This window comes from Pyrus communis, chromosome 5 (genome assembly GCF_963583255.1).
Source record: "Pyrus communis chromosome 5, drPyrComm1.1, whole genome shotgun sequence".
NCBI classification, from domain to species: Eukaryota; Viridiplantae; Streptophyta; class Magnoliopsida; order Rosales; family Rosaceae; genus Pyrus; species Pyrus communis.
Window position 1 is genome coordinate 26,987,129 of NC_084807.1, and position 134,485 is coordinate 27,121,613.

The 134,485-nt window shown below is 37.1% G+C and overlaps 18 protein-coding genes, 1 long non-coding RNA gene and 3 pseudogenes across 20 annotated transcripts in view; 14 read left to right on the plus strand and 8 right to left on the minus strand.

Moving 5' to 3' along the window:
• The window catches only part of LOC137735142 (transcription factor TCP19-like), a 1,800-nt gene extending 1,047 nt beyond the window's left edge, over positions 1–753 (plus strand). For both annotated transcript variants that reach the window (XM_068474530.1, XM_068474531.1), the window contains exon 2: positions 1–753. This exon is cut by the window's left edge. In XM_068474530.1, the coding sequence (XP_068330631.1) occupies positions 1–441 (441 nt within the window). In that variant the 3' untranslated portion in view covers positions 442–753.
• Positions 754–2,274: 1,521 nt separating this feature from the next.
• LOC137734519 (pentatricopeptide repeat-containing protein At4g38010-like) lies at positions 2,275–4,419 on the plus strand (annotated as a pseudogene).
• Positions 4,420–4,572: 153 nt separating this feature from the next.
• Positions 4,573–6,777, minus strand: LOC137734639 (uncharacterized). Its single transcript, XM_068473890.1, has one exon. The coding sequence runs from the start codon at positions 6,627–6,629 to the stop codon at positions 4,707–4,709; it is 1,923 nt and encodes a 640-aa protein (XP_068329991.1). The 5' UTR covers positions 6,630–6,777; the 3' UTR covers positions 4,573–4,706.
• Positions 6,778–14,440: 7,663 nt separating this feature from the next.
• On the minus strand, positions 14,441–16,893 carry LOC137733318 (protein HOTHEAD-like; annotated as a pseudogene).
• Positions 16,894–23,658: 6,765 nt separating this feature from the next.
• On the minus strand, positions 23,659–23,985 carry LOC137734520 (uncharacterized). The gene has a single exon (XM_068473767.1). It carries the CDS (start codon positions 23,983–23,985, stop codon positions 23,659–23,661), a length of 327 nt encoding a protein of 108 aa, XP_068329868.1.
• Positions 23,986–28,199: 4,214 nt separating this feature from the next.
• On the plus strand, positions 28,200–30,703 carry LOC137735702 (pentatricopeptide repeat-containing protein At2g29760, chloroplastic-like). Its single transcript, XM_068475147.1, has one exon. It carries the CDS (start codon positions 28,297–28,299, stop codon positions 30,103–30,105), a length of 1,809 nt encoding a protein of 602 aa, XP_068331248.1. The 5' UTR covers positions 28,200–28,296; the 3' UTR covers positions 30,106–30,703.
• A 3,774-nt stretch (positions 30,704–34,477) lies between these two features.
• Positions 34,478–36,436, plus strand: LOC137734790 (sorbitol dehydrogenase-like). Its single transcript, XM_068474073.1, has 5 exons — positions 34,478–34,727; positions 34,854–34,921; positions 35,129–35,365; positions 35,467–35,945; positions 36,131–36,436. The coding sequence occupies exons 1-5, from the start codon at positions 34,628–34,630 to the stop codon at positions 36,321–36,323; spliced, it is 1,077 nt and encodes a 358-aa protein (XP_068330174.1). The 5' UTR covers positions 34,478–34,627; the 3' UTR covers positions 36,324–36,436.
• A 13,407-nt stretch (positions 36,437–49,843) lies between these two features.
• LOC137733797 (sorbitol dehydrogenase-like) lies at positions 49,844–51,365 on the plus strand. Its single transcript, XM_068472985.1, has 2 exons — positions 49,844–50,096; positions 50,241–51,365. Exons 1-2 carry the CDS (start codon positions 49,967–49,969, stop codon positions 51,215–51,217), a joined length of 1,107 nt encoding a protein of 368 aa, XP_068329086.1. The 5' UTR covers positions 49,844–49,966; the 3' UTR covers positions 51,218–51,365.
• A 4,687-nt stretch (positions 51,366–56,052) lies between these two features.
• On the plus strand, positions 56,053–57,478 carry LOC137735083 (sorbitol dehydrogenase-like). The gene is made up of 2 exons (XM_068474455.1): positions 56,053–56,294; positions 56,440–57,478. Exons 1-2 carry the CDS (start codon positions 56,165–56,167, stop codon positions 57,411–57,413), a joined length of 1,104 nt encoding a protein of 367 aa, XP_068330556.1. The 5' UTR covers positions 56,053–56,164; the 3' UTR covers positions 57,414–57,478.
• A 3,685-nt stretch (positions 57,479–61,163) lies between these two features.
• Positions 61,164–62,833, plus strand: LOC137734021 (sorbitol dehydrogenase-like). The gene is made up of 2 exons (XM_068473262.1): positions 61,164–61,442; positions 61,574–62,833. The coding sequence occupies exons 1-2, from the start codon at positions 61,313–61,315 to the stop codon at positions 62,548–62,550; spliced, it is 1,107 nt and encodes a 368-aa protein (XP_068329363.1). The 5' UTR covers positions 61,164–61,312; the 3' UTR covers positions 62,551–62,833.
• A 5,807-nt stretch (positions 62,834–68,640) lies between these two features.
• LOC137735169 (sorbitol dehydrogenase-like) lies at positions 68,641–70,323 on the plus strand. The gene is made up of 4 exons (XM_068474565.1): positions 68,641–68,846; positions 68,965–69,269; positions 69,370–69,848; positions 69,966–70,323. Exons 1-4 carry the CDS (start codon positions 68,717–68,719, stop codon positions 70,156–70,158), a joined length of 1,107 nt encoding a protein of 368 aa, XP_068330666.1. The 5' UTR covers positions 68,641–68,716; the 3' UTR covers positions 70,159–70,323.
• Positions 70,324–73,288: 2,965 nt separating this feature from the next.
• On the plus strand, positions 73,289–75,500 carry LOC137735165 (sorbitol dehydrogenase-like). The gene is made up of 5 exons (XM_068474560.1): positions 73,289–73,533; positions 73,698–73,765; positions 73,859–74,095; positions 74,204–74,682; positions 74,956–75,500. The coding sequence occupies exons 1-5, from the start codon at positions 73,410–73,412 to the stop codon at positions 75,146–75,148; spliced, it is 1,101 nt and encodes a 366-aa protein (XP_068330661.1). The 5' UTR covers positions 73,289–73,409; the 3' UTR covers positions 75,149–75,500.
• A 3,840-nt stretch (positions 75,501–79,340) lies between these two features.
• Positions 79,341–83,381, minus strand: LOC137733390 (zinc finger CCCH domain-containing protein 63-like). Its single transcript, XM_068472541.1, has 9 exons — positions 82,663–83,381; positions 82,454–82,549; positions 81,616–81,705; positions 81,426–81,527; positions 81,019–81,165; positions 80,778–80,897; positions 80,609–80,668; positions 79,883–79,980; positions 79,341–79,768 (listed from the first exon to the last, which is right to left on the minus strand). The coding sequence occupies exons 1-9, from the start codon at positions 83,110–83,112 to the stop codon at positions 79,627–79,629; spliced, it is 1,305 nt and encodes a 434-aa protein (XP_068328642.1). The 5' UTR covers positions 83,113–83,381; the 3' UTR covers positions 79,341–79,626.
• Positions 83,382–88,111: 4,730 nt separating this feature from the next.
• Positions 88,112–91,672, plus strand: LOC137733391 (calcium-dependent protein kinase 17-like). Its single transcript, XM_068472544.1, has 5 exons — positions 88,112–88,282; positions 88,806–89,676; positions 89,763–90,059; positions 90,543–90,947; positions 91,041–91,672. Exons 2-5 carry the CDS (start codon positions 89,088–89,090, stop codon positions 91,259–91,261), a joined length of 1,512 nt encoding a protein of 503 aa, XP_068328645.1. The 5' UTR covers positions 88,112–88,282; positions 88,806–89,087; the 3' UTR covers positions 91,262–91,672.
• A 1,066-nt stretch (positions 91,673–92,738) lies between these two features.
• On the plus strand, positions 92,739–93,232 carry LOC137734521 (uncharacterized). The gene is made up of 2 exons (XM_068473768.1): positions 92,739–92,987; positions 93,089–93,232. Exons 1-2 carry the CDS (start codon positions 92,739–92,741, stop codon positions 93,230–93,232), a joined length of 393 nt encoding a protein of 130 aa, XP_068329869.1.
• A 138-nt stretch (positions 93,233–93,370) lies between these two features.
• LOC137733987 (ABC transporter B family member 28) lies at positions 93,371–98,264 on the minus strand. The gene is made up of 16 exons (XM_068473213.1): positions 97,797–98,264; positions 97,484–97,671; positions 97,363–97,386; positions 97,179–97,280; positions 96,819–96,909; positions 96,195–96,295; positions 95,985–96,035; positions 95,776–95,904; positions 95,478–95,540; positions 95,103–95,382; positions 94,678–94,826; positions 94,487–94,576; positions 94,219–94,353; positions 94,082–94,138; positions 93,934–93,990; positions 93,371–93,752 (listed from the first exon to the last, which is right to left on the minus strand). The coding sequence occupies exons 1-16, from the start codon at positions 98,161–98,163 to the stop codon at positions 93,516–93,518; spliced, it is 2,121 nt and encodes a 706-aa protein (XP_068329314.1). The 5' UTR covers positions 98,164–98,264; the 3' UTR covers positions 93,371–93,515.
• Positions 98,265–99,047: 783 nt separating this feature from the next.
• Positions 99,048–102,189, plus strand: LOC137733392 (uncharacterized). Its single transcript, XM_068472545.1, has 5 exons — positions 99,048–99,546; positions 100,264–100,525; positions 100,628–100,824; positions 101,238–101,425; positions 101,543–102,189. Exons 1-5 carry the CDS (start codon positions 99,452–99,454, stop codon positions 101,827–101,829), a joined length of 1,029 nt encoding a protein of 342 aa, XP_068328646.1. The 5' UTR covers positions 99,048–99,451; the 3' UTR covers positions 101,830–102,189.
• An 865-nt stretch (positions 102,190–103,054) lies between these two features.
• Positions 103,055–109,902, plus strand: LOC137735681 (valine--tRNA ligase, mitochondrial 1-like). Its single transcript, XM_068475128.1, has 21 exons — positions 103,055–103,250; positions 103,347–103,403; positions 103,518–103,574; positions 103,720–103,895; positions 103,994–104,066; positions 104,157–104,222; positions 104,314–104,397; positions 104,793–104,870; positions 104,984–105,067; positions 105,222–105,301; positions 105,549–105,606; positions 105,687–105,989; positions 106,100–106,267; positions 106,594–106,793; positions 106,993–107,392; positions 107,772–108,023; positions 108,116–108,616; positions 108,847–108,938; positions 109,019–109,118; positions 109,302–109,447; positions 109,548–109,902. The coding sequence occupies exons 1-21, from the start codon at positions 103,092–103,094 to the stop codon at positions 109,717–109,719; spliced, it is 3,306 nt and encodes a 1,101-aa protein (XP_068331229.1). The 5' UTR covers positions 103,055–103,091; the 3' UTR covers positions 109,720–109,902.
• Positions 109,903–110,050: 148 nt separating this feature from the next.
• Positions 110,051–110,928, minus strand: LOC137735682 (dehydration-responsive element-binding protein 1D-like). The gene has a single exon (XM_068475129.1). It carries the CDS (start codon positions 110,757–110,759, stop codon positions 110,094–110,096), a length of 666 nt encoding a protein of 221 aa, XP_068331230.1. The 5' UTR covers positions 110,760–110,928; the 3' UTR covers positions 110,051–110,093.
• A 2,709-nt stretch (positions 110,929–113,637) lies between these two features.
• On the plus strand, positions 113,638–114,656 carry LOC137733403 (uncharacterized). Its single transcript, XR_011068468.1, has 3 exons — positions 113,638–113,739; positions 113,895–114,022; positions 114,158–114,656. It is a non-coding gene; the product is annotated as an uncharacterized lncRNA (long non-coding RNA).
• A 257-nt stretch (positions 114,657–114,913) lies between these two features.
• Positions 114,914–116,953, minus strand: LOC137735632 (large ribosomal subunit protein uL10-like; annotated as a pseudogene).
• Positions 116,954–125,069: 8,116 nt separating this feature from the next.
• LOC137735534 (ethylene-responsive transcription factor ERF027-like) lies at positions 125,070–126,049 on the minus strand. The gene has a single exon (XM_068474961.1). The coding sequence runs from the start codon at positions 126,044–126,046 to the stop codon at positions 125,360–125,362; it is 687 nt and encodes a 228-aa protein (XP_068331062.1). The 5' UTR covers positions 126,047–126,049; the 3' UTR covers positions 125,070–125,359.
• Between the last annotated feature and the right edge of the window lie 8,436 nt (positions 126,050–134,485).

Here is a 134,485-nt window from a genome sequence, read left to right on the forward strand (position 1 = left end):
GCAACCGGCGCGGCTGGGCCTTTCTTCATGTTTCCGAACTCCGGGGCGATTCAGAACCAGCCTCAGCTCTGGGCTATTCCAACGGCGGATTCCACGACGCCGATTTTCAATTTCCAATCCAGACCCATGTCCAATTTCGTCTCTGCATTCCAACCTGGGGTTCAAGTTGGTGGTATTAGCGGCGGAGATGGGCAGTTGCAGGCTTCTTCGGGCTCGATTTCGAGCGGCACCGCCGCGGGTGGTGGTGGGAGCTGCTCTTCTAGTTTGGGACAGAGTTTGGACTCGGCCTCGGGGACCAGTGCTGCAGCCGCCGCTGCTGCTGCTCCGCCGAGCTCCGCCACTCAGATGCTGAGGGATTTTTCGTTGGAGATTTATGATAAGAAGGAGCTTCAGTTCATGGGGCAGGCTGCAAATGCACAAACGACATACTCGGAATCTTGAATCGGAGTTTTGAGTCAACTAATTTCTAGGGTTTTTAGAGGGTTTAGGCCTTTATGGTAAGATGCACAAAACTAATTCTGTTTTTGCTTCGTCTCTCTGGGTTTTACTAATCAAAAGTCCTCTTTCGGCTTTTGTCTCTACTTTGTGGCCTTAGGTTCAAAGTTTGCATTTCTTATCAAATAAATAGAGCATTCTAGTAAAACCCAGATTGATCATTCTAGTAACAATTATGATTTGCGGTTAGTACTCAATGGTTTCGAGAAGTAATTAATAAGAAATACGTGCGTTAATTGGCAAGATTAATGATATCCATATCATATTTTTGTATTACATTTTTATACTATTTTAATGACATTTGATATGGACAGCCATATCATTTGAATTAATCAAAATTTTAAATTTAGTTCATTATTTAATAAACCAATATTTTAGAAAAATTAGTTAATTAAATGATAATTATAGTATACGATGATGAGTCTTTCTTATTCTTTTTCTTAGGTTTTTTCAAAATTTTCAAATGATATGACTATTTACATCAGATGTTATCTAAGTGGTATAAATAGTAATACTCAATTAACATTTAATCATGTACAACTATATCAATTAGTTTACAAATTTTATTCAAAAAATTTAATTCCCAAGTATTACTCTTAACAAATTTAATCCTTCTAAAATTTCTCATAAATTTAATACGTATTTAATTAACGATTGAGACTATAGAAACACATATTGATTTACGATGAAGATTACAGAAGCCGCACATAAAAAGAAGAAAGTTTTAATGAAAAGTTCACTGTACTGTTTACTTTATCGAAAAATCATATTTTTATATTAAAAAATTAATCAAGTTATTATTTACTTTATCTTTTATTATATCCTTATCATTAAAACTCAAAAATTTCAAATCATTTTCGTTAGTTACCTTAAGAATCCGAAAGATTTAATCATTAGAAAGCTCAAAGTAGTCGCTTTAGATTTGAGTTGTACACGTGCAAGTTTTGTGGGGGTCAACAAAAGAAAACTGAGGTGCGCCACGAAGTGTGGTCATGCGATCGGACCACCTGTCCATAGGAATGCGGGTCCGGCTGCTTTTGTTCTTACTGCTGACCCCTCGTAGAACGTGGTGGTCCCTGCCCATCGTTTTAGCATTCCAGGCTGTCCCTCGCAACACGTGTCCTTGATTAGGTGTTCTTCTGATTGTAGTATTGTTGGCAATCCTCACCAAGACGTGGTAAACGGGCCGGGTCAGTGTACATCTAAAAGGCCTGCACTCAAAAGGCCTGGCATTGATTGGATTTTGGGGTTTTGCCTGTATTCAGAACGCTTTTATTTTTTCCCTTTAAAAAAATGATACAACAGATGGCAAATCACAATTATCTATCATTTTTGAGGGCTGAAAAAATTTACAAAGATATTTTAGCCTTCCTATCTATAAGTCTGGCTTCCATACCAGTAGCGGGTTTCGAACTCGAAATCTCTAATTTTTAATTTTAAGGAAATCTCGTAATCCATCACTTACCACTAAACCGCGCTCCTGCGAACATGAATGGCTAGTATAACCAAAGTTTGTGAGTAGGAATATCAAGACGAGTTTACTCTTTAAAAAATAATCAAGGGATTCATTTTAACAAAAGTAACATTAACAACCAGGCGGGATTTTTTTGAGTGCAATGATCATTTCTCCTTCAGAAGGAAGTTGGTGCCTGGCAAATAACTTTTGACAAAAAACTAATTTCGTTTAATTCTTCTCTATAAAATAAAAAAAGAATAATACATAACAACTTAAAAAACCAAGGGAACGGAAAAACACCAAAGTGTGGCAACGTCGTCTATATGGTTCGAGTATGTTGTCGTTCAGTAGTAGTCTGTCGCAAAGCAGGGTCGTCCGACTCCGATCACAAACTCCGACGTTTCAAACTCATTCGGAACTACAATAAAGTTGGATATTTCATAAAGTTTATGTCACTCCGCAAATGCCCAGTTCTCCTTTTTTTTTCAGTGTCGAAGTCGCTCCCTCAAGTCCCGGCTTCCCAGCCGTGAACTTGGATACCGGTTTCACTCTCAGTCACAGTCGCAGCCTCAACGTTTTATCTTTACGAGCATTTCTATGGTTAATAATGGCGATTTCTATGCTGTTTGATCACTTGGAATTTCGAGAGCTCTTTCTCAAAACGGACATTGTTTAGGTGATTGGGTTAGACTTTGAATTCTACGAAATGGGTTATCTTAGATTTGATCTATAAATGCAGTAGCTTCCCAAGTTTCAAGCAAATCCATGCACAGATTTTAGCTTCTGGGCTGGCGTCTAATGACTTGTTTGCGAGCAGCGTCGTTGTATTTCTCGGAAAATCCGTTACTTCTGTTGATTACGCTTGTGATTTTTTGAAACAAGTTGGTTGGCGCAAGAGCTCGTTTCCGTTTAATGTGTTGATCTCCGGATGTGCCAGCGGAGACGCCCGCGGGCGGCGCTTTTGGCCTATAGGAGGATCGTGAGAGATGGGTTTTCGCCGGATATATATACTGTTCCGGCGGTTGTGAAATCTTGTGTTAGGTTTTTTGGGAAGGGAGAGGGAAGGCAGGTTCATGGGGTGGTTGTGAAGATGGGCTTTCAGCGTGATGTCTATGTGCAGAACTCGCTTGTGCATTTCTACAGCGTTTGTGGTGATTGCGGTTCTGCGGTCAAGGTGTTTGATGAGATGCCTGATAGAGATGCGGTGTCTTGGACTGGCTTGTTATCCGGGCATGTGAAGTCGGGATTGTTTGATGAGGCGCTGTCTTTGTTTTCGAGGATGCATGTGAAGCCGAATGTGGCAACTTTTGTCAGTGTGCTTGTGGCTTGCAGACGAATGAGGTGTTTGAGTATGGGGAAGGGGATTCACGGATTGATCTTTAAGCGTTCATTGGGGATGGATTTGGTGGTAGGCAATGCTGTCTTGGATATGTATATAAAGTTTGAGAGTTTGAGTGATGCGAAGAATTTTTTGGCGAGCTTCCTGATAGGGATAATGTATCTTGGACTAGCATGGTAAGTGGATTGGTGCGGCGTAAACATGCAAGGGAGTCACTGGAGTTGTTCCGGGATATGCAAAGTTTAGGCGTTGAGCCTGATAAAATTATTCTTGCTAGTGTGCTTTTGGCTTGTGCCAGTCTTGGGGCTCTGGATTATGGAAGATAGGTGCATGAGTATATTGATCGTAAGGGTATCAACTATCAAATGGGATGTCCATATTGGAACCTCTCTAATTGACAGTATGTGAAGCATGGCCGTACACCTATGGCATTGCAGACTTTTGGATTGCATTGTGGGAATGTCTCTACATGGAACGGATTGTTAGGTGGTTTAGCAATGCACGGACACGGGCATGAGGCGCTCAAAATTTTTGAAGAAATGACTCAGTCTGGAACTAGACCGAATGCAGTGACATTTCTAGCCATTTTGACTGCCTGCTGCCATTCGGGTTTGGTTGATGAAGGCTGTCAGTACTTTTATCAAATGATAAGCCAACCTTACAATCTTTCCCCAGGGTTAGAACACTATGGTATGGATGCATGGTTGATCTGCTCTGTAGGGCTGGACTTCTGGGTGAAGCTAGGGAGTTGATAAACACTATGCCCATGGAACCTGATGTGCTGATATGGGGAGCTCTCCTAATTGCAAGGCCAAAGGTGAAATTGAGCTCTCTCAAGGAATATTAGACCATCTCCTGAAACTTAAGTCGCAATAGCGGGGCTTATGTGCTCCTCTCAGACATATGTGCCATAAATAGAAGATGGGTGGATGTAACAAGGGTAAGGAAGTTGATGAAGAAGAAAGGAATAGAGAAGTCCCCTGGGACGAGTGTTATAGAGGTCGATGGTATGGCTCATGAATTTGTAGTTGGAGATACCAGCCACCCTCAAAAGGACGATATCCATATGTTTTTGAACATCCTTGCTAAACAAGTCTACCTTGAGGGGATTTTCCCCATCCATTTCTGATAAGATAGGTATATACTCTCATTTGTCTCTATTTTTATGTTATAAATTCTGATACTTTAGGAAATGGCCCAGAGCGGGTATTCGATGATTTGAGCATAGAGTATTCTGTAATAAACTTGAATTTTTGCAAGGATAAATTTAGGTAACAAAATATGAGATCATGTAACAAGCCAACGAATTATTTGGAAGGTTCTGAAACTCTTTCTGTGAAAGAAGGAATACATCTGTTTTTCTGCAAATGTCTACACTTGCAGACCAATTAGATAAGCAAAATGTGTAGATATTACTTACACTTCAACTGTTTTCTGATTAAGAGCTGTATATCTCCATCTCTCCTTCTCCACAAAGTCTGCATCCAGGAACTGTGCAACAAAGGCCCAAAGCCTGTATACGTCTTCAAAGTTGGTCAAGAATCCGAGTGCAGCTGTAACCACGGTAATTCCAAGATCAGATTTCGCCTTGAACTTGTTAGCACCCGTTCCCTTCACTCCGCCTTCTCTTTTCTCTAGGATTCTCCGTTTCTCGTCAGTGTACTTATCCGAGAACCAGATGTGGTGTAAGAATCCATAGCTAAGAGAAATATTGTTTCTGTCAGCTAGTTTCTGTATGAGAATAGGCTCAACCTTCTCTCCTTTCCAATCATATACATTGAATGCCAGAGCTGGTCCCCTGTCGAATTTGATCTTTGGCCCATAGATTTTAACCAGAGGAATTCCCTCGCTGTTAGGATGCTTAAGCTTTCTCAATGAGCTCACCAGCCAATTGATCAGGTACCTTGCCCTGTTAGTAATCATCATTAGCCCCAGTGAATCCACCAGATCCAGCCCCCTGCATACAACCTCTAGGTCCCCATTACCGCTGCTTCTGGAATTCTCATCCTTCATTAAATTGGCATGTTTTTCTGAACTCCAAATCTCTGACGACGTTTCGATTTCTTCCCAGTTTGCAGCTTCTTCAGCTCTCTCAGAGCGTTCTTGTTTCAACCTTGTTGCCTGTGTTGTGTGATTGGATATCAGACCGGAGAAAGAACTTGCCGTGCCTAATGCATCTAGCTGCATGCCAAGTCTACATATCTGCTCCAGCTCTGTGTCGGTACCAGAAGAATCCCCTGCTATTTGAAGCAATTGCTTTGCCGGAACAAGATTTACAATTCCTGTACTTGTGGAAATTTCTAGGACTGAAACAACAGATTTCTTGACAAAGAGGCATGCAAAGCCAGAAGGGTTTTCCCCACAAATCTTGTAGAAAGAAGAAATGAGGAAATCGGGTTGAAAGAGTGAGAGGCCGAAGCTGTCCATATCTTTTGGCCCTAATGCACAAGCATCAACCAAGACATGCCACCCGTTCTCCTGCGCCATGGTCATCCATACATAAGGATATCTGGAGCCTGTTATCCTAGAATGTACAGGGAACACAAAAAGCCCCCTTTTCTTTTTCTTCTTCCTCTTGCTAACAACCATCTTCCTCAGCTTTGCCGATTGAATCCTCAGCCTGGGCCACGAAAACTCCGCCGCCATGACTTTGGCTCCTCTCTTTTCTGAGCTGTTAATCATCCCTTCCACTGCCTCACTCTCATAATCATACACCGTCAGCAGCTTCCTACTAGTCTTGAACGGGTAAGATTCCGCGACAAGTTTAAAAGCCGATGTTCTGTTGGCGGTGAAAACCATGCTGTAATCATTTGCTGATATATTCAGAAACTCCATAATCCTGTTACTCATTGCAGATTCAAGCTCTGATTCTTGGCCGCCGTGAAGCAGCTGCGTCTTCAGACTCCCTGTCTTGTACGATACACTAAAGAAGGGGAAATCGGAGCTTACTTGCGGAGAGGATTCGTGCTTGTGCAGCTGGGAAGATGAGAAGAGGCCGATGCCAATATAATCAAGGCAGGTGTGGTTTGACTGTGAGAGATGGGAGTACTCTTTGGCTCTTATTTGATCAACTTGTTCAGTTTCATGGTATTTGGAATAAACTTTTGTGAAGTCAGTGAAGGACTCCTGCAGTGACGGGAGAGACTCGTGGTTGGTGAACTCGGTGTTTGGGAAGATGGATGATGAAGTCGTGGCCGCAAAGTCACGGCGGCAAGCGGCAGAAGTGCTTCCGGAGTCGGATATGGTGCGGTGGTGCTCCTCTGACTGCTTGTGTAAGGGGTCGGGCCAGCAGGCGCTGAGGCATAATTCCGTGACCTTCTTCAAACAAGGTGACTGCATCTCTCTCTCTCTCTCTCTCTCGCTCAACAATTATGATGAAGTGCGTTTTGTTTCTGTGGTTTTTGTTCGTTGTTTTGAATAAGTCATCTGCCAATGGTTTGTATTTGTAAGAAGTGTTTTTTGGTTAGAAAAAAGTGCAGAAGTCTACTTTGTCTTACATGTAGTTTTGGTTTGAACAGGTCATTACACTTAAAAAAATCTGCTTAACCAGGTGACTTAGTTGACATTTTCTATAGTTAATTTCATGATTAACCAATTAAACCTTCTTATTAGTTTCACCACTCTCGCTCGTCACGAAGGTCAATTGATTTAGACAATTCATTTTCTTTTTGTTACATTGGACCGGTACTCAACTTTTGGTCACCACTTAAACTAACCTTCAGGGACTGAATCTCAACCAATCATTTTTTTTGTTTCATTGAACTCAATCGAACCCTGAACCTATCTTAATTCTATTATGTTACCCAACTTTCACTCACCACTTGGACTAAGCCTAACGACTATATCCGAACCGGTCATTTAGTCAATGAGGCGTGCGTCGGTAAGACCATGATGAACAGTGGTAATCATGTATTAGTGCATTACAAAGAGCTCTCTAAACGCGGTTAACTTTAATCTCATAATTGCTAAGCACCAGCAGAGTGATGTATGTCTTTTTGTGGAAGGTGGACGCGGCAAGAGAAAGCACGAGGCAAAGGTGGACGACAAAAGGGGCTTTTTTTCCTTTGTGGCCCGCATCATCGGTGCTGGCCAACATTGCTTCTGTAGTCTCTATGAATGCTTCCAACTTACTTAAAGCTGAGGGTTGAATAGTTCTTTTAATTTCCCTAAAAACCAATTAATTTATTATTTATTAAAGGTTCCAACTGTCTTAATTTGCTTTGTTTCTGTAATTGTGGCCAGAAATACATTCGTTGTGTTAATTTTTGGAATAATTAGGCTAAATTTTACATAGAAAAACTCTCTCTCTTCTTATCAATTATGTGTATCAAATGTCTGAATTATTGTAATCTAAGAAATGGGGATTGAAATTCAGATGCAACTAAGCGAGCACATTATTGATGCCAACTTACATGAAATACGTGTGAAACTAATAAATAATTTGATATATGTGAAGGACATGATGTGGATGTGGATGTGGATGGAAATGAGGAAGAAAAATTTGTTTTTATAGGGAGGGGTATAATATTGATGTCAGCAATCAGCATCATTGTTTCGTCTTTCAAGCAAATAATGGCTTACAAAAGTTGCCCACTCTATATCTCTATCTAATATCAGTGGTCCAATATTGAATGGGTACAATATTAATAATTTTAAAAACATCATTTTCGAGCCAAAAATGATTAGAAAAATATAAAAAAACTGACATATATTTTTGCCTCCTTAGCCTAAATAGTCACTAAATTGATATAACTTCTGATCATTAACATTGAAAATCGATAGAAGTTATTACTGCGTTTGTCTATCATAAAACATTTTGGTAATTTCGTGAAAAATATGTCAATATCTTCGTTAAGTGGAGGGATTGGTTTGACAAAAATACCCTGAAAAAGGTTGTCATGTGATCGTTTACGTGACAATATAATGAGGAGATTGATAAATTATTCACAGAGTGACTAAAATGATTTACAATGAACAAACTTAGAGTTCAGTTCTATATATTTTTATTGTTAGAGACCAAAATGAAAAATTATACCACCATTTTAGCTAAAAAATCTATAATTTTAGGTTTAATTATTTGGGGAAAATAACGTCGAGCGCATGTATTATACCAAGTGAAGAGAAAAAAAAAACCCTAAATCAGAAAAGAGCACGTGAACAAAGAGAAAGTCAGTAGGTACTACTAGCTAGGAATGTCCTTGATGTTTCGGAAAGATGAAAAAAGCAAAAGAGAAAAAGATAAAGTGAAAGATAAAGAAACAACAACCATTTGATTGATCAAATCACACGGTTCAGACCCTGTGTTTGTGTCTGTATTTGTGTGTGTATCTAGTTTGATTTTTTTATTTTGGAAAGATATTTAGTTCAAGTTAATCATGCAAAATCCATCCTATTCTCTTTGGTTTGATTTCTGCAAATAGTCTTTTATCACAGTAATGAAAAAGTGTTGGCCCTTGTATGACGACGTGAGTTCGAATTCAATCGGTAGCTAATCTGACGTCTAATTTAAAAAAATTTATCATTTGAAAATTTTTTGGTTTGATTTCCATATCCACCTTTGAATATACGTTTAGGGTTTTAGAATTCCAAGTTCCAAATGTGTAAGCAGGAAAAATCATGTGCGCTTTGAGTAGTCATATGTCTTAAAATAAACAATATTCACACTCTTTTGACTATAGACTATAGTTAGTTATTATTTTATAAGAAAAAAAATTTGAATGTTGTTTGTTTCCGGTTTCAAGTTTAGGTAGTTTATTTTAAGAACATTTAGTATTCATTATTGTATCTGAGATTCTCACCTCTTTCACAATGTCGCTTGTGTATATAAAAAAATAAACAAAGTTTTCTTAGTTAGCCAATGCTTACCATTGGGCCACAAGGTATATAAGTATCACTCTAATATTCATTGCTTCTATACGTATATAAACATAAGGGCTAACTACATTTTGCACCTTTTAGGTTTGAGGCGATTTTTGAATTAGAGCACGAAGTTTTAACATTTTCACATTATATTTTTAAGTTTTAAAATTGTATTAGTTTATGCCTTTTGTCAAATAAATTATTTGAATCTTCATTAAATGTACGATATGGTGAGCGTGTAACCCATAATTGGGTTGACATGAATGCCATATTTGTACCGAATTAACTCAAAAACTCATAAGTTCAATGGAGAATTAGGCGTTCAATAGACAAAAAGTATATATTAATACAATTACAAAACCTTACGGTGCAATGTGAGAAGATTGAAACCTTATGGCCCATTTTAAATATCACTTCAAATTGTAAGAGTGTCAAATGTAGTTACCCTAAAAATTAAAGTAAGACATGAATATTTTTAGTCAGAAAGCTTTATTCAATTTGTATATGAAATGTTATAAGGATTGTTGGGCTTCCCAACATTCTGAAAAAGAAAATCTTAAATTCAAAGTTTCAAAGTGATCAAGAATATAACCTTAATTTATTAAGATGTTTCCAGTCAAATTTTCACACTTTCTTAATTTTTATTAAAAGTGAATTATTACATTTGAAATTATATTAGCCTATATTATCACCCTGAAGTAGGGCAAACGTTTAAGATCATGTGGTTTTCTTGACTAGACCTATAACATGAGCTTTTACTCTTGATAGCTATACGCCTTGATATTCATTCAAAGAAGCTATTGCTTACAATTAACCAATAAGATTTTCCACTAATCAAACCGAAGCTCGAAAAGAAAAAGTTTTTAGTTCAAGTGGCAGCATTTACTCGTCATCTGCATTGCTTGTATCAACAAATTAAAAAATTAAGCTCAAACCAATCCAAGCCCATTTGCGCGCGATTGTTTGGATTGGAACCCACGATTTCTGGACTTAATTCGAATTTTTGAACGTCAATCTTCTCTCTCTTTTTTTCCCTTGGTCTTTTGAGGGCCTGGTTCTTACAAGACAGCCCCATAGGCCGAATATGACCAGTCGGCCTAATCATAAGTTTGAGCTAAAGGGTCTTAAGACTCTTAGCCTCTCTTTGCCCTGTGATATCTCTCGTACAGGAAAAGCGCCAGCATTCTCATGCAGTTGTAAGGGAAGCTCGCAGAAAAGCTTTATTTTTTTTCTTTTGAGGTGAGAAGTGGAAGAAAGCAGCTGCAGAAACGTCTGTCATGTAACATTTCTTCTACCAGTTCTTAATTATATGAGGTGAATATTTATGTATCAAGATTAATACATCTACTGCATGATCATTACAGAGAACTAGGGTTTTGAAAAGATTACTGGCCATTAAAAATCTCAGTACGTATATGGAGGATTGTCAAATGAACGACTGCAAAGTCTTCGAGAACGACATTCTGAGAAAGATGGAATGAAGTGGAACATAAAATCACAGCCTCATTCAACACATCCAGGAGTGGGGGGATCTGGCTATTACCAAATATTACCCCAAACTATTAATTAATTTGCTTTCTTTCCTTAAACAACCTTTACCAAAAAGAAACAAACATCTTTCACTTTGAAAAAGTGGCTTCATTTGTCTAGTAGTCCACTTACCTTGGTGTCAAAGTAGCTGTAGAAATCTTTCTACAAAATCGTTTCGCTTGGGGAAATTGGTAACTGCTTGTTTATATGGTTTCCACCCACAACAATCACACTATTTCCCTACACGTGTGCTCTTACGTTGTGCAAACCCCACATGGTAAAAGCAACTTTGCGTGCTTAGTTAAAAAACAACCCACAAGGAAGAAACCGTACAAAAGAGGATAGGGTCAAGTTGTGCCTTGATAAAAATCTTGTCAAGAATTTCAATCAAGATGAAAGAAAAAATAGTATTCCATACCATAATTTTATATTATAGCTGTCCTCTAGAACGAGATCAACAATTAAATTAGGATGCTCATCAAACCAAATCATCTCATGCCCCACCAACAACACAAAGTGAGCAAGATGGATGATGCACGACTCTGCTATCTTCTCGTTGCACTTGTTGGTATTTTGGATTGGGAATAGCATCCATAAATGCTTTTGCGTCCTACGTTTGGAACTAATAGACCAACTAAATTACATTCTTCAAATTTGAGGTGATTTTCGAAATAAACCGTGAGGTTTCAAATTTCTCGCATTGCACCTTGAAATATTGAGTTTGCATCAATTCACATCTTTCATATGTTGGGACGTCCAAAATTTCATTAAGCTAATATCATGTCATATGGGAAAAGGATCCTCGCCGGATCTTTTTCCTAGAGATCCTGCAATCGTGTTCGTTTACCGTATATCATACGTAGGACCTATTTCTGAGCTGGGTGTACAGGCCACACCGCACCATTTGGACAAGTCGTTCTGGGACAACGCACTGACTTAAGCCGAAGATGTACGGTGGGCTTGTTTGTTCATGAGCCTATAAATAGTTCCTTGCCTTATCAGAATACCAATTTAATATGAAATCTTTTGATATCAGTTTTGAATTTTTTTAAATTAAACATTCAAACCTTTTAGTGATTTGATTAAATTTTTTTTATCATAGTTTTGGTGCTATATGCATATTATATTGTAACAAATTTCCTATAATCTAGCCTTTTAATTACATTATTTTCCGTTAGAGATAATTGTAAAAAAAAAATAAAAAAAATAAAAAAAATGTTGGTTAGGTTCAAATTATTTTCACAATAATGTTACAATTTAACAATAATTATCTACGATTTAAGATATTTTCTTTCCAAAATAGTTTAAAATATTTTTAAATCCCACAAAATCAAACGTACCGAAATAAGTTTTTCTTTTAGTATGTTAAGAGAAAATAGGATTGAGAATAATATAAACGTACCAATACACAATGTGTACAAAATAAAACGTACCAAAATAAAAATAATGTACCAATATTAACAATACGTATCAAATCAAACGTACCAAAATTGCAAATAAACGTACCAATTAATGATTTTTGTAAATTCAAACGTATATGTACATAATGTATTGCACCTAATAATAATTTGTCGACAACTATACTTAAAAAAAACAGCAAAAAAAATATAATTTCACAAAAAAATTGAAAAAATTACATGGAGCTTTTATGTTGATCACCAACTATTTGAAAAAAAAAAAAAAAAAAAAAAAAAAAAAAAAAAAACCCATTTGGAAAAAGAAATAACATTAAATGTTTGCATAACAAAAAAACAAAAACAAAAAAAAACTGTGATCCAAAAGCCATATGAGGAAGAATAAGAGAAAATATAGTTTAATTACTAATATCTCCACTAAATAAGGAAAAGTGCATTAAATTCAAAAATTATTTTAATTTTAAAAATATAATAATGACATGTAATTTAGTTTGAGGTGGTTATTGGTCAAAGCACTTTAATCAAATTTTTAAAAAGCACAGATGTTTAATCTAAATGATATAAAAAAAATTGTAAAGGATTCTAATTTTCCCATTTAATATTGAAGGACCAGACAATCAAGCAACTCAAAGACATAATTCATCCGATTTCAAACTCTATTAGGCAACATGAAAAAATTGAAACTATATAAACAACCCAAAATAAATTCACTAAAGCCGTACCAGGTATGTACAAAACACTTACGTATATCGGATTGTCAACCTTGGCTATTATACCTTGTAGTATTCGTATGCACTGCATCTCTACCACATGATCAGAGTGCACAGTTCATTAAGCTAAAGCAATCGCAGGGCAACTCTCCTTTGGCAGGTCAATGAAAGTGATTGTAGTTGCACCATACACCAGTGCCTGCCAAGGGGGAGGAGCCCTATGACTGATTTGCTTATTGGACAAGAACTTCTAGCATAGCTGCTTCTGCTTTCTGCTTATGAGTTTTCAACAATGACCCTGCCGGCACGTGATATAAGTTGTTTGATTTGGGATCAAATACTCTGAGTCTAAGAAACGGAATAATAGTGAGCAGAAACAGCATATCCAAAGGATTATGCTTTGGGGACATCCATCAAGGGCTGCTTTTGCAGAGGCTTTATTTGGTTGGAGTTCATTCCCTGCTGCTAGATTTTCTCATCCTCATGTGAGATTCTTCCACTCTCTGAGTCCATGCAATGAAGTTGAAGGCAGGATAAAGTAGATGAAAGGAGATGCCTCCACCCTCCCATATTCTTATATATATATATATATATATATATATATATATATATAGCATATACTCATCTTATCCCTCTACTCTCTTTTTCCTATCAAATGTTGGTGGTGTTATGTTTTTTTTTTGTGTAATTGTATTAGAAGGTTTCGAGGTTTGGACCTAACCAACATTTTTCATGTGTGTATGATTTGCATTTTGTGTCTTGGGTACAAAATTTCCTCACTTTTATAATGAAATTAGCCATCATTATTGAATCTCCAAATTTAATTAACTTTAGTAGTTTGCTAGTTAGACATGTGTTCATTTCAGTCTTTCCTCGTGTGTCTGTATATTACTCTTTCTAACCAAACCATGATTAAGAGCAATGCATTTGTTTATTTGACAGAATTTTTCAAATCTTCCTTTTACAAGTCAGTTCTCAAAATGATCACAACTAGAAACAAGCCTAGCTAGCACTCGAAAAAACAACTTGCAACGGGGTCTATATTTATGGTCATGTACTACTCATATGAATTATGATGTCACAAATGTGAGACACTAGTTTCATGCAATGGATAAATGGTGACTCCAAGTCAACAAAGCTCTTTGTTTTGTGAGGATTGGAAAAGGGGAAACGTTTGTTGTATTTGTGTATTTGTACGCAACTTTACTCTTGCATTGCAAAAATGTTGTTTCCATAACTCGAGCCCGTGACCTATTGGTCACAAAGGAACAACGGATGAAGGACAAATTTTCTCGTAGATGACACACAACATGAAGCATGAGCAGCCTTTAGATCATCAAGTTCTATCTACAATTTCTAGCATCCGCACCTAATTGTTTCCTTCCTATATATTCTCTTAAAACAGAAACGGAAATGCTTACCTTTTGGTCTTAGTGAACTGAATAATCACAAGGGGGCTAGCTAATTGGAAATTATATATTTTGATAGGAAAATAAAATATGAGAACAAAAATATAGATTATTAACTCCTAAGGTTCCAATCTATGTTCTATACAATGTTTTAATCAAATATCTGAGTGACTTGTATTCCAACAATCATTAATCGACTCTCTCTTTGGGAAACAAAGGTGATCAGATTAGTTTTTCTTCTTCGATCCACGGAGTAATCCATCATGCAGAATCCTTTGTCCCATGTGTCTGCACCACATACCAAAAAAAAAAAAAAAAAAAAAAAAAACATAACAAAAATGCAAGTTTTATTATTTTTCTTGAATAACATGACTATTCCACATGTATATATACACACACACACACACACTTACCTTCCGAGCATCATAACAGTAGCTTGAGGGTTAGTACCCGGTTTGCGATAAAACGTCGATCCATCAACCACCCTAAGAGAATCAATGCCAGGAACCCTATATCCTTTATCAACAACCCTCCCAACTCGACAACCTCCATGATAGTGACATATGGTCATCACAGTGTCTATGCAGAATTGTTCCAAGGAGAATGTAACGTTGGCATGTTTTCGCCTTCTGTTGCACGGTAAGGCCAACATCAGGTCAATGAGAGCTTCGACCGGCATGTATTTGTAACGGAACTTTGAGTAGGCTTCAGAGTTCACAACATCGATAATGGTCTTCATGCCCTCAATGCACTTCCTTAAATCCTCTGGAGAGTGGACCCATGATTTTTTCAAGTATGACTCCGGCTGAGAGTTTTATTGACAATTTCGTTTACACTATCACCTGCCGAAGCCATGATTTTTGGTGAAGCTCTAAAAGGATGGTGCTCAGGCTGCAAATGCGAAACCAAATTGAAATGGCGAATTGTTTCATTTTGTTATATCTGAAACTATATAGAATCATTTGAAAACATTTCTTAGAAAATAAAGCTAGAGTATAATAAATACATATCAAGTTGTACAAACTATGGCTTGAAGCCTATTGATCATTTGTTTGTAACCCTACCTATGATAATTGGGCCTGATGAAATTACCCAAAAATGTAATATCTTAGCCCAAAATGCATAGGCTGGCAAGACGAGACATGGAAACCTGACTCAAAAAGTGCTTAAAGTGGCCCATGAGCCGAAGGAATGGAAAGGGTCAATCCGCTAGCTTCTTCAATGTAGCTTCCAAACTGTTTGATGCCCCCACTTGAATGAGGGAGACCTCAACTGGTTGAGGTGAAGGAATGAGCAGAATATTCATTGGATTATCCGCCATCCCCTGGCCGACCGTGGGGCAGTCCGCTACCACCTTGATGCTGTGGGCTCGGAGATGGAAGGCAGACCCCATGCCGCTGAGCATCAACAGCTAAGTACTAGTTTAGTACTAAGATGATTTACAAAAAGTGAGTATAAAAAAAAAAGTTGATCTAAAAAAAGAGTTTGGTAAACATTTAAAAAAAACTTATTTTCACAGTTTTAGATGAAAAAAAGCTGAAAACATGAAACAGCAAAAATGAGTTTATTCTCACAGCACAACAGAAACAATTTTTTTTTTCAAAGCATAGCAATACCAAACCATCCCTAAGTGCTTCTAATCACACTGACTGATAAGACGATTCTATTCTTCTTCGAGTTCCTCTTTAGGTATGCACGGTGCCTAATAATACCATATGCATCTTTATAAATCGCACCATAAGCTTGTGGTCTTAGTCATCCTGCACAAAAAGTAGCACCATAAGCTAACTGCTAAACAATAAAACTATATTCTACAATTTTTATATAAAAATATGATTTTTCCAACATTATTGGTTAATAAACGCTTACCAGGAATGTGTCTAAACAACATTTTTTGTACAGTTGCATGCAAATAAACAGTGATCTTTCTAGGTCTGCATACTGAAGCAAATCTGGAGCTGTGTGTCTATAGCCATCTACATAAAAAATAGTCCCACCAACTTTAGTCCCACACAAATTCTCTTAGGTAAACCCGAGGCAAGACTCCCACTTCAAGCAAACCATCTCTGAAAGCACTCTCCCACTGCAAAATCTCCGGTTCAAAAGCCACCACTTTCTCAACCCATTCATACGACTGATCGACCATTCTCTGGTTCCAACCTACTTCCTTGATGTAATGTGTGCTGGCACGCGTGTAGAACCTGGCGTTCAATGCTGAGCCGCCACCCAGCACGCGTGTGCGGATGTTAAAGACGCCATCCTCGGAGGTGAACTGCTGGGCTGGGGATGTGGGAGAGGTGTCCAAAAGAGTGGGGGCAAAATTTTCAGTGTTGATTATGTTCGGATTGCCGTAAGGCGAGCCGCCTCTTTCCAGGACTAAAACACTGGCACCGTGAGAGAGAGTGGCGGCTAATGGACATCCCGCGGTGCCTCCGCCGATGCCTATGTAGTCAAAGTGAACCACTGCTGGGGTTGATTTTGCTTCTCTAACAAATGTGTAGTCCGAAGCTGCACACAGATTTATAATAGAAAATAACGATTAATCGAACTGGTGATGCATTTATTTAATTTTGTAACAATTTATGTGTACAATATTCATACCTTTATCAGAATAACAAATAATGGGAAGCAACAAGAGAATTCCAGCAAGAAGATAAGCTCCAAACAATCTAATACACATTGTGATCTCTAACATACCCAGAGATTATACTATTAATTTTGCAATATATCTATGACGATCTGGGGGTGTTCTTGAAACTAATTACCAAAACCACACTAGCTAATCACCTTTGAATAAGCCTAAACACTAAGGCCTAGTGGCCTAGCTAACGTTTTTTGTGCACAAAAACAGACCTATAGATGTAGATACATTTTTAATTGAACAACATAAATTTTCACCACCTCCTGTAAGATTTAAAGCTCTTCACAAACAATTCCCATTTTTTGATCAGTGGTTAAAACCCTAATTAGTCACTTGTACACGCAGCACAGTCGAAGTTACAAATATCAAGGTCATGGCCCCATGCATGCAGAACAATAACTATTATTGAAATTTGAGGAATATATAAAGACATCACATATAGTTGAAATGTTTATTAATGGTATGAATTTTGGATCTTATATATATTGTCCTATCTATTCAACTGCGTGCACCGACCCAGTACTTGTTTTTTGCATGCCTTGATCGAAAGTTTATAGTAGCTAGGTCTAATTAAGTGGAATTAACTTTTTTGAAGTAACTCAACTGCCCGGAGAGGTATTGGTTGAATCCAATTAATTCAAAGATATCAATGGTGGTCTTTTAGCGTAGTCAGTTACCTGCGAACCTGACTCGGTTTGCTTCCAGATGGAAGTTCTACTTTCTGGGGAAAAAGTGACCAAAGAACTGGAGAAGCAATTCTTTTTCCTTTCTCTGGGTGGAAATTTTATTGGATAGTTCCTTGAGTTATAAATCTGATTAATTGTAATGTGGGAGAATTAATCAATATTATCCCACTCAATAGTATAAAATAACATAGGCGGGTTTATTATATGACTTTAGGACGATGCACATCGAGATTATACAAAAAGGTTTATTTTATTTTATAATTTATTCTGAAATAGGCATGAGCATTGGGTGAAAAGAACTACACATGAGGGCCAACTCATCGAACTGCTACATCCTACCCTCCCCCCTGTACAAACGATTAGAGGGAATCTAGCCCCCGATTATCCTATATGGTCTTGTATTTGGAGTACATACAGCTAAAGGGTATGAACATAACTTAAAAAGGATTTGCATGTAATTAATCGTGACAAATGTTCATTGATTTAGAGCTTGTTTGAATAAGATTAAAGGCATGCAACTTCTACCGTGTTGAAAGAAAAAATCACTTACGAAGAAGCTCATGGAAGTCGTTCTCCTTGGAATGAATTATAAGATAATAAAATCATTAATGACTAAAAAACCGTTTACACAAAAACATTTCAAAATGAGCACTTAAGCCAAAGGTTTTAAGGAGAAAACAAAACTGAAAAGTCTATCATTCATGAAAAGTTAAGAACGTCCATCAAACCAACTTCCGATTATTTTCAAAAAATGTAAAAGATAAGTTAATTTTTGAACATGATAACATGTCGTTTTATTGTAAACGACCAAAAAATTTCAATTAAAGTGGAACTCATTTGTTGGTTTCAAACCTAGTCCCTGACCTTTATTATTAGCCCAACCCCGGCCCATTGTTGTTTAGAAATGATTACTAATGTGTTCTGTTGTTGGGGCCACATATTTGTTTCCCTAGAACACGGAGAAAGAAGAGAAGTGAGATGTGTAGCCTTTCGCGTTGGTGTTCTATATACAGAGAGTGAGAAATGCAAAGAGACATGAACTCATAACAAACTTGTCTACGTACGTAAGTAACGTGTATACAATAACAGAGAAAATGGAGAGCGTAATAGTCAATGGACTTCCATTTCATATTATTCTAATTAGGTTGATTGGTGAGTATAACTGTACAACATATAAAATTGATCTAAATCTTCAAATGCAGAGGATTCACGCAACAAAATTTGCCTACTCAAACGGAAGCCTAAGCACTTTGTGAGGCCAAACTTGCTCCAGTTCAAGTTTTGGACAGATTTTGGGACCATTGTGTCTTATACACCAAGTGCAACAATACAATTGGTTGGAATTTTTTTTTTAACTTCCAACCAATTGTAATATTATACTTGGTATATCAGCTCATGTTCCTGATACACTAAAAATTTTCTCCAAACCTTGGACAACGTGGACCCACTTAGTATTTAGAATCCAAACCTCTAGCCCTCCCCTACTAGAACAAAAAATATAGGGAAAATTTGAAATAGGTCTAATTTTATAAACTACCTTTTGAAATAAGTCCAATTTTTAGTGACTTTGACTTTTGAAATAGGTTCAATTTTTAGTTACTTTGGACCCATTTCAAAAAACCCCAAAAATATATAGTACTATCATTGTTTTGAGGGGCTAGATTTTGCCTCTAGCCTCTAGCCCTTTCCCAACATATTATGGGCAAGCTGGGGTTACTGTGTTTTTTTTTTTTTTTAATTGATTATGTTGTGTTGTGAGAATACACAGGTGTGAAAAAAACATATAAGTGTTTCGTAAACTGTAGTGCTAAAAGTGTTTTTAGTAAGAAAAAGATGGGGGGTAGAGATTGTCAATATGGAAGTTTCATTAATTGGTATGGTACCCAAAAATACCACCTTTTTGGAGTAAGGATAATATACGCACACTCCCTGGGGCAAGACCCGGAGTGAATAGAAGGCCAAGCCTACCCCCTAAGGGGCATTGATCTAACCAGGTGGTTCCCAATATGATCGAATCTAACCGACGTAACCGCCAAAGTGAGTCGATCCACTCCAGAGTACGAACTCGGCCAGCTATCTCCATCCAGGTACTAGATTGCACAAACTAAACTGCATAGTACCTTCTAGCCACGTGAAGTGTTAAGCTATGGAGTCTGGCGTAGCCGCTCCTTCCACTCACGATGGAGAAGAGACAAACAGTCCTTCTTTGACGTGGCGCGGCCTCCTTTATTCTCGGCCACTGAGAGGAATGTCGGGTGATATGGACCGACTCTGCAAGGCCTATAGATACACCTTGTGACTCCTAAGCAGAGGTAAGACACTCATAACCCATAAATACATTTCACCCTTCTTTCTACCAGTGCTAACTTAAGCATCTGAGCCTCTACGCCAAAAACCACCCTTCCCGGCGCTTGGACTCACGGTGTTTGCATGTTTTTGCCTCGCGCAGGTTTCATTCCTTGATGGTTGTATATCAGCTCCAACACATACAGTTCACCTGACTCCAATGAAAAAAAAACGTTTTTTGAGAAGCATATGTAGAGTTGCTTCTACTTTATGCTGTTTTGGATCCATAATTTTGAAAAGAAAAAAAACTCATTTACCAACACAATTAAGGCCCCAACTTTTCTAAAAAGCTACTTTAAAAAAAAAGAATTGTTATTGGCGCTCCAAAAAGCTCATTTTGCACTACAACCTTTCTATAATTAGAAATAAAAAAACACTTGTGAGGAGTGTAGAATGAGATTTGTGAAGTGCTAATAATAGTTCCCTAAAAAAAAAAAAAAAATTAGAAAACCCAACCCAGCTCTATATCTACTCTAAGAATTCAGATGCATTTTAAGAAACTATTTATGAGTTACTTCACTAACAAGAAGCACTTTTAACTTTTCTTACTAAGGAGGGCGTATTCAATTGAGAATTTGAGAGACTTTAATGGATTTATAAATCCATGGATTTTTATGGAGTTTAATTGAATTGTAGAGATTCTATATAAAATTTTATTCAATTCCCTCGAAATCTCATGGGGAGAGGTGAAATTTGTGGATACTTAAAATACACTACGAAATCTCCCCAATTCCTTCTAATTCCTCAATTTTCTCAAATTCTTTAAAATCAATTTCTATTTGAATACATCTGGAATGTTATAAACTTCTTTAAAATCCTAATTGAATACACCTGGATTTCTAAGGATTTTAATAAACTATCTTAAAATTCTAATTGAATACACCTTGAATTTCAAAGAATCATTTAAAATCTTGATTGAATACCTAAATTCATTAAAAGAATTAAAATATCTCAAAATCCCAATTGAATACACCCTCCCTAAATAATGCTAGAAATAAGCGCCAGGGTATTTTAGGTTGAGATCATACCAAATTTATTTTCTCTTTATTTTTTTATTTGATTTGCTTGTTTATTAGTGTATATATTTGGTTATGGTATTTTGTTTTTTTGGCTTAAGCCAAGTCAACTTTATCCATAGTGTACGTGGATGTTTCAAGTACATAGCACGTCGCTGGTTTTGTTGGGAGGGATTAGGTCATCAAACATGTAACATGAACACCTACCAAAACTAGACAAGAGGATTACTTCAAAATCACATTCCACAACCCCCATCACCAAATAAAACGAATTATAGCGTATGCAATATACCCACGAAACAATCCACGTTTAACACGTACATACGATAACGTATGCTCAATTGCAGAGAAGGAAGCAATTAGCAAGCAACCAAAGGATAGGTTTTTTTTTTTTTTTTTTTTTTTTCTTTTTTTCAAGAAACGATACTTATAACGTTGAGAAAGCATACAATCTTGAAGGAGGACAATTTGGAGTAACTTCAGGGCTTCATTGAACCAATAATTAGTAAAGTTGAAAGTTGAGGTCAACTTGACCATTCTATGCGCTGCTATATTAGCAGATCTACAAAACATGAGAAACTTTTGAAGCATCAAAACCCCCTAGGCTAGTTTTAATGTCTTTCAATCAGCAAATCGAAAGCGAAGAGCCACCATGCCAACTTCCAAGAGCTTGGACCACCCGCAGAGCAACCAAAGAATATATTTTGCATTATGCATGTAAATGTTATTTCTTTGATGTTATTTTTTATTATTCGCAGTTGCCTCTTTTGAATAAATATTTGTGCTTGAAAGTCTCTTATATTTTCTGTGGATATAGTTGGTAGTTTGCAAAGGTATAACTGCTTTGTAGTAAAGGCCGTCAACTTTATAAATGTCGAGGTTTCCATTCATATATGACACAATTAACTTAACGCGTTCATGAATAGTATCCGTCGTTTTAATCTCATAATTACATAATTAAAAGAATTTTTTTTTAGAAAGATAATGAGAGAAACATTTTTCCAATGTGAAATAATCCTGTCAATCTGGTCGGCGGCGGACATGTCAATTCACAGTTAAGGTCGATTGGCTTCTTATTTGAGTCTGTGACATGCATGTTGAAGCATCTCTCACAATTTACACCTAATGAAGTTAAATTGTTTTATATTGAATTGTACCAAATATGTAAAACCCAAAATCAAAAAATTGGTAAACCGTGTTGAAACCTTATGAAGTAAGTAACATTTATATTAGAGTAAATTGTAGTTATGATCTCTTAACTTTAACTCAATTGGAGCAATGTTCCTTCAACTAAAAATTCATTACCATTGATCCCTCAACTCATCAAAACGTGCAACTGTGGTCCCTCAACTAAAAATACATTATCATTGGTCTCTCAACTTTAATTCAACTAGAGAAATGGTTCATTAACTTTAACCCAATTGTAGCAATAGTTCTTCCAACATAACTCGTTTTGACAAAAAAATTGACATAGTTGACGAAAATGACCATAATTTCACACTTTGATGAGTTGAGGGACCCTTATTATATAAATGGTTATTCCAACATAACTTATTTTGACAAAATTTTGACGAAATTGATGAAAAGGACTATAGCTACACATTTTGATAAGTTTAGGGACCAATGGTAATGGATTTTTAGTTGAGAGACCATTACTCTAATTTGATTAAAGTTGATGGACAATTGTTACAATTTACTCTTTATATTAAATGGGTTTATTACTAATTGTATGGAGACCTTCTATAAGGCTTTACTCTTAATGAATTTTGCAAATGCTTAAGATAGAAACATTATTGATTTGGATTAGTGAAGGTGTGTCTTAAACTTTGTCAATCCATACCAAAATGAGAAATGTTAAGGGGACTACCTCAAAAGTGGGAACCTCTACCATATCACAGTTTAACATCAATTCACGTGCCAATATATACAAATGGTAAAGAGTGAAGAATCTTACTTTTAAGAGACCCCTTTGCAGTTCTCTACCAAAATATAGTTATGGCTCTACGTCTAAATCCAAAAACATACTTCAAATATGTAATTACAAACACGTAAAAATGCTAAATTGCACATATTAATATTTCTTATTTTTAAAATGTGCGTTAAAACGGTTGAATTCTTTCTCGATTGAGCAAAAGAGCTGATGGCGGCTAAAGCCTTTGCTCTCGTCTTTCTCACCTGCACGTCATATCCTTTTCGGCGTTACCTTACTCACCTAACAATTAATTTTTTCAATTGTTTAAATTAATTTTCTGTTATTCATAAGATTTGTTCTTCTTCCTTCACCGAATGATTACTCAAGGACCTGTCGTCCCAGGCAGAAATAGCCAAAGACAGGAAATAACAGGAAGAAAACAAAAGATCGTCAATTAATGCATATTATTAATCAAAATTAATCCAATTTAAGAATTCAATTTATGACATGAGATTTCCTTATTAATGCAAAGAACAAAAGAACTAAATGTAAACAGTTTCAATTTCCTTGACATTTTTCTTGTTCATGATACATAATATACAGGCTAGCTGGGCTCGTAGGAAATCTGTGAGAGTAAAAATCTCAGAGCCTCTAACGTACTTAGCCGCAAAAGAAACACAAGAGTATTGGGTGTTTTGCTTATTTGAAATTTAAGAAGAAAACATAAAATTTAAACTTCCCTAGGAATGAAATTTATGATTCTCTATATATGTTACAACTTACAAGCTGCTACCATGCTACCTGATGATCAAATTGAAAGCTTCAATTTAAATTGATGATATATCTACACCGCTGATGATCGTTCAGTAGGAGTGATCTTGATGACTAGTCCAGGGAAAACATCGTCCGGATCATGGATATGAGGGTTGCGCTCCACGATGTATGGGTCGCCGCACTTGTCACTGATGGTATGGAGTGTCTCACCTTCTCCGACGACATATATTTCATCACACGGCCGGTTGGTCATGAAGTCATTGAAGTGTTTCCCTCGAACCAAGTCGTTGTTGTCTGGCGTAGAGCTGTTCTCTCTGATGGAAGCAAACAAGATCAAGGCTAGTAGGGCAGTGGCGCAGTACCATGAGGCTGCATCTGCCAATTTTCTTGATGCCATATAAATTTTGGGGCTTAGAGAGAGAGAAAAAAGATGAGATATGAGAGGTGGTGTGTTTTCGATGAAACAGAAAGAGGTCTGAGTTTTTGTATTTATAGGTATATGAGAAAGAAAGAAAGGTTTTTGGTTGTTTGCGTTGGGAAGAAGTTGGGTTCAACGTGGACCTGGATATCTTTTTATATATATTAAAAAAAAATGAATCATTCATCACCTTCCTTGGCCACTATTGATTGAATTACTGAAAAGGACATGATTGGTTTCTGAGGTTTTATATACATGGATTCTAATTTTTTTTTTTTTTTTTCAAATTTTCAATTTGAGTAAGAACCTTCATTTGGTTAGGACAATTAGAAACGATTTCTACTATTTTGGCATGTGGGATTTGGCTATTTGTCAGAGGGGCTGCAACGTAGGGGTCGGACAAGAAATATATATTAGATATGGGATGAGTCATGAGTATGAATGTTAGATAACTATACGATGTTGTTAGTAGAAGTCGTTAAAAATTTAGATATAGATGGATTAACAGTCCACAATTAAACATACTGACATTCTCTCTTAACTTGTATCTTATTCTATTATCAATTTTCTAATTAGAATCTTATGAAGGCTGGATAATTAAACAATTGATTTATGAGGAGTTTTTGTAACTGAAAAATTAAATTTAATAATTAAGAGAATTATAGAATGGTAGTGGCGGAAAATGTGGGGCGGCAAATAGTGTGGGAAGAAAGTGGCAAATAGCGTGAGGAAATGGAGGCCTTCCCCACTCACCACCTAGAAAAAAACCTGTAACCATCATGTCATGGTCAAGCAACTAATATGACTGACCCAAAAGAAAGCTTCAAACTTGTGCTTTGCCATGGCTAGGTAGACTTTTGACATTCTTGCACCAAATGGTTCTTTGAGACCTTTTGGACTTTGCCTCCTTGCGTGTTCCAAATCCTTGGTGTATTGGACCAGCTGACCAAGTCACCCCTTTCCTCAAAGAAAAGGCTTGTGGAATGGTGTCTCGACTATGTCACTAATAAGACATTTTTCATAAAAACATAAGTTCTGTATATTTTGGTTTCATTCAAGATTCAACTATGCAAACGGATCCCCCACTTGATATTAGAGTTGTACTATTCAAGCAGCACTATCCAATATATTCTCCTATCCTCCATATACAATTATCATACATTAGCAATACAAAGGACCAAACTATAGCATCTTTCTTTTTCTTTCGTTTTATTAGGGCGTGGACCGGTGAACCAAATAAAAACCATCATTCCCCATTTCCCAAACCCCCAACTAAAGAAAGGTTTGACATTTTGAAGGGTTAGGGTTCTAGGGTGGATCATCAATCAATGCGAGGAGTATGCTCGCATGCATGCATTTAATCAGTCGGTAGAGAGTTGATCTGTGCCCGATGCAAGTGTGCTGGTAATGTAAATATGCAGCCACGAAATTTATGAATGGTTTAATTTGTTTGGTAAAATGGTGATCCCCATTCTATTTGAATTTGGTCAAATTGGGTTGCAAATTTTCAATAGTTGGGAAATTATTAATTTGATTTTCAAGTTTTTCCTCTTGTCCCAGTTCAATAGGCAACCCCTTTATAAAGCAATTTATTTTGGATAGTGCTATTCATACACTCATTTTTACTTCTTACCCACTCCTCTCAATTTTTTATTGCCGAATCGAATAAATGGAAGAAGATTAATGTCAAAAAATTACTAAGGTTATGTTGGGAGTAAAAATAAAGAGGTATTCATCAATTTCCCCCCTGAACTTGTGACCATTGGCCAATTTTCCCCCTCAACTTTAATTTTGACCAATTTTCCCCCTCAACTCTCATAATTAGTCAATTTCCCCCCTCAACTTTAATTTGGCCAATTTCCCTCCTCAACTCTCAAAATTAGTCAATTTGCACCCTACTATTAACTTTTTTTTATTTTTAATTTTCCATCTATTCTTTTCTTAATTTTCAATCTTTCTAATAACTTCCAACAAAGTACTAAAATTAACATAAACTCACCTGCATAATATAGGGTAAAATGTACAAAAACATAATACAATTAGTATGTGATATGGGTTCATTATAAGAAAAAGTTATGAATCGGGTTTAAAGCATGTAGAAGAAGAAATAATAACAAAAAGAAATAACAATCCTAAACTCATGGATCATACCTATTTCAATAAAATGGGTTATTCTTAATAAGGAGTCGAAAATTATGAATAGACCAGCCATTTTTTCACTAAAGCTCGATTCTCCGCAATTTACTTGAACTTAGCTTTCACTTTTATAAAGAAAATTGTACATACAAAAATTTACACATCAATCATTTTCGTTATCAATTTTGTATAGTCAAAAATCAAATAAAATTACTCCATACTGATTTATCATGACTAATAATACTATCTATGATAAATTGTAAAATTCTAAATTTTAATCTATTTGTAATAGGATAAAGATATAGGAACATGATTAACATACATCTTATTTAGTTTCTTACACACACTTGTTTAATTATGATCAAATTAAAAAATTAACAGTCGGGTGCAAATTGATTAATTATAAGAGATGAGGGGGGAAATTGGCTAAATTAAAGTTGAGGAGGGAAATTGATGAATACCTCAAAAATAAATGTGAGTAGCACTACCTTATAATTTTTTGTTCAAAGCAAATTCATTATAAATAAAGGAAAACTAATGAAAAGGGCTTGAAAACTTTGAGTTTTAATGATAATGACAAAATAAATGGTAAAATGAATAGTACCAAGATTGACTTTTTAGTGTAAAAATGTGGTTTTCGTTAAAGTGAACAGTATCGTAGGCTTTTCGTTAAAACTCCCTATAAATAATGAAGGATCAAGATCAATAGTGAAGGAAGCTAGTGAGCTATTGGGGTCCTTCTTCCTACCAAACTTCAGCAACATAGCCGTTCAATACAAAGCAGCTAAACGATGACAGAAACATTTCTTAAGAAAAGGGAAAGTGATTTCCACACGATCATTTTCTTGTTAAGCCTTTTGTGTGCAGAAGTAAAAGAAGAGTGAGAAAATCATTTCATATTTTTATTAAATCAATAAGCAATTACATCAACTATAAATCCTCAATTTTAAGTACGAAAATCCAAACAACGAAAAGGAAAACGAGCTAAAAAATGGGCAGTGTATATCCAGGACCATTCCAAGCAGATATTTGATACACATAATTAATTCATAGAGAATTGGTAAACTATTTGCAGTTTGCCATTTAGAAGTGAGTTCAAGTGAGACTTCTTTATAAAAATTACAGGTATCAAGAAGTTGCATTTGGATATATAACTTTGTGTGTTGATGGTGGCCATCCAACACTCCAACTTGGTCAAACTAGTAATCACTGTACTGGTGAATACGAGGACGAAACACTCCTCAATAAGCAGAAGAACAAATCAAGGTCTTGAAATTAAAGTTTTGATATAGATTTGGTGCCATTCCCTAAAATTGGTGTCAGCATCCACAGTTATTCAGTAATAATGTCTTAAACATGGCATAGATATCCAATTGCAATGAATTAAAGTGATGGCAAGCAATATAAACATATTTAAGAGTCACTGATCTCAACTGATGGCCATAGTCCTACTGTCAATTATCCTCCAAACCTATTTCAACCACATTTGAGCACTAAAACAATATTGTGAAGTGACATCTTGAGACTAGTCATATCCATTTTCCACGACAGTATGACACAACTTTCCAATTAGTGTCTAATTTCCATCGTTGTGGCCACCTAAATTTCGTGTTTATAATTTTGAGGAGATTATAATGCATTAATTTCTTTAAGGAATAATTTATTTTCTACAGTTAAGTTTGACATAATTCTTTTATTTCTTCCTTCACCATAAGGGCACCACCATCACACTCCTATCAATAGACATGTATTATGATACTTTTGGTTACGCGTTTTTTATTAAAATAATAAACATCGTTGAGATTATATTGATAACATGTACGTACAATTTTTAGATTACAATGGTATAAAAAAAACATATTGACTTGATGGCAGAAGAGACGTCCATGGACACCATGGAATGTAAACAAGCAAGTCTAGCCCATGATTTATATTAGGGGATCTTGATGGGCCAAGTTTGGACCCCAACAAGGGCTTATGCCGTGAGTCAGGCAATGGGTTAAATGTTTTAATTAATGGTTAACCATTCAATATATTAAGCCCAAGTTTAAACAAGATGGAAACACTACTGGCGGTGGCGGCAAAGTCGATGAACAACTTCGACTTTCTGCCTCAAATCCGATTCAAATTTAACCAAAACCAACGCCGTCCCTCATGAAACTCGCGAGACCCATTACGCGCCACTTCACCACCTCCACGGTGGTTCAAAAATCAGAGCGAGTGGCTGCCGGACCAATCACCTTGAGTTCAATCAAAGAGCTTCACGCACACCTTATCAGAACCCACCTCCAAAAAGACCCATCATCTTCCATCGCCGAGGTTACCAGAGTTTACGCGCTATCTCCGCCGTATTTAAACAAAGCCCATTTAGTCTTCGATCAAATAGAGCGACCCACATTTTTGGTTTGGAATCATATGATCCGTGGATTGTCACAGAGTGAGAAACCAGGTGAAGCAATTCACATGTATAATCGTATGTACCTTCAAGGATTGGCCGGGAATCATGTGACTTTTATATTCGTTTTCAAGGCTTGTGGTCGAGCTTCTGATATTGGAAATGGGAAAAGGGTCCATGGACATGCGGTCAAACTTGGGTTCGAGTCGTATCTTTTTGTATCCAATGCATTAATTTTAATGTATGCGTCTTGTGGTGGTCTGGGCTTTGCGCATAAACTGTTTGACGGAATGTGTCAGAGAGATTTGGTCTCTTGGAATTCTTTGATATGTGGATATAGTCTGTGCAATAGGTTTAAGGAGGTTTTGGGTCTGTTTAAGGCAATGAGGGCAGGGAATGTGACGGCTGATGCGGTGACGATGGTGAAAGTTATTTTGGCGTGTAATTACTTGGGTGAATGGGAGTTTGCTGATTCTGTGGTTCAGTATATTGAAGAAAATCATGTTAGGATTGATGTTTACTTGGGGAACACTATGATAGATATGTATGGACGGCGTGGTTTGGCGAATTTGGCTTGGGAAGTATTTGATCGGATGCGTGAAAGAAATATAGTTTCGTGGAATGCCATGATCACGGGATATGCAAAAGTGGGAAACTTGGTTAATGCAAGAAAGCTTTTCAATGAGATGCCGAAGAGAAATGTGGTGTCTTGGACTTCCATGATCACTTGTTACTCTCAAGCTAATCAACATACTGAGGCAGTGAGTCTTTTTCAAGAAATGATGGCAGCTGATGTGAGACCGGATGAAATAACCATTGCTAGTGTGCTTTCTGCTTGTGCCCGTGTGGGTTCACTTGATGTGGGAGAGGCTGTCCACGACTACATAAAGAAGCATGGAGTGAAAACAGATAGTTATGTAGGAAATACTTTGATAGATATGTATTGCAAATGTGGGATGGTTGAGAAGGCAATGGAGGTGTTCCAATGGATGGAAAAGAAAGACGCTGTGTCATGGACTTCCGTAATTTCAGGCCTTGCTGTGAACGGTTTTGCAGATTCTGCACTCGAATTCTTCTCGCGGATGCTGAGAGAAGGTGTTCGACCAACTCATGGAACATTTGTTGGGATTTTGTTAGCTTGTGCTCATGCGGGTTTGGTAGAGAAAGGATTGGAATATTTTGAAAGCATGGAAAAGATTCATGGACTGATGCCAGAAATGAAACACTACGGATGTGTTGTGGATCTTTTGAGCCGGTCTGGAAAACTAGAGAAGGCTTATGAGTTCATACAAAATATGCCCGTTGTTCCAAATGTCGTAGTATGGAGGATATTGCTGAGTGCTTGCAAGGTTCATGGAAATGTGGCCCTAGCTGAGAGTGTCACAGCCAAGCTTGTTGAACTGGATCCTTCTAACAGTGGGAATTACATTCTCTCATCGAGTACTTACGCAGGTTCGGATAGATGGGATGATGCTCTGAGAATGAGAGAATTGATGGGTCAGAGCAAAGTGCAAAAGCCATTTGGTCGTAGTGCCATCGAAATAGACGGCATATTTTCGAACTCTTAGAATTTGGGACTCACTTGATTGCATATGAGCATTAGCAATCGCTTATCTGCTCAACATCGCATTGACACAGCTACTCTCGGAAGAGATATATTGCAATTGAGGTTTATCTCTAAAAAGTTGCAGTGTTTTCGAATTTCGGTCTGATTCCTGAGAGGACAAAGTAGTGAGGGTTTGGAAAGTTGGAAGTTTGATTTCAAGTGAAAAATGTGGCTTTACGATGGAGAGGCACGACGTGCAGAGAAACCATTGTGTTCTAGTTATACCTTCATAAGATCTCGGCTACAGAACAGTAGCAGTTATGCAGAACGACAAGATTGACTGACAGCATACGACGTGTGAAGGACCCTTCACATGTGATATTCATTAGTGCGTGTTTGCTTATGTCTATACGTTTATATTATAATATGTAAATTGATAACATGGTAATAGAAGAAAAATTGATAAATAAGTTAGCCTTACTGACAACCAATATATAGTATGTACACAAAAAAATTTCAACGCATACGGCTTGTCGTATACACTCATCTTTCTTCAACCTTATGCCTTGTATTCTTTTCATTTTTTACAAGTCAATGTCCATTTCATATCACAAAACTACGATGACCATGATTTATTAATTATAATTCAGAAATCTAACGTACTTCTTATCGTATTAAGAAATTAGAAATTCGGACAAACCATATATATCATGGTGACGTCTTCCTGCATGTGCACAAGTCAGACAAACACAACGCAGCACAACACAAGGAGCGCCCGACTCTTGTGCCCGTGGAAACTAAATACCAAGTTGTTTTTTAAAATTAAAAAAAAAAAAAGAAAAAAAAAAGAAGAAGAAGTAAATACCAAGTTAAACAACCAATAGACCTTGAATAAATCGTTAAAAAATAATCCAACTATATATGTCACACCGACGCACCACCAACTATTTATTATACCATATAGTAGGAGTAGCATATTCCACGCATATGGTTCAGAGGCCATTCAACCCACTACAGACCTCTGTGTCCGAGGTATGTAGATCAAAAAATTTGGAGCACTCAATTTCAATCTTATGTCTTATATTAGTTCACCTTATTAACTCACTTAACAAAAATTTAAATTTGAACAATTTAAATTTTACTGTTAAATTTCCTTTTCTCTCTTGAACGATTTGAATTTTTCGATCCTAAGTGCTGGACATAGAGATCGGAGTGGATTCAAATCCCTAGGTTGTAGACTCAATTTTTATCATTAAACATATTTGACTAATGAAGCTGACATCATTAAGAAAAGGCAATAAAACGAGCATTATCTCATAAGCATGCATCCTTTGGTTCCACGCACAATAGGGCATCTCCCTTGAAATATTATTATTTAGGGTTTGGCATCACGAGAGACAGTTGGCGCTGACTCGTATCTGACTAGACACTTGCGTGTCATACATTTTCCCTTATTGTTATGGAAGAAAGAGAAATGCTAAAAATATATTTTTAAAAATAAATTTTTTATGAATTTTTTGTCAATTCATATTTTTGGTATAATATTTTATAATATTAACATAAAAATTAACGTGAAATTGTAAAATGAGAGAGAATACATGAAGAGAAAGAGCATTCTTAGCATTTCTCTTTTTGGAATCCAAATATTGACCTTTCTGCAGATAGTTGCACATTTTAAATCTGCAAATGGTTCGTGGACCATCGTGTGGGTAGGTTTGTGTGATTCAATGGTCGCAAAATATCATCCCATATATTATTCACGTGGAAGTTAGTCAGCGCGAGGCGTGCCACAAAACCTAGCCCGACAACAGAGAGCTCGTGTGGTCCTCAATAACTTGTACGAAAACGGAAACACGTGACTTTTCGGAGAGAAGATTTATAACAAAGAACGTGATTGTATTTCAATTTAATCAAGCATTCCCATGTTAAGTTTGTCTGTTTGTAACGCTACTAAATCGGTCTCATTTCAGCTAGTGTAGGTAAGTTTTTAACAGTAGCTAGGGAACTCCTCCTATAAGCCTGGTAAGCCCATCTATTTTTTTGAGAAAATGTACGATATTTATTGAATAAGAAACAACGTACAATCTACGAGGATATGGACCCATAATAGGTCTCGATAAAAACTTTAATAGAAATTTCAACCCGGACGAAGGGAAAAAAAAATGTCCCACAAAAAAAATAAAGAAACGAACTATCCTCCAAAAATACAATCAAGTAAGAACTACATATTGCATCCAAGATTAAGTCCAATGCACCAAGTATTCTCCATGGCACACCCTAATCCCGCAGAAGCAAGGCGATGGGCGACGTGATTAGCTTAGCGACGGACTGGACATAATTTGGACTTGGATCTTAATGAAAAGAAGAAAAACAAATTTCTTGCTTGTAATTAAAGAGTTGATATTGGATAATTTGGTGAAACTTGCACTAGTTAAAGAAAAATCAGGATTATAGGATAATTACGTCAAATTAGGTGAAATATTCAAATGTGGGGTTAAAGAAAAATCATGTATTTGATTTCCTACAATTATCTTTTGATTGATTGGTGAATCAGCATGTTTATCTCATGGCTAAATTGTGGATAACGAAGTTATTTAATCCATAAAACTATCCTTCTTTGGTAGCAAAATTAATAAGATGATTATATCCTGATTGAATGATCTCATATCTATTCACAAAGAAAATGATCCACATGTATTAAACAACTGATCTCATATTTGAGGTAATTACTTTAAAGGCATACTTGTTGATTTACTCCCTGATTTTGTATGGAGCTGCTAATTTTTTCTTTAAATTTAATTTTAGCTGATTATCTCCATAATTAGCTCATTTTTCCTTGAACATTAATTTTATCCGATTACCCACCTGAACTTTTATATATAGCCAATTTCCCCTGACAATTAGATTTTAAAAAATTTCATCTATCTTGATCACGCAGATAATCGGCTAAAATTAAAATTCAAAATAAAATTAATAGTTTTATACAAGTTCGAGAGGTAAATCAACAATACCTCTTCAAATGTTTCTCGTTTTGGTTACATCATCTAAATCATCTTTCAAAGATATTACTAACCAAAATTAAATCCATTACTAATCAAAATTAAGTTCTCTGTGGGGACAACATGCAGGATAATACGGAAGTCTGCTTACGTGAATCTGACTGTGCATTTCGTGGAATACACTCACCAGTCATTAATATCCGTTGAGGAAAATCATGCATCCTTACGGTACTTGCTAATTCAGTTACTTCCAATCAGGAATAATTTTATACTCATATTTATGTACCGTTGAAAAATTAATTACTACTTAATGGTATTTATGAGAAATTTTTCTGTATAACTGTAACATCGTGTAGTAATTGTTCCATTCGTATCGTCATGTTATAACATGTTTATTAGGGTTTAGAATAGTGTTATTCACACTTTTTTACCTCCTATACATCCTTATTAATTTTTAATCATTGATCTTCTTTAATTTATTCGATCCGACAATACAAAGTTATGCTGGGTCTGTGAGAGTTAAAATGTGTGTGTGTGGATAACACTACCTTATAAATAATATCATGACCGTAATACTCAAATTTTCTTTGATTTGAGGTGTAGTTTACCTCCTATACACCCTTATTAATTTTTAGTTATTGATATTTTTCAATTCATTCGATCCGACAGTACAAAGTTAAGCCAGATATGTGTCTAGATAGCACTTCGTTATAAATAACATCGTGACTGTAATACTCAAAATTTCTTGTATTTGAGGTGTAGGAAACTAGGCTTCCAAAATTCCATTGCCCATAAATGAGGGAAATATGCAAAGGTGTGATGTAACAGTCTAACACATGGCGGTATTAAATTTGGGAAAACCATAATATCTATAAATTGTTATCTGTACTCTAAAATTTATTAACGCTTCAAAATTTTTATTTTGCACTTTAATTTTTTTATATTAAAAAATATACTCGTGAGAAATATGAGATTTTTTTAGTACAATAACAGTTTCGTATCTGTGAGGGATCTAATTTTTAATATATAACTAATTTTCAGAAACTTTCAAAGTCACAAATGTAGTGTTATATCAAGTTTATATCCTGCTATCATGTAATTTTTGACATCTCAATTACAAGTAAGTTATTTTCACATCAAAGGCGGGAGAAATTAGGCTTCAAGATCCCAATCACCATGAAAATTCCAACCCCTAGAAAAGGATGGAAAAAAGTGTGATGGTAACGGACCATAATACAGTTAATACTTTGGTTTTGGATTATTCTCGATAGTGGATATAAATATATAAATATATGCATATTAGATTTCACCGTAAATGATTTTATAATCTATATATTGCAACTTGGACCAAATCTTAATTTTATAATTCCATATGCCCACTGGCTTTCAACCCTAAGTATAAATATTACACCAAGAACCGCTCTGTTCCCATCAGAAAAGAAACCGACTCCGCGTCTGGCTTCTTTTATTTTGGGTGCAAACCTACTCTCTGTATTTCAAACACACGGAAAAAAAAAAAAGAAAAAAAAAAAAGCAAGCAAAAAAATGGGTAAGGGAGGCAAAGCTGCTGAGCCAGAAAACATGGGTGCTTGGCTTCTTGGTGTTAACAACATCAAGATCCAACCTTTCAAGCTTCCCAGTGTGGGTATGCACCAACCCTAAATCTTTTTATTTCGTTGCAGTTTCCTTTCGGTTTTTAGTTTTCAGACGAGATATTTATGATCATATTGGGTTACATCTTGCTCCATTTTCTTGTATTTCTTAACTTTAGGGCCGAATGATGTTCGCGTTCGGGTCAAGGCTGTCGGCATTTGTGGAAGTGATGTTCACTACTTCAAGGTTCATCTCCCTTCAATGCCCTTTCCCCTGTTTTTAATATTTTTTTTTTTTTAATTTTGAATTTTTGATGATTTTAGATGACATTGTTCATTCCTGAAATAAGAATGAAATCAAAGCAGAAACATTGATAATTTTCTCTGTTATATCCGACAGCTCCGTACTAACCACTTAGGTTTTCTCTTTTTTTTGTTTGGGTTCATTTTTCAGACAATGAAATGTGCAGATTTTGAAGTTAAAGAGCCAATGGTAATTGGCCATGAGTGTGCTGGGATCGTTGAGGAAATCGGGGGCGATGTGAAGCATCTTGCTCTCGGAGATCGTGTGGCGGTAGAGCCCGGGATCAGCTGCGCACGGTGCCAGCAGTGCAAAGGTGGAAGGTACAATCTCTGCCCGGACATGAAGTTTTTTGCCACCCCACCGGTTCATGGTTCCTTGGCAAATCAGGTAAAAATATTCACAATCATAGAATTTGGTAGGCTTTGCGCCAGATGGATATTGCAGCATCGCAGACCTTAGGCTTGTCTGATAACCATTTCGTTTAACAGATTGTACATCCTGCGGATCTGTGCTTTAAACTCCCGGAGAATGTGAGTTTGGAGGAAGGGGCAATGTGTGAGCCCTTGAGTGTAGGGGTTCATGCTTGCCGGAGAGCCAATGTCGGTCCGGAATCAACTGTTCTGATCATCGGAGCCGGCCCCATTGGTCTCGTTTCTGTTCTGGCTGCCCGTGCTTTCGGGTCACCAAGAATTGTCATTGTGGATATGGATGACCAGCGTCTAGCGATGGCGAAGTCTCTTGGTGCTAATGACACCGTCAAAGTTTCGACAAAAATGGAAGATTTGGATGATGAAATTGGCCAGATTAAGATAGCCATGAAGTCCGACGTGGATGTGACCTTCGATTGCGTCGGTTTTAACAAAACCATGTCAACCGCTCTTGGTGCCACCCGTCCCGGCGGCAAAGTTTGCCTTGTCGGAATGGGACACGGCACGATGACAGTCCCACTTACTCCAGCTGCTGCCAGGTATAAAGCGACTCCATTTCGTGTCCTTTTTCCAGCTTTTCTCGATAAGAATCGAATCGACCCCTCTCTTGTCCTACATCAATTATTTTTTTTAGGCATTGTGGATCAATAGTGTAATTGCAAATAACTTTTGTTTGAGTTTTTTTGCTTTTTCTGATAATTAGGGTTTTGTCTTTTGAACACAGGGAGGTTGATGTTGTAGGAATTTTCCGGTATAAGAACACATGGCCTCTTTGCCTCGAGTTTTTGAGAAGTGGGAGGATCGACGTGAAGCCGCTCATCACGCACCGGTTCGGGTTTAACCAAAAGGAGGTGGAAGAAGCATTTGAAACCAGTGCCCGTGGGGGAAATGCCATTAAGGTCATGTTTATTTTGTGAAAGATGAGTTACAAGTTTGTGAATTTCGGATCCCTTGAGAGGACAGTTGTGATGGCTTGGAAAATTGGAAGTTCATCAATTTATGATGAAAAATGGAGATCAAAACTTGTTGATGTACAGAGACCATATACCTTCATTAAACCTTGGTTCCGACAGTAGTTTTTTTATTAATTTTTTTTCTCGTTTTTACTTTTTAAAAGAGACCCTCAATATCTATGAACTATATATGTAAGAAGATGCCTAAAGGTTCTTGAATACGAGGCATTTTTTTTACAAGTGGTTTTTATTTAACACAGGGCTCACGGTTGTGGGTTTTTTCCCATTTGTTTGGAACCATAGATGTACCACAAACACAGTCACATACACTTGGCCATATTGTTGTTAACATATAAAGATAAATTAATGAGAAAATAGAGGAATTCAAAACAAAATATTTGGTAGAAAAGTACCATCAAGCTCAGTGACACACCTTGACCAAAATCAAGGCATGCTGGCCGTCACATGAAGGTGATGTAACCAAAAGTGCAAGTGATGTAAGAAAATTGTGAATAAATTAAAACCGAAATTAGAACGTAATTAAACTAATAAAGTGAGTGCGCAATAGTGGGTAGAACCCATAAATTACAATGTCCAGAGCATAGATAAAAAGTAATGCAGTCAAACTAAAGAAGTACTTATTACACAACTAGAGATAAGTTCCTACGTTAAAAATGGAGATATGTCAAAATCGCCAGGTAATCAGCTATCTAGGAACTAGAGGGGTGAAAAACAGAAGGGTGAGTGGACACAAAAAAAAAAGAATTTAATAAAACCGTTTGTTTTATGAACATACTAACCCCTCGTTGTAAAACAAGTATAGTTCCCCAAAAATCATACTATGTATAAGTATGAAACCAAATGCATGCCAACAATAAATTCAGAAATATGCCACAGCAGAATATCTCCACGGCAATATGAATATAATCATGTGCTCAACAAACTATACTAGCACAAAAGTCAGAGTCACCTAATATGACTTGTACGATTGCATCTATTACTCATCAATCTATGCTAACACACGAGTCAGAGTCACCTAATGTGACCTGTACAACAGGGCTAGGTGTAATAATATACGCTCTAGTGCTACGATCACGTGAAGGTTAGCGCTATGCGCGTCACCTACAAGTCAAAGTCGCCTAATGCAACTTGTACGATAGGGCTAGCACCTACTTGGATCCAAGGTGAGCGTGTGGTGTGAGGTGAACATCACGTGAAGGACTGGCCTTGGCCCGGGGCAGGAGCACTAACATGGGGTGTAGCAATGATGAGCCATTATATGAAAATGAGCATGCCATAACTCAAACATTCCAAACAACACAATAAACTCACCTGAACTTACATGCGCGTCCTGTAGAATTACTTAGCATTTCATAATAACATAGTATTTATGAGCAGGTAAAATGCATATGAATATGCCATGATCAAATATAAATCTCAACCACCACGACATTACTATAAAAGTAAATAAAACGTGGCATAACATGCATAAATCAACTTAAAAGCATTTGTATACAATATATATATATATATATATATATATATATATATATATATATATGAAAACGAAATGCCCACTCACTGGTATGTCGTAGGATCGTAGCCCCCTAACCTCGCTTGTCCTTGTATGTCCTGTATGCGAAACAACTAATACAAATTACTTAACTAACACATATATGAAAAACTAGGAAAAACTCCCCATAGTTTGCTCAAACGAAAATGTACGAAAATGTTCTACTCAAAGTCACGGACCTGCACGTAAAAACCACTCACCGGCCGGAGGCTAGACGCGCCCTCACGTGTCGCCCAACCCACGACCATGCGCGGGGCCATGTGCAGGCACGTGCACAACAGAACCCTAACGGAATCTAGGAATATTCTATCAGACTTAACGCAATATTCTGTTAAACAGTTAACGGTGTTACCTGACGTCGTTAGAATATTCCGTCAACTCTGATAGAATATTCCTTGTCTTCTCCGTTCGTCGCCACAGGCTGGTTTCACTGGAAATTGGAAAAACTCGCCGGTTTTTTGGAAAATTTTCCAAACCTTCATAACTTCTTCATTTCTCAACCATTTTCCATGAAATTTATATGGATTTGAAGCTTATGAAGAGTAGAACAAAGTTATACTTTCCAAAAGTCCAAAATGGATGGGAAATGGCTCGAAAATCTCAGTCAAAAGCTCAACTCCTTGAACATGCTTGTTTCGACGTTGTTTCCACTTCCAAACTAGACTAGGGACTTTAGGGAGTTGAGTAGAAGCTTCCTCACGCTAAAACTGTGTAACTCAACTGGGATCACGACGATACCAACTCAATTAAGTCGAAGCTTCCGCGTTGACTACTCAAAACTCAACCATTCGAGAATCAGTTGGTATGGTTGTGTTCGTGAGTTCGAGAGGAACACGATGGTACTAATTGGAGGTTCGATCTATGAGTTTTGATAAATGTTCTTGGTGATCACAAAGAAGAGAGTGTTACGATGAGGGAGAGAGAAGGAGATGAGAGAGAGAAAGTGATTGACAGCTTCTGATTGGGGGAGACGTGTGAAAAGAAGTTCTGATTGGGTAAAGGATTGGTTGTGAGTGAAATGGGGAGACACAAGTACAATTTTAAAGAAGGAAAAGGATAGGATTTGTACAAACATAATCAAATGAAATCTATCCACAACAGTGTTTCCAACACTGTAAAATTAATACACCCATGAATAAAACTACCCGTTTTTAACACACTTTAATGTAATGTAACTTTTGTTACAACTCCGATTCAAGCCTAACTCGCGCTCACGCGTTCATAACAACGAGCACTATTTAATTACAAAAGCGAGAAAAATAATTTAAAGTTGCACAATCATGTCCACATCACTTTGCCAACTAGGGCATAAACATCAATTTACACAATCGGGGAAAAATCACATAGAAAATTAGGGACGGGTCGTCACACTAAGAGTTTGTTGATGCCTCACATTTTAGTTGGTGATTAACCTCACTCATGAGGGAAGGATTATGAGAGGAGCCAAGGTGACTAATGCACGTGTTAGGTCAACTTAAATGCAATTTAGATTAACAATCAAATACACTCGGCTATATTGATTTTAATTAATAACGATAAATAAACTTGTCCATTTAAAATTGTAGTCTTTTATCAACAAAAATCTGAGATTCAAGATTTGTACCTCATCTAATATTGCGAGCAATAGTACCATTAGACTAGGAGTTAGGTCATCTTCAACCGAAGGCTGGCTAGAGAACTCGTTTTAGCCATCTGGCCCTCCAAGATATTAATATTTTAATGAACAGTACATGACCATATTCGGCTCCATCTCCAACCAAGGGCCATAGGGCTCGTCTTAGCACTGTCACAAAAAATCATCTCCAACTAAGATTATGAGATGCACCAATAAGGTGACCTATGCATAAGTTAGGTTAAGAAAAATGCAATCTATAATGCAAAAGAAAAAAAAGAAATTTGAAAGCAACCCGTAAATAATATCTCCCAACTATCTAGGATGTGTTGCACACATGTTCCAAACTTCCAACTTTTAACTTCCAAGCAAGGAAACTAACAAACTGTAAATATATTATAATGCGGGTCTTACCTCAATTGTAGTAGATCATAAAAAATGACTCACCAACCTCCATCTTCCAAAACATGGTGTGGACATGACATCAACAATTTTGTAAGTCTTTCCCAACCTTTAGGAATGGATCCAATTTTTTTAGCAAATGTGGTCACATGTCTTTTCAAGAATTTGCAAATGCTTCCATTTATTATCTTTCGGTTGGTAAAAATACTTTAGTCTCTTCTCTTGGTAGAGCAACGCAACACAACTTTGGGAAAATTGAAGCAATTCATCATCACAGGTCAGTTTCTTAATTCAAAAACACCCATTCTCTTGTAATTGTGTTTGAGAAGGTCACTGAAAGAGACTCCAAGCATTTATCAGTCATCCCAACTATCCCAATTATTAAGATGAGAATTGAAGAGATGTCTAGTGCAACCCCTCAACCCTTAACAATGGCTACTACGCAACACGATTGACACACACACACCATGTCAAAGTGAAAACAACATGGTACGTAGTCACTAACATCATTGACACAAGATGTGGTGGATAAAACATTTAGCCACTGTCTCCTAATCAGATATAGAAAAGGCCTTCACAATGGGACAAGCTTCAAAATCTTCGGGTGTTGAAGAGAACACTAGCTCTCATGAGTTCATGATGCTTCTCTTCAATATTGTGTAAACTCAAGATTTATTTATACTACACATGCCGGTGCATTGAAAGAGCAACTAGCCTTATAAATGTTGGATTTTTAGATCGGCGGGCTCGTGGAGTTCTACTCTAACAACACCGATACTATCCTCAACTTTACCATATGCCCAATCCATTAGGTGTGGGGTTTTATCACAAAAAAGCCTCGATATTAGTTAAGAGTCCAGACTTGTTTTCAATAGAACTTAGAGATCGGCTCTATGTTAAGAGTCTTAGATTGCTTCCTTCATGGTGACAAGTTCATTGGCTTGCACGGGCATGAACCTTAGCTCAGATACCATGTTGGATTTTTGGATCACCGTGGAGCCCCATATCGGTGGGTGCAAAAGAAAATAATGGGTTTAAATATGATTGCCCCACCCTAACTAATAGCGAGACATTTTGTGATAAAACTCCACACCTGACGGATTGGGCATGTGGTAAAGTTGGAGACAGTATCGATGTTGTTAGAGTGAGGCCCTACGGGCCCGCCGATCCAAAAAGCCAAGGTTCGAGTCCGTGCAAGTCAATGAGCTTGTCATTGAGAAGGAAACAAGCCAGAACTCTTAACATAGAGCCGGTCTCTGAGTTCTATTGAAAACAAGTCTGGAATCTTAACATAAAGCCGACATTTGAGCTTCAATTGTCGATGTGTGGATCTTCACGTATGAACCACTAATGACACGTTTACATAAGGGTAATCGGAATAAAAAAGGGAATTAAATTCTGATTATGGAGTAGTCCGGTGTTTACTAAATATTAGGAAATCAAAAAAGTGGTGGAGCCCACACGAAACAAGGAATCCAACACTCATACCTCCCGAGTTTGAAACTTTCTCCTCTTTTAAATTATTGTAATAATTTCATATCATCTCCCTTCCGTAAATAATAATAAATTAAAAACTAAATGGTGCAATTTTGGGTTTCCACCCTTACCTTTTCTTAAAGGGGTGTGATATCCACACATCATTTTTTACTTTTTCCACACCTTTTTTGTTTTCGGCCGTTAGATCGAATGAATTAAAGAAGATCAACGGACAGAAATTAACAGGGTGTGTGAGAAGTAAAAAGGGGTGTGTGGATAGCACACCCCATCTTAAACTATCATTATGTTTTTCACAATACCAAACGTCAATGAAAGAGCCATTTTAATCATCGATAAAAGTTCTTCGAAAAGAAAAGGCTAAGGCCATCTCCAACCAAAAGCTAGCCAGAGGGCTCGTTTTAGCCCTCTGGCCCTCCAAGATATTAATATTTTAATGAATAGTATAGGGCCATATTTACCTCCATCTCCAACCGAGGGCTAAATGACACACCCTGATCGAAATCAGGGCATGCTGGCCGTCACGTGAGAGTGATGTAACCATGTGCACAGTGCGGAAGCTAAGAATAATAATAAAGTACGAATAAATAAAAACTAAGCTATACACAGAGTAGTTAACATACATGTGCAAGCGTAAGTGTGAAAAACAATATTCAGAGCACAGAAGACCTAGTGCAGTCCAGAGGAACAAAAACTAACAAAACACACCCTGAGGTGGTCCTACACTAGTGATAATCTGTCAGATATGTCGAGAATTCCTCGTGAGCCACCAAAAAAGCAATCCAAACTAGAACCTGGAGGGGCGCAAAACAGAAAGTGTGAGTGGGCAAAAACAAATCTTTTCCAAAAAAATCATTTCATTATTGAAGTTCTAACCCTTCGACGTAAAACCTGTATAATTTCCCAGAAAATAGAATATACACACATATAGAAACATGCTCAGAAAATATGCCATGTCAAATGGCTCCACATAAAAGGTAAGTAACTCAAGTAATGCCAATCAATGCAATGCAATCTGTCAGCCGAAGTCATCTAACGTGACCTGTACGGCTGAATCTAGAGCTCAAATCTTTATCCTATTAGCTATACCTGCATACGAGTCGAACCACCTAAAGTGGTCTGTACGACAAGACTGGGTGTAAATAAATACGCTCAAGTGCTACGATCACGTGAAGACTGGGCGAATAATCGCAGGTCACCTACGAGTCAGAACCACCTATAGTGGTCTGTACAACAGGATTGTACAACTAACTTGGATCCAAGATGAGGGTGTGGTGTGGGAGGTGAACATTACGTGAAAGATTGTGCCCTACTCTGGGCGAGAGCACTAACACCGGGGGTGCAGGTTATGAGCTCTCTATGCATCTCACATCACTACTAATTACAACCATAAACCATAACTTACATGGCACTTACATGTGCGTCCGTAGCACCAAACATACATATATGCAACTACTAATGCATAATTAAATAGGCAATCGCGATGCATGGCATTTAAAACATATAAACGTTTCAATTCATTTTCTGGGAAAATCACAAGTATATAGGTATATACGGAAAACCAAAAGCCCATTCACTGGTATGTAGAAGGGTCGTAACCCCCTTGCCTCGAGTGACTGCGCTCGTCCTCGGGATAGGTCTCACCTATATGCGAAACAACTATAAAAACGTTAATTTAAAGCACATAACCAAAACTAGGTAATAACTTCTCATACAATGCTCAAATGGGGTGTATGAATACACCAACGTGATCTACTCAACCTCACGAACAACCCCATATTTTTAAAATAATTTTTCGACATCTCACGCCCCCCCACGCCCGGCCAAGGCATGGTCACACGCGCAGGCACGTGCCTGGCACGCTAATGGCGTCATTTAACGCCGTCAGGAATATTCCGTTAAAACTAACAGATTCCGTTAAAGTTAACCTAACGTCGTTAGGAATATTCCGTCCAAGCTGACGGAATATTCCGTCGACTTCTCCGGCCAACCTCTGGCGACAGCGATGGTGCCGGAAAACTAGAAAATTTTCTAATCTTTGTTTCTTACTCATTTTTCAACCAAATTTCATGAAATTGATACCAAAATGAAGCTAACAACAATTAGAACAAAACCTTACCACTTTCAAGCCCTGAAACTAACGGAATCTTACCGGAGAAACCTCACAAAATCTGGCCAAACCTGCAACTCACGATCCCGACGTCCAAAACCTTCAAACGAACCACCCCGAGCTTCCTAAGGACCTCACCAAACTTCCTATAAACCTGAAATTCCCAAAAACACACGATTTTACGTGTGCATGAACAATGACCAATTTGGGGATCTCGAGTTCGACATGAAAACAAAGGTTTCCTTACCTGAAATGGGCATGGTTGAACTCATATGAACCTCACGAACACAAGGGTATAATTTTCTTCCTCAATCCGTAACGTGTTCGAGTGATTTGGTTCTTGTCCGTACGTAAGAAGAATAAGGGAAAAAGAGAGAGACTCGGGACAGGAAGAAGATGAGGATGAAAGTGTGTGGTCCAAATGCAGCCAACCAAAACCCCAAAAACAACCACACAATGAAACAAAATCACTAAGGGCAAAACCATCATTTTACCCCTACGGTACGAAAAATCCGGGACAGCCCCCAAAGGGCTCGTTTTAGCCCTGCCACAAAAAACTGTCTCCAACCGAGGGCCATATGGCCAAACATAATTTATTATTTAAAAACTACAACTTAAATTCAAATCCAACGGCTAAGTGACGTCAACATGACGTCATCTAGTCGTTGGTAGCTGACATCAACTAGCCGTTGGATTTGAATTTTTTATGTTGTATAACTTTTATGTTGGTTGATGTTATTTAATGTTGTTTCATGTTACTTAATTCAATTTAATGTTGTATAATGGCTTAGGAAGTTATAGGAAAAAAAATATGAAACAAATTTTGTAAAATAGAAGTTATAGGAAAAAATGGAAGTTAAAAAAAATATGAAACAAATTTTGTAAAATAAAAGTTATAGGAAAAAAAATAGAATTTAAAAAAAATATGAAACAAATTTTGTAAAATAGAAGTTATAGGAAAAATTGGAATTTAAAAAAATTATGAAACAAATTTTGTAAAATAAAAGTTATAGGAAAAAATAGAATTTAAAAAAAAATATGAAACAAATTTTGTAAAATAGAAGTTATAGAAAAAAATAGAATTTAAAAATAGAAGTTATAGGAAAAATTTTGTAAATAAAAAAAATAAAACTATAAAAAAATTAAAAAATAACAGCTAGCCGTTGTATTCAAATTTTTCCCAACTATTCGTGTCGGTTATAACCGACACTATTGCTCTTATTCCTGTTGGTTATATCCAACAATTTTAAGCAAAAATTATGGCCAACCCGGGGCTTGTTGGCTGGAAAGGGTCAACCCTTTGGTCCTTTCAGATTCCGTGAGGCCCATGAGCCCTCTAGCCTATCCTTTCTTTAGAGACGATTTTCAGGTTATTTTCAGCCCTCTGGACCATTCAGTTGGATATGGCTTAACAAGAGTAGCATATTCCACTTTACAGCTCTCCAGCTGTTTTGTTAAACTGGCTAGCTAGCGAAAAGTTAAAATAGCTAACCAATTTAATTTATCATCTCCAACAGCAGTATCTATTTTGAAAAACACTATAACATTTTATATTTAGTATTCAACTTTTTAATATTTTGTTATTAATCATTTGACCAAAAAAAAAAAGAAAAATTAATGAAAAATACTTGAAAACTTTGAGTTTTAACGATAAGAAAAAAATAAAATGTAAAGTAAATAGTACCAAGATTGATTTTTTAATGTGAAAATGTGGTTTTTCGTTAAAGTGAACAGTACCGGGAGCTTTTCGTTAAAGTTCCAAAAAAAAAAAAAAAAAAAAAAATTCACCATATCTACAGTTTTCTACAACCACTTTGTTTTTTCCTTCAAGTTCTCTCTCCCCACTTCTATTCCTTCTCTCTTTGTGTTTTTTTTTTTTTTTTTTTTTTTTTTTTTTTTTTGTTTCTGTTTCTGTCAGACTCTCCCCTCCACCGTTTGTTACTTCACCAATTTAGATATTACCGGCCACATGGGGCTCCATTGTCCCAAATCTCATCGCGTCCATCGTTGTCGATGCAACTAACAATAGCAAATCCATCCTCCCAGATCTATTGTGCTTTGTAGTCGTCCTCGAATCGACTAGTCGAAACTCATTCAAATCCACAAAATTCATTGATTCGTCGTTGTCGGTGCAACTAACAATAGCAAACCATCGTCCCAGATCTAACGGACTTTGTTGCCGTCCCCAAATTTACTAGTTGCCGTATCCCCAGTCTACGACCCAGACAACGTGTGGAGCAAAAACATTGCATGGTGTGGAGGAAAAACAATGAAATAAGAATTGTTTATGTAATGCCAACCTACGAATTTCTCTCTCCTCTTCATTAAATCTGGCGAGGGACTATTCACAACGTCACAATAGCGAGCCATATAACAAGCCTTTTGAAGCTGAAGCTTTGTGATTTCTCTGTTAAGATGGTCAAACAGCCTTGTAAACGAGGCTGCTAGAGATCGATGCTCTTATACATTGCATCATTCTAGGTTATTGCTTAGACTTTTGACTTAACTCATAAGCACTTATGTCTAGACATATCACTTTGGCTACATCATTTAGAAACTTTGTCTCATACTATTTAAATATAAGGGAAAATAGGATAGGAGGCCAACGGAAAATGGTGAGCACAGGCCTTCGGCAAACCTAACCCACATAAAATATGTCATTAAGTGATAAGACGGCCGAATCATGTTCACTAATGGAAGATGGGGAGGTCATTTCATTAGTTCTCAACGAATTAAATTGTTCTATGATTGGTTACTCTTAGGTGTATTTTACAGTTTGGCATTCAAACGGTCGAACCACGTTTACCATAAAAACACTCATCTTCTTCGAGTACTTGTGTCCCTACAGCTTGATACCCATTTGGCACACCTATATTCTCACAAATATAGTTGAGGTGACCGAATCTAGTGCAAGAGATCCTAAACGTTGCGGTGAACTATGCAACCTTGTCTTCAAGTTCTATAACTCTTGGCCGAAAGGTGTTACTTCCTTGGCCATAGTTGCTCAAGTGATGAAGTCAGCACCACATTCGACATCACCATCACATCTTTTCTACTTTCCTGATAGAGTTCGATTACAAGTCATGCGCGCCATGTAGGCAATGTAATTTTCAAAGTCAACAAAAGGTTAACACATATAATTAAATTCATTGGCACATATGACATAGTCTTATTGGGTGATGGGTTTCACATACGTTTTGGAGGCAACTTTTGAATTTCAGAGAGAAGAGAGAATCTACAAGTCAAACTGAAATTGATTTTGAGTTTCAGAAAATAAAACTGTGACTTTTGAGTCATAGGAGATAAAATAGAATTAAAATCAAGTTCCCTAAGGCGTAGCTAAAAATAAACCTGATAACAACTAAATAAGAGTTATTCCAAAAGGAAAAAGTGAACTAAAATTAGAGGATCTAAGCATATTCCACTTTAATTATAAAATAGCACTTGGACGGATTAAATTCTCTCACAAACACTTTCGACTAGACAAAATGATTACTTTGGCTACATCATTGGAAAATTCATCCAAAACTAGTTTAATTAATTAATATATTTCAACCCGTACGAAAGGGGAAAATTTTTATTGTGATTGAAACATGAGTATTACATTAAGTGTTTTTTATATAAATGGGGAGTAATTTTATTTTTTAAGTTATTAACTTTTTAACACACATATTTCATTATTTGTATAATAACACGTGATGTATCACTTCGTGTACCGATCACATTGAAAAATCTCTTTAATAGAAGATGGTGAGCACACTCCTAGGGCAAACCTAACCACATATGCCATATGCCATCGAATCATATGGAAATAAAAAACATGCATAAACGTGGATCGTTCGTTTCAAGCATACGGTCCAGTTAACGGAGACGTTATCATGTTGGATACATGCATGATTAGAAACAATTGTTTCCTACGCGTAGCTGACTGTATATCGGCGTGGAGTCATCATCCCTGTCCTGTTAGGCTATTACTGTTACTGTTAGCTGGGAGGGGAAAAGGATTCGGCGAGGATCATTTTTCTGGAGATTCGGAGTATTCCGTGATTATGTCCGTTCATCATATATCATGCGATTAATTTTTATTAAGTACTATTTATATTTAATTTTAAATTTTAAATTTAAAATAATTTCTAATTGTATGATGTATAATAAACAGACACGATCACAAAATTTCCTGAATCTTCAGAAAAAAAGATTCGACCAAAATTCTTTTCCGATGGGAGTTATCGGGAGGTATCCAATTATTGACCAGACTACTACTACTTGGCGCTTTTTTGACTTTCCACTGCTGCTGCATATGTTAAACAACAAGAGGGACCATTTGCAAATTCGACGGCTCCAAAAATATATCACACATATTTTTGACGTGGAAACTAGTCACTTGATGTATGATGCTCGCCAGAAAAATATAGGCTGGCAACCACATAGAGAAAGAGACAGCCCAGCTAATTATAATAAACCTAGCAAACACCGAGTGTCCACTTAGTTTTTTTAATTAAATAATTTTTTGTCTGTAATTCATGTAATATAGTTAACATTAGATATTTAGGATGTAACCTTTTTGTCCTTAATCAGACATTTAAAAACATAAGTAAAAACAAAAAAGATAAATCAAGGCACAGTTGGTTTACTTGCAGTGCACCCATTTTCTAATATCAACCAATACAACTCATGTATTTGAATTTTTAGTTGTTGAATCATTAGCGATTAGATTCTTGATTGCATATTTAGTCGTTCATTTTTAGCCCATAATATGAGTTGCTTGATCCAAGAACTTACACACCTTACTAATCTTCATTAGTGATCAACATCATATCCATTTAGGACAATATTTACATACACCTATTTACAAAGTTACGGATAGTAATCGTACAAATACCATAATAAAAAACGCTTGTTTTTGGTTAATTATCATATAAAGATACATGTATCCATGCACCTAGATGCAATTAGCATATGTTCACAGTAAAAATATCGTCTATTAATTATCATCTAAATGTCATTTCTAAAAAACATTAATCAAGTTGAAGATTATCGAGATAACTATTTGATAATCAACTATTCAGTGAATAAGGATTTGCTTTGTTTGGGGTAAAAAGGTGATTTGAGATTTTATCCGGTGGGATCCCATGCATCACGGCAGGTAATTACTTCAAATATGTTTCTTTTTTAGTTGCAATACCCTAATCTTAGTTTTAACCTTCAAACCCACTCGATTACTACTGAAAATTAAATAATTAAGATGCGGGACCACAACGGACGGTTGCTACGTGAATCTGACTCTGCATGTCGTGGAATCGATTCAGCAAATGCATAATGTCCGCTCATTCAACTTCAGGCCTTCACCTACTCATTTTTGCATCTTGTGATTTAGATTCGGCTGCTTCCGAGTTAGGCTTGAGAGATTTTTCAGCGTGTTTGGAATACGAGTTGATACGTCATATGTATTAAATAAGTGGCAAAATGTTTTTTTTTTCAAGTATCTCTCAACTTGTATAAAAACATATGATTTATATACCAGTACTCTAAACACACTAAAAATCTCTAATTACACTCCCAAAATCGAACTTTTTAAATATATAAATGTGCATACAACGATATTTAGTATTACTGCGTGATATTTACAATTGCACAAACAAGTTTCTCCAAAAAGGAGATATCAATTCCAATTCCAATTCCAAAGTGGAATATACCGAAAAGTGTGATTGTAGCGGACGAATAATATATTTGGCAAAATTGTGCAAGAGATAATAACATATCACCCACGGAATATCAAAATTAGATAAGAAAATGTTATTAGCATTCTAAATAAAAGTTAGTTTATTGATAAACAAGTAATTTATGGAATTACGTGACACTTCCAAATGCAATTTATCTTTCGAATTTTTTGCAAAAGAGAGGTTTAGTATGACACTGTTGCATTGTCAATAGAACATTTTGTTATGTAAATTGCTTGACTCTTCTCTTTAAATAAAACATTTTATATTTATACAAATTACAGTTAAATATATGTACATAAATTTTTTTATATATAGTTTTGATGACTTATTTCTTACGTGTCAAAAAATAATTAAAAAAGAATTAACGGCCCTCTCGAAAGGAGCTAAACAGTATCCTCTCGTTAATTGGTAACGGATTCTTCTCCTTTTCGGTAAAGAAATTGGATAATATTTGGGTTTTGGATTATCCTAATTTTACATAGCTGTACAAGTGCAACTTGACCAAATCACACTCCTCGAAACTCATATAAATACCACCCCGCATCCACTCTATTTCCATCAACAAATCAAACAAGTCCGTGTATTCTGTGTCTTCTGTGTCATCTGTGTTCATTTTATTTGGAGGAGAAGAAGTTTGTGTCTTTCAAACACAAACAAAAACTCCAGATAAAAAAACCAGAGAATAGTAAAAAAATGGGCAAGGGAGGCCAATCCTGCAATGGCATGGTTAGACAAGCCAAACCTGTTGAGCAGGAAAACATGGCTGCTTGGCTCGTTGATGTCAACACCATCAAGATCCTACCTTTCAAGCTCCCCAGTATCGGTATGTATTTCTCTCCTTGTTCTTAATTCCGTCCTTCTTCCCTTCGGTTTTCAATTTTTTATTTTTTTTTCAATTCTCGGTTTTCTTAGTTGTATATCTGCTAACGTATTGCTCCCCTGTTTTGTTGGGATTTCTTAATTTTAGGACCCAATGATGTTCGAATTCGGATCAAGGCTGTCGGCATTTGTGGAAGTGATGTTCACTACCTCAAGACCATGAAATGCGCGGATTTTGAGGTTAAAGAGCCAATGGTAATCGGACATGAGTGTGCCGGGGTCGTAGACAAAGTTGGGAGCGACGTGAAGCATTTGGTGCCTGGTGACCGCGTGGCGGTAGAGCCTGGCATCAGCTGCGCACGGTGCCAGCAGTGCAAAGGAGGCCGCTATAATCTTTGCCCTGATATGAAGTTTTTCGCCACCCCACCGGTTCATGGTTCCTTGGCTAATCAGATTGTGCACCCTGCGGATCTGTGCTTTAAATTGCCGGAAAACGTGAGTTTGGAGGAAGGGGCAATGTGTGAGCCTTTGAGTGTTGGGGTTCACGCTTGTCGGCGAGCCAATGTTGGTCCCGAGACAACTGTGCTGATCATCGGAGCAGGGCCTATTGGTCTCGTTTCAGTTTTAGCCGCTCGTGCTTTCGGGGCACCAAGAATTGTGATTGTGGATATGGATGACAAGCGTCTAGCAATGGCGAAGTCTCTCGGTGCTGATGAAGCCGTGAAAGTTTCCACAAAAATGGAGGATTTAGATGATGAAGTTGCCGAAATTAAAAAAGCCATGATCTCCGAAGTGGATGTGACCTTCGATTGTGTGGGTTTCAACAAAACCATGTCGACCGGCCTCAATGCCACTCGTCCCGGCGGAAAAGTCTGCCTTGTAGGAATGGGACACGGTGTGATGACTGTGCCTCTGACTCCCGCTGCTGCTAGGGAGGTTGACGTTGTTGGAGTTTTCCGATACCAGAACACATGGCCACTTTGCCTCGAGTTTTTGAGAAGTGGGAAGATTGACGTGAAGCCGCTTATCACGCACCGTTTTGGATTTACTGAGAAGGAGGTGGAAGAAGCGTTTGCAACAAGTGCTCGTGGGGGTAATGCCATCAAAGTGATGTTCAAATTGTAAAGACGAAGACAGGTTTTGGTGACCAAATTGTTAGTAGAATGTAGGGGTGGGGTGTTGGGGAGGATTATTTACATGTCATAACTCAATAAGCAAGTCCGTTCCACTGTATGGTTTTTTAAGTAATAATAGTATTACTTTTGGTGGGCTTCTCATCCTGTTTGTTTTGTCACCGCGGAGCTTAACAAAAAAGACTCCTCCACTCCTTTGCTACCTCAATGGTGGCGAACCGCCGCCTCAAATTCCCCAAGTGTGGCTATCGAACGAAAATGCAATCAAATTCCCAAGCGAGAAAAGCCACGGTTATTCCCCATGTGTGGCTATTGAAGAAAATGTCACGGTGGCAGGCCGCCTCCTCAAAATTCGTGGCTATAGCCCAAATTTTAATAGCATTTTAGAACAGTAAGAAAATAAAAAATTCCCCATTCTTAAAGCATTCTTACCTAGTCCTTTTGCTCCACCTAAATCTCTTTAGAGCAAACTACTGTGGATTGAATTGTGCATCAAAATTCGTGGCTATAGCCCAAATTTTAATAGCATTTTAGAACAGTAAGAAAATAAAAAATTCCCCATTCTTAAAGCATTCTTACCTACTCCTTTTGCTCCACCTAAATCTCTTTAGAGCAAACTACTGTGGATTGAATTGTGCAACAATAAGCAGAGGAGGCGGATTCTCTTCTCTACTAATTTTTCTCTCATTCCCTCCCTTCCTATTTGAATGGTCATAGTTAAGCCACGTCAACATCTTATGTTGATTTTTTTTATAGAGATAATAAGACAAAAACAATGTATGAGAGAAGGGGAGGGAAGGGAATGGAAATAGGAGGGAATAGAATCCTACTCCATAAGCAGAAAGGCTTGCATTCATACTAAATCAAACTAAATCTTAAAGGAGGAGGATTCTATACCCTCCTATTCTCATCCCCTTCCATCCTCTCCTCTCTCACATTATTTTTTGTCTTATTATCTCTATAAAAAAAATCAATATAAGATGTTGACATGGTTTAACCGTAACCGTTAGGAGGGCATGGAAGGGTAGAGAATCTACCTCCAATCTTAAAACCTTGTGACCAAAGCCTAACTTTGGCGTGAAAGTGACGCAATTCTTCATGTGGAGACCATATTCTTATTCTGCCCAGAATGCTAGTTCACCTCATAAACAATTGCAAGGGAATCGAACTCAAGTGCAACAAAACCGAAATCATTGCATTCCAAGGCTAACACTTCAAATCCACATACTCAAATATTTAATCCAAATTTAGTCTCAAAGATTGGGATATGTGCTTTACGTTTAGACACAAATATAAAAATAAAAATATAGGTATACGAATAAAAGCTCTACATTACATAAATATAAAAATATAGGTATAAGAATAAAAATAATTGCTCTCCTATGCACTACAAAGTGAAGACTTATATATAACTTTTGAGTTCAAATGAAACTTTATGAGTTTCAATATAAGATTTAAGTCTAAGATAAAGGTCACGCTAATAAGGTCTTCCAACAAGAAAAATGACATTAAGTTCTAACTTCAACCACTTCCAATGCACACTCCAAATTTATTAAAACTTAAGATAATGTTTTACCTTCCAATGTACATACTCAAACGTTGAAAATTTATTGGCTTGTTCAAGTGACTTAGCTCACATCAATTATAAACCCGTCAATTATTGCCAAGGTGTGTTTGAGTGTGTTTTTGTGGCATTCATTATCCAATTGTTATTATAACTGCAAAATGTTATTCTTATCATATTTTTTATACCATAAAAAAATGTTATTCTTTAATAGAAATAGAAGTCACATGTGTTAGTGATTCTATTTCTATTATAATACAAATGTAGTATGAAAAAATATAATAAATCTAGCATTAGTATTGTAACCAGCGTTCCAATTGTTGTCCGTACAACGGCTGTTTGACTTTCGTACTCCAGACTTCGTCACTGACATTTGATGGCCAGAAAATCCCAACTGACGGTTATTAGTTAAAGAGTTTTCCTTGGTCCTTAGGAGACATTTCAACATTATTTGATATTAGGCTAAGTGGTTTGCCTTGACAATATTGGTTTTTTATTTTTTTTTTAGCAATCGATATTTCTACATTAAGAGGAGTATGATGGGTTTAGCCTCATTATGGACTAGCAATAATATGGTTCAAATTCGTCTTTAGTAAGAATCGAATCTAAGACCTTTCTCTTACAAATGAAGATGAATACATTTTAATAATAAGATATTTACCGGCCTTAGCATACATTTTTATTTGATTAGCTTCACATTTATATCATTGGCTAAAATAATAAGACATTTATTTTTTGAAGTGGTAGATTATTGAATTTTAACCCACTACATTCTGAATTCAAATCTTATCATCTTCTTATTGTCTAAATTAATTTAGTGGCTAAAATAAATAAATAATTTATCTGATATCCGATATGATCCCGTATCAAATGAGGTAACTACTCCACATATTGTTCCTTCTGGGGTTGCATCCCTAATCTTGGTTTAAATTAAAAATTGCTCAACTATCACTTCCAAAAATTGAAGTGACCAAAAAATTTACCAAAAATTGAATCGACGTGGGACCTACGTCATGGAGAGAGAGAGGAGGGATGCTACATCAATCTGACTCTGCATGCCGTGGAATCCATTCAACAGTCCCTAATACCCGTTGATTCCGTGGCACCCTGGAGTGTGGATGGGATTATGCAACGATAAAATAGTGTATTAATCTGCACCAAGACAACAGGAAATACCATAAGCAAAAAAGCTTCGGTTTATTTTTTGTTGTGACCCATTATGATAATAAGAATAAGAAGGAAATTAAATTATAATTTAAAATATTAGAAATATGAAATCTACCAAAAAATGTGAGAAAAACCTCAAAGTTTGGATTGAATAATATGAAAGATAACACTCTATCACCACGGAAAAATAGTTTTATAGTTTTCCACAAATCTATGTTTGCGAGAAATCCTAAGTGAAAGCAAAATACCTTTGATGGGAAAACCATATCATAGGTTCAAATCGGAGTTGATAGCCTAAGTCTATGTTGCGTGGATCATGATATGTGATTTAATCTAATAAATTTATCATTTGACAAAAATAAAATAAAATCCTTAACCATTAGATTCTTAGTTGTATATTCAACCGTTCATTCATTTAATTAGTTAATTAAGAATATGAGATGGTCCATTCTAGAATACTCACACCCAATTAATCTTGATTGGTGATCACCATCATATTCATTAAGGACAACATTTGCATACATCCATCTACACATTTGTGGATACTAACTGTACAAATATCATAATAAAAAACACTCATTTGATTATGAAATTTGTACAGTTAGTATCCACAAATGTATCAACCTCATGCCCAAAAGAAAAATAAAGCCCGAAATTATTTTAATTAAAATCATATCCAATAAACCTAAATAACTAATGCAATATAATTAGCAATTAATTATATCTTATCATCATTCATGGAACGTTATTAGAACTTACCATGCGTGTGACCTCTTAGGTTCTAACTAAAAGTTCATATATTTGTCCACCAAAACGTGATTAGTGTATATTTACAGTAAAAAGATCGTTTAGAAATTAAACCTTCGTAGTGAAGATTGTTAGGAATTGAGCACCAAATTAACTACTGCTGAAAACTAAATAATTAAGATGCTGGACCACAACGGACGGTTTGCTACGTGAATCTGACTGTGCATGTCGTGGAATGGATTCAGCAAATGCATAACATCCGTTCATTATTGAAGTTTAACTTTAGGCCTACACCTACTCTTTCCGCATCTTGTGACTTAATTAGATTCGGCTACTTCCAAGAAACTCGCAAGAATCAATCCCCATATATTTATGTTGCTTAGAAAAATTAGTTTACCTGTTTTATTTATTTATTTATTACCAAGGAATTAGATTATCTGTTAGGCTCCTAAAATCGAGAACTTTATATTATATAAATGTCACTGTTATAATAATTTAAATCAGTTATATAGTATTAACTACTATTATGGGGTGAAATTTGCAATTGCACATAGAGGTTTTTCTCTCGAGATGTGCTAAGGAGACTCTCTCTCAAAATTATGAACTCTCCGTCATCTCATGTTTTTAGTACAATATTTTTAATGTTAACACGATAATTGTGCCAAAAACCTGATGTGGTGGAGAGTCCATCAAGAGTCTTCTTAGCATTTCTCTTCCTCATAATGAGATACCAATTCCCATTCCAAGGGAAGTGTGATATACCCAAAAGTGTGATTGCAACGGAGAATAATATATTTGACTAAAATCGTGCATGTGAGATGATAGAATATCAACCACGGAAGGACCAAATAAGATAAGAAAATGTTACTAACATTCCAAAGAAAAGTACGTATTTTGTTTTACACGTGTAATTGATGGAATTGTGGGACACTTCCAAGTGCAATTCATCTTCTGCTTGACACTGTTGCATTGTCTAGCACATTTTGTTCTGTAAAATACTTGGCTCATTTCCTTATAAATAAATCTTTTTATATACATACCAATCACATTGAACATGTGTACATAATTTTTTTCTATTTATATTTTCAGTGACTTATTTCTTACATGTCAAAAATTAATTTACAAAAGTAAATTAACCGCCCCACCTCGGAAAGGAGCCAAGAATATCCTCCCATTAATTGGTAACGAATACTTCTCCTTTTCCTAAGAGAAAATGGATAATAATTTGGTTTTGGATTATCCTAATTTTACATAGCTGTACAAGCGCAACTTGACCAAATCACACTCCTCCAAACTCATATAAATACCATCCCCGCATCCACTCTATTTCCATCAACAAATCAAGCAAGTCTGTGTATTCCAATTTCCGTGTATTCTCAGTCCATTTTACTTGAAGAAGACGAAGTTTGTGTCTTTCAAAAACAAGTAAACACTTACGAAAAATACAAAGAAGAGTAAAGAATGGGTAAGGGAGGCCAATCCTGCAATGGCGTGGTAAGAGAAGCCAAACCTGTTGAGCAGCAAAACATGGCTGCTTGGCTCGTTGATGTTAACACCATCAAGATCCTACCTTTCAAGCTCCCCAGTATCGGTATGTATCTCTCTCCTTCTTCTTAATTCCCTCCTAGCTTGTTTCGTTGGGTTCTCAGTTTATAGTTCTTGGTTATTTGTTTTCTTAGTTGTATTGGTGCTAACATCTTGCTCCCTTGTTTTGTTGGGATATTTCTTAATTTTAGGACCCCATGATGTTCGAATTCGGATCAAGGCTGTCGGCATTTGTGGAAGCGATGTCCACTACCTCAAGACCATGAAATGTGCGGATTTTGAGGTGAAAGAGCCAATGGTAATGGGACATGAGTGTGCCGGGATAGTAGACAAAGTTGGGAGCGAGGTGAAGCATTTGGTGCCTGGGGACCGTGTGGCGGTAGAGCCCGGCATCAGCTGCGCACGGTGCCGGCAGTGTAAAGGAGGCCGCTATAATCTTTGCCCTGATATGAAGTTTTTCGCCACGCCACCGGTTCATGGTTCCTTGGCTAATCAGATTGTGCACCCTGCGGATCTGTGCTTTAAATTGCCGGAAAACGTGAGCTTGGAGGAAGGGGCAATATGTGAGCCGTTGAGTGTTGGGGTTCACGCTTGTCGGCGAGCCAATGTTGGTCCCGAAACAACTGTTCTGATCATCGGAGCAGGGCCTATTGGTCTCGTTTCAGTTTTGGCCGCTCGTGCTTTTGGGGCTCCAAGAATTGTGATTGTGGATATGGATGACAAGCGTCTAGCAATGGCAAAGTCTCTCGGTGCTGATGAAACCGTGAAAGTTTCGACAAAAATGGAGGATTTAGATGATGAAGTTGCCGAAATTAAAAAAGCCATGATCTCCGAAGTAGATGTGACCTTCGATTGTGTGGGTTTCAACAAAACCATGTCGACCGGCCTCAATGCTACTCGTCCGGGTGGAAAAGTCTGCCTGGTAGGAATGGGACATGGTGTGATGACGGTGCCTCTTACTCCCGCTGCTGCTAGGGAGGTTGACGTTGTTGGAGTTTTCCGATACCAGAACACATGGCCGCTTTGCCTCGAGTTTTTGAGAAGTGGGAAGATCGATGTGAAGCCTCTTATCACGCACCGTTTTGGATTTACTGAGGAGGTGGAAGAAGCGTTTGCGACAAGTGCTCGTGGAGGTAACGCCATCAAAGTGATGTTCAAATTGTAAAGACAAAGACAGGTTTTGATGATCAAATTCTTAGCAGAATGTAGAGTTTTTTTTTTCTTTTTTTTTTTTTTTTTTTTTTTTTGTGGGTGGAGAGGGGGGAGGGGGAGGATTATTAACATGTCATAACCCAATTAGCGAGTTCCATTCCTTTGTATGGTTTTTCAAGTAATAATAGTACTGCTCTTCGTGGGCTTCTCATTATGTTTGCTTTGTATTAGTCCTGCACCGCGAAGCTTAACAAAACGATCTCCTTGACTCGTTGGCTAACTCAATATTTTGACACTTTTACGAAGAGCGAGAAAATTAAGCGGCGGTTACTCCCCGAGTGTGGCTATTAGGTTATTCCCTAAGTGTGGCTAATGCCACAATGGCGAGATGCCGCCTGGAATTCGTGGCTATAGCTCAACTTTTTAATAGGATTTTAGAACAGTAAGAAAAGAAAAATGCCCCGCATTCTTGGAGCATTCTTATTTCTTACCTAGTCCTTTGCTATACCTACTACTCTTGATTGACCATAAAAAAAAAAAAACCTAATACTCTTTGATGCAAAATTTTGTTAAGGTTTTTTGGGATGGCAAGGGGAAGAAAAGGTCTAAGTTACTGCGCATGTTCGACAAAGAAAAGGTACTGTGGATGGAATTATGAAACAATAAGCATATGTGGGGACAAAACTTAAGTGCAAATGAGCTATTTTATCTGTGGAGGACATTATTTAATATGTGACATGGCACAACCATTGCTCGTGTTGCCATCGAACAACATTGAAGCAACTAAAACCCTCAATTAGAGACTACAAAATACATAACAAACTCAAACTTAATTTTTAGTATCGAGATTTTTTGGTTTGGTAATTCATAGTAACTTAGATTTTTCATTATATCTCGATAATTAAATTCGATTTTCAACATTTTCGGGTTTATTTTTTTGTCTGGACACATTATGACAATAAGAATAGGAAGGAAGTTAAACTATAATTTTAAATATTAGAAAAATGAAACCAGAAAATGTGAGAAAAGTCTCAAAGTTTTGGTAGAATAATATGAAAGAGAAACCCTATCACCACAGAAAAATGGTTTATAGTTTATCTCAAACGTGGCTTGCAAGGAATCCTAAGTGAAAGCACAAAAGGAAGAAAATAACAAAATCACGAAAGATATTCTCAAAACTTAAATTTCAAACTTAACATAGCAAACAAATGAATTTGATCCATAAACCTATAGATCACAACTTTTCAATGAGTTTGACTTGAAACATTGTCTTTGAAGAGATAAGTCTATTACAAGCCCAAATCGGAGCTAATTAAGAGCCCAAGCCTACGTTGCATAGACCTTATTATCCGATTTAGGCTTGTCAAGTTGATCATTGAGTTATTCAGCCATCCATCCATCCTATCGTTTTATTTATTTATTTATTTATTTTTAATCCAAGCCATCTATCCTATCTAATATCATGTCTTTATTTAGTTAATCTCAATTTTCGTCTAGGCACCTTTTGTTCGCGTTCTCTTTTAGTTGTTTCAAATTTCTTGAAACTTAAAAATCATCACCAAACTACTTTTATTGAAAATTAAAAATTATTTATCTTGAAATCTTAAAAATCATCACCGAACTACTTTTATTGAAAATTAAAAATTATTTATCTTGTGTTTATAAATTTAACTTTGAGTTTTTAGTTTTTTTTTTTTTTTTTTTTTTTTTTAAAACTAAAAATAGCTACCAAACCAAATAACCCTTTAATAATACCAAAAATGCTGATTGGTAATTCTTCAATTCGTTTTTTACGGTAAGTTTATTGAATCGGGGGGATCGGGGTTGCTGTGAAAGTCGAGAGAGAAGTGGTGCTTGGCGTGGCGGCTTGGGTGCCGTTGGCTTGGGTACTGTTGGGTGGGTGGCGGTGCCGTGGCATTCATCCTTGCATCTGGGTTACCATTGTTGACCACTCCTTCACTTCATGCTGGACTTCAATTGATAAACTTCACATGCTGATGCTCTGCTTCGAAGAAACTTCGTCATCATTCATGCGCCAGAACATTGGGGCTGGAAACAAAAGAGCCCAACTGTCAACTGACACTTTTTTGTTTTCATTAACCGACGGTTATTAATCAAACAGTTTTCTTTGGTTGGTAGGATGTTGACATCGCAAATTTTGGAGAAATATTTTAGTAATTTGACTATATAGATTTTTTCACTAGTCATTTGCCGACCAAAGAATAGATAAATGGATCATACATTTTATTTGATAAACTTCACATTCATGTCATTGGCTAAAATAATATTTTTTAATATGTTTGATATTATTTAGAGGGTTCAAATTTGTTTTTTACGAGAATCGAAGTTAAGATTTCTAACTTACAAGTGAAGAGAAAATTTACTAAACGGTAGTGCTAATTAGCGGCTAAGGCTCATCTGGAAGTGTTTTTAAACTAATTGAAAGCAATTTTGTTAAAATGTTTTTTGAAATGCAAGTGAATCTTAGAAAACACTTGAAGTACTTCCCGCAAGAAGTATTTCAAGTGTTTTTAGAATTCAAAAATATTTTTTTTAAAAACAATTTTAGTTATTTTAAAAGTACTTCCAAACGAGTTATAAAACAAATATTTTTGATAACCTAGAATAAATAAAGATTTATCCGATATGATCCGATCAATCATCTATCCAAGGTTCATATGGGGTAATTACGTTAAATATGTTTCCTTCATGGGGTTCCAAGGCTTATCTTAATTAAGTTCAAATTACTCAACTGCCTACACAAATTGAATCGACATGGGACCCAACTGATGGATAACGAGGACAGATGCTACATCAATCTGACTCTGCATGCCGTGGAATCGATTCAGCAGTTCCCTAAAACATCCGTTGAATCAACATTTAGGTGGTCCCTACGCCCACACTTTCACGCATCTTGCACTCCAACTTTTCGGCTGATTTAGTAGCTGAACTATATTTTAATTGTATTTCTCTTCATTCGAGATAGTCGTATATGAGAAATTGTCAATTGAATTTGCGTAGTAGATGATAGGGCGAATTTCATACCAAATTGTAGTTATCTTGTTGTACGGCTCAATGCATATTTTCATCATCTTTTACTATTGTTTAAATAGATAAAATTGGTAACTGGTTAAGATCCCAAAATCAAGAAGAAAACATCTACGTGACATGGTAACGACACGTCAAGCTAATTCATGAATGATATTCGAGATTCACAAAGAAGTTTATCACAAGAGGAGATACCAATCCCAATTTTAATAAGAGACGCATATATCCAAAAGTGTGAGTGTAACTAAGGGAATATACTTGAGAACAAACCATTCCGCCCAAATCCAAACTTTTTTGGTGTGACATCCGTACTGTCATTCTGTATAATTAATTCATGCGTTATAATATAAGTGGATATTAATTTTTGCGATTTCATATACTTATGATAAAAGGTTAACAAACATATACACGTTTTATGATATCAATGAATTAAATTATCCACGTAATAGTGTGTCAATCACACGTGTTATGATAAAAATGAATTAATTTCTCTATGTAACAGTGATAATCACACGTATTATGATAAGAACGAATTAATTTCTCCATGTAAACATTTGACAACTCAACGAAAATTTTCTAGAATAATTCAAGACACACGTTAAAAAAGGTTCCCTAAGATACAACTATGACAGCCACCATTTGGCCATATAAGATTCTATAAACTTACAGCGGGTGATCTTGCACCTTCACAGGCAACCTAGACCAATATAAATACCACCCGTAGCCACTCTATTTTCATCAAGAAATCAAACAAGTCCGTGCATTCTGTGTATTCCGTGTATTCTGTATCTTCTGTGTCTATTTTATTTGAAGAATAAGTAGTTTGTGTCTTCCAAACACATAAAAAAAAGAGAAAGGTGAAAAATGGGTAAGGGAGGTCAATCCTGCAATGGCGTGGTTAGAGATGCCAAACCTGTTGAGCAGGAAAACATGGCTGCCTGGCTCGTTGATGTTAACACCATCAGGATCCTACCTTTCAAGCTCCCCGATATTGGTATTTACTTATCTCCCTACTTTTTAATTTCATCGCTAGTTTTTTTTTCCTTTTTATATTTTTATTTTCAGTTTTCATGGATGTATTGACTAACATGTTGCTCCCTGTTTTGTGTGGATTTCTTAATTTAGGACCCAATGATGTTCAAATTCGGATTAAGGCTGTCGGCATTTGTGGAAGCGATGTTCACTACCTCAAGAACATGAAACTGGCGGATTTTGAGGTGAAAGAACCAATGGTGATCGGACATGAGTGTGCTGGGATCGTAGAAAAAGTTGGGAGCGACGTGAAGCATCTGGTTTCTGGTGACCGCGTGGCGGTAGAGCCCGGCATCAGCTGCTCACGTTGCCAGCAGTGCAAAGGAGGCCGCTACAATCTCTGCCCCGACATGAAGTTTTTCGCCACCCCACCGGTTCATGGTTCCTTGGCTAACCAGATTGTGCACCCTGCAGATCTATGCTTTAAACTGCCGGAAAACGTGAGCTTGGAGGAAGGAGCAATGTGTGAGCCCTTGAGTGTTGGGGTTCACGCTTGTCGGCGAGCCAATGTTGGTCCCGAAACAACTGTTCTGATAGTCGGAGCAGGGCCGATTGGGCTGGTTTCCGTGCTCGCTGCTCGTGCCTTCGGAGCACCAAGAATCGTCATCGTAGATATGGATGATAAGCGTTTAGCCATGGCAAAGTCTCTGGGAGCTGATGGAACCGTCAAAGTTTCGGCAAAAATGGAGGATTTGGATGACGAAGTTGCCAAGATTAAAGAAACCATGGGAGCCGAAGTTGATGTGACCTTCGACTGTGTGGGTTTCAACAAAACCATGTCTACGGGCCTCAATGCTACTCGTCCCGGCGGCAAAGTTTGCCTTGTAGGAATGGGGCACAGCATGATGACAGTCCCTCTGACTCCGGCTGCCGCCAGGGAGGTTGACGTGGTTGGAGTTTTCCGGTATAAGAACACATGGCCTCTTTGCCTTGAGTTTTTGAGAAGCGGGAAGATCGACGTGAAGCCGCTTATTACCCACCGGTTTGGATTTACCGAGAAGGAGGTGGAGGAAGCATTTGCAACCAGTGCTCGTGGGGGTGACGCCATTAAAGTCATGTTTAATCTATAGTAAATAAACCATTAAGTTTATGAATTTCGGATTCATCGAGAGGACAAGTTTTTGTGATGGTTTGGAAAATTGGAAGTCATCGTCTCGGATGAAGAATGGTCTTGTTCTTAAGTTCCGGGAAACTTGTTGATGTACAGAGACCATTGTATAGCTGTATTAGATCTCGGCATGCACCACACTAGTAAATTCATTATTTAACATGAGTCCTTCAATACATAATAATTGTGTGCGTACGTATGCATGTAACTAAATTGTCTTCAATATAAATCATTTTTCCGCCAAAGTTGTTTTTATTTGCTTGCATTTTCTTTGGACTATCGATGAGTGTTACAGACACACCGTCATGTACGTACAATCGGCCTATAATCAAAGATAAACTAACTTGTCTATTCAAATCTTGCAACACAAGATGAAAATACTTCATTGCTTGAATTGCAAATTACCCTTTTCATTTCTCTTTTATCACCCTAAGGCATAGAGGTGGTTTGGGACGGGATTCCGAACCTAAACTCATAACCCAAATCTCGAACCAATTTATTTCGGTATGAGATTCCAAAAACTGAAACCGAACCGAAAGTTTAGGATTTCCAAAAAATTTTTTGGATTTCAGTACGGTTTGGGATTGGCCATTTTCCGTGCAAAGATTTCCCACGGCGCCGACAGAGGTGGAGAATAAGGACGGATGAGAGATTGAGAGACAAAGAAACAACAAGCGAGTCGTGGTGGCTGTGCAACATCGTGGTTGTGCGACGTGGTGGGGGACATGTGGTGGTTGCACCACGAAGTCATTTGGTGGTTTGCGTGGTGGCTGCGTTGGCTGGGCGACGGAGAAAACAGAGAGAACTCATATGAGAGAGAGAGAGAGAGAGAGAGAGAGAGAGAGAGAGAATATCAAGGTTATGTATGAAAGCCACGTTGGTTTTGCATTGTGAAGGCGAAGTTGTCTTAGCTTTATGTTTGAAAGTCAATATGCCTAGAGTCTAGGTGCTAGCAAAGAGGTGGAAGTATTATCGCCTCAGACATAATGATGACAGCTAAGGTGTAGGAAGCTTTATGGAAGTGAGATGATAGACGGGAGAGTTTGAAGTCTCTTGAGGAAGTGAGGTGATGGATAGTAACGAACGGTTGAGATTGAACCTCAACTAAATCCAATGGTCATTATTAATTCAAATATGTACAAAATTATATTAAAATATTGATCGGTTCTGTTCGGGAATACCTAACGAGGCCATATCAGGTCCCAATCCCGTACCAAACTTTTATGGATCGGTTCGGGATCGGATATCAAGTGGTTCGGAATTTTCAGTTTGGGATTTTTTCAATTCAGTTTCAAGATTATTTCTGTACAATTTGGGATTTTCGGGATTTTTTTTCCAGCCCTACTAAAGCATTTCCTTTTACTTTTTCTTATCACCCTAAAGTTGTAAACCCTAATGATGGTTGTCCAAATATTATTTTTGGTTGTTAATAGAATCCATTTCTCTTTTATAAAACGAAAACCAGTCAAAAAGAGCAAAGCCTTTATAATCAGTTGGTGTCTTGAGTGAGCCAAAACATTTGCAACAAAGTTCACCTCACGCCAAATATAAATGGGCTCAAAGTCTTTCGGCTTGCAGGATATATGTCGTAAGTGTTGAGGTTCATTAATTAGGACAGAAGCAGGCCAAGTGATTTTCAATTGGTTTTTATAAAAAATTTAAATTTTAAACTCGTTAATACTTATGCCACTTACTTGATTTACATGTTAGCGAAAACTAGCTCACATATGTGCCATGCTATACAAGTTAGTAGAGTATTTGGTGAAAAAAGTTAACGGAACAAGATAAAGTGTGACACAAAAATTGAATTCATCGACTTAATAGCACGAAACAAGTTTCTAACGGCAGAATAAGATTCAACTTGTAGTTAAGAAGATATCAAATTAAGCCGTCAATACTTTCATCTTATTAAATTACAAGAACCCTAAGTCTAACCATCTAGAAATTAAACATGACCGTTTCATTTTTTCGGTTTGGACTGAATTAGTTGCCAAGTGACAGGGATATAGCTCAAACCCCTGATCTCTAGAAATTTTTGAAGTGAGGTTTGGAGTTAATTTTCCGATATGGAACTTGAACTTCAGATCCACCACGCATGATCTCTAGAGATATTTTAGGGAACTTGTAAAAAATCACCAAATATGTATATGTCATATACCCAATATATCAACAATATTTATACATTGACAATATCGACAAAGAACGTCTAGGAACCTTGGGAGAGACGGTCAATTAACTTGTTTTTTTTGTCAATTTGCTCTATGCATTGGTATTCCTTGTTGATATTATTAACAATATGTTAATAGTCCGCATTTACGTTGTTGATAATTTCCTAATATTGGATTTAAGAGGTTCCTCTTCAGCCCTCAGTCTTTCAAACCCTATCATCATGATATAAATTGGAGTAAAATATTACGTAAATTAAAATAAAATATTAATTATATGAGAATACACATTTAAAAGAGCCCAACGGAGAGGAATATTTTGCAGGAGGGATTGAAATTTACTCCGAATCTTTGTATCTAAAGCATGCGGACCAAAAAATCTAAACCATTCAATTTCAGTTCTACAATCACCAGTAGCTTACTCTATTGGCTCACTTCAAAACAAATTCGACAACCCATATTGTTTTCTTTCTTTCTTGAACCGTCCGGTCCACTCAGTCCCTAAGATCCAGACACAAAGATTTGAAGTTGATCTTTCATTCCTTGCAAGAGGGCCACTATAACAATTTTCCTGATATTTTATATTGCATACGCGTGTCCGACTGGACACCTTGTCGTGGCACTTCATTATCCATTATTAACGTACCACGGCTCCTTTGACTTTATTCACAGCACTTTAGAAAAGGAGCTTCAGCATCGATCGTTGCAACTCATGCCAACGGTCGCAAGATTCAATCCCACGTATACCTGACGTGGAAATTAGTCAGACGTCGCCTACCTTGGACGCGTGCCAGAAACCCTAAGGTTTGCTGGCAACACAGAGAGCACATCTCATGCATAAGCCTGGCTGCAGAGCGACCATCCAACTGTTGCTAAATAATTAATCTTTTATTTTTTTTGGTCGGTTTCTGTTAGTTGATATATGGATAACAAGATTAATTACTTCACTGATTGGCTAATAGATTTATTAACCGACCGAAAATATAAATAATCCAGGGAGTTAAAGAAGTCCCATGAAAAAGAACAAAAAGAAAACTTGTAAAACAAGATGATTATTCGTGTCCCCCTACCTACTCCTCTCAAACTTCTTGGCAACAACTCTTACCCACTCGATCCATAAAGGGCAAAAGCATTCTTACCTGCTTGTTAGCTCCACCTACTCGATCGTTCGAGCAGGTTGTAGTAGGTTCTTTTGGGGGGGATGCCTAGGCTAGGGTTTACTCGGATGCTAAGGGTAAATGAAAATATATATGCAGCAACAATTAAAATTGTGTTAGGAATGTGCAATAGGGCAACACGACGTTAACTTATCATGCATCATCATGTGTTTTTTTATGTTATTATCATCTTGTCCTCTCATCATGTGTTTTAATTTTTCCATACAAATTTACTTGCGTCAACAATATTGGTTAGTTCAATGTTATGACAAACAACGAAGTAAAGGGAAGCAACCTCTTGATATAATCTCCAAAATTGTTTGAATCTCATGAAGAAGTTGAGGTTTCCTCATAAAATTAATTGACAATATGGTGAGTAATCTATTGACTACTTATAAGCACATGCAAAGCTTCTCATTTCCCTGATGTGGGATTAACTCTCAACAATTTGATGTAAAGCCAAGTTATTTAGAATAAAATGAATAGGGTGGTGCTATTCACGCATCTATTTTTACATTCATACACTTCTTGTTTAATTTTGTCCGTTGATCATCTTTAATTTATTCAATCCAATAGTAAAAAATTTAAAAAAAAGTGTAAAGTAAAAAAAAAAAAAAATGTAAAAAGCACCACCGAACTGAATATTCCAGATTCCACTTTGAGTAACCCTAAACCTAACATGGGCACCACCCGACTTATATTCCAGATTCCACTTTGAGTAAACCTAAACCTAACATAACAATATGGCCCTAACATGGGCAAGACTAACAGCAACCTGTATTCATACTCAAACCTAGCTATTTCGTCAAACTGACACATTCAAACTTATTAATTGTTACAACGGTCTTCATTTGGAAAACGTTTTATAGTTTCACTTTCAGCCTCCAAATATTTGGATAATCCAATTGGAAAATTCCTGCTATCAGCTTGGGAAAACCGATGCACCGTCCAAGACGGCATGTGGTAGAACCTTCTCTCCGCCAAGTGTGGAATGGACCAAGTAAATTGTGGATAACGCTAGAACTCAGGCGAAATTCAGTGTCAAACATGTGGGTGGGGGGTTTCTTCTTTGATCTAAACCTAGTCATAGAAAAAGGTGTAATGACAATATATATATATAATTTTTTTTCGACAAACGATATTATTTACAGATGGAGGTGGGCTTAGCCTCACAATGAGCTAACAATAATATGGTTTAAATTCGTCTTTGGCGAGAAACGAACCAAAGACCTCTCACTTACAAGTTAGAGGAACACTACTAGACTGTAGTACTAATTGACTTATTTTTTAGTTTATACAAGATCTTTAGAGAAGGGGAATTGAAAACACAAAAGTTCAATACGAATAGATGTTTTAATCACTCGAGTTACAAGACATCGATTATACTTTAAGCCGATTTTGGCTAGATCTGATGCTGATTTTCAGCACCTCTTTCGCTCCAAGACGGCATGTGGTAGAAGCTTCTCTCCGCCAAGTGTGGAATGGACTAAGTAAATTGTGGATAACGCTAGGACTCAGGCGAAAGAGGTATAACGACAATATTATTTTTTAGTTTTTTTTTTTGTTTTGACAAACGATATTATTTACAGATGGGGATGGGTTTAGCCTCACAATGAGCTAGCAATAATGTGGTTCAAATTCGCCCTTAATAAGAAACGAACCAAAGACCTCTTACTTACAAGTGAGATAAACATTACTCGATCGTTGTACTAAGTAGCTTATTTTGTTAGTTTATACAAGATCTTTAGAGAAGGGGGATTGAAAACATATGAGTTCAATTACGAATAGGTGTTTTAATCACTCGAGTTACAAGACATCGATTATACATGTTTTAATCACTCGAGTTACAAGACATCGATTATACTTTGAGCCGATTTTGGCTTAGATATGATGCTGATTTTCAACAACTCTTTAGTGAATTTTTTAAGATGAATTTTTCAGTTTCAGGAACACGGCTCGGTACACCAAGTGTACTAATAATAGAATTGGTTGGAAACTTGAAAAAAAAAAATCAAGCAATTGTACCATTACTTAATGCACTGAACCGTGTTCTCTACATATTGAAAAATCTCTTTTTTTAGCCCACACTCTGGTAGCCTTGCTAATTTAAGCTTTTCGGTGGATCCGGTTTGTACGTTTCAACCCCCAACCCAATATATCCTTGGTAGTCTTTCTTGTGACATTAAAGGGCTGTCTTGGCCTAGAACAATGACCAATTTTTTGTTAGACTTCTTTCGGATATGTGTGGAAAACAGTTGTGCTCAGAAACCCTTATCAAATAATTTTAAAAAGAGTAATGATAAGGAGACTAAATTTAGAAAGTAAATTTTGGAAACTATGTAAGTTGATAATTGATTTATTACTTAAACGTGCTCATTTTTATTGGTGACATATCGTTTAGTTTATAAATTTAATCTTTCTAACATGTTTTTTTTTTTTTACACGTAACAAAATTAAAGCGCTTTGAGAAAAAGAAAAAGAAAATCTTGAAGAAACATATGGTATGTTCTTTTTACAGAAAAGCACTGGGAATGACTCCTCAGGAAACATCCAAGCAATGTCCGCTTTAAACAATAATTTATTATTTTCTGTAAGGAATTAGATGGTGTTTCAGGTTTGGCTTATCCAAATTTTATATAGGTGTACAAACCAACTTGACCAAATCTGACTGTCAAGACTTCTATAAATACCACACCCTAGCCAAGCTTGCTCCAGCACAAAACACAAGTACTCTCTGTCTTTGAAACACAAAACACAGAGAAAGCAAGACACTTCAGAAAAAAACAGACCCAGTATCAAAAACCTAATGGGTAAGGGAGGGCAATTGAGTAACGAAGTGGCTAAGCAAGCCAAACCTATTAAGCAAGAAAACATGGCTGCTTGGCTTGTTGATGTCAACACCATCAGGATCCTACCTTTCAAGCTCCCCAGTATTGGTATTTACCTCTCTCCCTTCTTTTAATTCCATGGTTATTTCTTTCAGTTTTTAGTTTTCATCGTTTATATCGTTGCTCACGTATAGCTCCCTGTTTTCTTGGGATTTTGTAATTTTAGGACCCAATGATGTTCGGATTCGGATTAAGGCTGTCGGCATTTGTGGAAGCGATGTTCACTACCTCAAGACGATGAAATGTGCGGATTTTGAGGTTAAGGAGCCAATGGTGATCGGACATGAGTGTGCTGGGATCGTAGAAAAAGTTGGCAGCGAGGTGAAGCATCTGGTGCCCGGTGACCGCGTCGCGGTAGAACCTGGTATCAGCTGCTCACGGTGCCAGCAGTGCAGAGGAGGCCGCTACAATCTGTGCCCGGACATGAAGTTTTTCGCCACCCCACCGGTTCATGGTTCCTTGGCTAATCAGGTATTAATAGATGCAATTAAAAAATTTCGACTTTCTTAAGCTTAGTGCCAAATGAATTCTGTAGGATTGGGGCCATCTAATAACCATTTCGTTTTAACAGATTGTGCATCCTGCGGATCTATGTTTTAAGCTGCCGGAGAACGTGAGCTTGGAGGAAGGGGCAATGTGCGAGCCCTTAAGTGTTGGGGTTCACGCTTGTCGTCGAGCCAATGTTGGTCCCGAAACAACTGTTCTGGTCATCGGAGCAGGGCCCATTGGTCTGGTTTCTGTTTTGGCCGCTCGTGCTTTTGGGGCACCAAGAATTGTCATTGTGGATATGGATGACCAGCGTCTAGCTATGGCAAAGTCTCTCGGCGCTGATGAAACCGTGAAAGTTTCGACAAAAATGGAGGACTTAGATGATGAAGTTGCCAAGATTAAAAAGGCCATGAATTCCGAAGTGGATGTGACCTTCGATTGTGTTGGTTTCAATAAAACCATGTCGACGGGTCTCAACGCCACTCGCCCCGGCGGTAAAGTCTGCCTTGTCGGAATGGGACATGGCATGATGACTGTCCCTCTAACTCCAGCTGCTGCTAGGTATAAATTGTTTTCATTTCGTATAATTTTTCTCTTATAAGAATCGACCTAGCTTATCGTACATTAACAAATTATGTGATCTTATTTGATTAATTATTTTGTTGTGTTTGAACACAGGGAAGTTGATGTGGTTGGAGTTTTCCGGTACAAGAACACATGGCCACTTTGCCTCGATTTCTTGAGAACTGGGCAGATCGACGTGAAGCCGCTTATTACTCACCGGTTTGGATTCACCGAAAAGGAGGTGGAAGAAGCCTTTGCGACCAGTGCTCGTGGGAGTAACGCCATCAAAGTCATGTTTAATCTATAGAAATTAGCTATAAGTTGCTAAATTTCTGATTCTTTGAGAGGACAAGTTGTGATGGTTCGCAATGTTGGATGTACAGAGTTGAAATATTTTTTATTTGCCATTATTTCCTTCAAGAAATATGAACTATGTAATGTTACATTATGCCGAAACGTGCTTCAATCATTATAAGACATTTTTTTTATCTCCAAAAGTTGTGGTTATTTAACATGAGGCTTAATAGTTCAAATCATGTCATTTAAGACAGAAGCCCTGAGGCTCGTTTGGAAGTGTTTTTAAAATAACTGAAAACATTTTTAGTGAAATTGATTTTGGATTCCAAAAGTACTTAAAATATTTTTTGAAAGAAGCATCAAATATGTACTTCTTGCAGGAAGCACTTTAAGTGCTTTTTCGGGATCCACTTAGAGCTCATTTAGATATGTTTTTAAAATGACTGAAATTGCTTTTGGTGAAAATATTTTTGGAAACAATCCTTAGTAAAAATGTTCATAAATTTTGGAAAAACACTTAAATTGCTTCCTGCAAGAAGCATATAACTAGTATTTCTCGTAGAAAGCACTTAAAGTGCTTTTGGAAGCCAAAAACATTTTCTCTAAAAGTACTTTCAGTCATTTTAAAAGCACATCCAAGCGAGCTCTTGTATTTTTATTAAGGTTTGATTTCAAAAACATTTTCATTAAAAAAGCTTTCACTCATTTTAAAAACACTTTCAATTGAGCTTTTCATTGCTTCAGTCACAAGTAACTATTTTTCTTTCTCTTTTTCAATTGAGCTTTTCATTTTAAAAACACTAAAGGAGTGGGGGAGTGGGTTAAGCCTCACAATGGGCTTGCAATAATGTGGTTCAAATTTGTCTTTTGCGAGAATCAAACTTAAAACCTTTCACTTACAAGTGAAGAGGATTACCACTAGACCGTAACACTAAGTGGCTACAACACATTTAAATATATATACACATGCAAAAATGGAAATCGAGGCCCTTCCGATTTGGGGGCCCTGTGCAGTGACACAACTTGCAATCCCTCAGGGCCGATTTTGCAACACACTACCAAGTTAAACGTTTAAAATTACCCAAAAAGTTTACGGCAGTAATAATATGTGGGATAAGACGAAGAAAACATTATATATATAAAAAAAAACATTTGTGAATATCAATCGCCCTTGCGCTTGCACTTGCCCTTTCTCCTTCCAAACTATTGGACGTGCACAAAGACAATTACTGTTTAGAGTGAAAAGTAAATACAATTTTATTACCCTTATTCTTCAATTGCCATTACACTTCCCCAATTGATAGAGATGCTATGAGAGAATCGTGCTTTAATAAAATCTTTATGATATAAATATCGTTATAGCTCACTTTTACTTTTTGATTTTCGAAAATTATATTAGTTGATCCTATATGTTCTCCTTTATCCAATAACAATTATTTCCAAACATGTTAGTTTTTGGGCACAACACTTAATCTTAAATTATCTTAATTTATCTTAAATTGGGTTTAATAATTACTGCTCATCTACCCACTAAACCACAAGCCAGTGACCCAATAGTAAAGAGCGGATTACGAAACTTCCTTAAAACTAAAAACTGAAGGTCTCGGATTCGAAACCCACTACTGGTGTGGAAACCAGACCCGTGGCCAGTGGGAGGCTGAAATGCCTCTGTGAGTCTTCCTGGCCCCCGGAAGAGGTGAATAACCATAACTTGCTACCAGTTGTCCCATTTTTTAAGAGCAAGTCCACCCCTCCTTTGGAGACTGGCCCAAAGCCTAAAAAAATAGGCTGGCACCTAAAAAAATCCACTCCACCCCACAAAGTAGGCTGGCTCAAAATGGAGGCTGGACTGAGCAAGGAACTGGCCATGTAAATTTCTTGTTTTGCTATTGGCATTTGAGATACACGTGCTCGTGGGCTCGCATTCCAGCATTAAAAAAAAAAGGAAAATGTCAGAATCTTACAATGGGCCACATGTCCACTTTTGGGCTATTGGATTTCAACCTTTTTGAAATATAACAGTCCAAATTAATTAATTTAATAAAAAAATTATAAAAATTGTTTAAAAATACAGAAAAATTAAACAAATTTTTTTTAATATAAATATATAACCATCTTCCACAAAAAATGTACTTTCGGATAATGACACGTGGCATGACAAAATTGGTTAAAAATCATATCCAAAATTAAAAATAATTTTTTTATTATTTTATTAAAAAAAGTATTTTGATACCAATTAACTAGACTCTTGCCTAGCTCATTTTTTAGAGGTGGAGATGTACTTGGCCAATTACTGTTCATTGCAGTAAATTACTATTCATTTGAGTAAATTAAATGAACTTTGAACCAACTCATTTTTTAAGGGTGGAAGTGGTCTAAAGAAAAAAAAAATCTACACACTCACAAGGGATAAGGATCCTCACCAGATCATTTTTCTAGGGATCTTACGGATTTCATGATCGTGACAATTTATCGCACATTGTACGGTCAGTTTTCGTTAGGCACTATTTACATTTAATTTTAAATTTTAAATTTTAAAATAATTTCTGATTACACGATGTACAATGAATGATCACAATCACGGAATTCTTAGGATTTCCAATCTAATTAGAGGGCGGTGTCCACAATAAACGAATAGTATGGACGGTTGCTCCGCTGATATCACTCTGCATTACGTCACATCCACTCACCGGTTCCCTAAAAACTCCGCCAACTTAAACTCCGGCAATTCCAACTTGCTAAATCCAAATATTTTGAACAGTTTAAAAATTAGATACTCCGTGAGAAAGTTAAGACAAAATATAAAATTTGATAATACATTATTAAATTAGAATACCTCAACATGCGGAAATCTTAAATGAATAAGGAGCTTCTCTACCATAAAGAAAGTTAAGACTACTGCAATTTTAGATAATATGATTAGTTTGAAATACTTCCACATACGTAAACCTAGATGAATAAGGAGTTTCCACTGAGATAATAATTCCCAAATCTTAATGAAATATGGATAGTGTAACAGAAAGAAGACTATCCAAAAATAGTTAGGATGATTACGGACACACATAAAATAATGACCCTAAAAACACTATATATAGCAGGGGCAAACCAAAGACCAAATCATGGTATAGATTTACAAATTGCAAGAGCAGCAATCTTATTTCCTCATTGGCTTGATATAATACTATAGCTAGGGCACGCTTTGTTCCATCAGAAAAGTATCCTTTTCTTATCAAACACACAAAAAGAGGAAGCACAAATAATATGGGGAAGGGAGGTCAGTCGGCTGACGGGGAGGCCAGAGAAGGGGGGGAACAAGAAAACAAGGCTGCATGGCTTATTGGTGTTAACAACCTCAAGATCCAGACTTTCAATCTCCCGAGACTTGGTATACATCTATCTCACTCACTACCATAGATTTTTTAATTCGCAATTGTTTTTTCTCATTTTTTTGGTTTTTGGTTTTTAGTTTTTAGTTTTCATGTCAAATTATGTATCGTCGTTTTGACTAACTTCTTGCTCCCTTGTTTTCTTGGGATCTCTTAATTTTAGGACCCAATGATGTTCAAATTAAGATCAAGGCCGTAGGCATTTGTGGAAGCGACGTTCATTACCTCAAGGTTCTCATCCCTTCCATGTATTTTTCCCACTTTTGATGTTTATTGATTGTAAACTTCCCTGTTCTAAAGTTTTTATTTTTGGAATTTTTTCAGACCATGAAGTGTGGGGATTATGAAGTTAAGGAGCCAATGGTGATTGGCCATGAGTGTGCTGGGATCGTAGATGTAGTCGGAAGCGAGGTGAAGCATCTGGTTTCTGGCGATCACGTGGCTTTAGAGCCTGGCATCAGCTGCGCGAAGTGTCATCAGTGCAAAGGAGGCCGCTACAATCTTTGCCCTGACATGAAGTTTTTCGCCACCCCGCCAGTTCATGGTTCCTTGGCGAACCAGGTAATATATTCGCACAACTACGAAATTTCAACTTCTATTATAAGCTTTGAACATAATGTTATGGTGTTTTATACTATGAACCCGTTTGATACTCATGTCGTTTTACAGATTGTGCATCCTGCGGACTTGTGCTTTAAGCTTCCCGAGAATGTGAGCTTGGAGGAAGGGGCAATGTGTGAGCCCTTGAGTGTTGGGGTTCATGCTTGTCGAAGAGCCAATGTCACTTCGGAAACAACTGTTCTGATCATCGGAGCAGGGCCGATTGGGCTTGTTTCCATGCTATCTGCTCGTGCTTTCGGGGCGCCAAGAATTGTCATTGTGGATATGGATGACCAGCGTCTAGCCATGGCAAAGTCTCTTGGTGCCGATGAAACCGTCAAAGTTTCAACAAAAGCTGAGGATTTGGATGACGAAGTTGCCAAGATTAAAAAAGCCATGAAGTCCGTAGTGGATGTGACCTTTGACTGTGTAGGTTTCAGCAAAACCATGTCAACAGCTCTCGCCGCCACTGGTCCCGGCGGCAAGGTCTGCCTGGTCGGAATGGGACACAGCATGATGACTGTCCCTCTCACTCCCGCTGCTGCCAGGTATAATTTTTTTCCACTAGGTATATTTCGATAAGGATTGACCGTCTTCTTGTTATACGTCAACAAAATTATTAGGGATCAATTAATTGTAGCTAGGTCATGGAGTGCGTTTGCAAATTTGGTCTTTTTTTTTTTTTTTTTTCTTTTCTCTATAAGGATTGACCCCTTTCTTGTCCTACGTCAATAAATTTATTAGGGCATTATAAACCATAGTGCGAGTTTACAAATTTGGTTGTGTCTAACATTTCCTCTTTTTGGTGTGTTTGAACACAGGGAGGTGGATGTGGTTGGAATTTTCCGATACAGGAATACGTGGCCGCTTTGCATCGAGTTTCTGAGAAGTGGGAAGATCGACGTGAAGCCTCTTATTACGCACCGTTTCGGATTTTCCCAGAAGGAAGTGGAAGATGCCTTTGAGACCAGTGCTCGTGGAGGCAATGCTATTAAAGTCATGTTTAATTTGTAGGGACACTGCAAGCTTGTTACCTGATCACTTATCACTCAATAAGCAAGTTTATTGACCTAAAAGCTCATCAAACAAGTTCAATCGTATGGTTTTATCCATACTGTTTATGGTGTTACTTGCACGGACTTCCATTTTGTTTGTATTTTGGATTGTGGTTTGTTTTTTTGGGTTGTTTTGTATTGTTTATAGAATATAACTAATTTATAAATCTGTTGGTGCGGGATGCTCTTTATTTCTTTAACCGGATTGAAATTTCCAACAAAGTTTTTATCGAGGCTCATGTAATTACACCCTATCCTTCATGTTTGTACATATTCCAAACTTTCTGAATATCATATTTGATCTATAAAAAAATAAAATAAAAATAAAAAAAATAAAACCACTTGCAAGTTTACCGTGTCTTTGGAATTATTATAAAGAATGACAAAAATAAAAAGAAATCCAATGAAAGGGGGCATTCTCTCCCTTCCATTTTTCTCTTCCCTCCTCTCTCAGTTTCCTCTTCTTCTTTCTCACTCTACGGAGTAAATAAAACAAGATGATGACGTAACTTAATCATAAACCTTCAAATAAGAGAGAAGGGGAGGGAGGGAAGGGAGGGGAGAGAATTCAGATCCCACTTGTACGGATCAGGATCCTCTCCTGATCTAAGGATGAGGATCCTCCTGATCAAGGAATATGGGCCGTTGGATGAAAATCCAACGGTTATAATTATTATAACTTTAAAGGGACCTCCTGTTTGTAGCCGTTGGATTTTCATCCAACGGCCTACACTTCTTGGTCAGGAGGATCCTCATCCGTAGATCAGGAGAGGATCATGTCCCACTTATACATACCCACACCAAATGTGACGTCACCGCTGCTTTCTAGCAGGAAACAAGAAAAGACTACGAACAAGAGAACTTGTAAAACAAGATGGTTCGTGACCCCCACAAAAGAAAACAGCTTGAAAAAAAAAAATCAAAAAGAAAAAACCAATTTTTACCTACTTGTTAGCTTTACCTACTACTCGTTAGAGCAGATTTCTGTTTGGTTTTGGGGGATGCCAATTGCCAAGGCTAGAATTTAAGTCGCTTTGCTAAGACATTGTGGCCATACACTAAACAAATCCTGCCTGATTATATGGATGCTTGTTAGGTTTTTTTGGATGTCAAGGCTAGAGGTTGACTTAGATACTATAAAAATGAGAAAGACCTTAAGATTGAGGAGGAGTTCTTCGAAATTCACTTAGTTTTTAATTCACAGAACTTCGTGTTTATGGTCCGAACCATAAAAAGAAAGAATTAAAACTAAGATTGTTTGGTCAATCAATTGCAGCAAATAGATAGGCAATTTGTAATTTTCTCTCGAATACGTCCATCTGTTTTTAACTTTTTACACAATTTGATGAGTAATAATCTCATATTTAATTGATGTACAAATGATCTTTACAAAGTAATTTACATAAAATATGAACAATTCGGATCATAGACATAAAATTCTTTAAACTAGTCACGCACTGAGTTGAGGAGGAACTCTAGCTAATTTATTGAAGAGCCAAGTTAATTCCCTAAAAATTTGTGGTGGTATACTGATTAGATGACATTACACGTTCACATTATGCTTTTTTTTTTATTTCTAATTCATCGATATTGAGAGATGAAAATTCGTACCCAAGACCTAACAACCATAAATAAACATTCATAACCACTTGAATTATAAAATTTCTTACCCCATCACCATGCATTTACTTTTCTGTGTGTTGGCGAGAAGAAACACGAAATAAAAAAATGTATATAGTTCGTTTTTCATGGGAGAATATATTGTTTAGTTCAAAGCTAATTAGAAGCCACACTTAGTCAAGGGAAAGGAAGATGTTGGCCAAATCTCCAAAATTGTATAAACCTCGATGTATTTTGCAAGGGTAGTTTCTGCAAGGTCAATAATTAATATTCAACTTTGAGTAAACCTGCCGGCCAACATTCTAGAGCAAACCAATTTGGATAATGTTTTATATATTCACTTTCAGCCTCTAGTTGGATAATTTTATCGGAAAATTCATGCAAGCAGGTTAGAAAATTGGAGGCACCGTCCAATACTAATCGAGAAGGGCATGCATGCGGGTGAAGCTTTCGACTTGCTTCGGAGTCAAACCAAGTTAAATGTGGATAAGATTAGACGGATGTGGGGTCTCGTCTGTGATCGAACTGTTAATTAATGGATTGGTGAACGCTCTTAATCACCTAATTACGAAATTTCAACAATCTTCGAGTTTTTTATGTTTAGCAATAGTGCTTCTCAGGGATCTAAAATCATAGAAGAGACTTGCCTTGCCTACACACTGTGTGAGGCTATCACGACATCCCAAACTAATAATTCGATGTCATGTAAAAAGTTGAAACGCATGTTATTACGATACTGAAATTAAATGTTACAATGACATATCAAAAAGTGGAGAAATTATTCATGATGCCCCTAACGTGGATGGTACATTACATATTATTTATAATTGGTTGAAAAATCTTATCTTTAAAGAGCGCCTATGTTAATTTTTTTTTGTCAAATTTTTAATTGAAGCATGCTGTTAAATTTTTTTATATTTCAACTGGTATGTTACTTAATATTTTTTTTATCATATAGGATCCACTTTAAAATAAAATAAAAAGTAAAATCATTTTTTTTAGCAAAAAGAAAAATCATTTTAAACCTTTATATTCTAGTGGATTAGAGGACCTACCAATTAAAAAATAAATATATTGCAAACGTAGGCAGCGTCGAAATTGACGCTGGAAGCCATCCTGCCATTCATCTGCATTGTAATGCCACTCATTAAAAGAATGATTTTTGGATTCTTTTTGTGAGAATTTTAGAGATCTTCAAATCGTGGTCATTTATCGTACATTATCAGGCCAATTTTTATCAGGTATTATTCATATTTAATTTTAAATAAAACTATTTAAAATAATTTCTGACCGCACAATGAATAAATACGATTTGAGGATCCCTAGGATCCTCACAAAGAGGATTCTCATTCCAGTTAAAAGACTATATATTTAATGTCAAAAGTGATTAGTTGGCATTTTACCTAAGATTTGGCATCTATTTTGGAGATTGTCCAAGTTGTTAACTTTTTAACATAAATATCTCATAATTTGTATAGTAGCACGTAATGTATCACTCTGTATTTTGAGCATACTGAAAATCTCTCCAAAGAGTGTTGGTAAGTCCTTCCCTTTTATAGAAGTTCGAGAATTGCCAAATTATGGGCTTGAACTCTTTGTGATAGCCCTTTGGGCTTATTTGTTTGGTTTAATCTGGTTTGGTAACCCAGTCACACCTTGCTTCCATTGATTTGATAATCACCAAGGGGTTTATGTGGACTTTCAAGCCCGTTTGAAGTTTTGTTAGATTTTTTTTTTGAAGTTTTAACGAAAAGTCTACGGTACTGTTCACTTTAACGAAAAACTATATTTTTACATAAAAAAGTCAAACCTGGTACTATTCAGTTTATCCTTTATTTTGTCATTATCGTTAAAACTCAAAGTTTTCAAGCCTTTTTCATTAGTTTTTCTTTTTTTTTTCTTGAAAATGTCGAAATTTTTTATTGAAGACTTGTCGTTCTTATTGAAAAGCATCCGGATACAATTTTCTTTGCCAAAAGCGTTTTTAATAATTAGAAAATATATTTCCAAATTTGCTCACAGAAAGTCCTAGCATTAGTGTGGTTTCATGCTCGTTTCAACCAAAATTTTTTTTTCAATCAAATCAAAATAGAATTAACATGTGCTGACTTTTATTTATTTTTCAAAAGAATTTGTATCAAGATTGGTGTCTGAAATTGGACCTTCCAATCAAAGTGGTCCCCTAAAATAGAAAATTAATCAATTTTAATACTTCCATCTGCTGGTACGGCACAAGCACACTAACAAACTATGAAACTAGGGCTGGTTTGGTATTACTGTGCTTTGAAAAAAAAAACTGCTTCTGCTGTACTGTGAGAATAAGCTCATTTTTGTTGCTTCACGTTTTCTACTTTTTTCACCCAAAATTGTGAAAATTTACCAAACATTTTTTTAGCTTAATTTTTTTTTATACCTACTTTTTATAAAAACACCTCAGTACCAAACCAATACTAAGCACACTGAGTGCGAGATCTGCTCGTGTGCGGCATAAGAACACTAACAAAGGATTTGACAAAAAGCTTTCGAAGGGACCAAATTGATTGATTTTTTATTTTTGAGACCATTTTGACTGGAAGGTCCAATTTCAACAACCAACCCTATAAAAACCCTTATTCAAAATTGAGACGAGAAAGATTACAATCCGAAGTCCATAGCAACTTGGAATGAGCCAAGAAGCTTCTTCACGTCCATGGCACCCAAAAGAGGGGACTGCGGATGGCGGACGGCGGACGGCGGATGGTGCTCAAGCTACTAATTCCTGGCTCTATAAATCCTCCAAAACAAGAAAAATCGCAATGCATTCCCATCCCCTTCTCCTCAGGCAGTGACCGCAGCTGGTTCAGTCCATTTCCATACTTTCACTTGACCGGTTCCATCACCCGTGAAAAACAAGCCACCAGGGCCTACCTGAATCGATCTTATCTCCTGTTTTGAAAATATTTTACCCCTCTCCGAAAACCTAGACCATACAATAGAAGCAAAGATGACAATTGCAGCAACGTCAGATGCTTGAAATATAAGTTTTCTAAAAATAAGAGAGGACTACAACAGATAGATTGTGCTGAAAGCTCACGATGGTAAATCATATATGCGGACAGTGTTGTCGTTGCAAGCGCACAGTAAGACTGGCTTGGCTTCTGAATCATGCATCCCACAGAGTGTTATCAAACCCTGCAGCAAGGTCGTAAGCATTATTAAACTGGACCTTTCTTGACACCTTGAAAATCATAAAAAACCTCTAATGATGACAAGTTCAGGAAACTGAACGTTAAACCCATCGCTAGGTGAAACACCAAGCAAAGTTATTCATTTACTGTGGGGAATACAATGATGATTACGATACCAAAACACAAAATACAAGTGTAGCACGCATCAGAGATTCCAACTTTCCAAGTGTACGGACACGGAGTATCAGCCTTGAATGTTCTTTGGATGAGGAACTTTGAGTTTCCATGGAACCTAGGCTAATTTGTTAGGAATGTACTACAAACTTAGATGGATGGACTTGATGCAATACAATTGAGAAGACTTTCAAATGACACCTGTCATGGTGTCATTCTGAAAGTCCTTTGTTAAGTGTATTTGTAGCGTTTTAGTAAGACCTTTGTACTGCTTTAGTTCATTGGTAGTGCCCTTGGAGTGCATTTTAACAGTTGAGTCTAGAGTTCCTGGGTACTTTAAAGTCCCTCATCCAAACATAGGGCTGTGGAAATCTTAAAACATACCCAGCTTGTTCTTTGTCAACGCAGGAATAGGGATTAACTGAAGAGGGAAGACATATATTGAAACATAAACATACATGTTCTTCTGTGTGAGTATATGTTGCTTCCAAGTTTCCACTTTGAGTAGCAACCCAGACCTGCACAAGCAAATGAATTGGAACAACTAAATAATTTTACAGTTCTGCAACACTCTGTTACATATACATGCCCACAAAAAGAGTTACAAAACATAGAAGTAAAACACACCTTTAATTGTCGATCCAAGGAACATGATAAAAGAAACTGATCCCAGCAAAGAACAGACATGACAACTTCAGTATGCTCTGTTAGCGTTTGTATACACTGCAAAGTTTCCAGGCTCCAGACCTAAAAAGAATTCCAATGAAATAACTGTTATACTGGTATGGAGCAATTAAGGGCCTCGAGCGTTCCACCAGCAAGAATTTATGCTTATTAAAGAATACATGTGATACTGAACCCAACTTACCCTTATAGAAGGATCCATTGAACCAGAGTAGAGCCTATTTGCTCCAACTACTAATGAAACAACTGCAAGAGTGTGACCTATTAGTGATGCAGCTGGTTCGAAGCAATTAGTAACAGCATTAAACTTCCATGCCAATATAGAACCATCCTGCATTGAAGGACAATTTTGCTAAATATTAGGAAATATGTTGATCCCACACATGAATATGCACAAAGGAAAATGGAGAGGAAGCGATGGAGGAAGTAATGCATGGGCACGCAACATACATAAACAAATTTCAAATGAAAAATAAAAAAACAAAGTTTTCTCCCTCAATAATACAGTTCACATAATGTAGCTGATAGCCCTAACAAGAAAGATATGAGGACCAAACCTTAATTGAGGTATAATGGTAGTAAAAAAATTACCTGTGTACCAGCAAAGAGCAAATCATTTCCCACAACCATGGCATAAACTTGCCCGACAGGCCCACTAAGACTCAGTTCAGAGTTAGTCTGGGTGTTCCATGCCTACAAAACCATATCCATATATGAATGAGCCACATCCTTATATTCTGATGCTACAAGCTTACATTACACGAGATTCCTCCTGCCCTACCTTTACAGCTTCTGGTATGCCAACAAAAATCCAAGGACCTTCACTGATCATACACCCTACTTCACCGCCAAGATTAATAACTCCCAGGCACTGCAACATAAACAAATAGAAGCACACGGATTATTTTCCTAGCCCTTGGGAATGGCAATGAGACACGTCGAAAATAGTATCCAACTATCTAGACTAAGCCCAATGGCAATGAGCATGTGACTTAGGAAAACAAAAGGACAATATAGGAGACATGGGTGCAAATCTCTAGAGCAGCCTCCAGTCCACTGTGTCAAAAGCTCTCTTCTATGCATCCTAGAACACAAGCTATCTTACCCTTCTACATTTTTCGTCAGTCTCGCATACTCTGCTTGCTAATGTGATCTCCATTCAATTTGACTATACTTTGAGAGACAGCTGCATTCAGTGATGTTAATAGAAACTACTTTCCACATACAACTTGCACTCATTGTTTACAGCTTTTACTAATTGTGATCAATAAAGAAAGAGATTTCTTTACAGAGTCATTAGCTGGCATACAATTTTAACATTCCTAATCCAAATTGAATTAACTAATTGCGATCACTCAAGTTAGCTATTACGCAAAGACTTTCAGTTGATAAGAAACTCTCAAGTCGCCCAGATTGATTACACTAAGCCCTAATCCAAACATGAGAAATGGGATCAACTACGGGAGTCCTCTACCCATTTAATCAAACATTAAACTTTCACCCATCACAAAAAAGGGAAAGAACTATTGAAACATATCCATTTAACTACAAGTCCTCAGGAACATACATATAATATAGTTAAATAATTGAAAATTGGAGTCCCAAAAATGAATAACTACCTGACCAGACGCGCAATCCCAAACCCTCACAGTTTGATCCTTACTCCCAGTATAAAGTTTATCAGACCCAGAAGGCAGTGCAATCCCACTAACAACCTGTTCACAAAACGTCATCAATTCCAAAAACATAAATACCAAGAAGGACCCAAAAGCACATAAGTAATTCAATAGAAACAATGAGAACCCAACATATATAATCTAAAAATCACCTTCTCATGCCCCTCAAGCTGCGTCAACAAGCTGAAGCTATCCCCCATACTCCAAGAATGCAAGAACTTACACTTATCCCCATAGCTGCAATTCCCCTGAACCCAAAAATTACAGACTTTCTCCATCTTCCTAACAAACACCCTATTTGCTCCTCCTGTACGACCCCACGTCGAAGAAGTCCCGCCATTGAAGTTATTGGGACCCCGATTCCGTGACGATGGACCGTCGGTGTCAGCGGCGAAGGCGTGATGGCGCTTAGTCGAGGCCATCCCGTTGAGACCTTGCTGCGACGGCGGCGCCGGTAGCTCTCTGTGGAGGAAAGGGCAAGGGTGGCGATTGCACTTGCCCGCTCTCCAATGGTAGCATACCTTCTGGTTCTTTGATGGGTCGGATTGTGGCCCACCCAGTCTGTAAAAGACCCGTTTGCTTCCCCCTCCGTCTACATCCATTGGCCACGGATTGGAATCTCTCTGTAGCTATAGACTTTGAACTGAAACTCAAAAGCTTCGATTTTCCCCCTTTTTTGTTTATGGGGTTTTTCAATTTCGATTGGATGAATTGGTTGATTGGAATTCGATCATGGAGTTGGAGAGAATCGGAAAGTCGAAATTTTCTTGCTCTCTCTCTCTGGATGGTGAGGGATTGGGGGGATTTGAATTTCGGAAACCCTAATTTAATTTCAGGAGCAGAGTTTGATTTGTATCAGTCTGTTCACCCATCTGTCTCTCTGTCGCTCTCGCGGTAAAGGGAGGGAGGCTATGTACAAAACTGGAATTGCGTCGCGTCTACGAGGAAGTTGAATTACCGAAATGCCCTGGTTTTGATGGGAAGATACGCTCCCTGTAAAAGGGCTCGGTTTCGTGTCCCTCAATACTACGATCTGGTAGTATTCATTCTCATTTAGAAGTGAGATGTCTTAGTTTGAATATCGTGGATGGAGAATTCGATACTAAATTAGGCTGCCCATTATATGGTTTCGTCGAACTCCCCTTTCCTTAGTGTAAAAATATCAATGTACTATAAACAAAAAAAAAAAAAAAAAAAAAGCCTCGTTTGGTAGTATATTTAAAATGACTGAAAAAATTTTAGCAAAAATGTCTTAGGTTCTAAAAGTATGTGCCTTCTACAAGAAATACATAACTTTTATTTTTATTTTTTATGAATCATTTAAAGTATTCTTTATAATTCACTTTCATTTTTACTAAGGATTGGTTTCAAAAATATTTTCACCAGAAGCGTTTTTGCTCATTTTAAAATCACTTCTAAATAATCACTAAGTTTTCGTGGAGGGTTTTCCTTGTCTTTTTACTTTTCCCAAAGCAATTTTTATGCAGGAGAATTAATTATTGAGGGTTCTAGCGTGATTACAAATTTGGCCTAAACTACACAATAAAGCAATTACAATTAGATATTAAACTCATTTTTAATAAGAGTTGAATTTGAGACTACTCACTCATAAATGAACATAAGTATCAGATGTAATTGTGTTGGTTGCAATATATTTTGTATTGCAAAAACTAGTCGGGTTGTCATTGTTTTGAAGAGTCCAAATCGTCACACATTTTCGCACATTCTCCATATGGCCCTCTTATCTCTTCCTTCTTTGAGCTTGGGTTATGGATGAAAGAGAAGGAATCGAGAATAAAGTATCAGCAACAACCGGTTTTATTGCGGAACAACTCATGATGTTCATATCAATCTATTATGTACCTCTGCATCTAGCACATTTGAAAATGTGTTTACTCGATACTCTGCTACTTATGTGACATTGGAGTGACTTCATAAACAAGTTTTAGAAGTTTGAAAACAAATTCAAACGAATAGACATGGTTTATATAAAGTGATACCTCAAATTGATGGGTTGTAGTCCAAATGTTATTTGGATTTTAATGTCTTTCAAACCATTTAAAAAAGAAAGCTCCAAACAAACACATGGTGGTGTGACCGCTAGAGTCGGAGCTGTATGAACATTCTGAGAGGCTCACTACAAATCGCATGAAGAAAAAGTGACTGCAAATCCGAAATGAAGTGGGATCGAGGAAGGCCGGCGCCAGGTGGGGAGGACAAAATTTGGAATGAAGAGAAACATGGAGGTGGACGGAAAACAGAGATTGGAGGAAAAGGGGAAATCAAAATCGGGGCAAAGGATGGGTAGGTCAAGACGAATAGCAAGGGCAAAAATGCAGGGGAAATTAACTAGTAAACAGAAAAGAAAAGAAGAAAAAGAGAAGCGGGGGACTGACCACCGACCCTGGCCTCAGTTAGGTCCAGCGGTGAAAAAAATAAAGAATTTAACAGTAACATCACATCAAATGAGAAGAACTCTCACGAAGAGAAACGAGAGAAGAACTATCACAAATAAAAGATCATTTATGTAGTTTATGAACACTTAACTTATATTAAGGTTTGCGGTGATCAACGCAAAAGCATTCTATATCTTTCCACCATTTTTGTTAAAAACCGAGGCTCAACACTTGATCTTTTAGGTAAGACTTTATTGTATTTATATGGCTAATTCACGACTTAATAAGTCAAAATAACGAGTAATCAACTCGTCTTGAAATAATGTTTCATACAAAATTTTCACGTAATTATAACCCACTGACCCTATATATCCAACATGTAATTTAAGAAGTTAACAACACTTATCCTAACACTCGAACTCTTGTGTTTAAGCCATCATCGCTCCCAAAAGGTGTATATGTGATGCATGTCATAACTTGATGTATATATTTCCTTTTTCGTCATATACCTGGAGTTGCTTGTACTTTATTTTCATTGGCTGATATCTTAGATCATGAACATTTAATTGACTGCAAGTCTCATTTAGGAAAACGCAAGTTTAGAGCCTGTTTGGTATTCTACTTGAATCCAATTTTTTAAACTCAAAAATAATATTTAAGTTTTAGGCTTTAAAAACTTGTTTAGTATGACTATTTTTAAAAACTAAACTCAAAACTAACTCAAAAATATATTATATTCTCTAAAAACACAAAAAATGAGTTTTTAGAGTTTTTAAATTTAAACTCACTCATTTTTTTTCTCTCCCTCCTCCTCTCTCACTCCAAAGCTATCTCTCTCTTTTCTTCTTTCTCTTTACTCTTTTCCCTTTTTTTTTACCTTTTTCGTCACTCCTCCAATCCGCTTTCATTATTTTCTCGGTTTTTTTTCTATCACTCCTCTTCCTCTTCCTCTCTATCTCCTCCGATCCTCTCACTTCTTTCTCTTTTCTCCAATCATCTTTTACTTTCTTTCCTCCTCTCTCCTCTTTCTCTCTCAACCCTCTTTTTTTAGATCTCTTTGTCCAGTTTAAGTTGTAAAATTTAAAATTTTTAAATTGCATACTAAACAAGTTTTTGAGTTTTAAAGAAAATTATTTTCAAGAAAAATTATTAAGAAATTTTTGAGAAATTATAAAAAATTTCAAATAAGATACCAAACAAGCCCTTAGGTTTTTGTTGTCGTTTGAGGTTTTTCAAAATTAAGGAAAAATACCGAAAAACCTTCTTCTGCATGCGCAGCAGGCCGGGAGCTGAGAGGATATGGAAACTACGTACATCGTCGATCATCTGTCAATTCTATAAACCCTAACAAGTAGTCGTTTTTTCAGCTCCTACAAGATAACTGATAATGTGTGTGTGTGTGTGTGTGTGTATCTTACGCAGCATCTGTGCGTTCTCTACCAACTTTTTTTAGTTTACTCTCGTCGATTATAACAGAAATCTCTCAGATTCTAAGAAGAACAAGAAAGGAAGAAGAAGAAAGTGTCATAGTTGATGACGTCCATAAAAAGAATATCAGCATATTTAAGCAGGCATTGCATGAAAGTCCAAACTTGCATTCACGTTGTAGCTCTCTTGTTTCTAGTTCTAAGAAAATCTCTATGGGTGTACAACTGTTTAAATCTCCTTCACCTTTAATCTAGGACGAAGCTAGATATTTGTATGAATGAGAGCATTCTCAAACAATAAAGTCATACTTAAAATGTTCAAGAATTTAATAAACAAAATACTTATATATTAATCTAGAAAGTTTTTCACACAACATTCCCTTACAATATCCCTCGAGCGTTTTCATGTTCTGAAAGCGTTGCATGACAACATCATTACCAATATCATCAAATATCTCTCTATAAAAATAACCATGTTATCATTCATCCATTGATCTCCCATCCGATTTCTCAATCGATTTTTCAGAAATTTTATGGCCAAAAATGTTCTTTCAACGGTTGCAGTAGCAACTGGAAGAGTTAGTGCTAATGTCACAAGCAAGTAAACCAGCGAATATCCCTTGTGTTTTTTGCATTGAGCCTTTTTTTTTTGCAAGATCTCCAATCCCTTTTAAACCTAAAAACTCAATGCTAGACCGCATATCCGCAATGTAAATCTCAAGTTGAATCTTTTAATTTAAAGTGAACGGTGAATCATTGGGATGCAAAAGGTGAAAGTCATTAGGGATTCAAAAGACAATTTTTTAATTGTTATTTAATTAGTGTTACTTATAAGGAATTAGAATGCATACAAATTTTTTAATTCGTCCCCCCTAAGCCTATTGTAGCTCCGTCCTTGCCTTTAATTAACAATGTAGTAATGTTATGAAATGACATCGATAACCTTTGAATCTATGCTAACGAGAATACTATGGAATGAGATCGATAACAACATTGTTAGATTGTTGATCAAAATGTTGTGTAAGAATATGTCCGAGAGAAAAAGAGAATGTTGAAATTCCTGAGACGATTTTTTTAATTAGAGTTTAGTCATATAAAGACTCATCATAATCGAACTCTTAAACTTAGGGATGGAGTTGACTTACTTCCAAGGCTGGCTAACATAAAACGAGTTCAAATGTTTTGCACTTATTTTGTGTGTGATCTTTCTGTAGCTTCTATCATTGATTAGCACATGTTAAGAAATTTAACATTCCTTAACTTTGTTATCATAAATTTAACACGTGTCGATCAATAATAGAAGTCATACACCAAATAAGTGTAGAAGCTTTAATCTCGGATAACAGGCGAGTACGCGGTACCACAACCAACCCAGCGAGTAGAGAAAGAAAGATCCGTACTTAAAAAATATTAATTAAATAAAATAAAAAGAAAAAAGATTATTTCTCCATCGAGAGAGACAGAGAAAGTGTTGAAGTAAATAAACAGAGAGGAGCCAAAACAAGGGCAAACAAGAAGAGTTTAAAGCAGCCTCGGACGAAGCCAAAGCCAAAATCCAATGATAGGCTCCAGGTAATTCAGAAGAATACAGTTTGATAAATTAAATGTCATAATATACGTCGTTGAAAATTTGAAAAAAAAAAAAAATTAATCGCTTATATTATAAATTTAATATACCGAATCACGGTTCAGTGCACTAAAAAATCTTTTTGTGGTAATTGACAACTCTAATGCTAAGTCAGCTCACAAATATTCAGATACAAATTTTTTTAAAAAAAAAAGTGAATTACAATATTGACCAGTGGGCTAAATAGCCAAGTGCGCAACATCCAAAGGAGAGAGAAAGAGGAGAGAGAAGCCACAGGACAGAAGAGCTCTGTCTTGCGGAGCTCCACCACTGTTCCAACGGCCTCCTTTCCTTTCTTTGTGCTTTATCTCTCTTCAAGCAGGTAACTTTCCCTTTCTCTCTCTCTGTGAATGTATATGTTTGAGTGCGTGTGGATTTGGGGTTCTGGGTTTCGTTTATAAGTGCTTTTTTTGTAAGCACTTGGAAAATTTGGATCTGGGTTGCTTTAGTTTCAACTGGACTTTTGATGGGTTGTGTTTGAATTCTGTTTTTTTTTTTTTTTTTTTTTTTTAAGTAAAGTTAGGAACTTTTTAGGTTGATGGATTTTGGGTTTTTTTTTGGCTTTTGTTTTCAGATGATTAGAGCTTGTTATTGGATCGATTCATAGAAATGCTCAAACTTTTGATTTTCCATTGTTTCTATTTTTGGGCGGTTTTTGAAAAGCGGGAGATTTGTGTCTGAATTGAACTGAAGTTCTGTTTTCTGAAGTGTCGAAAAGTCCGAAAAGAAGCAACCTGTTGATAGAAAGCAAGGTTTTTTTTGCTGTAAATAGAATTGCTCCAATGGATATCGTTTGTAATTGCTTTTTGGTTTTGGATTTAATGCTTGAGACTGAATTTGTACAGGTTGATTTCCCCCTGGACTGGATCCACGTGATCCGGTCACGTCGAAAAGGAATTCCCTGCTGAAATAGAAGCCTCATTGGGAACTTTAATTACTATCCCGGGAAGCTTCTCTTCTGATTTGACAGAGTATGCTTTTGTGAATCAAGATATTGACTTCAAACTTCAGGTTTCTCATCTGTTGGAAAAGGGTTTTGAAACAATGTGCTCGAAGGCCGGAAAGTTGAAATTTGTGAGCTGAAATTGTTATTATTGTTCGGGGTGGTTGAGGAGCGGGATATTGGTATGGCTGTTGCCAGGAGCAACAGCAGCAGTGCAGCATCAACGTGGCCGTGCAATTGTTACAAAGTTGCAAGCTTGACTTCCTCCATTTTAGATGCAAACGAGACTTCAAATCTAAAAGATCGGTACATGCTAGGAGAGCAATTAGGTTGGGGGCAGTTTGGTGTTATTAGGGTGTGCACCGATAAGTTGACCGGAGAGGTCTTGGCATGTAAATCAATTGCTAAAGATCGGTTAGTGACCTCAGACGATGTGCGAGGCATTAAACTTGAGATTGAAATTATGACCAGGTTATCTGGGCACCCAAATGTTGTCGATCTCAAGGCGGTGTATGAAGAGGAAGAGTATGTCCATTTGGTGATGGAGCTTTGCGCAGGAGGGGAGCTTTTCCACCAGTTAGAGAAGCACGGACGATTCTCTGAGTCTGATGCCAGGGTTCTCTTTAGGCATCTGATTCAGGTAGTTCTATATTGTCACGAAAATGGGGTTGTTCACAGAGATTTGAAACCAGAGAACATCTTATTGGCCACAAAAGCCTCCTCGTCTCCAATCAAGTTGGCAGATTTTGGTCTTGCAACCTACATCAAGCCTGGTAATTCCATATTTCCTTTATATTGGTTAACTTTATCCGCTAAAACTTTGAGTTCAGATTTTTGACAATATTTTTGGTTGAAGCAGGGCAGAGTTTGCATGGGTTAGTTGGTAGTCCGTTTTATATAGCTCCTGAGGTACTTGCAGGTAGCTATAACCAGGCTGCAGATGTATGGAGTGCGGGCGTTATTCTCTATATTCTTCTTAGTGGAATGCCGCCATTTTGGGGGAAGACAAAATCACGGATATTTGATGCTGTTAGGACAGCTGACCTGAAATTCCCATCTGATCCCTGGGATCGCATTACTGGATCAGCTAAGGATTTGATTAGAGCAATGCTCTATAAAGATCCTTCACAAAGGCTCACTGCTCAGCAGGTTTTAGGTAGGTCAAATGCACGTGCAAATACACACCACACACACAGAGTTTATTATAATGCTTTAACAGTCCGGACATCCCATTTTGGCATCTTTGGACTGTGGAAGGTGGTAATTGAAATTTAGTTAAGTTCTAGAAGATGACTGTATTAGAAGAATCAAAAGCAAATTTCATTTATATGACCGTATCTTTAAGTTACATGATTGGTAGGTCGTTCAAGAAACTGGAGAAAGGCTCTCCTTTGGTTAGCGCATATATAGATATAAGTCATATATCTGTCCGAATTCTTCAAAACATGAAAAATTATAACTTTTTCAGTCAAATAGGCCATTGCTCCTTGCTATTTATCTATACGCTGTAATTCTTCCAAGAAATCAAAATATTTGCATCAATGACTCCTGTAATCTGCACTCTCTGTGTTACTGGCAAATCAACGGAGTTTATAAGTTGGATTGACTTATCTGTGTTCTTTGGGAATTTCCTTTGTAGATCATCCTTGGATGAGGGTTAATGAACCATATCCTAAACAACCGAGTCAATGTGAAAATGGAGGCCGTGGAGAATGTGATGTAGCCGGCAGCTCATTCTGTACTATGTCCAGGAGTCAAGACATCAGCTTTGGCAATGCATCACATAATGCATGTGATGCCCAATCACCTACATTTACTTGTAGGTCATCTTTTTCTGCTCTCATGGTGGAACCATTTGCTCCCCACTTAGCATCAGGCGGGTTTTCATTCTGCAGCGATGGTGATTCTAATAGTTTGGAATTCTCCTCCCCCATTCCCTCAATGCCAAGCTTTGCATTTTTCAGCCCTGGTTCCTTGGTTGAGGAAGGTAGTTGTGCGATAGAGTTTTCAGCCAGCATATCCAGAGTAGACGCAATTCATGGAGGTATTTTGAGTTCCTTTTTGCTGTTCCCTGCACCAGTATCATAGAATTATCGTTGTCTCAATCGTTTTAATGGGAAGCTGCTCTTGTTGCCAGGTTCCCTTTCGTTCAGACTTGAAACGAGACAAATGGTTAACAAACCAGCCGAAGCTAAAAGGACAGGTGGAACAAGGACGTCAGCCATTCACAACAAGAGAAACCGTACGATTGGACTTGGTGAGCACGAGCAACTAGATTTCATGGTGACCGAGTCAATCATTCGTTGGTCATCATGCACAAATCTTCCTACATCTCTGAGATCTTCTCTTGTCTGTTAACCGTGTGGACCTGAAGCAGTAAAAGATAAGGCAGATGGCCCTGATGCCCATGTGAAGTCCAAAGTCTTTCACTCATGCATAGTATCAAGCACATATGTTACCGTTTGACTGATTCCTACTGCTTAGTGCCACTTTTCTCTGTAGTTTCGACTCCAAGTAGCTGGTGGTATGATGAGAGATATATAGGAAGAGCGACAGATGGAGGTGGAGGGTTCCGATGAAGTTTTATTACGATACCCAGAAAATGACAGGCTTCTGTAAGCTAGTGTAATGTATCGTTCGTGTCTCTGTTTCCGTTCGTCTGATTTGTGATGTTTAGTACCATTTTTCATGTTGGTAGCCAGAAAGAGTGCTAAATGATGTATGCCTAATGAGCTTCTGCCCTTTTGTATAAAGTAATTGTTCACAGCATTGCTTTCCAAGTCTTGTGATATGTCTTTCTGGCCTTTTTTAGTTATCCACACTATCAGTTTCATCAGCGATACAAGCGGTATCAGGAGGGCCGAACACGAGATCTCTGGTGCATGAGTAAATAATAAATACTTTCCCGTATGAGCCACAAGGCTGCCGTAGGTAGATTCTTGTTTACTGATACAATCGAAAGAACGAAAAACTACATATACATTCCAATCATATGACAAGAGAGATAGAAAGACAGATCACCTAACGAGAAAGAGAAACATTTGCTAAGAGTGGAAAACTGAGTCACTAAGCATGTAGGTAAACGAAGCACCATCTCATTTTTTTAATGTTCTGCCAAGTGCCAGCCCTACTTTAGGAGACAGCTTTCCGTTATCCATTGGCTTGCCCTAAAGAAAAGATAATTAATATTATCACCACAAACTATTAAAATAAGTACCAAACAGTCTTGCTTTTGACCTCTCATACAAACAAAAACGAATCAGCCATGACCTCACTTGTTCCCAATTTTTTAATTTTTTACGGGAGGGGGTTTGGACTCTAATTCGAGAGAAGAAAGTTTTGTATCTGATAGTCGGATCAGGTGGGCTGTCCATCTTAATCATAAAGATGGGTCCCTTTCTGTTAGGGTGCCATTTTTCCTTGTATGCTTGTGCTACATAAGTTACTCTCAACGCGTAGGTACAAACTACAAACCTCAATGCAAAGAGTTCCATGCCTATGCAATTTGGTCGAACAGTTCACCTAATCTGACTATCGAGCGCACAAAAAAAAAAAAAAAAAAAAATTTGTATTATGGTACCGATTGACCTAACTCATATATGTAGTTCACCTAATCTTCACAAATCACAAAAAGAAAAGTGCCCGCCAAAAATGGGGTGCTGCAGGATAAACCCCTCCAACCCTCCAACTCTCTGGAAATTCCCAACTCAAAACCAGAATCCCAGAACAAAAACCATCATCTCCTTCTCTTCCCCTTCCTACACTCAAACCGAAGATTCGAAAATCAAAGCTTTTTGCTGTAAACTTCAAGACTTTGAGTGCCTGCAAGCTTGGCATGGCCAGATATCCGGACCTAGAATACAATGCTGAAGGTGGTGCAGGAACTGAGTCTGCTGCAGAGATGACGGAAAGCGACTCGTTAGGAGATGTCTCGGTGTTGTTTGACATCGGAAGGCTTACATTGCGGTTCCCACCATTAGCGAGCGCAACAACAAAGTCCTTGCGGTTCCCATTGCCGCCGTTTCTGAAGATTTACATTGCCCCGGAGCTCTTCAGTGGGAGCCTCAATCCGGAATCCGGGCAGGTAAAATATGCTTTGATAAAAACCAATTTCCGCGCCACGTTAACTTACTAACTGGTTAGTATACATTTCATAACCACTCTGGTTGGTACTTTTTTATGCAGGTTGATCTTGAATTCAAGGCGGAGTTTTCGTTTTCGGTTGGGAGCATCTACAAGGCTCCTCCGCTGCTGGGGAAGACGGTATTGACATCCGAGGAATCGAAAGGAACAACGAGAAGCGGAAGAGGGGAGAGGTTGGACAAATAAGGAAATGCAGACTGGTTGGTGTGGCAACCGTTGATCCTATTGATGACTTTCTGATCAATCCTTCCTTAGCCTTCCCACGGAAGGCCTCGCCGACCTGAATGCTATAATTTCATTCTCTCAGAAATTATAGGTATCATCTACCATAAAAGTTACGAATTTTTTTCTGTGCTATCGTTCTCGTTCTGTAACTACAGCCATCACTTTATATGCTATATGGTTATACAACTCACTTGTGTGCTCCGTTGTCGTTTACTTGTTTTCAACAATCGGAGATGTTTCAAAATCATTCAAATGCCAGCCTCTGAGTGCCAACCAGTGAAGCGTATTGACCTTTCTTGGCCAATAATTCAGAGTGGGTTCCTAGTTCAGCTATCCTCCCATCAGAACACAATGCAATTTGATGCGCATTCTGAACTGTGCTTAATCGGTGAGCAATCACCAACGTTGTCCTCCGCTTCATCAGATGGTCCAGTGCATCCTGGACTAGGCGCTCACTCGCTGCATCCAACGCACTGGTGGCCTGCAGCAAAGAACAATACATGAAAACCTAACCTGGGATGGGGCTTGGAAAATGGTAATGGGGAATGAAAGTCATGAAACTGATATTTCCAGATTCATTTGTAATGACGATCAGGACTGGAACTAAATTTGTTCACCGGAACTAGAGTATAGACGTGATTAAAGCAAACTGGCAGTTTTACCTCGTCAAGTATTAGGATTGGGGCGTTCTTAAGCAGAGCTCTCGCAATAGCGACTCTCTGCAGGTGAAAAGAAAAATGGAAAAAGCATAAGTACCACTGCCTCTCTCCAATTTCCTCCCTCCCTCTCTCTCTCAACTGATTTTCATACCTGTCTCTGGCCACCACTAAGTAGACCTCCACGTTCACCAACCAGTGTATCGTAACCCTTTCAAAATCAAAATAAGCATTCAGTAAAGAACACACGAAATCACAGAGTAAACACAACATATTTCAAGGACTACCAACCTGTGGAAGTGAAATTATGAACTCGTGAGCATTTGCAGCTTTTGCGGCTTTTATCACGTCATCCTTTGACACGTGATCATCCGGAAGCCCATATGCAATATTTTCTCCAACAGATACCGAAAAGAGTACAGGTTCCTGTATCATTTTAAAATGGAGAAATGTAAAAAAAAAATGTTGAAAGTATATGAGCAAAACCAAGGTTAATATTATGTGAAAATTAGGAAGTGTGTAAAATTGTTATGTCAGATGTGGGGATTAGGTACGTTACCTGACTGACTATAGAAACAATCCGTGCCCATTCACTCTTGTCAAATGTTCGAACATCCTCTCCTGCAACCGTTATACGGCCTCTATTTGGCTGCAGAAATCAGACATTGAACTTATTCATAGTTTTCACCAACTGAAGACTAGTAAAATGAAATTGATGCCTCAAACATATAAAGAGAAGAAAAATAAGACCTCATAGAAACGTGCCAGTAGCTGTACAATAGTACTTTTTCCTGCACCACTTGAGCCAACTAGAGCAGTTACGGTTCCACACTTTAGCGTTAGATTTAGACCATTTAGAATTTCTACATCAGGTCTCAAAGGATAAGAGAAATGCACATCTGCATAACAAAATCAGGTTACTCATAGGCACATTGGAACATGGTATATGTGCATTCACTGTAGAACTTCAGCAGTAGAAATTCAACAGTAAACACTATATTCCACAATATGTAAATTATACCCAGATAATGCGCGTTACGGGAAACTTTGTATCATCTTAACAACTAGACATTGGCCTATTATATGTAATGTAATATTAACTAAAACCACAATGGGGGCAAACAGAAAGCAAATGTGCTAATCACTGCACTTCAATGAAAATGTATCCTAGATACCTTCAAGACAAACATTGCCAGACCAAGCTAAGCGACTAATGTTACTACCCGATTTCAGAGCTGACATGTAATGTGTATTTACTGACTGATTTGTCTCGCTGAGACCATCTATGAGGAACAATCTGTAATTTTCATCAAGTAATTTCTTTTGTTGCATTTCCCTTTCTAAACCATAAGCGAGGGCCTCATCAATTTCTACCCCAGATAAAACAGAGTTAATCCTCTCCACAGCAGCAAAAGTTCCACGAAGGTCTCCAAAGGTGTTAACCAGACCTTGAACCTGAAAGGTAGGTTACATCAGACACTTACCAATAGCATAGAGATGGAAATAGCAAACAGGTATAAAAAGTTTAAAACAATAGAAACTGAACTCACAGCAAATGTTAATGTGAAAGTATAACCAATGAAAGAAGCCACAGTTCCAACAGCGAGTTCACCCTGCAAACGGGAAAAGTTTAGAAAAACATATGATGAATTTCTATAATACAATTTCTGGTCAAGTTTTCTTCGGGGCGGGTGAGGGAGAGAGAGAGTGATTGACAATCATGAAGGCCTGAATTATTCTGCACAATTTGGTTAGCTGACAAGACGAGCTAGACTGAACACATGAATGGATGGTGGGAGATGAGGGACTGAATCTGAAGTAAACATTACAATGGTCACAAGAGTTTACCGCCTTCACTTTGCTTCCTCCAAGACAATATAAGGCCATTAGAGATATGTAAACAACAACTCGAGTCAAAGATTCATTAACAGATTTAAAAGTCCCAAGCTTTATCCCACTGCTCTGGTAAGCTAGCACCTGCCAAACTCATGAGAAATTTGTTTAGTGAAAGGGAAGGAATTTCCTGTTTTTGTATTTACTAGATTGCATTAGCTTACCTGTCTACCAAATGTTATCATTTGGCGCTTTTCCCCACCAAAGGATCTTACCTGCAATAGCAAGTGGTTACCATATCGATGATAAAGTGCACAAACAATCTTAACTCTCACTCAATTCTGATTTCTGAATGACAAAAGGTTGATAGGGATTATGATTCTAAAATCCTAATGGCGTGCAAATAATATAGCAAAGGACTTCAGAAAACTTACAGTGCGTATGGCAGAAAATGTTTCTGACACACAATCAGATATAGATGCTTGCGCCAATCCATGAGCCACGAAAACGGGCACAGTTGATCTCTTGTATACAGCTTTGAAAAGATTGATAAGAGTCAAATCAGAGAAAATAATATGTTTCAAGCAACAAAATACCAAAATTTCCAACCTAAAGGCTACTGTTAAACATTAGACAATAGACAACCATTAAAAGGATAATTAGGATGTGAAGAACCTAATATGATGCAATCGGCAATTCAGATACTAACATACACAAATATTATTGGTGAAACATCACCAATTAAGAGTTGATATGATGTATAAAATATTCCTAATCCATTACAATATAAAATAATGCTAGTTCTATTCTCGTACCATCTGCACCCCACATTCAAACTAATTTAAAAAATGACAAAAAAATACGAACTTTCACTGAGGTGCTTGTCACTTCTAATCTGTGAACATTTCAGCATACTAACAGATTAATAAATATAAGCATGCAAATCAATATTAAGCTCTGAGGATTTCTATAATTAAATCACATAAAGAAAACCGCAGTTTTATGTGACAAAACCATGCAATATCAATTTAAAAGAGTCTTGAAGATAAGATAAATACCAACTAAAATAGACACAGTGAGCATCAGCACCGCCAAGATTGGGGCAAGTTGGGGAGCCAAAGTAAACAGTATGCATACTGTCCCGATAACCTATAAAAACAAAGAAAACAAAACATATATTAGACCCACATGAACATGAGTCGAAAATTAACCCAGATTTCTCCTGCAACAATTTGATTCATACAATTATAATAACCACATTCGCAAAAAATAACTTAATGTCAGTATAAGTACATCCAAAAATCGGGATACCATTTGGTGCTCTAGTGGTGAAACTGAGTGAATTTCAAAACCAGGTATTACATGCTTAAATGGAGGCAACATAAAGCTCACTTGTACTTGGTGGTAGAGTTGCTTGCCTCAGTAAGTGCCCTGAATCCTCGGTCCCTCGATATGTTGTCGCTCACAACACTTTTAACAGAACCCAAATCAGATGTCAACAATCCCGTCAGTTCACCAACCTATACGGAGCAAATCCAACTCAATCAGAATGCACAAAAAAAAATCAAAAACTCCTCATTAAAAAAACTATCACAATCATACCTTGTAACGGTCAAAAAATTCGACCTGCAACAATGAACAAAAGAAAAGCAGGATCACAAATTAAGAGAATTCAGGTTTGTATTAATCGATACGATCGAAAATGAAATGACTGGAGTTTTACCTTCTGAATCAAAACCCTTCCAAAAATCTGGGCTCTGAGCGTGGACATAACTTTTTCCCAAATAGTATTCAAATTAATAACAAAGATGACCGTTAAAATTGGCTCCAATGCATACAAGACACCGACTTTACTCAGCAGCTTCCACAAAGGCTCCGGCCTCTTCCCAATCAGCACTTCAAAAAACCGCCCTAAAAAAACAGCAAGTCAGCTACATTGGTTTTAGGGATTTTATTTTCCTTTCTGTCCATTCAATTTTCTCGGCAACCAAACAGGCAAAAAATGGAAACTTTGAAGCGAAACAAAAAATTGGTACCCGAAAATATGGGCATTGAGAGAGTGCAGGCACTGCAGCCGATGAGGGCGAAGGCGGAGACGGCGAGCCGCAGCTTGTGCTTGAGCAGGAGGCTCCATAAGAGGCCCCAGCCAATCACGCTCGGGGGCTGGACATTGGCGTCGGACTCGTCAAGTTTCGGGTCGGGCTCGCTGACAATTGCGTCGGAGGCGGGTCCGGACACGTAGGCGAATGAGGCGGCGGTGGTCTTTATGGGTTTTCGGAGGCGGAGTGGAAACCGCGGGAAGGGATGTGATTGACGGAGAGAGGAGAGGGCGAGTTTGGAGGCGACTGTGCGAGCGCGCGTCGGGGTGGGAGTGAGAGGGAGAGAGAGTACGAGAGAGGTCATGGCGGTTGCTCTGTTGCCGCTCTCGAGAGTGGATTGCTTGGCAGTGGAAATAGGGATTAGAACACGATATATTCGCCACCACGCGCCAAACTCCGAAAGTATATCTCTCTCTCTCTCCGTAACCATTTCCGTAACCATTTCTTATTTCTCCAAAAATGATTTTTCATTTTTTTTAATATTTGAGGGTAAAGCATTTATCTTTACAGCCAAGGTCGGAAGCTCGATTTGCTCAACATTGATATTATTTCTACAAGAGTAAAATTGTCCAACAAAATAAGAAATTACCAATTTAATCATATTCGAACTTGATATTTATCTCTACAATCGAGGTTTGAATTTGTTTTCCTTACATTGATATTGTTTTTACAAAAATAAAATAGTCCATCAAAATAACATCAATTACCAATTTAATCATATTTGAACTTGATATTAAGGTTGAGGCAAATTTCATATATGCCAAACAAAATGAAACCAAACTAACTACGCTTTGGTAACGTTCGAATCAATTTTACACTTTTTTTGTTTTGCAGTAAAACCAAACCACTCAAATTAGTCTAATTTAAAATATTTAGATCGTTCAGTTTGTTTGATTTAGCCTATTTTCAATTTATCAATCACAAAAATAGAACAAATTCATGTTAGAAATCATTTTAACAAAAAAACTCCATCAAAATTATACACACAATATAAATTGATTAATTTTACGACGAAGAAATTATATTAACAATATAAATTGATTTATTCTACCTCTTGAGTTGACCGAACTTTAATTTTTTTACCATTAATGTCCTCAATGTTTCACTGCGTCACGGGCAAAACAGGGACTAGAAAAAGGAAATAAAATAAATTGAGAGGGAGGAGGGGGGGGGGGGGGGGGTCGGGGGCAGAGAGGAGAGAGAGAGAGAGCGAGTACAGCTTCAGCACTTCCAGTACCCGGCCACGTGTCTCATCGAGAATCATCTAGAGTTGAGACCCTCACGAGATTCTGGTCTCCGCCCCATCGCCTCGATTCACCACCCAACTCACGCAATCCCAACCAAATCACCTCAACTCGTCCCTTCTCGCTCCTGCACTCAGCTCCTCCTCCTCCCCCTCTCTCTCTCTCTCACATCAACTCGTCCCTTCTCGCTCCTTCACTCAGCTCCTCCTCCGCCCTCTCTCTCCTCTTTCTCTAACCGCGCGGTTCCATGCGACGCAACTAGTCGCATCTCCGCACGAACATTCCTCGCCAGCTCTAGAAACCTCCAGAAGATTCTTACGCTTTTGACTTTCTGCTTCCGAGAATCCGATGGCGCAGCTTCGTTGCATTCTCCTCCTCGTTTTGCTCTCCTCTCTGCTTCCGGCTCTTCGTGCCAGTGATGGCGATGCTGATCCGATTTACAAGTATGCCCTTCCTTTCTGTAATCTTTCGTTTAATTTTTGGAAATACTTGGATTTTCGCTTTCATTTTGTTTCAGTTTTTCTGTGTTCGTATCAGTATCAGTATTTGATTTGATTTATTTATATTAGTCGAGCTCATAGAGTTGTTTATTTGGAGTATTTTAATTCAATTGAATGCTCTAACTGTATGATTGATGAGCTAGGTTTAGTTGTTTGGGTAACCAAATTACAGAGAAATTTGATCAAGTTTTCGTGTTTCCGGGGTCGAAAACTCGGAAATGGAATTGGCACACCGAATCAACGATTAGTGTGATGCTTTTGTTAACTGATGGCACTGTTGTTAAAATCTCTGCTACGTATAGGCGCTAGGCCCCTCTCCGCGTCTCACTAGCGCCTAGCGTCTTTTAGAACATGAAGGATTTATATTATTAAACTTAAGAAAATTCTACAATCATTTAATGCTAGGAAAAAATAAAATAAAAATATTTTATACATAACTTGCATTTAATTGCTATAACAATGGTTATGCTGTGTCATAATTCATAAATTAGATTCAGGAGCTTTACCCGAATGAGTATATTATTTGATGTGATTTCATTTCACAAGTGCAAAATTTACATTCACGGAATTTCATTTCGTCATGTTTCGTGTATTTATCTGTTTTGGGTTCGCTCTGACGGTTATGGAATGATAATCATTACGGTTTTATGGGTTTTCCAGGTCTTGTGTGGCGGAGTGCGAAAAATCTGGGTGTGTAGGGGACACATGCTTTCAACACTGTAAATTTTCTTCAGATGGGAAACCTATTGATGGTCCGTGGTACATGCAAGAGCCCCTCTATTTGCGCTGGAAGCAATGGGACTGTCGCAGTGACTGCAGGTACCACTGCATGCTTGCTAGGGAGGAAGAGAGAGAGAAACTCGGCGATAAGGCTGTCAAATACCATGGGAAATGGCCATTGCGACGTGTTTATGGCATCCAGGTCTTTCACTGATATTTTGTAGAGAGCGTCGGTTGATTATTAATCTGATTAAGCTAATTTTACTTGCTGATATGGCCTAACCATTTTAATGAACTTGTTTAGGAACCCGTTGCTGTTGCTCTCTGTGCTATCAATCTTGCCATTCAATTTCATGGTTGGATATCATTTTTCATCCTTGTATACTACAAGTTGCCTTTGAATCCAAATAAGAAGACGTACTACGAGTATACTGGTATGTGGCACATCTATGGGATCTTATCAATGAATGCCTGGTTTTGGAGTGGGGTATTTCACAGCCGGTAAGTGGTTTTGAATTCCTCGACACCATAAGTGATTTATATATACAACAGTTATCTGCTCCAAAATGTCAACTTTAGGTGAAAGATAATATTTTAGTACTTTGCACTCCTTAGACCTCGCAACCTATGGATTTATACAAATTAATTGTCGCAGTTTATAACAGCAGGACAAGAATTTGTGTAGTGTTGTGCAAATGGAATTAGGGTATTCCATCGTCTAGAATTCTCTGCCAATTTTTCAACAGTAAGATTATGCTATAGCTTGTGGTTCTGACCTTGTAACGAATACAAAACTTTTGTGCGTTGGTTGTGCCTCGTGTGAAGGAAGAACACAATTTTGATATGTTCATCTAAAATCTTATGTTAATTGTTTTCAGACAGTTGTTAACTGCTTCTTTCCTTATCCAATGTAGAGACGTAGAGTTGACAGAGAAGCTGGATTATTCTTCTTCTGTAGCACTCCTTGGATTTTCACTCATTCTGACCCTATTTCGAGCTTTTGATGTGAGAGATGAGGCTGCAAGGGTCATGGTTTCTGCTCCGCTGATTGCTTTCGTGACCACACACATACTGTACCTGAACTTCTATAAACTTGATTACGGTAAGACATTTTCCAAAATGCCCCGGATATCATTGAATGATAAACCATATCTTTCTGTTGCAAATTCGAGCCAAACCTTTTGTTTGCCGTGTCAATGAGCTTATACAAGTTTTGCAGGTTTGAATGTGAAGGTGTGCATGGCCATGGGTATTGTTCAGCTTCTTACATGGGCAGTTTGGGCTGGTATTAGTCACCATCCATCGCGAGTGCAGTTGTGGGTGGTAGTGGCAGGAGGAGCCCTTGCCCTGTTCTTCGAGATATACGACTTCCCACCTTACCGAGGCTTTATAGACGCGCACGCACTCTGGAACGCAATCAACATACCTGTTACATACCTCTGGTGGAGTTTTGTGAGGGATGATGCCGAGTTTGTTACATCAGCTCACCTTAAGAAAGCAAAATAGTAGATCTGAATCGAAAAGCATATGAAGTGATTAAATGGTGGGTTGGATCAAAGACTCAAAGTACATGACATGCTCAGCCCTGTTAATCATATAATGTTTTCTTTTTTTTCTCATGTGTATGCGTTCCTCCGAAATGCATACCGTGATGTGGTTCCCTTTGTTTTTGCATTTCCCATTGGTATCGGCCCAATTGTTTCCGCCGTGTACGGTGGGCTACTTCTTCCGATGGATCCGGATTTTCAGGTCATTGTGTTGGTGTTTTTTTCCTGGGAAATCTCAGTTTCTAGATGTAAGAATTGAATTCTCAAGCTACTTTATTGTGCTGTAAATCTTTGTGGAATGCCATTTTAGCATGTTGTATGGTGATGTTTAATTAGGGCTAGCAGAGTTTATGGAGAAAGGTCAAGGTATAGGAGTGTTTTTATTATTAACATGTCAATTTTGTTTTTTTTTTTTTTTTGATAGACGTCAAAATTTTCTGCCAACCGTGTCAACAACGCATTTGGTTTGGGTGATTTTAGCATATATTTAATATTAAAAAGTTAAAAAAAGTTAAAAAACAAAATATTTCTCCCGACTTTCACTCATACGTTCTCTCTTTTTCTTTCTCATTGTTTTAAAAACAAAAATAAAAATATTTACGCACACAAAGTGCGTAGGCATACGCTAGTATATAAAAAGAGAAGACAAAAATAATAAAGTTGTAATTTTATTGGATTAGGAACGTGATTGTGTAAATCTTAGTATATTTAGGAGTATCTTATATATTCCCTCGAGTAGTTAATATCTTGTTGGAGTTGTAATTCTATTAGGTAAGGATTTAACTTTCTCTACTGCCATAAATAAAACATAATGTTGTGATACAACACACATCTCATAATTACATCTCTCTCCTCTCTTTGTTGCCCCAGGCCTTTCTCCCTCTCTGTCCTAAATACAGTTCAGTAGAATAGGCTTACAACAAAAGCTTTTATAATTTTAAAATTGCATTTTTTTCATCTCATTTATAAATGAAGAGAAATACTACTAAACGTAGTACTAAGTGACAAACATATGTTAATAAATAAATAAATAAAATTAACGCGTGTGACAAAAGTTTAATTATCTTTAACTGCAGTCCCCAAAAATAAAATTTTATTAACGTAAAAAAAAAAAAAAAAAAAAAAAAAAAAAAGGGTGATGCATTGCATTTTTGATATGCGGTGCTTGGGCTGCAAGTGTTTGACAGATAATTTTTGGCATCAAAGACCAACAATACGCATATGATTCGGGCCCACCTTAGGGTTTTTGGAACGCAACCCCACATATTCTACCACTTCATCAGCAACCAGATCAAATTTGCAGCAGCGGCGCCGTCTCTTCTCCGCCGCTTCCACGTTCAGACGCCTCTTCAGTCTTCTCCCCCAGCCGGTAGCGCGCCGGTATGTGAGCTCATCCACCTAACCAAAGATTTGATCTTTGTAATTTCATCCGTTTTTAGCTTTTGGGATTGGTTTAACTGTGTCGTTTCGATGCAGATGGATAACGGAAAAGGGATTGAAGACCCGGAGAAGAAGAAGAAGAAGGAAGAAAAGGTAATTTTATGGAATATTGCTTCTTTTGATGTTGTAATTGCAGGCCCAGATGGATACTTTGTGAATTACTGGATTTTCGAAAGAGAGTAATTTGGGTTTTTGATATTTGGTCAGGCAAGAGAGAAGGAATTGAAAAAGCAGAAAGCTTTAGAGAAAGCTGCTAAGCTTCAGGTAATGATGGTGAATTGCATTTTGGTGTTAAGTTTTGGATTCAATTTTCGGTTTCGTCCACACATTGTGTTGTGCTGTGTGTTGAATCATCCTATGATAATGTTAATGTCTGAGATGACTGGTAAAAGAATCAATTTGGTTTTAGGCGCAACAAGCGTCGAGTTCTTCTTCGAAAAAGAGTGAAAAGAAGCATGTAAAGCGTTCCAACCAGGAGGAGGAGAATGAAGAGGACTTTATTGATCCAGAGACTCCATTTGGCCAGAAGAAACGGATGTCGAATCTAATGGCGAAAGAGTATAGTCCAAGTGTTGTAGAGAAATCGTGAGTGTCATGATTGCTTTTTTTTTTTTTTTTTTTGACCACTTATTCCAACAATTTTACTTCTTAGTTATTTATATTATCTATGCTTGACGATTTAGGTGGTATGAATGGTGGGAGAAGACAGGGTTCTTTGTGGCAGATGCCAAGAGCTCCAAACCTCCTTTCGTCATTGTGAGTGTCATATGCATCAAACTTTTTCTTGGGTGTGCATTGATTTGGGTACCAATAAACAAAACAAAATTAATTTGTAATGTATTATAGGTTTTGCCACCTCCCAATGTGACTGGTGCCCTTCATATTGGCCATGCTCTTACTGCTGCTGTTGAGGTGATTCCTGTGTTTGTGCTGTTCTTTGGTGATTTGCTAAGTGTGTTTTCTAAAATAAAAAACTAATTTGATGTAATTTTGTTATATGCAGGACACTATAATTCGTTGGCGGAGAATGTCTGGTTACAATACCTTGTGGGTGCCTGGAATGGACCATGCTGGCATAGCAACACAGGTTGTGTTTCTTTTAACAAGTACTGAATATTTACTTTAGTTTAGTTTTTGTGTATTACGATTACCAATATGAGCAAAAGTCGTTGGTGGAGATCAATCTGCTGTGTACCTTTTATTTGGCCTTCTTTTGGGTGTGGAAGAAGGACCAGTTAGTGCTCAGGTTCGTATGCATTGTCTTGAATTTAGGCGCGTTTTGAAATGCCTTTCAAAACACTGGACTTGAGTCAACAACACATGATATGTCCTTTTCAATGGGTGCATTGCTAATAGCTCATGTTCCATGAATTTATTAACCTTATCATCTTGACCATATGCATGTATATGAATTTGAACCTGGATTCTGTATATGTCATATGTTATTTGCTTGCTGGCTATAACATCATGTGTCGTTTATAGGTGGTTGTAGAAAAGAAGCTAATGCGTGAAAGCCAATTAACCAGGCATGATATTGGTCGCGAGAAATTTGTGGCTGAAGTGAGTTTGAACTATTACTAGTTTGTATTTGATCCATACATATGATGTTTTAAAGTCAATTGATCTATCCATACTTTTTAATAATGTTGGTTGGTTATCTTTGATTGTGAAAGGTTTGGAATTGGAAAAATAAGTATGGGGGCACCATTTTACAGCAGCTACGTCGTTTGGGTGCTTCTTTGGACTGGTCCCGTGAGGTAATCAGTTGAGTCCTGGAGTTCTTTTGGAGCAATGTATTAGTTGTCTTGTTAAACTGCTTGTTCTCTCTCTCTCTCTCTCTCTCACATACACACACATGTATATATGTTACTTATTTCGTTGATTTTTCCTTTGTTTTCTTCTTAATTGTAGTGCTTTACAATGGATGAGAAAAGATCAAGGGCTGTGACAGAGGCTTTTGTAAGGCTTCATAAGCAAGGGCTTATCTACAGGTATGCTCGGCATAGGAGCTGTGTTGTTCTTGGTTTAACATGATGTTTTGGTGGATGCTTGCTATGGTTTTTGTTTGATATTATATGTATTTATATTTTTTAATTGAGTTAATCAGTTGGGATAAGGATTGGGTGATAGTACTAACAACCAAAGGACTTCTCCAATCAACCACATTTATAATCATCCTCTTGTTAATGTCCTTTTATTCATTTTGGTTAGGACACATTTTTGGCTTTTGTTTTGCAGGGATAATCGCCTAGTTAATTGGGATTGTGTCTTGCGGACAGCAATATCTGAAATTGAGGTCAGCCTTCTCCTTTTAGTGGCATACTTTATCAAATATTTTCAGTATTTAATTATTTATGAAATTTTTGGTCTATGTAGGTGGACTATATTGATGTAAAAGAAAGGACGCTACTAAAGGTTCCTGGGTATGAGAACCCTGTAGAATTTGGAGTTTTGACTTCATTTGCTTACCCTTTGGAAGAAGGTTTAGGTGAGATTGTTGTGGCCACTACTAGAGTGGAAACAATGCTTGGTGATACTGCTATTGCTGTACATCCTAATGATGAAAGGTATCAGCATCTTCATGGGAAGCATGCCGTTCATCCTTTTAATGGAAGAAGGATTTGTATAATATGTGATGCAATTCTCGTTGATCCAGAATTTGGGACTGGTGCTGTGAAGGTAAACCGTAAATCTAACATATAAGTTGTGAAATATTACGTTGAATTTCTTTTCTGGTTTATGTTTCAGGTTATAAAGATTTGTTGATCTTTCTCTTTTGCCTCCTGCAGATTACACCGGCCCATGATCCTAATGACTTTGATGTTGGAAGGCGTCATAATCTTGAATTTATCAACATCTTTACTGATGATGGAAAAATAAACCAGGATGGTGGAGAATTTGCAGGGATGCCACGTTTCAAAGCCCGAGAGGCAGTGACTGAAGCACTAAAGAAGAAGGTATCTGTTTACACTTTACAGGACTATAAGTGTAGCATATGCATAGATGTTGATTAAAAAAATTCACTCCGATTATCAACGTAGTTTGTCTTATTTCTATCGATTATTAAATGCTTACCCAATAGATCAACATATTGCATTCTCATAATTCCAGACACTTCACGCAATTTAATATACCCTACTTGTAATATCATCACTTGTCAGCATCACCAGTTTTGTATTGCATGTGCATCAACCTTCCTAGTTGTTGGAGGGGACTGTCTGTTTGAATCCATCTGTTCACAATTTTATGGGTATTTCAGTGACCTTATTCTCCTTGCATTTAGGGCCTCTTTAAAGATGCCAAGGCCAATGAGATGCGCCTTGGAATTTGCTCTAGAAGTCAAGATGTTGTGGAGCCCATGATAAAGCCCCAGTGGTATGTTAAATGCAGCGGTATGGGAAAAGAAGCCCTTCATGCTGCCATAGATGATGAGAATAGGAAGCTTGAGATCATCCCGAAACAGTATACTGCTGATTGGAAAAGGTGGTTTTTTTCTTTCTTTACCTTTTTGGAATTTCTTGTGTATGCATTGTAAGGATAATAAGATCATACTTCCAGAAAGTTTTGAACAAGTCAGTGGATGAAATCTAGTTGTTAGCCTTGGGTCTCGACAATTTATATAAAGAAACCTCCAAACAAAAAGGTTAAACGTTGTACTTACTTCTGGTCTCAATTGTTACAGATGGCTTGAGAGCATTCGTGATTGGTGCATTTCAAGGCAACTCTGGTGGGGTCACCGTGTTCCTGCATGGTATGTTGTTTATGAGGGTGATAGTCCAGACAATTTTGGAGCGTCAGATGAGCGATGGGTGGTTGCGAGAAACGAAGAAGAGGCCAAAGCACAGGCTAGTCTAACATTTGAGGGGAAATTTCAGTTAATGCAGGATCCTGATGTGCTTGACACGTGGTTTTCTTCTGGTCTTTTCCCATTGTCTGTGTTGGGCTGGCCGGATGATACAGAAGATCTGAAGGCATTTTATCCTACTTCAGTTCTTGAAACCGGGCATGACATTCTCTTTTTCTGGGTTGCTCGTATGGTAATGCTTGGAATTACTTTGGGTGGCAACGTACCTTTTACAAAGGTGGGGAACTTTTTTAACATTTTGCATGTATAACTTTATCTGTGTGTTGCATATTGCCTAAATTATAATTTTCCAGTTGCCTTATTATGAAATTCAATAGCATGCTGTACTTAAGGGCACAGGGTGTTTTCTACTTGGTAAAAGCTTGAAGGAAAATAATTTCTGTGAAATTATACTACATTGTTAATTCGAGTTCCATTTTACGTGTTTATATGTATACTAGCTCGATTGGATGCCTAGTGGGTTTTTGTCAGAGACACATGCCTTTGCTCACCATCTTTAATTTTTGCCAAAGTGGTCCTGAGCATGCAAAGATGGTGTTGATTTTAGATTATAGTTTGGTTACTGAAGTGACAGGTGGAATCTGGTTGCTTTGCAGGTATATTTGCACCCTATGATTCGTGATGCACATGGGCGTAAAATGTCCAAGTCCTTGGGGAATGTCATTGATCCTCTTGAGGTAATAAATGGTATTACCCTTGAAGGTCTCCATCAGAGGCTTTTAGAGGGAAATTTGGATCCCAAGGAATTGACTGTAGCCAAAGAAGGGCAAGTAAAGGACTTTCCTAAGGGTATTGAGGAATGCGGTGCAGATGCTCTCCGTTTTGCCCTTGTCTCTTACACTGCTCAGGTTTAAGATTCGTTCTTTATATTTTTGGTTGAAAACTGTTTTTCTTCCATGGATATAGTGACATATCTGATTGTCCTTCCTTGTCTTTTCAGTCTGATAAGATAAATCTGGACATCCAAAGGGTTGTGGGTTATCGTCAATGGTGTAATAAACTGTGGAATGCAGTACGATTTGCTATGAGCAGGCTTGGGGATGATTATGTTCCCACCTCAGATGTAAATCCAGACGCGCTTCCATTTAGTTGCCAGTGGATACTTTCAGTACTAAACAAAGTCATCTCCAAAGCTGTTTTGTCACTGGAAGTGTATGACTTCTCGTATGCAGCCACTGCAGTGTATGCCTGGTGGCAGTACCAATTGTGCGATGTCTTTATTGAAGCTATCAAGCCTTACTTTTCGGGCAACAATCCAAAGTTTGAGTCTGAAAGGGGTTTTGCACAAGCCACACTATGGTTATGTCTTGACAATGGTCTGCGGTTGCTTCATCCATTTATGCCATTCGTCACAGAAGAACTGTGGCAGCGCCTTCCATCACCAAAGGATCACAAGAGGCCAGCCTCAATTATGATATGCGAATATCCTTCCACTGTAGAGGTTGGTTGGTTATTTTTTTCTTTTCAAACATAAATTGGATGATCCTGTCCAGCCTAAAGCTAGAGGCAAATGATCATGCAAAAAAGTACACTTGCATCATTGTTCTTCATAGGCCGTAAAGGATTACTCATGGGAATGGTGGTTTTCATTATGACCCTTACGACCCTGTACTTTTCTGATGTTGTGGAGACAGTATGTATAGTAACTTCCTATCTTTGTCATTTTTACAGTGCTGGACAAATGAAAGGGCGGAGTCCGAGATGAATCTTATAGATTCTGTTGTGAAATCTCTTCGTTCACTTGCAAAAGAAAGTCGTGAAAGGTATATCTTGTTAGAGTGAGTCTGACCAATTTTGATTTGCCATGTTGTGAATATCTCTAATTAGGGTTTATTTCTTTCAGGCGGCCAGCTTCTGTGCTTTGTCGAACACCATTAGATAGGGAAATAATATGCAGCCGTCAAGTGGAGATTGAAACGCTGGCCAATTTGTCATCTTTGACAGTAAGTCAAGTGATGTATTCCAAAAATCTGCTCTAGCAATTTTCTATCGAGTTTTACTCTTTTCCTCAACAGAAGCAACAAAATTATAGAAGGAACTTCGTTTTGACTGACCATTACACTGTTTAGTTTCAGTTTTGTTTTACGCAAATTCAGTTAATATATGAAAATTTCTTATCCTTGCAGGTAATCAACGAGAACGATGCTGCTCCAACTGGGTGTGTGGTGGGTGTTGTAAATGAAAACCTTTCTGTTTATCTTAAGCTTCAAGGAAGTCGTTCATTAGAAGCCGACCTTGAAAAGATCCGGAAGAAGATGGAAGACATTAAATTGTAAGCTTGTGATTGAAATTACTTGGTGACAGAAAGCTCAGATTAAATTTTAAAACCCCTACACGTTTCGAGTGGTGACAACTGTTTTATTAACTAACAGGCAACAGGAGAAGCTATCCAGGGCGATGAATGTAGCCGGTTACAAAGAAAAGGTCCCGGAGAAGATTCAGAAGGCTAACGCGGACAAGCTCGAATCACTCGTGAAGGAAAAATTGTCTCTTGAAGAAGCAAGCCAGCATATGGAAGCACAGATATCGAGCAACGAGCAGTAACGACTTGCAATTTTTGTTCAATGACCTCGTAGCAACATGCAGTTAGACACCTTTCATCGCTGAGGGATGAAAATTGGCTTCTCGTATGTTGTCCAATTTGAAAGTTGATCAAGAACTATTTGTTCGTATTATATTACTCGCAAATTTGCTTTGTTATTGATAATTTAATGAGATTTTCCTACATTTTTGAGTAATTATTTTTTTGTACATTATATCTTACATAAGTGCTTCCGTACAAGACAAAATTTTGTGCGGAGCAAAAGCACTTTTGCAAGGCAAATATCACTGCAAAAACGAAATCAAAATTTGACGCTTCTCACGGAAGCTACTTTTTTACATTGTATAGACTAAGATGTTATAGACTAAGACTAAAATTAATCGGAAAAACTCCATAAGGCAACGTCAGCACAAATATCCACGTCATCATCCTCACTGTAATGGGGTGGAGGCAATAGCATTCCTTCCGCCATGTCTGCCAGCAGTCCCGGCATCCCGAAAACCGCCTCCTCGTCCATATAGAACACTTGTTGCTGCTCCGATGCGGACGTGGACTCCGTTGGAGCCGCCACAGAAGCTCCACAAACCTCATCCGACTCCTGAGTCGGCCGAAACGCCTCTGCCGCTTCTGTGGCAGCCGTCTGAATGTCCTTGGCGTTGGAAGAAGCCGGGACAGGCAGCCTCCTCGCGGAGTCAGCAAAATTAAGGCAGGCGGACCTGCCCCTCAGTGCAATGGCCGCCACGTCGTGCGCGCGGGCGGCCATTTCTGCTGTGGGAAAAGTGCCCAGCCAAATCCTTGTCTTTTTGTTGGGCTCGCGCACCTCGCACACCCACTTGCCGGAGTTCCTCCTCCTTACACCCCGAAACACCGGGTGCCGTGTCTCTCTAAACTTCTTCCGTCCAGCCCGCTTCTTCGGGCAAGTAGACGCCAGCAGTACCTCCTCGTCCGACAAGGTCATGAACATTGGGCGAGCACTGCTGGTCTCCGAAGCCGACGATGATTCCCCCGGTGGGTCCACGTAGTAATTAGAGCACCCATTCATTTCTGGGTACGAGAGTACTGAAGTTTGCTTTTTACGCTCTTAACTGACTGAACTACAAGCGAATCGAGCTGTATAAGCAGATATGGAAACTGGGAAGTGTGGATAATCTGGTACTTTGCAGTTTTGGAGTTGGAAAGTGGATAGTGATTAAAAAGGACTGAGATATTGATTGTGATGATTCTGTACCCTTCGTGGGGATGATTTGGTGTATATATGTGACCAGAAAAAGGTGACCTGGCAAACATAAAACGCGCACACGGATACAGGCTGGGTCTATCCTGGGTTGGGCGGCGCGGGCCAGGCAGACAGTCAGGGACTGTTAGTGCGACAGCTGTCGTACTAATGTATGCCTCCCTTCCTTTTTCGGAAGTTGCGGGTTTGGCTTGTGGTATTGTTTGAGTGTGCCAAGTGTGTGGATTCTGAGTTTTGACTGGATGACTCACACAAACCTCGTTTAATAATATATTTGTTTAATGTGAATGCTGTCAGGGTCAAAGGTCGGTCACGGTCCCTCATGGCTCAATCTGTAGTTTGTTTGCAAGCCAATTGTGCTTTCACACCAGCTGCACTCTGGGGAGACATAGTCCTCGCCGATTTGTTACTCACTTGCGGGTTGATTTTATTTTTGGAAAACTAACGAAAAATGTTTGAAAACTTTGAGTTCTAATAATAAAGATAAAATAAAAGATAAAGTGAATAGTACCAGGATTGATCTTTTAGTGTAAAAATTTGATTTTTCGTTAAAGTGAACAGTACCAAGAACTTTTCGTTAAAATTCTTTATTATTTTCTTCAAGGCGTTTTTTTAATGTAATTTAAACGCACGTATTGTTTTGGCTAATTGGTTTGATTCATTCCACAATGGTACTGTGTCCACTAGTTAAAGGATTCTTCGAGTTCAAATTACACTTTGATATGAGATGACATTGTGGACTCGTTTGGAATTGCTTTAAAATGATTTAAAGCAGTTTTTGCTAAAATGATTTTGGAACCACTCTTTAGTAAAAAATACATGTGAATTTTAGAAAAGCACTTGAAGTGTTTCTTCCTACAAAAAGCACATAACTAGTGCTTCTCGCATGAAGCAAATTATGTGCATGTATAACCTAACAACATTTTCTCTAAAAACATATTCAGTTATTTTAGAAACATTTCTAAATAAACCTTATAATTGTAATACTAAATTGCTACTCATTGTTACTGGTCGATAAATTACTAATCTTATTAACAGTAGCAATGTAAAATATGTATGACAGTATGTGAAAAAATAATTAATATTAGTATTGCCTTTTTAATTTCACTAAGTAATAATAAATAAAAAAATTATCTTTTTGGCGAAAAGCTAACAAGTCTTCCTGTTTTGCGAGAGTCGGAAAATAACGTTTATCGCACGCAATTTTACTCTTATTTTGCAAATAAACTGTTTTCACAACTCGAGTTCTAACTCTTTCAATCATAAAGTAGCAATATTCCCACCGCACTAAGGATCACCCTTAAATTTTATCTTTTTAGGGTCCAAGAATATTTTGATGGAAAAAAACAGACCAACAAATAACAAGAATCTATCAAAACATCGGCGAGTATGACTGAGCATGGAAAAAGAGAAGCTAACAGGAAGCTACCACAGAAAGCAGGAGACAAGAGGCGGTGATGACGTGGCGGAAAGTACAAGCAAAATCCTTTTGAAATGACGTCACACTTTCCAAAACACGGTTGACAGTTAATAACTTAACCAACTGAAAATGCTTTTAGGATTAGTTAAAGGTTTAATTAGTTGCTAAGATTACAGAGCAAATCCAGTGGATTTTCCCGCGTTAACACGTCAACCACGTGGCTCATTAATCTGTCTCCCCCAAAGACAATAACATCTGGTCTCGGTCGCACCGAAAGACTTTGATAAACTTCGTCTTATCCTCCAAAAATATCACGGGACCTACTTTTATTCTTCTGATCAGCTCAGTTGGAAGTAGGAGAGGAAAGTGAGGATGTCAATTTCTTGGAGACTTTCTTCCTTATAGTCATAGTTTTAGTTTTAGTTTTAGTTTCTTCTCCTCATGTGGTGTTATCTTTGAAAAATTCTATTATACTCTTTCGTATGACATGCACGAATAATAAATATTTCGATGTGGCAATCGAGAATTTAACGGCTAATAGTATAGCAGTCAAAGATTCTTTATGTACCAAGATAGGTCCAGTCTTCTTAATTAATCTCTTTTTCAAACCTTTTTTTAGCTAATTAGTCAGCTTCTAGATATTATATATCAATGCATATTAAAAATTAACCGTCTAGGTTATGTGCAATTGAAGATAGCCAAAAGAAGAGTTATGCTACTCTTACCGTATTTTTCATATCCTATTTATAGAACTTTTCTAATAGAGCTATAACCTACATGTGTTAAATGAGCTCTACCTCTATTAGAATAACGAAACATTTGTTATAGAAGAATCGAACACTTAATAGTCAAAGATCCTTTGTGTACCAAGACAAGTCCAACCTACCTAATCAATCTCTTTTCATACTCTTTTTGAGCTAATCAGTCAGTTTCTAGTCATTATATATAGTGCATACTAAAAATGAACTGCCTAGGTTGTGTGCAACTAGGAATAGCCAAGTATCCAATGGCTAATAGTATAACATTTGTGCGTGCTTCCTAATCAATTTCTTTTTTGTCATTTTATCAAGTTAACCATTAGTTTTTAAGAAAAACTAATAATAAGGGCTTCAAAACTTTGCATTTTAACCGAAAACCACGAATTTCCGAGTAAGATTGGCCCAAGCAACGAATTTCCGATTTTACCTTGACGGCAAACATTGCGCCGTTTGTTTTGCCCGTTTCATTCTAGATGAAGAGAGAGTAATTTTTGTACAACTTCTACAAGATTCTACGGATCTGAGACTCATTTTCTCTCTGCTAGTTTCTCATCTCTGTTAATCAAGGAGATTTCGTATGTCTTGATTCTGTGATTCTCCGATTCATCAGGTAATTTTCTTTTCAAACTAAATCAAAATCCACCTCTTCCTTCGTCATGGGACGCAAAGCCCAAGCTTCGACCTCCTCCAATGGAAATCTGCGCGTATGCGCAGCATAGTACGCATTTATGGTTGGGCTAAATCTTGGCTCTTTTATCTTTTAAGGTGGGGAATTGTTGCAGATATGTACGTTGGTGAGAATTCTGATGGTGAATTAGGAAGCACAGATATGTTCCAAGGACTACAGCTCCGTTCAGAAATTCACCGTCTCCCCCTACAGCGATGTCGTCGTGGTATGCTTTCAAAGCTCTTATTTAATTAATATGTGTGTAGCTAATTGAGGAATCAAGAAATATAGTTTCGGATCGTGAATTAGAGGTTCGGATCGATGTTGAGAAAAACAGCTTTGCTTAATTGTTTGTTTTCAGATCATGCTTTCTATGATATTGGGGATGTCTCAGCACCAGAAAGGCAGTGTACGGACAATTTATCTCAGATGTTACCGGACCTTGAAAATGCTCTCGTGGAGAAGAAGATGCCCAAAGAGAATTGGCTCTAATTTAATAGATTATACAAGGTTGGTATCGGTTTAGATTGATATAATTTGTCATTGGGGTATCAAATCCCAGATGATTTGATATGAATGTTGATTACAATAGTCTGAATGTTTCTATAACTACCACATAACTGCTATGTGCAATGGTGCTAAGCTTGTTATCTAGTTTGAGAATCGAGATTAGTGAAGGCATATTCTAATGGTATTTGAAAGGTAAGGCCTCCAAATACATGCATTTACCTTTGCTATAAGTGCAATCTACTATCCCTTCCATGGAAAAATGCTTAAGTATTTGATATTAGAGATTCCATGTATATCATCGGCAAACTTTGTGAAAGGAGAAAGGCAAAGTTCTAATAAGCATGAGTTGCTTACTAGCGAAGGGCATGGGAAATGAAGATAGATTTAAAATTATTAAAAAAAAACGTGATGTGTGGGATTTGTGCGTCCATAGTGTACAGTAATTAGTACAGTTTTATAAATAATGTCTAATTCTTGGGACAGTTTCATAAATAGCTATTCCAGCAATCATCACGGCAGAATAATGTCATGATGGGTAGTCTAGTTGAACTTGCAAGATTGCATTTGGTATTTGGGATTTGCATTTGGAAGTGATTAATGAAACTACAACAAAATTACACACTATTTATGAAACTACAGCAAAATTACTCACACTATTTATGAAACTACAGCAAAAATTACCACACTATTTATGAAATTATAGCAAAATTGCTCACACTATTTCTGAAATTTTACCCACACTATTTCTGAGACTACAACAAAATTACCACACTATTTATGAAACTACAATAAAATTACCACACTATTTATGAAACTACATCAAAATTACCACACCATTTATGAAACCACAGCAAAATTACTCACATTAATTATGAAACTACAGCAAATTATCACATTATTTATGAAACTACATCAAAATTACTCACATTATTTCTAAAACTATGGCAAAATTACCTTCTGTAACAACCCGTCCCTCAATATCTATAGCAAAAGAAAGAAAAAAGATATGGGGATACGGTGAAAGTTATAATTCATACATGATTGTGTATACTATTTGCTATAATTATACAAGAGGTTTATGTCTTTGTGGATGGATATCTCATGGTAGCTTACTGCCATTGTAAAAATATCGAAACAACCATTTCTAATCGATGGCAATAGAAACTGCCAACACGTTCTTGTAGGCATTGAGAAACATGTGTGGTGCAGCTGCCAGGGTAGGGTATGAGATGGCCAACGCCAATGAAGTGACCATCGAGACACCAGAAGCAAACTTCTCCATGAGATCCTCAGTCAGATCAAGCACCTATGGGCTGAAGATGGAACCATTGTCATACACCACCTGGACAACAAGACCATATGAGAATAGCCTGATTCCAAGCTAGGCAAGGAGGGCAACCTCAGAAGAGCCAACCTTATCTTCCTTCTTGATAAGTTCAACAAGGGTAATGATTTCAACATTACCTTGTTAATCTTGGTGGGGATGTTGAGCACCTGAAATGTGAAACATACCAAGTCAGAACTACTAAACCCACAAAAAAGCAACACCATTTACTGTGAACGATTATTACACACCTGGAAGAAAGAGGTCTGAGATGGGTCAAGACCAGTGTTACCAGGAGGAACCACCACATCAACTGGAGCAACCAAACCAACACGAGCGGGGGCTCCAGCCTATTCAATTCAAAATAAAATACACCTAGGAATTAGATAGATATAGTGAAACACATAAACAAAATGGGACAGATTGGAAAACTAACAAAAATTATCATGAGGCAAACTAAACCCATATAAAATATGAAAACTCGATAAATAATCATCCAAGTCGAAAAAAGATTCCTCCTGCTAAGGTATACTAGAGAAGTAGCAACTCTAGAACAATTTTTTGAAAAGTTGTTTTCTTTTTTTTTTCTCTTCTTCCTGCTAAGGTATACTAGAGAAGCAGTAACTCTAGATTACTCACATTAAAAAACAGCAGAACCTCCTTTATTTTACTCTTATGGATAATTCAACAAATTGAGTTTCGCATTGATCATAAATACACTAAATTTCATACCAATTTGAAATCTACACAACAAACAATTACAGATTATAGTTTCCTATACCACAATAAGCATCTTATATCACTACAACAACTAAAACGCATTAAAATTGATAATATTATGAATTCGAACAACGAAAATGGAAATCGAATTCGGTTACCTTGTACTTGCCAACCTCTTCGCTGACTTCCTTCAAATCACCTTTTGTGAAAATCAAATCGATGTTGCCCTAAATCCCAAAAAACAACAACAAATCAGAAAACCAACGAATACAAACAAATCAGCAACCACAAATGAAGCCAAAGAACGTACCACATAGGGGGACAAGTTGAGGTAGGCACTGTTGCCCGTCTTCTCCGCATGGATCTTGACAGACCTTTTCATCATCGTGTTCTTCCCCTTCAAAATGACGGAGTCTCCGCGCAGCCCCTTGAGAATGTTCTGGAGCTGCTTGGAGCCGACGTTGTCGGCGGCGACAATGAGGACCTGGCCATACTCGTCGAGGAGGGAGCAGAGCTTGGAATCGTACATATGTGATCTTCTTGTCGGCCTTGGAGAGTTTTCTTATGTTAGGGGTACTTTTGGAAACTTAATTTTGTCTTTGTTGAGCCTGTAATCCAACCCATGTAGAATTTGAAGGCTCTGTCCCTTATGGTTAATTTTAAGGTGCTTTGGTTAAAGAAAACTATAGGATGGTCTTTGGTTAAAATATTCTGGATTCAAATCCTTTTTATTAAAGCTCTCTGTTTTTTAACTACTATATACCAGTGCATGTCATAAATTAGCCAACCATTAAGTGGTTGGAAAACGCCATGAGCCCAATTAGGGTTTAGGGTTTCCAATATCAATGGACTCGTTAAAACTAGTACTATACATACAGAGTTGGTCCCTTCGTACAGAAGAAAAGGCAACATCAAAGGACGTGAGTCAGCGTGACGTATTGATAAGTCAAGGGTCCATTTTTCTTCTTTGGGCCGTCAAGTAAGAATTTCTAGGTTTTTTTTTTTTTTGGTAAAGGTAGGAATTTCTAGGTGGATAAAGAGGAGTTAGTCAAGGGTTTGAACTTGGAAGTTTTTCTTGACTTAATTCAAGTTTGATTTTTGATTGTTTGTATCAGTTAAGTAAGGTTGTGGAGACAGGCCGGGTTGCCCTGTAGCACATCTAGGAGAAGTGGTGCTTCTTACGTAAGTCTCCTTTATATGCCAGATCATACAAATTTAAATCAATCAAGATAATATTTAGTTTATGACGTATAAGAAGTCGTTTCCTTTCATATAACAATTTGTCATTTTTTTATTGTTCACATGTCATAGATTGAATCGTTCATTTTCTTTACCATCATCTAAATATTATACAACTAACTACCCAATCTAACTTTGTGTTACAATTTGGCATCCAAACTTCATGAGGCCTTTTTGACATTCTCGTCATTTACCACGACTAGGGTACGTACTTGAAACCACTTATCCTATCAACATATGCTTATTGGTTTATTCTCCCTAAAAAAACCAGCATTCGTCCTCCATTTTATCTAAGGATAGTGTCACTACACACTCATTTTACCTACATGCCTTATTAATTTTTTATCATTGATTTTCTTCAATTCATTTTCGATCCGATGACCAAAAATTAAGAGAAGTGTGTGAGAAATAAAAATGCATGTGTGAATAGCACTACCCTTTTCTAAATGTCATCAAATTTGGACCTCATGTTCAATGAAATGACGATAATGGTCGGCTAATACTTATATGCAGTGTTGAAGTTAATCCACAAGTTCTAAAAAACGGTTCAATAGTATGTAAGCCCCCATTTTCCATATACTACTGTCTTGAGGAACCAACCATCCCCAAGTGGTGTGGTGTGATGTGATCGCCCATCCATTCAAAGATCATGAGTACGTCGACCATTGAAATGCGGATATCGTCGACCATTGAAATGCGGATATCGTCGACCATACAGAGCTAGTGCTCTTTTCCTCCGAGCCAGTCAGCCGACATGGAGAGAGATTGAGTGCTCCTTTGATTCTTGACTAATTAAAATTTGAAATGCAAGGGCCGAGTGTCTTTGTCTCCAAAAAAAAACAAACCTAGCTATATTCTGATTCGTTTAACCATATTTTCTAGTGCAAAAAAAGGTAGGATTCCTCTGTTTTTTTGTTTTTTTTTTCTTCATATAATTTTTGTAGCCGCGTTAGCAACAGTCGTCTTATCCCCCAAGCTTTGTTGTACTCTTTTCTATTTTCATGTAATTTTTGTAGCCACTTTAGCAACAGTCGGCTCCCAACTTTAGAGAGCTAAATCTGTTATTGCATAAATTTCCTTTTCAAATCTATATGGCACATATACACCATTAATATGTCATATCAATCATATAATGTATGCGCTAAGAAATTTACACTTAAAATTGACTCATTCGCACGTAATGTCACTATAATAGGGTTGTACATGTAAGTCATTGACGCATCGGTTATATGACAAGGAAAATATAACGGAATTCCCACGCTAGAATTCACTACCATGCCCTACAATCTACTACAAAAATAGAGAGAAAACTCACGTTTATTGAATAAAATTGAAAATAAGACAATAATCTTTCAGAGGTACCAAAACTACAATAATCCGTACAACCCAAAAAGTTCAAAACATCCACATTCGAGTGGCACCAACGGATAATTTGTTGATTTTTTTTTTTTATCAAGAGCAAATATTAATTCATTTATAATCGAATCAAAATGTTTACATCAGAAACTAAAATATTAAATAACCATTTGTCCCAAACATAATAGTCAGGCAAATCACTTTTGTTTCATATTTATTTTCTTCTATTAATTCTACTACATATAAAATAACAAAATTTCTGTTCTGCATCAGTCATTATCCCATTCTTTTTTTTTCATGTAATTTTTGTAGCCACTTTAGCAACAGTAGTCGTCCTCCAGATCAATTGAATCTATCCACTATGCTATTTCATTATACGATCCGACAGCATTCACCGCTTTTTTAAAGCGGATCTTATTTGGGTGTCGTTAAGTTTTAACCTAAAGTGTCTTTTGGACCACCACTTTTTCATACCCTATTTTAAGTTTTTAACACCTTAGTTTGATCGACATTTTATTTCGAGAAATAGAAAAGACAACCTTCTGCCTGCTTGAAAAAGTTCATGTCATCATCTTTTACCTTTTTGAGTGAACGCACGCTAATTAAAATGCTGGATTAGGGTGCAAATTGGCCCTTAATTAATATTTAATTGTGCATTTTGGTCATGTACAAGCATATATATAGCGCATCACATGTGTGATCACTAATCACCGAAACTTGTGTCCCTAAAAAAATAAGAGTTGTCCGGACAACATAATTGGTCTGGCTAACTCTCATCTTCGTTTAATTAAGATATACACAAAGGGTACCCATATACAAATTATATTAGATAAATATTCATTTTCTATATATATATATATATATATATATATATATATATATATATATATATATTAGACAAGTTGGGCAAGAGGTTAAAACCTAGCCTTCAACCCTAGATGTTTATTGGTTTGGTTTAATTATATATCAAGCAGAAAGGATGCAGCTCCAGGCTCAGTGACAGATCAAATCAGACATGGCAGAAGAGTTTCATTATTTAAGGGAAAGGAAATCGTCATCAATATTCTGCGCGGATGCATCTAGAGGTAACGCAATAAGTTTTCTGTAACTAGGATTCTGCGATCTACACACACACACACACACACCCACACATGTATATCGATGGTCTATGAGTAATACATGAAACTGATAGTATCTTTTGTCTGACAATTAAAAGAGACCATCGGAGAGAGCTGGACCCTGCTCCGGGAGCAATATTATTGCCATATATTTCTTGGGTTATCACATGCATTCTTATCATTTGGTTAATGACGTATCTTTCTTCTATAGCAGAGGCTAGTGTTACTTTGTTATCTTTCAAGCTAATATGTGAACGATATTATACTTCAATAGTATATACCCATTTTATAAGGTTTTTTTTTCCTCTGTTAAGAACTCGTTATTTACTACTAACACTCTCACTTGTATATATGAACTTTAAGAGATTAATGTCATTCCTTAATTTGAAGATCTTGGCTTGTAATAAATGGCGAGTTCGATACCAAAATTTATTATCCCACATTCTTAGTGTAAATATATCGATATAAAATATACTGAAAATATGACTTTTACCCTTTGCAATTTTATTTATTTTTTAACTAAAACCCACCATAGTATATTATCGTGACAAAAACCAAAAGACTAGACTCCGTCTCAACAACTTCCTTAATTAACTCTGACAATTTTGTATCTTTGGACGCCCAAAATACCCTTAATAACTTATGTCGGATTAAAAACAAAATTTAATGTCATTATTTCATTGCATAATAATAACATAATGATTGAAGATAAATGATGTCATTTGCTTCAAGATAAAGAATGTCATTTGGTTCAAGATAAAGGATGTCAATTGTGATACCTTATTTGGTTAAAAAAATATAATTAAATTATTTTGACGAAGATAATTATATTTATATAATTAAAAAAAATATATATATATATATATATATATAGGGAATTGTTATTGGCACTTCAAAAATCTTATTTAACACTCTTCACAAGTGTATTTTTTTCTTTCTAAATATAAAAGGTTTAGAGTGAAAAATAAGAATTTTAGACTGGCAATAACAATTCCCTATATATGTATGTATATTGTTTCAATTATACATATTTCAATTTTAGCTTATAAAATTTTGAACAAGTGTTAACTAAAACAATTTTAAGTATAATGCACCTACGTGATGAAATGCTTGCCAAAAAAACATGGATGAAACTAGATGAAATTTAGTATTTCATCATTATTGTTAGGAATTCATCATCATTATAGGTACTAATAAAGTTTGTTGACATAATTAGTGTGTTGTGTCATAGGTTGTAAATAGTTTGTAGGATTTGGATCCTCTCCGGATCCCTTCACTTGGGATCCCGGAGATTAATGCACAAGGACTGTTTATCAAAGATTGTGCGGCCACAATTAAATGTTTTTTATATTTTTAAAAGTAAAACAGTCTTGTTTTGTGTAAAAAGTATTTAATTGTGGTAGTATAATCTTTGATGAATGGACCTTGTGCATTGATCTCCAGGATCCCCAGTGAGGGGATCCGGAGAGGATCCAAATCCTAGTTTGTAATAATAGGTTATTTCTTTGTCTACATGTCAATGACTTTAAATTTTTGAGTTTTAATTGGATGTTTAAATATAGGTGGTTTTTACCAATTAGTACTACGGTCTAGTGGCATTCATTTTCACTTATAAATGAGAGGTCTTAAGTTTGATTCTCGTCAAAATCAAACTTGAACCGCATTATTGGTAGCTCATTGCGAAGCTTAACCCACTCCATCACCCCCTTAATGTCGATAATATCATTGGATAAGTGGGGTTCACCAAAGAAGTTAGTAAATGGAATTCAAATAGCATTACTCTTACATTTCAATTTGTAATTTCCCTTGTGTTTACTAACACATATGAGATTAAGAAAAGGAGTTTAAATCTTCTGCATCCAAAACTCTACGTGGCCTTTCTGTCACCTATCTCATTTGTTGACATCTAACCATTCATTTAAATTCCACTTAATAGTGTTAACTCTTCAACTTCTCACCTCAATTAAAAAAAAAATTATAAACTATGGTAATGCTAGGGAGACTAAATTTAGAGACTAAATTTGCAAACTAATTGATGTGTGATCAATAAGAATAAACACGTTTATCAACCTGTAAGTAATAAACCAATCATCAACTTCCATGTCCTTTAGTTTTCAAAACTTTGTCTACAAATTTAGTATTCTTAGCATTACTCTAAAAACTAAGATAAATTCACAGCAGCAACTTAACATCCCCGTCAACCCCAACCCTGACGACAATCACCAGCTCAATCTCAACAAACGTTCACTATTCTTCACTGATGTCCTTCATCTCCTCATTGTCGCCGAACAAGCCTTTTCCCTTTTTTTTCAAAAAATCGCTGCACCAGATTCTAGATCTATATCGATTCCGTCATCACCAAACCAAACAAAATCATTGATCTTGCCCTTAGATTTTGAACCATACGACATATAGATTACAGAGCGATATGGAGAGAGTGTAGGGTATTGGTTTTGCGGGTGGCTTTGAGATTATTGGGCATTGGTATCATTGATGTATACTTGAAGTTTCGATGTGAAACGTGTCGGACATTCTCGCGGACGGTGTTAATTGAAGTTGAGTAAAAAAAACATGTCACTCAAGTAGATTGAGTATAGAGGCATTAGAGGGTTTTGGGTGCAGACTCCAAAAAAGTGTGAGTTTTACGATAAAATTTGTAATCTAATACCTGAAAGTTCATAAATAAGAAAGGGGTTAGTTGATTCAATACCGATTATGTCTTTCTCCTTCATAATCCTTGATTTCTCGCTTTCCAAGTAAAATTGTCATAAAAACTTAAACATGAATATTGAAATTATTCAAATTCCTGATTTATCTTATATTTACTAAAATCCATATTCGTTCCCTTTTTGTCTTTTCTGTTGATAACTTCTCTCATTCCAAATAAATAGAAAAGTTCAAATTAACCTCCTTTTAATTTGTTCCTGTTTTTTTTATAAATGAGTTTCTTTTATACGTTATCTTTCTTTTGAAATAAGCAAGCATAAAAGTATGAAACTTTTTTAATTAGTTTCAATTTTTTTCGTACATTCTCCTTCATTTCTTTATCTTGGCTCTTCTCTTACCGTCCCATATATGTTTCTCTTGAAAATGAAAACTAAAAATTAAATTCAGAAACAGACCTTCATTTTTGTTAGCTCTGGAGTAGTCAGGTCTAGCCAAGCATGCAACAGATGTCGGTCACTTTATATTGTTAGGCATGGAAATCTATTGATTAGTCCCCTCTAGCATTCTATAGAAACCGCTTTTATAGCCGTCTCTAATAAAATGGCGATTTTCTAGTAGTGGCAACACAACCGATCGATACGGCTAGAGTTGCTGGTTTTGTTCTGGTGGTAGTGTACAACCTTAATCTATGCATTCTAACCTGGAACTAGAAGATCACTGAAACCAAAACACTCTAACCTCTAAAATTTCATTCACCATTGTGTTCTATAAGTAATTATTTGAACAACCAATTAGCAGACGAGTGGCAATCTCTTCAAACACAAATCAGTGGATGAGAAAAAATACATTTGTTGCAGCTTTTCTATGTATGCTACTGATTCAATTGCTTATTTGTTGTTTTTCCAATTCCCAGTTAACACCGATTTTCGGTTGAGTAGTTGTAAATTTGTAATACTCATTGACATGAAAATACAGATATTATTCCTGTTTTTTTGTTTGTTTTGCGCTTGTGTATACATACATTTCAGACAGATATGATGTTTTGATTCCAAGAATGATAGAAATAGATCTGTAAGAATCTTTTCCATTTTTGGAAGGACAGGGTGAGAGAAGGACAGGGCCACGCTGATTGTCAGTTCACAGGGGGGGCCATATATAGAAATAGCCACAAGTTGCTGCAGCATATAATATCTCTTCTTATACCTCCGCCACTCTAAATAGTAAGTTTTATATTAAAGTCTGCTTAACAAGTACACCTACCCAGCTGCGTACGTAAGACTAGTACCATATCATTATTGTCTATACGCAAGGGATTAATAACTTCTTCTCCTTTATATTGCTGCTTCTGATCTGAAAACCAAACCCAATTCTCAATCGCAAATCTGGGTATATAAACAGATACTAAGTCGTCTCTATAATTTTTATGAGTTTACTAATATGGTACATGCATGTTTACTTGCTAAGAATAGAAATTGAAATCATTGAACGTTTGTGTATAATAATTATTTCACTCTTTAACTTCTCCACGTGTTTACTAGCACATGGAATTAAAAAGTGCGCATATCTCCCTAAAATTGTAATCAAATATCTAAAAATCATGAATCATATCAACTAGCCTACTAGGGGCTGGCTAATTGATTCAATTTCCTTTCCTTACTTCATCTATTTCTAAGCTCTCTAAGTCCTTAATTTCTTCTCCAATTTCTATTAAGTAAGCATGCCCTCACTTCTAAACTTTCTCATGTGTTATAAACACATGGAATCAGAAAACTATTAGTTTCCTATTGAAATCCTTGATCATACCTAAAAATGACAATCAGATGAACTAGGGTGCTAGTTGATTCTACTCTCCTTTTCCTTACTTCTCTTATTTTTAAGTTCTCTCTTAAAACCAATTGACTATATATAGAGAGTAGCCCAACTTACATATAAGCTAGCTCATGTAAGATCTCTTCTCCCATCAATATATGAGACTCATTCTCAACGTCCTTTTCTTTGTATCTCCTAAACCCTATCATTAACAAGTCCAATCACCAAAAATTGTAACTTAGAAGAGATTGTTTCGGTAATTTTGATAATGCAAAGTGTATTTATATGATCATGATATGCCCTAAATCTTGGGCACAACCTTTGCTTCTAGTCTTGCAACTTTGAATTATAACCAAGACCTAAATTCTTAGGTGCTAATCGCAAATCCAAAAAGGAAATAAGCAAATTCAGTAGCAGTTTCATACCATCGATCAACATATGTACACACTACTCAAAGAAAACAGCAAACTAGTAATCTACATCTAGTTGGTTACAATCATACGATAGCAGTAGACAAATCCATCACCTAATAACCATTAATTTCCCAGAGCTAGTATTATACACACTTTAACAAAAATACAAATCAGCTTCAAAAACGAAAGAAAGCAGTACGTGTGCTGAAGCAGCTAACCTAAAATTATTCCAACAAAAACACACAAAAATAACTAATTAATTAATATATTGCGATTCGTGAGTCATACCCTTAATCAGTACTGATGATATCCGTTACAATGAAAGCATTGATTTCGCTTCTTCTTTCCCGAATGAAGATCAAATCGTGACCCTAGCTACGACACTGGAAATCTGATTAAATAATTAATTAATAGCTCCAAAGATTTTCTCCGTCGGAATTCCCAGGGGAATTGTCGGAAGAAATCCTCGGCGGACTCACCAGCATTCCCTCCGCCATGTCCACCAGCAGATTCGGCATATTCAAAAGCTCCTCCTCATCCATATACTCCTCCTGCTGCTGGCTCACCACCCCACCACCACCACCCTCATTATCAACTCCACTCGGCTCCGATCTCCCTCCGCTCTCCCTCTCCTGAGGAGCCAACATATCTGCCCTCGACTGTGCTGCCCTAGCCGCCGCAGACCGTATATCACTCGCGGCGGAGGAAGCCGGTATTGGGTACGTAAGAATCGAGTTGGGGAAGTTCAAGGGAGTATCAGGCCCTTTCAGCGCGATCGCCGCCACGTCGTATGCAGCCGCAGCCATCTCCGGCTTAGGGTAAGTGCCAAGCCATATCCTTGTAGTCTTACGTGGCTCCCGAATCTCGGACACCCATTTCCCGCTCCGACACCGGATTCCCCGGTAGACCGGATGCCTCCTCGACGATCCTAATGTCGAGCCTCGCGGGGATGAGGAGGAGGAGGAATCGTCAGGTAGGGTTGATGTGGGAGGGTTAGGAAGAGTAGGAGGAATTTGTATAAAGGGGTTGGGATTGGAGGTTGTAGTTGGTTGCTCAATTGGGGTTTTGGGCACGTTGCTATACGGATCGGCCATAAATATATCACACATACAATTTTTGTGTGCATGTATGTAACTTATATATATGTGAATTCGTGACCAAATGCTATGATATATGCAAAAACGGCGTTTTGTTTTGTTTTGTTTTTGTAAGAAGCGTGGGAAAGTCGCGGAGCCTTTGCTAGCTTTCTTTATTTTATTTATATATATATATATATATATATATATATATTTTCCTCCTTTCTATATATACTGTGTGTGAGTGTGACTAAATAAGATTAATAATAATTAAGAATTAATACTTTGTGAGTGAGACGGTGTTGATGTGAAATGAGACCACAAAGAGCACACGCATTAAAGCAGCTAGAGATTAGCTGTTGTCAACTTGGTCTGGTCATCAAGATCTTCCCTTTGAATTTTATTTAGTACAATACTCGGACCAAGTCCTTCAGATCGTTCGTTGCATCAACACGTGACACATTTTTATCGTACCAATATTAATTCAACTTGTTCATTGTTTTCATCTAAAAATATTTTTTAATTTAATTTAGAGACTGTTTTATTCATGAGACAGATTCGTAAATATCACTTTTTTTATACAAATTTTGACATAAGTTTTTGAAAAGCTCATTTCGTAATGTATTTTAATGATCTGAATCATTTATATTTTAGAACATCATTTAAAAATCATCGTTGCAAAAAATTAGACAAATCCAAAACCTTTAAAACATTCAATTGTAGTGAAAAAGATAAACGAATATAGTTCTACAAATAAATCTTAATGGTTTTAGGTTTGAGTGATTTTTAGTTAACATGATCTCTAAGGAAATATCTAAAAATATATAGTTTGAATCATTGAAATATATTAAAAAGTGCACCCCATAAAAATTTATGTAAAAAATTGTGTAAAAAAATAGTGTCACAAATACGTCCTCCTTATTCATATACAACAAAAGATCAATTGTTTTTTCTCATGATTAAAAGTTAAGTTTATTTTATTCGTATAAATAACTAAATTGTCTTTAAATTGAATAAAATTTGTAGAAATAATGATAAAAAGAATAAACAATCTCAATTGTAATATTTGTACATTAACATAATGTCACATCTTCATATAAAAAGTAATTCTTACGGATCAGAGGCTAACAAGTGTTCTTTTAATTATCTTTCTTCTTCCCTATTATTTGGTTCATGTTTTGGTTAGTGTTTGTGCTGCGGGCTTAGGGGGTGAGATTCATAATTTAATTGCATCATGCGGACCACTTTTTGCAGCATCTGCATCAGCCTCTTTGCTTTGGTTGACTGTACGGATGTCATCTGCACCATTAACAATTTTTCTTTTTCTTTTTAATATAAAAAATAAACTAAAGTATCAAGATGAATTTTCTTTCGGAAAATCCTAGGGATTTTAGAGATCTAGTAATTTCATCCGTTTATCATAGATCGTGTGATTATAAATTATTTTAAAATTTAAAATTTAAAATTAAATATGAATAGTACATAACGAAAATTGACTGTAAAATATACGATGAACAAATAAGATCACGTGATTCCTAGTAAAAGGATCGGATGAGAATCCTTTTCCTTTTTTTTTTTTTAATAACAAAGGTGAATATACTTTAATCGATTTTCTTTTGCTGCTGGAGATTCTGATTAATCCTTATTAGGGATTCTTTAATTTGCAAGAAACGGCAGTCACATTACTGTAAAGTCAATTTACATTTGTAATAAGTTTGACATTTTATTATAACCAGTCTATATTGTCATTAAGAATAAAAATTAAACTAGTATTTTTCCATACCCAAAACTAGAAAAAAAAAAAAAATTAAAGTGCTCGAGCTTGTAGCGTATACTTGGAAGTTAATTAAGCAACATTTGAATTGACTATTTAAAGGATAAGTCGATTGAGCTGAAGTTTATTATTACTTATTGTGAAAGTCATATCAAGCGTATCTTAAATCTTTTAATTAGTAAAGTAGATTTAATCTTAAATAAATCGTAAATTAAGACGAATAAAAAAAACCGTGACATGTCTAAATGCCTATGATTCTCCTTCCCTACTAATCTAGTAGCCAAGTTATAATCCACAGTGTTAAACTAGCTCATGTTAATATATTAACTCCAAAGTTCTCTCTGTCTCATCACCTTTTTAAAAGAAAAACCTATTAATTTGTCAAAATCAATTTCCTAAGATCTCTCTCTAAATCCACAACACCAAATCCCATTTTTTATGGCCACAAAAGACCCACATTTACACTATCAACAAATAACAAAAGAAAAAACCTTCATACCTTTTCCCTCTTTCTCTGCCCGACCGTTAAAAGTAAGTTTCCTTGTCTTGAGGTTAGTTTCTCCATCTAAGGCAGTTCTCTTCTCTCTTCTCATCCATGGAGACCATTCAATCATGAAGCTTCCCAATTTTTCGCACCAAACCAGTTTTCCTCACCCCAAGCCTCACGTACCCTCCAAGATTTCCATCAAACCGCCTCTGCCGGACTTCGATTTCAGGTCAGAAATATCAATGGACTCAAGAGCCAAATAGCCAAAACTCACCCCAAACCGCTTGATTTGGCTAAAAATGGGAGGTTCTTGATCGAAAAGAGCTAATTGCCATTGATGATGCTAATAAAATAAATGCTTCTACTTATATTGGTGAGTCTTCCAATATTTGGCATGCTAGATTAGGCCATGATAATTTTCGTTTCATGCAAAGAATGGTTAAATTAGAATTATTACCTAAATTCGAGATTTATTTTAATCATAAGTGTGAGACATGTATTGAATCCAAATTTGCTAGGCAAACTAGAAAGTCAATTATGGAAAGATCAAATGAATTACTTGGATTAATTCATAGTGATCTTTGCGATTTTAAATCCACACCAACTCGTGGAGGAAAAAAAATATTATGTCACTTTTATTGATGATTGCAGTAAGTATTGCTATGTTTATTTGACTCATACAAAGGACGAAACTTTGAATATGTTTAAGACATATAAAGCTAAAGTTGAAAATCAACTTGAGAGAAAAATCCAAGCATTTAGATTCGATAAAGGAGGAGTATGAGTTTACTGCCTTCTTAGATTTTTGTGCACAACATGGAATTATACATCAAACAACGGCTCCATACACACCACAAACAAAATGGTGTTGCCGAAAGAAAAAATGGAACATTCAAGGATATGATTAATTCCATGTTAAATAGTTATGGGCTTCCACACAGTTTGTGGGGTGAAGCTTTACTAACTACAAATACGATATTGAATAAGGTGCCTCAAAAGAAGATTGACGAGTCACCTTGTGAACAATGGAAAGGACTTAAACCTACTTATAAGACCCTCAAAGTATGGGGTTGCTTAGCAAAGGTGCAAGTTCCGTTACCAAAAAGAACGAAATTAGGACCTAAAACTATTGATTGTGTATTCATTGGATATGCAAACAATAGTGCTGCTTATAGGTTCCTTGTTGTAAAATCTTCGATTTTTGACATACATGTTAACACTATATTAGAATCGCCAGATGCAGAATTCTTTGAGGATATATTTCCTAACAAAGAAAAGGAATCTAGTTCTAATACAAATGGGATTCATGATCATAGTATGATGAAGGCTCTTTTTCTGGTATCCAAGAAAATGATGTGGAACCAAGAGGAGGAAAAATAGCCAAAGTTTCTAAAAACTTTGGACAAGATTTCATTGTCTACTTGTCCAAGATTGAACCTAGAACTTTTAAAGAAGCAATGTCTTCTTAAGAGGCTCCTTTATGGAAGGAAGCAATTAAAAGTGAAATAGAATCCATTATGGAAAATAACACATGGGAATTGGTTGATTTACCTCCCCGTAGTAAACCAATTAGTCATAAATGGATTTTCAAGAAGAAACTTAAGGTGGATGGAACCATTGACAAGTTCAAGGCACATTTAATAGCCAAAGGTTATCGCCAAAAGGAAGGGTTGGATTATTTCGACACCTATTATCCAGTTTCTCGCATAACGTCAATTAGGACGTTAATAGCGATTGCAGCTGTGTACAACTTTGATATACATCAAATGGATGTAAAAACAACATTTTTAAATGGAGAACTTGATGAAGAAATATACATAGAACAACATGAAGGGTTCGTGCTTAAAGGACAAGAAAGCAAAGTGTGCAAATTAGTTAAGTCATTGTATGGACTTAAACAAGCACCAAAACAATGGCACAAGAAATTTGATCATACTTTGTTGACACATGGGTTCAAAATAAATGAATCTCATAAATGTGTCTACATTAAGAGTACTAATAAAACTTGTAGAAAAAATATTACGAAGGTTTGGTCAATTTGATTGCAAACTTGTTGCAACTGCTTTTGATGTTGGATGCAAGTTGGAGAAAAATAAAGGCAATGCCATATCTCAACTTGAATATTCTTAAGTAATTGGAAGTCTAATGTACTTGATGAATTCAACTAGGCCTGACTTAGATTATGTAGTAAGTAGGCTTAGTAGATACAAGTAATCTGGCACAAGAGTATTGGGATGCTATAGCAAGAGTGTTAAGGTATTTGAAAAATACACTTGACTACAGATTACACTACACAACATATCCACCTATTGTAGAAGGTTTCAGTGATGCTAATTGGATTTCTGACATTACATAATCCATGTCGACAAGTGGATATGTTTTTACTTTGGGAGGTGTAGCAATATCTTGGAAATCCTCTAAACAAAAATGTATAGCTCGTTCCACCATAAAGTCAGAGTTTATAGCTTTAGACTTGGCTGGAGAAGAAGCCAAGTGGCTCAAACATTTTCTGGAGGATATTACAATGTAGCCAAAGCCTATAACTGCTATATGTATACATTGTGACAGTATGGCTGCGCAATCAAGGGCCAAAAGTCATGTATATAATGGAAAGTCACGACATATCAGGTGTCGGCATAATACTCTTAAGAAATTGCTCTCCAATAGAATAATATTCATTGATTATGTAAAGTCAAAGGAAAATATAGCTGATCATTTGACAAAAAGGTCTACCAAGAGAGCAAATATTATTTACATCAAGGGGAATGGGTCTTAAGCCAATTCAATGAATCGGATTGGGCAGAAACCTAACCTAGCTGATTGGAGATCCCATGGTCTAGGTTTAATAGGCAAACTGGTTGAGTTTGATTCAAAAGTTGAACACACAACTTACCCATTCTTAAGATAAAATGTGTGTTGTCTGTTGAAGTTCGAGGGGTTATGTTTTATACATTTAATGACATTAATATCTTGTTATCAAGAGGAATATGACAAACTATTCTTAATTAATGTCACCTATATAAGAGTAAATGGGGCCGCATTTATGAGAATTGAAATGGCTCAATTCTCTAAAGCTCTTATGAAATCAGGAATCTGTTTATGGCCAAAATGAACACAACTGTATGAATTGACATGTGGCAGACATGATATGTGTGTAGCATATTGTCTTGGTTTACTACTTCAGAGAACAATTCAAGATCTTCCACATCCACTGCGTCACCAAGTAAACCCAATATGTTTTCACTAGGGTAAGTTCAAGTCCAAAATGCACTTCACCCAATATATATCATGTCTATTCTCTCTCAGTTTTAGGCAGCCTAATCATACATTTTCATTTACATTTGCATTCAAATGTGGGGTTTTGTTGGAAATTTTGAGCAAAAATTTCATTGTCCCACATTGGTCACTCTCGAAAGGTTCATTTACTTTATAAGGCTTTATCCCATATAGATAGTGATGAACCATGGAGAATAAAATTGGGCTCAACCTTGGGGTTGGGCTTTGGGGTGTGCGAATTAATTGATAATTAATTATCAAAAGATGGGCCTTGGGCCTTTAGGGCTCTTAAGGCTACTGGGCTCCAAAAATTAAATTCTTTAATTAATTATTTTTAATTAATTACGAATTTAATTAATTATTTATTTTTTATCAACAGACTCATCTTTTCAGATGAAGCCTGAAGTGATGAAAGAGCGCAGAGTAAAGCACCATTTTGAGAAAGATGTTTCCCAACAGTCGCACCCTATTCTCATACCTGTTGTGAACAAGTATAAACCATCTATATATACATCCATCTGCATGGCATTTTGAACACACAAATATCAAATACTTCTTCTACAATCCCAAACCTTCTTACTAAGAGAACCACAAAGAAATTTGCCATAAGTTAATTTTTTGATGCTGGAATCCTAACTTAGATCGTTGAATCCTGGTGAGGCAGATGTCCATAGAACTACGAGCACTGAGTAGGTGCGAAATTTTTGTTTTAAGGACATTGCGGTATGCAAGCCTCAATCTTCAGTTTTGTTTGCTTAAATATTAATTCGTTGAGTTCAAATTCTGTTAAGTTATCTGTTCGCATTTATTATTTATTAGCATATATAAATTTGTCATTGATTGTTGATAATTATCCAACATGCTTCAATATGAGATTACCTGCTTGAGTTATGTCGTTTAGGGATTATTGCTACAGTTAAAACCTTTTTTTTTAATCAACTGTTATACTTTAGTGTAATATCAATTGTTATTTTGTAGAATAATTGCAGTAATGTTCATGAATTATTCCTCGAGTAACATTTGCATCCCTTAATTTCAATATGAGATTATGTGCAATATAATTAAGAAATTATTGGTACAATTAACTATTATTTTTTCCCTCTTAGTTGTCCCCGACCCACCCTTCCCAAAACAAAACCCTAGGTTTTTGCAATCTTAGTCGTTAGCCCCTTGCTCCGGCTTAGGGTCGGCGTCAGCCACTCCCTACCTTCCTCCCGACCTCTCCCCCCTCCTCGATCGTCTGCTAACCCATTCACCTCGTTTATTCCCTTAAATCCCTCCCTCTTCCCAGCGCCGCCCCCTTTTCCCACGTTTCCCCCTTCTCTCCCCCGCCTCCTTACCCTCTCTTAGCTTTTATAGCGCCTCCCCTCCTCGCCTCCATAGCTTTTTCCCACCATTTTGTGAGTAACTCGTCATTGGCTGTGTGCCTCTACCCAGATCCGAGCCATCCCTGTTTCAAGGTTCCTCGATTTAGGGCTGGTTTGTGGTTTGGGAAGGTTTCGTGGTTGCTGGTGGTTGGTTCCACTTCCATCAGCTTGTTTTTCATGGCGGTGATGCTCATCTCGATCGATTTGGTGGCTACGTATCCTTGCACGTTCAGATCCGGCGGACCTGCTGCCTGGGCATTCAAATTTGACAGCGCCATTGTCCAAGGTGTGGTCTTGGTTCGTGACCTGCTCGCTGAGATGAGCTGACCGATGGTCCTTTCTCGGAGTAGTGTTTGATTATGTTGCCTCGCCCTATGAATGTTGTGGTTGTGTGTTTGCGGTGGTTGGATGTTGTCTTCACTTTATGTGTTGAGTTTATGGTCTCGTCTTTCAACGATAACTTTATTTGGTGTCGCTCTATTGCAATGATTTTATGTGGCATCGCATTTATGCAATGACCTCTGCAGTCGTCAGTATAGCCGTATAGGGGTTTACTATTGTTTGTTTTACTGCGCAAATTTACACCAAATCAATTTCTTGGTCACTGGAGCTTATGTACCCAATTGGCAACCTTTGTAATTGTTTGGGTAGTTCAATGAAATACACTCAATGAAATACACTCCAGATCAATGTCCATACTCCACCTCTTAACTTAAATTTTTGCAGAACCAATTTCAGGGTGGGATTATGTATGCTGATGCCTCCAGGGATAGTGAGACAGGAGGCCAACAATTAAGGTCAAATGTGTTCTCTCTGAATGGAACTGGATTTTTCGGGGCCATTGGTCGAGCACAAACTTGGGTAAAAACCAATTTCTTGTTCATCAATTTATCGTTTTATGTGCAGATGAAACTACTGATATAATTTTATGTCGTAGGGGGTCAAACTGCTCTAGCGTTACGTCTACTTTTGGTGATTTTCTCATCAAAGATTTCATCCGACACCAATCGTCCTTTCGGTGATGAGGTAGTTGATTACAATTAAATTTAATTGATGGTAATATGTACAGCTTGAAATGAAATCAGGTGTGTGACCATGTCCATGTGATCTTTAATGGTTTGCAGTTCCGAGCTGCTCGAAAAGTTAGTGGGGGATCGGCCAATTGAAATGACTGTATGAACAAATCTAAACCCTACTGCAATACAGGACTATATATAAAAGTATTTCTACTACGTTGTTAACTGCATTTTTTTAAGTACGGATATATTATCAATATTCTTTACACTGCATGCGTACTTACAGAGTTAAAATTGCTGATATGTGATTAAAATGATTTTCGATATGTGGTCGCTAAATTTGACTGCAAGTGTTTAATCACACCGTAGAAAGATTCCTGATATAAAATTTTGGTAATTTATGTGCTGTGTTTGCAGCTTGAAAGGGCTTGGAATTCGCTGAATTGGGATGAGAAACTGAGCTTAGTGAGCTCAGTTGTTCGAGGGATAACATCACCCTCTGATATTTCAAAAAAGAGTCTTAATGATGAATTAGAG

What these genes read in the sequence shown, in the direction of transcription:
- LOC137733391 (XM_068472544.1), top strand. Translation starts at nt 89,088, where the DNA reads ATGGCTGTTGCCAGGAGCAACAGCAGCAGTGCAGCATCAACGTGGCCG. An exon ending in TGCAACCTACATCAAGCCTG is followed by an intron (nt 89,677 to 89,762) that starts GTAATTCCATAT and finishes TGGTTGAAGCAG; the next exon opens with GGCAGAGTTTGCATGGGTTA. An exon ending in AGTAGACGCAATTCATGGAG is followed by an intron (nt 90,948 to 91,040) that starts GTATTTTGAGTT and finishes TCTTGTTGCCAG; the next exon opens with GTTCCCTTTCGTTCAGACTT.
- LOC137734520 (XM_068473767.1), bottom strand. Translation starts at nt 23,985, where the DNA reads ATGGCATCAAGAAAATTGGCAGATGCAGCCTCATGGTACTGCGCCACT.
- LOC137733392 (XM_068472545.1), top strand. Translation starts at nt 99,452, where the DNA reads ATGGCGCAGCTTCGTTGCATTCTCCTCCTCGTTTTGCTCTCCTCTCTG. An exon ending in GATGCTGATCCGATTTACAA is followed by an intron (nt 99,547 to 100,263) that starts GTATGCCCTTCC and finishes TGGGTTTTCCAG; the next exon opens with GTCTTGTGTGGCGGAGTGCG. An exon ending in AGTGGGGTATTTCACAGCCG is followed by an intron (nt 100,825 to 101,237) that starts GTAAGTGGTTTT and finishes TATCCAATGTAG; the next exon opens with AGACGTAGAGTTGACAGAGA.
- LOC137733987 (XM_068473213.1), bottom strand. Translation starts at nt 98,163, where the DNA reads ATGACCTCTCTCGTACTCTCTCTCCCTCTCACTCCCACCCCGACGCGC. An exon ending in TTGTTTCTATAGTCAGTCAG is followed by an intron (nt 94,354 to 94,486) that starts GTAACGTACCTA and finishes AAAATGATACAG; the next exon opens with GAACCTGTACTCTTTTCGGT. An exon ending in TCATAATTTCACTTCCACAG is followed by an intron (nt 94,139 to 94,218) that starts GTTGGTAGTCCT and finishes TGATTTTGAAAG; the next exon opens with GGTTACGATACACTGGTTGG.
- LOC137735165 (XM_068474560.1), top strand. Translation starts at nt 73,410, where the DNA reads ATGGGGAAGGGAGGTCAGTCGGCTGACGGGGAGGCCAGAGAAGGGGGG. An exon ending in ATGGTTCCTTGGCGAACCAG is followed by an intron (nt 74,096 to 74,203) that starts GTAATATATTCG and finishes GTCGTTTTACAG; the next exon opens with ATTGTGCATCCTGCGGACTT. An exon ending in CTCACTCCCGCTGCTGCCAG is followed by an intron (nt 74,683 to 74,955) that starts GTATAATTTTTT and finishes GTTTGAACACAG; the next exon opens with GGAGGTGGATGTGGTTGGAA.
- LOC137734521 (XM_068473768.1), top strand. Translation starts at nt 92,739, where the DNA reads ATGGCCAGATATCCGGACCTAGAATACAATGCTGAAGGTGGTGCAGGA. An exon ending in TCAATCCGGAATCCGGGCAG is followed by an intron (nt 92,988 to 93,088) that starts GTAAAATATGCT and finishes TTTTTTATGCAG; the next exon opens with GTTGATCTTGAATTCAAGGC.
- LOC137734639 (XM_068473890.1), bottom strand. Translation starts at nt 6,629, where the DNA reads ATGCAGTCACCTTGTTTGAAGAAGGTCACGGAATTATGCCTCAGCGCC.
- LOC137735169 (XM_068474565.1), top strand. Translation starts at nt 68,717, where the DNA reads ATGGGTAAGGGAGGGCAATTGAGTAACGAAGTGGCTAAGCAAGCCAAA. An exon ending in TTTCAAGCTCCCCAGTATTG is followed by an intron (nt 68,847 to 68,964) that starts GTATTTACCTCT and finishes TTGTAATTTTAG; the next exon opens with GACCCAATGATGTTCGGATT. An exon ending in ATGGTTCCTTGGCTAATCAG is followed by an intron (nt 69,270 to 69,369) that starts GTATTAATAGAT and finishes TCGTTTTAACAG; the next exon opens with ATTGTGCATCCTGCGGATCT.
- LOC137735682 (XM_068475129.1), bottom strand. Translation starts at nt 110,759, where the DNA reads ATGAATGGGTGCTCTAATTACTACGTGGACCCACCGGGGGAATCATCG.
- LOC137735681 (XM_068475128.1), top strand. Translation starts at nt 103,092, where the DNA reads ATGATTCGGGCCCACCTTAGGGTTTTTGGAACGCAACCCCACATATTC. An exon ending in CCAAGTGTTGTAGAGAAATC is followed by an intron (nt 103,896 to 103,993) that starts GTGAGTGTCATG and finishes TTGACGATTTAG; the next exon opens with GTGGTATGAATGGTGGGAGA. An exon ending in GCGAGAAATTTGTGGCTGAA is followed by an intron (nt 104,871 to 104,983) that starts GTGAGTTTGAAC and finishes TGATTGTGAAAG; the next exon opens with GTTTGGAATTGGAAAAATAA.
- LOC137734021 (XM_068473262.1), top strand. Translation starts at nt 61,313, where the DNA reads ATGGGTAAGGGAGGTCAATCCTGCAATGGCGTGGTTAGAGATGCCAAA. An exon ending in TTTCAAGCTCCCCGATATTG is followed by an intron (nt 61,443 to 61,573) that starts GTATTTACTTAT and finishes TTCTTAATTTAG; the next exon opens with GACCCAATGATGTTCAAATT.
- LOC137735083 (XM_068474455.1), top strand. Translation starts at nt 56,165, where the DNA reads ATGGGTAAGGGAGGCCAATCCTGCAATGGCGTGGTAAGAGAAGCCAAA. An exon ending in TTTCAAGCTCCCCAGTATCG is followed by an intron (nt 56,295 to 56,439) that starts GTATGTATCTCT and finishes TCTTAATTTTAG; the next exon opens with GACCCCATGATGTTCGAATT.
- LOC137733390 (XM_068472541.1), bottom strand. Translation starts at nt 83,112, where the DNA reads ATGGATGTAGACGGAGGGGGAAGCAAACGGGTCTTTTACAGACTGGGT. An exon ending in AGCTTGAGGGGCATGAGAAG is followed by an intron (nt 82,550 to 82,662) that starts GTGATTTTTAGA and finishes TTTTGTGAACAG; the next exon opens with GTTGTTAGTGGGATTGCACT. An exon ending in CCTTGGATCGACAATTAAAG is followed by an intron (nt 80,669 to 80,777) that starts GTGTGTTTTACT and finishes TTGCTTGTGCAG; the next exon opens with GTCTGGGTTGCTACTCAAAG.
- LOC137735702 (XM_068475147.1), top strand. Translation starts at nt 28,297, where the DNA reads ATGAAACTCGCGAGACCCATTACGCGCCACTTCACCACCTCCACGGTG.
- LOC137733797 (XM_068472985.1), top strand. Translation starts at nt 49,967, where the DNA reads ATGGGCAAGGGAGGCCAATCCTGCAATGGCATGGTTAGACAAGCCAAA. An exon ending in TTTCAAGCTCCCCAGTATCG is followed by an intron (nt 50,097 to 50,240) that starts GTATGTATTTCT and finishes TCTTAATTTTAG; the next exon opens with GACCCAATGATGTTCGAATT.
- LOC137735534 (XM_068474961.1), bottom strand. Translation starts at nt 126,046, where the DNA reads ATGGCCGATCCGTATAGCAACGTGCCCAAAACCCCAATTGAGCAACCA.
- LOC137734790 (XM_068474073.1), top strand. Translation starts at nt 34,628, where the DNA reads ATGGGTAAGGGAGGCAAAGCTGCTGAGCCAGAAAACATGGGTGCTTGG. An exon ending in GTGATGTTCACTACTTCAAG is followed by an intron (nt 34,922 to 35,128) that starts GTTCATCTCCCT and finishes TTCATTTTTCAG; the next exon opens with ACAATGAAATGTGCAGATTT. An exon ending in CTTACTCCAGCTGCTGCCAG is followed by an intron (nt 35,946 to 36,130) that starts GTATAAAGCGAC and finishes TTTTGAACACAG; the next exon opens with GGAGGTTGATGTTGTAGGAA.